The sequence below is a fragment of the Ornithorhynchus anatinus genome, chromosome X1 (genome assembly GCF_004115215.2).
Source record: "Ornithorhynchus anatinus isolate Pmale09 chromosome X1, mOrnAna1.pri.v4, whole genome shotgun sequence".
Taxonomy (NCBI): Eukaryota; Metazoa; Chordata; class Mammalia; order Monotremata; family Ornithorhynchidae; genus Ornithorhynchus; species Ornithorhynchus anatinus.
This window is the reverse complement of record NC_041749.1, coordinates 46,401,160-46,545,338: the sequence shown is the minus strand read 5'-3', so window position 1 is coordinate 46,545,338 and position 144,179 is coordinate 46,401,160. Positions and strand designations below refer to the sequence as shown.

General features: G+C 46.2%; 2 protein-coding genes, 1 long non-coding RNA gene and 2 other non-coding genes across 7 annotated transcripts; 3 read left to right on the top strand and 2 right to left on the bottom strand.

Moving 5' to 3' along the window:
- Window positions 1–3,003: 3,003 nt before the first annotated feature.
- LOC114806816 lies at window positions 3,004–3,141 on the top strand. Its single transcript, XR_003754874.1, has one exon. It is a non-coding gene; the product is annotated as a small nucleolar RNA SNORA7 (small nucleolar RNA).
- An 18,203-nt stretch (window positions 3,142–21,344) lies between these two features.
- On the top strand, window positions 21,345–21,875 carry SMIM32 (small integral membrane protein 32). Its single transcript, XM_029049810.2, has one exon. It carries the CDS (start codon window positions 21,393–21,395, stop codon window positions 21,711–21,713), a length of 321 nt encoding a protein of 106 aa, XP_028905643.1. The 5' UTR covers window positions 21,345–21,392; the 3' UTR covers window positions 21,714–21,875.
- A 10,241-nt stretch (window positions 21,876–32,116) lies between these two features.
- SMAD5 (SMAD family member 5) lies at window positions 32,117–117,429 on the bottom strand. Of its 3 annotated transcripts, none has more exons than XM_029050835.2 (7): window positions 117,247–117,429; window positions 49,117–49,719; window positions 47,085–47,336; window positions 42,304–42,423; window positions 39,379–39,600; window positions 37,329–37,585; window positions 32,117–35,765 (listed from the first exon to the last, which is right to left on the bottom strand). In XM_029050835.2, exons 2-7 carry the CDS (start codon window positions 49,517–49,519, stop codon window positions 35,622–35,624), a joined length of 1,398 nt encoding a protein of 465 aa, XP_028906668.1. In that variant the 5' UTR covers window positions 49,520–49,719; window positions 117,247–117,429; the 3' UTR covers window positions 32,117–35,621. The 3 variants fall into 3 exon arrangements, with proteins under 3 accessions (XP_028906668.1, XP_028906667.1, XP_028906669.1); XM_029050834.2 differs by lacking the exon at window positions 117,247–117,429 and adding an exon at window positions 76,844–77,101; XM_029050836.2 differs by lacking the exon at window positions 117,247–117,429 and adding an exon at window positions 66,430–66,596.
- Window positions 37,106–40,077, top strand: LOC120638039. The gene is made up of 2 exons (XR_005659492.1): window positions 37,106–37,362; window positions 39,798–40,077. It is a non-coding gene; the product is annotated as an uncharacterized LOC120638039 (long non-coding RNA).
- On the bottom strand, window positions 94,909–95,046 carry LOC114806705. Its single transcript, XR_003754767.1, has one exon. It is a non-coding gene; the product is annotated as a small nucleolar RNA SNORA7 (small nucleolar RNA).
- Window positions 117,430–144,179: the final 26,750 nt, after the last annotated feature.

The window sequence follows — 144,179 nt, the reverse complement described above, 5'->3', positions numbered from 1 at the left end:
AATAGAGTCAAGGGGAAGAACATTTCATAAAAACAATGGCAACTAAAAAGAATCAGGGCGATGTGCATCTCATTAAACAAAATAAAAAGGGTGATAAAGATATATACAGTTGAGTGGACCAGTACAGTGCTGAGGGGGTGGGACAGGAGAGGGAAAGGGGGGAGAAGAGGGAGAAGAGGGTTTAGCTGTGGAGAGGTGAAGGGGGGGGTAGAGGGAGCAGAGGGAAAAGGGGGGAGCTCAGTCTGGGAAGGTCTCTTGGAGGAGGTGAGCTTTAAGTAGGGATTTGAAGAGGGGAAGAGAATTAGGTTGTCGGAGGTGAGGAGGGAGGGCATTCCAGGACCGCGGGAGGACGTGGCCCAGGGGTCGACGGCGGGATAGGAGAAAACGGGGGACGGTGAGGAGGTGGGTCACAGAGGAGCGGAGCATGCGGGGTGGCCAGTGGAAAGAGAGAAGGGAGGAGAGGTAGGAAGGGGCAAAGGGACGGAGAGCCTTGAAGCCTAGAGTGAGGAGTTTTTGTTTGGAGCGGAGGTTGATAGGCAACCACTGGAGGTGTTTAAGAAGGGGAGTGACAGGCCCAGATCGTTTCTGCAGGAAGATGAGCCGGGCAGCAGAGTGAAGAATAGACTGGAGCAGGGCGAGAGAGGAGGAAGGGAGATCAGAGAGAAGCCTGACACAGTAGTCTAGCTGGGATATAATAAGAGCCTATAGCAGTAAGGTAGCCGTTTGGGTGGAGAGGAAAGGGCAGATCTTGGCGATATTGTAAAGGTGAGACCGGCAGGTCTTGGTAACGGATCGGATGTGTGGGGTGAACGAGAGAGACGAGTCAAAGATGAATAGTGTGATTATATTCACCATTGTGATTCAGTGGAGGTGAACTTAGATTCTAAAATCCTTAAGAATAGGAGCCATGCCTTCCATTTTTAGAGTATACTTCCACGGACCCAGAACTGGCTCTTCACTCAGTAGGTGTCCAGTACAGTATCCTGCACACAGTTGGTGCCCAGCACAGTGAGGACTCCTCCTTTAGACTGTTAGCTCATTGTGGGCAGGGAATGTGTCTGTTTATTGTTACAGTGTACTCTCCCAAGTGCTTAGGACAGTGCTCTGCACACAGTAAGCGCTCAATAAATACGATTGACTGAGAAGAAGAAGAAGAAGAAGAAGAAGAAGAAGAAGAAGAAGAAGAAGAAGAAGAAGAAGAAGAAGAAGAAGAAGAAGAAGAAGAAGAAGAAGAAGAAGGATCTCAAGAAAGAGTCCAACCCCTTAGCTGCCTCAGCCTGACAAAATTGTTTCGTTGTTCTGAGTTTCACTCTCTCTTCATGATAATACCTTCCTGGAAGATTGAAACACGCTATATATACTGCTTCCTCTTCCCCGTTGGCTTTGGGATCGATCTGTTTCTCTTTGGCGTGCCTAATCGAGCTGAAGCCCACTCAGCTCTGTCACGCTGACCTCTGGGCTGGTGGACAAGAAGAACCATCTGGCACTACAGAATGGAAAACAAGGTCATTAATTAACATCCACACCTCTGTGGGTGGGGGGGACGGGGCTCGACAGACACACAGCCCAGTTGTGAAAGTCTTGGGGAAGCTGTGAGTCCCCAGGGGACTCCAATCAATTGGAATTTTCTCCCAATTCCTTCCTTCCCCATTCCACCCCCCACCCCATCACTCTCTGTGGGAAATGGGGAAACAGAGTTGACCTTCTCAACCTTGTTAGAGTATCTTTTTTATCTTTATTTTCTTTATTTATAGTATTTGTTAAGTGCTTACTATGTGCCAGGCACTGTACTAAGCACTGGGGTAGATACAAGCTAATCAGGTTGGACACAGTCCCTGAACCAAATGGGGCTCACAGTATAAATCCCCATTTTACAGATAAGGTAACTGAGGTCCAGAGAAGTGAAGTGACTTGCCCAAGGTAACACAGCAGACAACTGACGGATCCGGATTAGAACCCAGATCTTTCTGATTCCCAGGCCCATGCTCTATCCACTAGGCAATGCTGCTTCTCTATCTGAGAATTAGAAAGGGATGAGAAGGAGTATCTGAGACGAGTTGAAGGTGGAGATAAAAACTGAAGGAGGGGGCACCTCTTAATACCCAGGAAAGGCCTAGGCTCTGGGTCTTCTTGAACCAAATGATGATGGTGGTATTTGTTAAGCGCTTACTATATGCCGAGCACTCTTCTAAGCGTTGGGGTAGATATAAGGTAATCAGCTTGTCCCATGCAGGGCTCACAAACTTAATCCTCATTTTACAGATGAGGTAACTGAGGCACAGAGAAGTTAAGTGATTTGCCCAAGGCCACACAGCTGATAAGTGGCAGAGCCAGGATTAGAATCCATGACCCGTGACTCCCAAGCCCGTGCTCTTTCCACTAAGCCACACTGCTTCTGGTGCTTCAAATCAGGTATGGCAGCCAGTTAATGGCGAAGAAACACTCCCATTACCTCCAAACAAGGAATATGGACATCCAAAGCATAGACCAACAAAAAGGACAACCAAAGCATAGACCAACAAAAACCCATTCACCGAGGACAGTATCCAAACCCTTTTGACTTGTCTAAATTTGTATCAATCAGTGGCATTTATTACAGTGTTTACTCTGGTCAGAGCACTGTACTAAGTGCTTGGGAGTGCACAGTAGATAAAGTGGAAATTATATGTCTGTAATCTCCAAATGTTCTACCCTCAGTAGGTGCCCATACAGTCCTCTGCACTCAGGAGGTGCTTACCCCGTGCTCTGCTTACTATAAGTGCCTGTACAGTGCTCTGTACACAGTAGGATCCCATACACTGCTCTGCATACAGTAAGCATTCTATTAATACCAGTGACTGACTAACTGAATGAGAAGTCCAGTCTGGAAGCAGCCCGCATTTCCAGGGGCCAGGGACCAACTCTTTGCTTCTCCAACAGTAGGAGAGCAGAACAATGCTCCAGATACAGTAAGCACCCAAACAGTGTTCTTGTATGTAGTAGGTGCTCAGTACAAATTAGGATGCCCTCTCAGGGTAGCACCTGGGGAGTTTCCAGTACTCTACCAACCTCGGCTATGGGAGGGAGAGTCAAGCAGAGGCCTACCCATTCCATTCCTAGCTTGGCCAGTGGCTAGCGAGTGGAAGACAATCTGCTACAAGTCAAAACTCATCTGTACTGGGCAACAGCGGCACGGGAGAGAGTCAAGGGTGGAGACAAAAGCTTACTGCGCAGATGGAGGCATTGGTAAACCACTTCCATATTTTTACCAAGAAAACTATAATAATTATGGTATTTGTTAAGCACTTACTATGTGCCAAGCCCTGTTCTAAGCGTTGGATGGATACATTACCGGAACGACAGCAGATGGAGGTGGGGTTTTCTGAGAGAGATGGGTCCATGGTGTCGCTTTGGGTCAGAGATGACTCGACAGCTTAAGACAAGACAAGACACAGTAGGAACACAGTTAAAACTGATGATGGTGATTAGAATGAGGAGGATGAAGATAGCCTTGCTTTTTACATCCAGATCCTTTGAGTGCCACCATTCTAATTAATCCAACAGTGGAATCTTTTGAGGGTTTGCTGCTTGCAGAGCACTGTGCTAAGAGCTTGGGAGAGTACAATAGAGAAACAGCATTGTCTAGTTGAAAAAGCATGGGCCTGGAAGTCAGAGGCCCTGGGTTATAATTCCGGCTCTGCCACTTGTCTGCTGTATGACCTTGGGCAAGTACCTTAACTTCTCTATGCCTCAATTACCTCATCTGTAAAATGGGGTTTAAACTCTACTCCCTCCAATTTAGACTGTGAGTCCTATGTGGGACAGGGACTGTATCCAACCCCATTTGCTTGTATCCACCCCAGCATTTAGTACAGTGCCTGGCACATGGTAAGCGCTTAACAAGTTACCACGATTATTATTATTAGTAAGCACTCAATAAATACCATTGATTCATTGACTCATCCAAAAGATACCAGTTAATTTCCCATCTAGGCAGGAAGAAAGGTAACTCTGTGGTAGAAGACAGGCAGGCAAAAAGATTTCCATCTGAATCCAACACCCAACATCAAGGGCAAACTTCCACCCCAGGGGAGACCACCCCAGAACTCCCCATAGAGCAGCGATGATCACATATGAGTCTGTGGTCAGAAAGCAGACTTGGCTGTTCCATGAACATTCCCAGGAGGGTGGTTTGTGCAGGTTCCCAGCTAGCTTGACCTTAGCCAAGCATGACACACCTTCCATTCCCCTCTCCTTCTTCCTTCTCTTCCACCTCTTACTCCTTCTTCTCTGTTTCCCTCTCCCACTGGAGCCTCCTTGGCACTGAGCCAAATACCAGATCCTTTCTGGATGGGCCAGGAGATTTAGCCTGAAAATGGGCTTTCTAGCCCTTCTCCCACCCTTCCAGGCAATATCAAAATACAGTTCAAGAGGTTTTTGTATTGGAGTGCTGCTTCATTGTTGACTTGACACTCTATTTTCAAGGAGGAGAGTAAGCTCATTGCTTCAAATATCAAAAACTGGGCCCATGTCTCTATTATGATAAGAAAAATAATCTCACTGCTGGAGTTTCTTATTTTTATGGCATTTGTTAAATACTTACTATGTGCCAGGCACTGTACTGAGTGCTGGGGTAGATACAAGTTAATCAGAATGGACGCAGTCCCTGTCCTATGTGGGGCTCACCATCTTAATCCCTATTTTACAGATGAGGTAACTGAGGCACATAAAAGTTAAGTGACTTGTCCAAGGTCACATAGCAGACAAGTTGCAGAGCTGGGATTAGAACTCAGGCCCTTCTGACTTCCAGGCCCATGCTCTATTCACTAGACCACGCTGCTTCTCTTCACCTCCAAGATATTCCCCTCTCTCTTCCTCCTTCTCTCTCCTCTTCCCTCTTGTCCTCCCCTCCTCTCCTCTCTTCACTTCTCTGTTCCCTTTCCTCTCAGTCAGTCAAATAATCAGTGACATTTATTGAGCCCTTACTGTGTGCAGAGCACTGTTACTAAGCACTAGGGAAAGTACGATAGAGTAGGTAGATATGATACCTATGACCTCTCCCTCTCCTCCCCATCCCCACCTCTCCCCAGTACAGTCATTCCCGCATCCAAGCCCAGGGAACTTCACAGATTCCAGTCCCCAAGCACCTGCAGTGTCTTAGAATGGGCCCAGGCTCATGCTGTGAAGCCATGAACCTGAGGGCAAGAATTGGAAATACTCTGGGGGTGCCTGGACAGATGTAGACTGAAGGGATCCCAAAGAGGATGACCAATGCCCACCTTCCCTTGGCCCACCCCCTCCATTCAGCTCCGGAGCCCCTTGACAGCACGCTGAGACGATGCTGGTCCTGAGGCGAAAGGGAGGGAGAATGGAAGGATTTTCAAGCTGCAAAGAACTAGGTCACACCTCAGCGGGGAGAGAGAGGTTATCCAATTAGCTAACAAATACATATAGCTTCAGAGGTCCTTTCTGTGGGCCTTTTGCCGGTATAAACGGCATACCTGGATCGGATGGGCCGGTGATGGCTTAACCCCCATGCCCTCAGGCGGAGAGTGGTAGGAAGATCAGCTGCATGGGGGATTCATTGTTCTGGGTGTCCCACCAAGAAGAGGAGCATATTGGGCAGAAATGCCATTTCCGGGAGAGCGAATCTAATGTGAGTGATCCTTCCTGACCTGCCTCTTTGGGATCCCACAGCAAATTGTAAAGGCAGGAGGGGGCAGGGCAGCTTGGTCCTGACTCTATTATCGCTAAGATTGAACCACTGGCATAATAATCATACTTTGTTTTTTATGTAGAGCTCTCCTTACTTAGCTCATTTTTACCCTCACAACATCCCTGGAAGTAGGTAAGAAAGCAAATATTCATTCAATCGGATTTATTGAGCATTTACTGTGTGCAAAGCACTGTACTAAGTGCTTGGGAGAGTACTATATAAGAAGAAACAGAAACATTCCCTGCCCACTATGAGTTTACAGCCTTGAGATATCATTCCTAGCTCCCTTTCGTGGATGAGGAACCTGAGGTACGGAGAGGATAAGTGACTCGCCCGCAGTTACCCAGCTTGAACCCAAGCCTTCCGACCTGAATAATAATAATAATAATGTTGGTATTTGTTTAGCGCTTACTATGTGCAGAGCACTGTTCTAAGCGCTGGGGTAAACACAGGGGAATCAGGTTGTCCCACGTGGGGCTCACAGTCTTAATCCCCATTTTACAGATGAGGGAACTGAGGCACAGAGAAGTTAAGAGACTGGCGCTCTTCTATCACCCCCTGGGGATCTGCCTCCCATGGGTGGCAGGACTCCTGTGGACTAACGGACTACCTCCTGAATCAGGGTCCCCAAAACTAGATACTTGCCCTCTGTAAATCTGTAATAGATGAGCTGGCCAGGGGCTGCTCTATCCCAGTCCATGGCGTCTTCAGGCTAATTCCACTCTGGTCATTCATTCATTCAATTGTATTTATTAAGTGCTTACTATGTGCAGAGCCCTGTACTAAGCACTTGAGAAAGTACAATACAACAATAAACAGTGACATTCCCCGGCCACCTCCCAGCTTTGGAGAGCAAAGATGCCTCTAGAGTATCAGTGGCAGGACAAAATTCCCAAAACGGCAAAATCGAGGTGCTCCCTTCATCCCCACTGGCACTGCAGGTGGTAGGATGCTTAAATACAGCCTCCATGGATGATCCATTTCCATGCCTGGCACTGGATCTTTATAATTTTTGACATAATCAAAATAATAATGAATGTGGTATTTCCTATATTTTATAGTATTTGTTAAGTGCTTACTTTGTGGAAAGAAGCATTGTGCTAAGTGTTAGGGTAAAAATAAGATAATGAGGTCAGGCACAGTCCCTGTCCCACACAGGGCTCACGATCTAAGGGAGAGGGAGAACAGTAATTGAATCTCCATTAGACAAAGGGGGAAACTGAGGCCCAGAGAAGTTCAGTGTCTTGTCCAAGGTGACCCAGCATGCAAGTGGGGGAGCCAGGATTAGAACCCAGGACCTCTGCCTCCCAGAGCCAGGCTTTTTCCTAGAGGGACATGAACCTGATTTTTCCAGCTACTGCAAAGCCCCAGGTAGAATAAGTCTCTAGAGAGGCCATGTGGTCTAGAGAGTGAAACTAAGAGTCAGGCAACCTGGTTGCTAATCCCAAGTGTTAATCCCAACTCTGCCATTTTCTTTCTGTATGGCCTTAGGCAAGTTATGGAACTGCTCAGGACCTCAGTTTTCTCTTCTGATATGGGCACGATACCTCTCTCTTAGGTGATGAACCCCATGTGTGTGACACTGAGGTTGTCAGCTGACCTGTGGCAAAGCCTGGGACTAGAACCACTGTTTCAGCCACTAACTATTCCTGAGCAAGATTAAACAAGGAGCCCAAAATAGTTGGGAAATAATCTGGGTTTTCCAAGCTACTGCCAGTCAGATGCCCCACAGGCCTTTGCTTGAACCCCTACCAGATGCAGAGCTCTGAACTGGCCCCTTAGGGAATTCAAAGAACAGACACAGCCTTTGCTCTTAAGGAGCTGAGGTCAAGTTGCAGAGGACTGCACAGATGGACAGATGGACGGACCAATGGATAGATGGATGGACAGAGAGGATGTATAAATGTCCTCAATATTCCAAGAAAATAACAGATAGTAAATTCAAATGTGTGTGTGAGTAGGTGTGTGCTTGTGTGTGTGTGTGTGTATGCTTGTGACTGAAACCAGAGGATGTGCACCTCCCTGCTGGCATGGAGGCCCAATCTGAGAGAAATTTTTAGGGAAATGAAAATGATCAAATGAACCTCTAGAAGGGCCTCCACTTGTTAAAACGTAAAAGCTATTGGATCCTGGATACCAAATGCAGAGCTGATTAACATTTCCAAACCATTGCCTCCTTGATGAATTATTCAAGGTACCTGAGCAGCAGCTCCAGACTCTGGAAAATCAGAATTCCAACATCACGCGAACTCTGGAGAAAGGATAGGTGTCCCGAGCCCCACCCACCCTTCGCTGGGATGGTAAATTTTCACTGTGGTATTTGAAGAGGCTGACAGGCCAGCGGATTAATCCCTGGCGACAGGAACAAGCAGGAAGATTTTATAATCCTATAATAAAAAATTGAGGGAGGTAGCGCAATTGGATGCTCGTCTTGGGAGACGATTAATGATTTTTTTTTTCCCAAGTTAGTGTGTCCACTTTAACAAACCCATTATAAGCTATTTTGAGTTTAACATCAGAACTGGGTCCACAGGAGGGGCAAATGTGTTCTGTTAATTCTTTCTAATTACTTGGAAATTTGATTCTGAGGGGTTTACAGCTGCTGCGGTGTTTTCAAGAAAATAGATATTCATAATTGAGGCCTAATTACTGCAGCTAGAAAGGAACAGACACCAAACTGGAGCGGCTTTCTAGTTTACATCAGCTATTCAGGGAAGGGTTCAGAGAGAGCGGCCCTCTAGCGATGCTGCTATTAACTAATGCTAATCTCTCTACAACTGCCAATTTGCCGAAAGGGCTTTTTTAACCATTTTGCAGTCTGAATTTTCTTATGACTATAGCATTCTCATCTCCAGAAGCCTATGCCCAAACCCAATTATTAAAAAAAATTACAAATCGTTTGACTAAATATAGCCAAATGCTTTTTGGAAATTAGAAACGTCCTTGTCCTGCGCAAGAACTCTCTGATGAGGATGGAGAACAAGGAAAAATTACCTATTGTTCTGCCTGTTGTATTGTACTCTCCCAAGCACCTGATATAGTGCTCTGCACACAGTAAGTGGTCACTAAGTACTATTGATTGATTGATTGACTGAAGTGGCTCACCCTTGGCTTCAAAACTCTCCATCACCTTGCCCCCTCCTACCTCACCTCCCTTCTCTCTTTCTACTGCCCACCCAGTACACTCCGCTCTTCTGCCGCTCACCTCCTCACGGTCCCCCATTTGCACCTGTCCCACCGTCGACCCCTGGCCCATGTCCTACCGCTGTCCTGGAATGTCCTTCCTCCTCACATCTGCCAAACTAACTCTCTCCCCCTCTTCAAAGTCGTACTGAGAACTCACCTCCTCCAGGAGGCCTTCCCAGACTGAGCCCCCCCTTTCCCTCTGATCCTCCTCCCCTCCCCATTCCCCCCTTCTCCTGCCCTCTGCTCTTCTCCCTTCCCCTCCACTCAGCACTGTGCATATTTGTATATATTATTTATTACTCTATTTTGTTAATGATGTGCATATATCTATAATTCTATTTATCTGGATGATGTCTGTGCCATACTACTTGTTTTGTTTTGTTCTGTTTTGCTTTGCTGTCTGTCTCTCCCATTTAGACTGCGAGCCTGTTATTGGGCAGGGATTGTCTCTATCTGTTGCCGAATTGTACATTCCAAGCACTAGTACAGTGCTCTGCACATCGTAAGTGCTCAATAAATACTATTGAATGAATGAATGCATGAGAGAAGAATATTTACATTTTATAGAAAGCTGGTCAACAGGAGTCTATCATCAGATTGCACGTTATTTTACATCAATGCCCTGGCACTGGATGTGTATTCATTGGCTTTGACATAAAACCGAAGTGCCCTTCACTGCACCCCGACTCTGCAGAGTTTCCATGGGCTACATTGACTGCTGGTTACATCACATCACTAGAGGCTGCTGCTTAGAGCTATGTATGGTACCTGGCTGGGAAAATTTCAGGAGAAGCTGATAAAGCACCGCACATGGAGCTGCTGCCAGTTTCCTAAGTTAAATGAGGAAAAAACATCATAGAGAAGTGACCTCTATAATCACGTGTACTGCCTAGGTAGCAGAATCTGTGGCTACATTTAGCTCTCCGTAGCCAATATAAATTGTTGGCTTCCCCAGTGCTGGATGATTCACTACTTAGGTTTTCTTCAGTCTTATTGTCAGACCCCAACACTTGGCTGAGTGAATAATAGTAGTAGTAGTAATAGTATTTATTAAGTGTTTATTTTGTGAAGAGCACTGTACTAAGTCCTGGGTAAAATACAAAAGCAAAAATGAGATGCTACCTCTGGTTACTAAAGGACTCACAAACTAAGAATAAGGGAGGGGAGGGGAAAGGAGACAGATGACAGATACCTAAAGAAGAATGAAACATTGAAAACAGTAATACAATACACAATACAAGGACAATAATAAATACGACAAAAGGGATAGGACATTGTGGATAGAGCAGCAGAGTTTCAAACTCAGAATCTAAAAGTCGCAGCTGTGGCCACAGTAGTCTGGAAACCACCCCAAGCTCCCCAAATTCTGGAAGGTAAGAAGGCCTCACTCTGCCATTGCTTCCTCACCCTCCTGATTAAAGAAGAAGGGCCTGGCTGGAGTCCTCGTGGGAGTAGGGTATGGAAAGGGAGACAGCCTTCCTGCCTTGGTGGTCCAAGATAATGGAATGGCTGCTGCTACTTCCTCATCCTCCCAGATAAAGAAAGAGGGGTTGATGGGAATACTGGTGGCATGTGTTGTGGAGAGGTGACATCCACTCTCCCATGTGTGACAACCCCAGTGAAGCGGTTTACCATGGGAGGAGGAGCCCACAAAAGAGACAGGGAATGAGCAGCCAGAGAGATAGGAGAACCAGGAGAGGACAGTGTCAGTGAAGCCGAGGTTGGACAATGTTTCCAGGAGGAGGGGATGGTCAACAAAATTGAAGGCAGCTGAGAGGTCGAAGAGAATTAGGATGGAGTAGAGGCCATTAGATTTGGCAGGAAGAATTTGGATTTGGATCTGGCAAGAACACATCCCTGTAAATCAGGGATGTGTAAAGCAGGGATCCCTGCTTTACAGGGATGTGCTTATCCCCATTTGGCAATGGGGAATAGATTGGAAGGAGACCCACCATCTTTGACAGGCTGGCCGAGCAGTGGTAAAATCAACTCAGAACCTTAGTGAAGTTTTAAGGGCAGCCATATTTACTAAGCAGTTGCCAAGGTGTCCCAAAGAAGTGAAAATGGGGCTGCAGAAATTGTTTTGTCGCATCCAATGAGAGCAAAGCATTTGGGAAAATGTTATGAGATACAAAATCTCTTTCATGCTCCCCTTAGGAACATCTCTCCATCAGATCTTCCACTGCCATCTCTCAGAATGCAAAACTGCTGCTGCTTCCCCAAAGCATTCCAGTTATTAGTGTTTGAGCTAAGTTAAAATAACTGCTCCCCAGAAACACGATCACACTTTGGAGATTAGGGAGAAAAGCAAAACAATTCACAGTTCTCTCTTGGAAACTTCCAGTTTTTTACCAAAGAGGAAAGGTCATTTGCATTCAGGATACAGTGGAAGTTTTGCTAAGGAAAGCAAGGTGTGGGCTAGAATTAGAATAAAACATAATTAGGGTTACAAATTGGTTGTGTCCTGGACAACTGACTTGGAAAATGGACCCACCAAGGAGTCAATTCCAGGTAAAAACTCAAGGAATCTACCCTTTGGAAAAGGCTATTAATAATTCAACTACCACTGTAATAGGACAAGAAATAGAGTCCACAACTTAAGGGTGAAGAAGCAGATTCTTCTTTAGAGAGTGCTTTGCTTTCCTTACAGAGCCTTTTCTATTTTTTCCAAATGTTTGTTGATTATTACTGAACTTCCCCTTTTGCAGGGAGTCAAACATTTGCCAGAAGAGTATATTAGTGAGAAGTAGAATGTTCTAATGGATAGAGCACGAACCTGGGAATCAGAAGACCTGGGTTCTAATCCCAGCTCTACTACTTGTCTATGTGACCTGAGGCAAGTCTGAACTTCTCTGTGCCTGAGTTACCCCATCTGAAAAATGGGGATAAAGACTGTGACCCCCATGTGAGACACCAACTGTGTCCATCCTGATTATCTTGTATTTACCACGGTGCCTGACACATAGTAAGTACTTAACAAATACCATAAAAAAGTAGTGTATTAAAGATGATTAATCAAAGACATTTATTTAGTGTTTACTGTGCAGAACACTGTACTAAGTGCTTATATAATAATGTTGGTATTGGTTAAGTGCTTACTGTGGGCAGAGCACTGTTCTAAGTGCTGGAGTAGATACAGGGTAATCAGGTTGTCCCACGTGAGGCTCACAGTTAATCCTCATTTTACAGATGAGGTCACTGAGGCACAGAGAAGTTAAGTGACTTGCCCACAGTCACATAGCTGACAAGTGGCAGAGTCAGGATTCGAACCCATGACCTCTGACTCCCAAGCCCGGGCTACTGCCACTGAGCCACGCTGCTTCTCTGAGCCATGCTGCTTCTTATATATTAAGAAGCTCCTGCTTCTTATATATTACATTATATATAATGTAATAATTCATTTGAGTAATACATATGGTATTTTGGTGAGATAGATATATATGCATACATGGTTTTGGATAGATGTGTGTAATGATTATAATAATACTAGTGGTAATAATAGTAATCATAATAGTAATAATAATGGTGATATTAATGGACATTGTAAAGCACTTACTATGTGCCAAGCACTATACTAAACCCTGGGGTAGATATCAGATAATCAGGTTGGACAGAGTCTCTGTCCCACATAGTGCTTAATATATGTGTGAGTGGATGTGTTCAGATCTTTGGAATCTTATATATGAGATGCTGTTTCAGCGCCATATATGGAGGTCTTTACAGTGTTATATATGCAGGAGTTCAGTGATATTCATATATATATATATATATGCCACAGTAATCCAATTTCAGTTCATCATTGGGAGAGTCTAATAGCATAGATTTTAAGTGGTGACATTAGAAAGATATGTTTCTTTCCTCCTAATCTAATTCAAGAGATGTTTAGCTGAGGATATTTGAAGGCCCAATCATAAAAGCTCATATAGTGGTCAATGGGCCACAAATTTGGAAGAACTCAGAGTTGTGCTCTAGGATGATAGTGGGCTGCCCATTAGAAGGCAGGATTTTGCTTTACTGGAGACAGGCTTATGAGACTAAGTGGATCAGAGCCCAGAGTTTTGTTTATTGAAAAGTGCTGTATAGGGCCTCTGGCTTGGGAAAAATCACTGAGTAAACTTCATCTGTATCTGTTTAATATGGAACTTTGTTTAGTTTCCTGCACTGGGTGATGGTTGAAAAACACACAAATGTCCTTTCTGAGTGCCTAAAATCTTTCTGTGTCTTTTTTCTTCAAGTCAGAAGAAAATAACCTAGAGGGAGAAGAACAGATCCAATTGAACTTTCCCTGGGACTAGAGAAGTCAAAGTAATAGCTCTATTTTAAAAAAAAAGAATTATGAGCTTATTTCTGGTCCATTAACTTCAGTTGTTAGTCTGTGTGCAATAGCTGTGATATGAGTGATGACAGAAACCACCCCACTCCCATCACCCAAATACAGCTACTGCTGGATATCTTATAGAGGGAGGCAGAAAAGGAGGAAAAAGATGTTTATTTTCTACATAGCTAGGTAGGTGTAGACTGCCAGTGGAGGGTGGGGTAGTAAAAACTCCTCTCCCTTTGAAAGTTGACTGGCAGTTCAGAAGGCAGCCAATCAGTTCCTGCAGGAGGACGAACAGCCTCCATTCCTCCCACAACTCTGAGGAAGAGTAGGAGTAATAGGAGGAGAGGTGGCTCAAAGAGGGACCACTAATCGACAGGTGGTATCTAATGGTGTCTGATGATCTAATGGGAAGAGCATAGAGCTGAGAGTCAGGAGAACTGGGTTCTACTTCTCCCCTGTCCTACTATGTATGACCACTGGTAAGGCACTAAATCATTCTGAGCCTCAGTTTTCTCATCTGTGAATTGGAATAATGATAGTCAAAGATACCAGAGAAGCAGGGTAGCCTAGAGGAAATAATATGGGACTGGGAGTCAGAGGCTCTGGTTTCTAATCCCAGTTCCACTTTGTACTGCTGTGTGATCTTGGGTAAGTAACTTAACTTCTCTGTGCCTCAGTTCCCTCATCTGCAAGATGGGGACTCAGAACCTGTTCTCCCTCACTTAGTCTCAGACTGTGAGCCCCACATGGGACCTGATTCTCTTGTACCAATCCCAGCACTTAGTACAGTGCATGGTGCAGTGGCTAGAGCACATGCCTGGGAGTTGGAAGGTCATGGGTTCTAATCCTAGCTCTGCTGTGTGACCTTGGGCAAGTCACTTCACTTTTCTGTCCCAAAGTTACCTCATCTGTAAAATGGACACTGAGAATGTGAGCCCCACATGGGACAAGGACTGTGTCCAACTTGATTTGCCTGTATCTACCTCAGCGCTTAGTACAGTGCCTGGCACGTAAATGCTGAACAAATCCCATAATTATTATTATTATTACTATGGTGCTTGGCCCAGAGTAAGCACTTGACATATATCACAGTTATTATCATTTATACCCACCTCTCCCTATCTCAGGTATATTGTGGAGATAAATGAGGTGAAAGTGTTTTGGAAAAATGAAATTTATGGTCTTGGTCTGTCTCTGGTTAAAATAGTCTAATTTTATAATCAATGGCTGGTGGCCTTTCTCTCAATCAATCATTCAGTGGTATTTATTGAGTACTTACTATGTGCAGGGCACTGCACTAAATGCTTGGTAAAATACAATACGGCAGAATTAACAGACATGTTCTCCGCCCATAATGAACCCTTGAGCGAATCAGGCATGAAAATAATTCAGGAAAGCTACCTCTGTCTGTCTATCTCTGTCTCTCTTCCATGCTCTCTCTGTCTCTGCCTCATTCCATCTTTCTTTCTATTTGGGGCTCTCTGCCTGTCTCTGTTCCCATTTTGTCTCCCTTTCCTGCCTTTTCCTCCTCCTTAATCTCAGATCAGACTATCCTTGCTCCATGGAAGCCTTGCTTCCAGAAACTTCACCCACTAAGCACCCCAAAATCTGGTCTTTTCCACCTTAGTTCAAATTTAAGATGGCCACATGCAGTCATTCAATTATGCTGCCAGAGGAAACTGGAGCAGAGTGTTTAATAGACGACCCTGGGTAATGGACTAAGTAATTATTTTCACGTGAAGGTGGGCAACATGGCCTAGTGGCCAAAACACAGGACTGGTGGTCAGGAGACTTAGGTTCTAGTCCCAGCTCTGCCACTGACCCTCTGTGTGACTTTCAGCAAGTCACTTAAACTCTCTGTGCCTCCATTTTGCCATCCGTAAAGTAGAAATTAGACACCTGCTCTCTTTTGTGACCCCTGTGTAGGATGGAAACTCAGTCTAATCTCTGGTCTAGTGCTGGGTCCCTAGAAGTGCTAAATAAATATCAGAATTACAATTAATTTGTGACTTTCAAAAGTTTGATTCTAACTGAACCAAAAATGTGTTTCTTGATATATGATTTCAGTGCCTCTAAGTAAAAGAAAGGCTTCATACCCAGTATACCAGTATTTTCTTTCTGTTCAAGAGCAACCCAATATCTGTAATTGTATGTTTTTGATATGTATGATCTCTGCCCTTTTGAGTTTAAATACATCCAAGGTCCTTCTATTAACAAAGGATCTAGTATCAATTTGAAGGGCATTGGGAGGTGTTTTAAAAAAACAGGAAGCAGTGTAACTGACTTAAAAAAGACGCCATTGTCTCTTTCTACCCCCATACAAACTTCTCATCCTTTCAGTGTCTCCTTTCCATCTTCACTGGTCCATTCTGTGGTTCTGGGGATGGGCTTTAAGTGAGCCAGCATGGCTTGGCACAACATTTTGAGATGGAAAAGGCTTAAAAGCACTCAATCAGCTTGCCCTCTCCTCCCTTACCTCTCCAATTACCTACCACAATCCAGCCCGCACACTTCTCTCCTCTAATGCCAACCTAACTCGATCTCATCGATGATCTTGTCTATCTTGCTGCTGCCCATGTCCCGCCTCTGATCTGGAACTCCCAACTTCTTCATATCTGACAGATCACCACTCTTTCCACCTTCAAAGCCTTATCAAAATCACATCTTCTCCAAGAGGCCTTCCCCACCTAAGCCCTCATTACCTCTTCTTCCACTCCCTTCTGAATCTTCCTTGAACTTGGATTTGTACCCATTATTCATCCCACCCTGGAGCCCATAGCACCTATGTACATATCGGTAATCTTTTTTTTTTAATTGTCTGTTTCCCCTCTAGACTGTAAGCTCACTGTGGACAAGAAACACGTTTACCAACTCTGTTACACTGTATCTTCCAAGTTCTTAGTCCAGTTCTCTGCACAAGGCAAGCCCTCAATAAATATGATTGATTGATTGAAGGGGTGTTTCTGGAATTGTACTGACAAGTGGATGTCCCCCTCCCCCGAGGTAGATGAGGCCAGGGTCTTTGAATCAAGAATCAATCAACTGATTAATGACATTTATTGAGTGCTTACTGTGTGCAGAGCACTGTACTAAGCATTTGGGGGAATACAATATAATATAGTTGGTGTATTCTTTCATTCAATCATATTTATTGAGCACTTTCTGTCTGTGAAGCTCTGTATTAAGCTCTTGGGAGAGTACAATACAAGACACACTCCCTGCCCACAATGAGCTTACAGTTTAGAGGGAGAGACAGACATTGAAATAAATACAGATAGGGGAAATGGCAGGGTATAAGGATATATTCATAAGTGCCTGCTCTCATTCTACTGCATATTCAGTCTGTCACCAAATGCTGTTGTTTCTACCTTCATAATAGCTCTGGAATCTGTCCCTCTCCACATAAACTAGCATGCTGATTATCTCCTGCCTTGGCTTCACCAGCCTCCTCCCTGATGTCCCTACCTCCTATCTTTCCCTTCTCCAGATTCATTCATTCATTCATTCAATCATATTTTTGAGCATTTACTGTGCGCAGATCACACTCCCCTGCTGCCTGGATACTTTTTCTAAAAAAAACAAACAAACAAAAAAAACACTCAGTTCAAATCTACCCGTTCCTCAAGAACCTCCAGTGGTTGCCCATCCACCTCTACATCAAACAGAACCTCCTTGCCATTGGCTCTAAAGGCCTCAATCGGTTCTATGGCTCCTAACGTAGCTTGCTGATCTCCTAGTACAACCCAGCCAGCACATATCACTCCTCTAATACCAGACTTCTCACTGTGTCTCTATCTCTTTCGCCACGGATGACTTGCCAACGTCCTCCCTCTGGCTTCAAACTACCTTCCCCTTCTTATCCGACAGATCCCCTGTCTCCATCTTCAAAGCCCTATTAAATTCACATCTCCTCCAAGAGGCCTTACCATATAAGCCCTTTATTTTCCCTATCCACCCTTCCCTCTGTGTCCACTGTGTACTTGTCCGTGTACTCCTTAAACACCTTGATACTCAGCCCCACAGCACTTCGGTAAATATACACATAAATTTCGATCCAACTGCTGCAGCTGAGAAGTGGCCATCCCTTCATCTTCCCTCTCCCTGAATCCCAGCCTGAATACACAGTGGAGAATGCACAACAGGTTGCCTTTCTGACACTTTGGTGACAATGACCCAGATTTTCCCATATGAACAGTTGTTTGCCTTCACATCAGCCCAGCCCGCTGTGAACTCTGAAGAACCCAAGGACCTCTATTTATTTCAGCAATTAATCAATGGAACCACCAGATTAAGCAGTTATTGCTGCTGACAGCCTCTGCTATATCCCTTAAACTCCTCTGACCCCAGCATGTCCCCTCAATCCCTTCCCTCTAACCAGCACATCCCTGCCTTCCTTCCCAGAGCCCCTCCACCTACCTCCCCACTCCTCTTGGGGATCCTTTTCCCTCCCATCCTTGTTCTTTTTTTCCCAACCCAGCCCCTCATTCCTGCCCCCCTCACTCACACCTTTCAGCTTACTCCCATCCAACCTCTCCCCAACTCTCATACTGCTCAGTCCCCCCACAGAGAAACCAATGACCTGGCCATGTATTGAGAAAAGTGAAATAATCAGACGTGCTCTCACTTAACTCTCCAGTCCATCCCTCCCCTTGCCTCTTCTTTGACACTCTCGTCTTTCTCAGCAGTATCTCAAGAGATCTCCCACTTCCACTCAAAATCTACCATTTCCACCTGCCCCTCCAACCCCAGCCCTTCACTCATTCATTCATTCATTCGTATTTATTGAGTGCATACTGTGTGCAGAGCACTGTACTAAGAGCAATGCAGTGCAATACACTCCTCATCAAAACACTTGTCATCTCCCTTCTTTCCTTGCTGATTTCCATCTTCAATTGCTCACTCTTCAGTGGCTACTTCCCCACTGCTTTCAAACATGCTCATGTATCCTCTATGCTAAAAAAACCCCTCCCTTGATCCCATGGCTCTCTCCAGTTACCTCCCCATCTTCCTCCTACCATTCCTCTTCAAATCCTAGAGTGAGTTGTGTGCCACCACTCCCTCTCCTTCAACTCTCTCCTTGTCTCTCTCCAGTTTGGCTTCCGCCCCCTTCACTACACAAAAACTGTCCTAAAGTCACCAATGATCTCTTTCTCGCAAAATTCAATGACCTCTACTTCGTCCTACTCCTCCTTGATCTTTCAGTTGCCTTCCCCACTGTGGACCTCCCCCTCCTGGAAACATTATCCAGCCTTGACTTCACTGACATAGTCCTCCCCTGGATCTTCTCCTATCTCTCTGGCAGTTCTCACTCTCTGTCTTTTTTGTGGGCTCCTCCTCTGACTCCCAACCTCTGTCAGAGTCTCTCAAGGCTGAATTTGGGGTCCCCTTTTACTCTCCGTCTACACCCTCTAGACTCTAAGCTGTGAGTTCATTGTAAGAAGGGGATGTGTCTGTTGTATTCTATTCTCTGAAACACTTACTACAGTGCTTTGCACATAGTAAGAGCTCAATAAGTACAATTGAATGAATGAATGAAGCAGCATCAGTCAAGACCCTCCGTTGGCTCAGGACTAATGGATTTTGCAGGAGCCTCCCATGGGACATGTGATATCATTATACCATGCTGCACATGATGACATCGCAAACTCCTGGAGCCCAGCGAGGAGCCTTCCCCTTCCCCTTGCTGGCTTCCCCCACCACTCTCCCAACCCAATGAGGAGTGATTTCTCCCATGTGTGCTCTGGTGGTGTTCCTATTAACAGTCACTGAGCCCTCATCAAGAAGCAAGGTTAATTGATTGATTCATTCTTTCATTCTTTCAATATTTATTCATTCAATCATATTTACTGAGCACTTACTGTGTGCAGGGCACTGTACTAAGTGCTTGGAAAGCACAATTCAGTAACAGAGACAATCCCTACCCAACAACGGGCTCGCAGTCTAGAAGCGGGGAGACAGACATCATTGAGCTCTTACCATGTGCATAGTACTGTACTAAGCTCTAGGGAGAGTATAAAATAACAATAAACAGACATATTATATAACAATAAACAGACATATTCCCTGCCCACAATGAACTTACAGTCTGGGGGGGGGGGCAAACATTAATATAAAATAAATTACAGATATGCACATGAGGATATTGGCATATTCTGCCCAGGGCAGGTAGTTTCTCAGAAAAAGGCCTGGTTCAGCCCAGAGTGTTTGGGGCACCTGCAAGGAAGGAGAGGAGAGTGAAGGGGCCATCCTCCACCTCCACTTCTTTCCTTGCAGGTGTGGAAACCTCTCTCCCCATCCCAACTGCCGGGAGCTGAGCCCGATAGGCTGGGTCTTCATCTCTTCACGCTGTCCTTGGAAATGGGCCAGAGCTGTAGGGAGGTGACAGGGTTCTGCGCGGGCATGGTATTGACCATGGTGAAGCCTGGAGCAGCGACAACAGCTCATGTAATTGGAGACGACGTTGTGGGCACATACGTACTTATCCATCTGTAGATTTTAATGTCTGTCTCCCCTCGGAGTCTGAAAGCTCTTTGTGGCCAGGGATCGTGTCTACCCTCTCTAATGTATTGTAGAGGTGCACACAGCAAGCATTCAATAAATACCACTGACCGATCGATTAATTGATCAAAGGGTTACAGATTCAAGTGCGAAGCCGACTTAGCAGGAGAGAGAAAGTGGAGGAAATGAGGGCTTAGCCAAGAAAGGCATCTTGGAGAATAGGTGATTTTAATAGGGTTTTGAAGGTGGGGAAAGTGACGGTCTATCAGGTATGAAGAGGGAGGGAGTTACCGGGCAGGGGCAGGACATGGACAAGGGGTTGGAGATGAGTCACTGTACTAGGTTGACATTAGAGAGAACCCACCCCTTCTCTTACCCCAGCCCCGACCCTCTCCTGGATTTTGAGGTTTTGAAACCACTTTCAAATGTAGAGGAGAGTGAGGGATTTTATGGGAACACTGGCAGCAACCCAGGAACGAATAACAGTGAGAAGCAGTGTGACGAAAGAGAGGTGAGGAGCTCACTGTCCAGCCGAGGGGACCCACCGGGCACATTGTGTTTGCCCTCTGGACATCATTTCCATTACTAAAATCCAAGCCGAGGCTGAGGGCCATCCCATCCTCTCTACTACTAGTTCAGACTCCAGCCCAGATGTCCAGACTGAAGGTGTTCTCGAGCTACGGGATCCTGCTCCGAAAGGTGGTCCCTGCCCCTCGACTCCTGGGCTCGGGGAACAGTCTGCCCTCCGCTGCCTGGAAGAGCAGGGGGCCGCCGGCGTGGCAGGGGTGGGTATGAGGGGCAAGAGGCAGGGGAGCGGTGGACAGGGAGAGGGAGTGAGGGAGTGGGAGTAGAGGGAGAGAGGGGGCGGGGAAGTGCATGGGAGGGAGAGGATGGGAGGGGGGGAAGAAGTGGGGAAGAGGGAGTATAGGGAGAGAGGGGACAAGGGAAGGTGCATGGGAGGGAGAGAGGGAGTGGGGAGGGGACAGAGGAGGAAGGGAGGGAGAAGAGCCAGGGGAGATGAGGAAGAGAGGGGACAAGAGAGGGAGGTGGGGGAGCGAGGGGACAGGGAGGTGCTTGAGGGGGGGGGATGGAGAGGGGACGGGGGCAAAAGAGGGGACGGGCAGGACGGGGAGGAGCCAGGGGAGAGGAGGAAGAGAAGGGGGCAGGGGAGGAGCGGGAGAGGGAAGGGAGAGAGGGGCAGCATCTTAAAGGGGAAGAAAGCGTTCGGCACCTTCGGGTCCAGCATCCCCCTCCAGAGAGCGGCCGGGCTGGCTCGGGTCAACGGGGCAGCCGGGGGGGGGGGGGGGGCGGTGGGGTGAAGACCGAGCGGCCGAGTGGGGGCTTCGGGCTTCGATCGGGGGGCGCTCGTGGCCGCCGAACTGAGAGCGATCTCCGGAAAGCAGCCCGCGTCCTCGTCGGCCGGTCGGAGCCGCACCGGCCCGGGCGCGCTCTTCTGGTCGGCGCAGTCCGGGCCGCTCCGACAAAGCGCTCCTCGCCCGCCTCCTCCCCTCCACGCTCTCGGCCTCCCAGACCGTCCGCTCGGGGCCGGGGGACCGACGCCACGGGTATCGCCTCGCCCATCGCTTAGCACCGATCGGCCGGCCAGTGGCGGGGGCGAGGGAGAAGGAGTGGGAGGCAGCGGGGTCCTGCCCGATCGATCGCCTGGAGCGGGCGGGCGACCGAAACGGGAACATGTTCGGCCAATTCCTCAATTCGACCAGCGTGGCGGGAGCGCACCTGGTCGCTCGGCCCGGCCCCCTCTATCCCAATGCCACGCAGCGGCCCGTCGGCTCTTCGGGCTTCTATCTGCCGACGGCCAAGGTCCTGAAGGAAGGAGAAATGAGCAAGGCCGATCTGGTGACCTACGTGGTTCTCTTTTCCTTCCTGCTCGTAACCGTGTCCGTAATCGTCCTTTTCATCAACTGCCAGTTGAAGAACTCCTCCTTCGCCACGTTACCTTACGACAGGTCTCTGAGAGAGGCCAGGAATCCGTGGAGAACCCAGGAGGTCTAGATCCCCACCCCTCCCGCCCGCGAAGACGTCGGAGTTAAAGGGGACTGCCCCCGATGCCGGCTGTTCCGAGCGGATCCTCAGCCAGACCGTCCCCACGAGAAAATCCTTTAATTCCCTTTGGCCACCGAGTGGATGCCGGCACCTTTGACTGGGAGACTCGTTCGGCGGCGGCGGCGGCGGGGGCCGGGGGGAGACAGGATTTTCCTGGGGGAAGCGACCGTGTTGGAGGGGAGATGGTAAAACGAGCCGCGAAGTAGCAGAAGGACAAATCTTCCGTTGAGCTAGAAAAGTTGTGTTTTGTCGTCGTCCCCCGCCCCTCCCGATCTATGATAAATCCATCCGTACAGCCACGGTTCTTCTCTGTAAACTAAGGAACAGACAGAGTAAAAGCGGCGGCGCGGCTTCGTGGGAGGGTACAGAGAGTGGCCTACGAAAAGAAAATCTCTTATCCAAAAAATGAGGGGTTGCCGGACAGAGTGCTTAGTACAGTGCTCTGCACATAGTAAGCGCTCAATAAATACTATTGAATGAAGTTATCTTGGTGCAGAATGTTTCCAGAAAGTCCACGGTCACGTTCAAGGTGGGCTACCTTGAAATCGGTCAACGCTAGTTACGGTTCTCGTGGGTGATTTTTCAACCGCTTCTTTTGGACGGTGAGCCCGTTGTTGGGCAGGAATGATCTCTATCTGTTGCTGAACTGTACTCTCCAGGCGCTCAGAACAGCGCCCTGCAGGCAGTAAGTGCTCAACAAATACGATCAAATGAACCACTCAATCGGGTCGGTAACTCAAAAGAGGGGGCAGGGATGGGACGCAGACCGTCACCCAACTTTCTCCAGAGTAAGCCCTCCTACCGGGTAGGCAGAAAGTCACAGAACAACCCGAGGCAACCGTGCATTCAGGGAAAGCCTTTGTAAACAAGGAAGAGGTAGAACATTCGGATCTAGGTGGGAGGAAGCAACACCATCACTTTGGGGGGTATTGGGTCTTCGGGCCCCAGGTCTGCAGATCTGCAAATTTCCTCCATCAGCTATTTGGCTGCTCTTAGAAATGATAAAAGTTGGCTGGGTGGAATAAAATTCCTCTTCCACAGTCAACGGCTAAGTCGCCATTAGTGGCTGGGGTGTAAAAAGGAAAGTGTATGATCCAAAAAGGATAGAGTCAAGGGCTTTAAAGAAATCCCCACTGCAAACACACCTCTTTAGCCAATGCTAAAGATATACAGTTATGATTTTTCAGACTTGAGCTGGGTATACAGGTGGGTGGCTATATTCAGACATACATGATGCATGATCACAAAAGGAACGCACGTGAGTGTGTGCATGTGTATATGCCGGAGACAAGGGGAGAGACAGAGGTCAGTTTTCAACTCCCCGTGTTACTTTACTTCTTATCTTGGCCACTTGCACATTTCATACTTCTTCCAGTGTCAGTTCTCGACAGAAGGATCAATCCACGGTTGACAGACTCATTCGCATTTATCTTGGGCTGGCTGACTACTAATACTGAATTTTAAAGGGGGGAGGGTCAGGGGGTTCAACACATCTCTACCGTTACCCAAGTAGGGTCTAAATCACCTTCCCTGTTTTGGAGTTATCTGGGCCATGTCTCTACTCCGTTAGAGCAGATAACCCAGAACTGACCGAACTGTAAGTTCCTTGTGCACAGGGAACGTATCTACCGCCTCTGTTGTGTTCTACTCCCCCACTTAGTACATTGCTCTGCACATGGTAAATGATCAATAAATACCATTGATTGATTGACTGATGTCGTGCCCAAGTGTGTACTTTGAAAACAGCAATACTTTGGGCAAAGCCAGGTCACAGTCATGAAGTGCCCCAGTCCAGACGGCTGGAACAGGGACAAGGTTTGGGTTAGGTTGGGAGAAAAGGGGGCTGTTTTCTCTCCTCCCTCTTTTCTGGAGCAGATGGACAACTTTCCATAAATGGCTGCCCCTCTTTGTCATTGGTGGGGCTGTTTTCCACCTCCAGTGGCGACTACAGAGGAAGGAGTGAGGGGATATGCTGGGTGTGCACCTGGGGTGGCCTTAGAGGACCTCACCAGTGGTCAGCTGGTCTGGAAACTCAGCTCAGTTGTTCTGGGCTTGAAACTGCTCGACTTCAGCCTTGCCAACAAGAAGACTAGACTCGTCCCCAAGGGACAAACCCCAAACTAATGACGAAGGAGTGCACGGATTACTGTGTGCTGAGCCGGAAGGCCAAAAGATTCCCAACCTCCCACACCGGCGCTCCTAAAGGCCAGAGCTCTCTGACACAGAGGTACTGTGCTTTTTTGCTCATATTTCTGCAAGCAGCGAGGAAAAATGCAGATCCCTATTGCTGGTAGCCAGGCCCACGAACCTGAAGCCTGGGCCTCTTAGACGAGAAACTCCTTAAGGGCAATGACCCTGTTTCTGGGATTCTTACGTACTCTCCAAATGCTTAGTGCAATGCCCCGCACCCAGCAGCTGGAAGCCCTGGGTCCTTCACCCAGCAGACACTCAATCAATCAATCATATTTTCTGAGCTTTTACTGGGTGCAGAGCACTACACTAAGTGATTGGGAGAGTACCATAGAAGAGTTGGTAGACATGTTCCCTGCCAACAAGGAGCTTACAGTCTACAGCGGGAGATACTATTGAAGCAGCATGGCCCTAGTGCAGAAATCATGGGCCTGGGAGTCAAGGGACCCTGCTTTGCCGCTCGCCTGCTGTGTCACCTTGGGCAAGTCACTTAACTTCTCTGGACCTCAGTTTCCTCATGGGGATAAGATACCCGTTCTCCCTCCTACTTAGACTGTGAGCCCCACGTGGGACAGGCACTGGGTCCGATCCGATTATCTCGCATAACCCCAGTACTTGGTAAGGTGGCGGGCACACAGGTGAGCGATTAATAATACCAAGATTGTTACACTTGATTGACAGCCCTGAAAAGAGGGGACTAGAGTTTCCCTGGCCAATCTTGTCGCCTGGATGCATGGGCAGATACTGGCCCCTGACATGTAGCACACAGAAAAGCAGCATGGTCTAGTGGAAAGAGCGCAGGCCTGGGAGTTCAAGGACCTGGGTTTTAATTCCAGTTCTGCTGTCTGTTGTGACCTTGAGCAAATCAATGGACTTCTCTGTGCTGCAGTTTCCTCATCTTAAAATAGGGATTAAATTCTGCTCCCTCCTACCTTGACTGAGCCCTATATGGTCAGGGACTAGGTCCAACCTGATTATCTTGTATCTATCCCTGCTCTGCCACTGGTCAGCTGTTTGACTGTGGGCAAGTCACTTAACTTCTCTGTGCCTCAGTTTCCTCATCTGTAAAATGGGGATGAAGACTGTGAGCCTCACGTGGGACAACCTGATTACTCTATATCTACCCCGGCGCTTAGAACAGTGCATGGCACATAGTAAGTGCTTAACAAATACCAACATTATTACCCCATCACTTAGTACAGTGCTTGGCACACAGTAAATGCTTAACAAATGTCACCGTCATTATTATCATCATCATTATTAGATGGCTAAAAGGCAGCAAGAACTGCTAGACATTTCACTGACCCTCTGGAATCCTTCTCCTAGGTTCCTCTGACCAGAATGAGGATTCTGGGACTCCAGTAGGGCCTAGGGACTGGAAAGGCTCTTCCCACTCTCAGCTGCAATTTCTCTGTTAAGTGACACAAACTCTGGATCATTTAGACCAAAACTGATTTGTTTCTTCTAAATCACCCAAGCAATGGTGGCTGTAGAAATGGACCATCCGGCTGAAAATTCTCCTTTTGCTATCATACCCCAACCTAAATCCACAGCGAAACCACAAAGTCTCAAAGAATGGAGTGAGCTTTATCACAGGAAGAGCCATACTCCACACACGCTGTTGAATCAAGGCCTTAAATTTCAGATTTACCCATAGACGTAGAACAGAGAGAAGCAGATGGAGGCGAGATGGGACCTCTCAGTGGTGAAAACATGTAACGTGCTTCATGCCCTCAGCCCTCTGCCTCACCCATTTCTAAAAATAACTCATCTGACAGGGCCAGTTCGCCCAGATAGGTACAATTGCTGGAAAAGGCAGCATTTCACCTTGAGATCCATGCATAGAGCTTGGCATCAATCTGAGAGTAGGATTCATCCTTTTGGGCTTCCATCCCAAATCTGTCTCCATGCTTCATAGTTTAGCACAAACTCTCAGATACTCGGGATCGCTGCACCATGGGACTAGAAAGAAATCACCACAGAGTTTCATCTGCCCTAGATAAGGTCTAACTTTAATCGATGGTTTTGGGGTCTACTTCTTTATCGTTCTGGAGACCTACTTTGTTTGGATTTGCTACCGGGCCTCTTAATGCAATTTTGGTCCACTGTCTGTATAACAAGGTGATTCCTCCAGCTTGGAGTGTTCACAAGGCATCTGAAATCCATCAGATCGGCCCTTTCAAACTCACGGGCCTCCAGTTGGTGGCCCTAATCACCTGCATTTCAGATGCCGCTGCTATTACAAAACTCCGGCCCTGCCTCAGGCCACCCACAGCCATAGAAATCACAAAAGCCAACATTAGCCACACGTGGGGGTGCTGAAATCAGAGAGAGAACTGGGAACTGACAGTCACAATGCACAGCAGATTCTCCTCGCTTATTGCCCAGTCCGGAGGGGCTGTCCGAAGGTGTTGTATCGTTCTTCCTGCATTCCTCTTCGACCTGGCCGCATGATCCTCTGTATTAGCTCACAAAAGCTTTATGCTCTGAATGGCTTATAAACTCCTGTGAGAATGCAATTCTATCTGTATGCGATGTTGCATGCAATAGAAGGTTTGTGCAAAAATCTGCAAATGCCAAAGGGGGAGAACCACCAGCAAGCCCTCGGGACACTGACTACCCAGGTAATTCAAGTTAAATATCACATTTTAGCCTTAATTACCACCAAGTTTCAGGCCGATCTGTATTCTGGCTAATTGGAGAGTTTGAATAAATCAGATCCATGTAGATTTTATCCCTGAATTACCATTATTACGGTACACCCAGTCCTCCTAGAACACGGGGGTTGCGTTGGGGCAGAATCAATCCCTCACACAGGAAAATTTCTGTTGTATTCAGTGTCCAGCAGGACATGCACACATAAAACCATTTCTCCTGACACCCTGTCCTGCTGCATCCAAACAGGTTCAGATTGTCAGAAGGATGTCCGCTATTTCTATAACTATCTTGGCCTAGTGGAAAGAGCATGGGGCTGGTTTAATACCACAATCATTTTTACTGTTATCACCCAAAATGCGTAGTGAAAACATAGGTTGTGACAGGTTGGAATACTATTAAACACTATGTGTCAGGCATACAAATGCAGAATAATCAAATTTAGCCCAGCTCCTGACCACATAGGATTCATTATAGAAGATGGGGAATAGGTATCTCATCCCATTTTACGGATGAAGAAACTGAGGTCCAGACAGGTTAAGTGACTTGTTCATTCATTCATTCAAGAGTATTTATTGAGTGCTTACTATGTGCAGAGCACTGTACTAAGCGCTTGGAATGTACAAATCAGCAACAGATAGAGACAGTCCCTGCCCTTTGACAGGCTTACAGTCTAATCGGGGGAGACAGACAAGAACAATGGCAATAAATAGAATCAAGGGGAAGAACATCTCATTAAAACAATAGCAAATACATAGAATCAAGGTGATGTACATCTCATTTAGCAAAATAAATAGGGTAATGAAGATATATACAGTTGAGCGGATGAGTACAGTGCTGAGGGGATGGGACGGGAGAGGGGGAGGAGCAGAGGGAAAGGGGGGAGAAGAGGGTTTAGCTGCGGAGAGGTGAAGGGGGGAGTAAAGGGAGCAGAGGGAAAAGGGGAGCTCAGTCTGGGAAAGCCTCTTGGAGGAGGTGAGCTTTAAGTAGGGTTTTGAAGAGGGGAAGAGAATTAGTTTGGCGGAGGTGAGGAGGGAGGGCGCTCCAGGACCCCGGGAGAACATGGCCCAGGGGTTGACGTCAGGATCGGCGAGAACGGGGGATGGTGAGGAGGTGGGCGGCAGAGGAGCATAGAGTGTGGGGTGGGCAGTAGAAAGAGAGAAGGGAGGAGAGGTAGGAAGGGGCAAGGTGATGGAGAGCCTTGAAGCCTAGAGTGAGAAGTTAGACTTGTTCAAGTTACCACAGCAAGCTGAGGACAAAGCTGGGACTAGAAGTCCAATCTCCTAAGCCCCAGGCCCGTGGTTTTTCCCACTCATCCACACAGCTTCTTCACTGCCCTCCATCACCTGGATCAGGCAGGGTCTGTCTCTCAAAGAGCTTTTTTTGGTTCTTTGGCATCTGGACCCACCCCTCGAATCCCACCTCTCCCATTTCCACTGAGATGTCGCAAATGACCCCAGGTGTGAACTTTAAGACACACTGCTAAGAGGGAGCTGAAGGCTACGGATCATCTTCCCTGTTGATCTTTGTGAAGAGAAACCCCTCTGACTGGCATGATTTATTTTGGTGTAGCCCAGCCTGGCCTGGAAGCAGGGAGGCAGGCAGAAGGACCGAGTCTTTATGGGAAGGTCCTGGGAAGTGACTATGCTATTAACATTGAGCACTTACTGTATGTGGAGCACTGTACTAAGCGCTTGGGAGAGTACAGTTCAACCAAATTAGCGAATACAACCTCCTGCCCATAATGAGCTTACAGTTTATATTAATGCCTGTCTCCTTGCCTCTAAATAATTTATAATATATGATTTAAAGACATAAACATTATTAGACTGAAAATAATAGTATTTTTAAGCACCTAAAATGCCAAATGTACTAAGCATTGAGGTAGAGATAAGATAATAAGGTCAGGCACAGTTCCTGTCCCTCATGGGGCACACAGTCTAAGTAGGAGAGAAAACCGGTATCAAATCCCCATTTTATGAATGAGAAAACTGAAGCACAGAGATGTTAAGTGACTTGCCCAAAGTTGCACAGCAGGCCTCTCCTGGTTCTCCTCCTACCTCTCTGGCCGCTCATTCACTGGCTCCTCCTCGGCCTCCAAACCACTAACTGTGGGTGTCCCTCAAGGTTCAGTTCTGGGTCCCCTTCTATTCTCCATCTACATCCACTCCCTTGGACAACTCATTTCCTCATAAGGCTTCAACTATCATCTCAATGTGGATGAATCACAAATTTACATCTCCAGCCCTGATCTCTCTCCCTCTCGCATTTCCTTCTGCCTTCAAGACACCTCTACTTGGATGTACTCCCGTCACTTCAAACCAAATGTGTCTAAAACAGAATTTATCTTCTCAACCAAACCCTGCCCTCGCCGACTTTTCCACCAGTAGACAGCTCCACCATCCTTCCTGTCTCACGAGCTCATAACCTTGGTGTTTTCCTTGACTCCTCTCTCATTGAACCCACATATTCATCACTAAATCCTATTGGTTCGACCTTCACAACATTGCTAAAGTTCACCCTTCCCTCTCCATTCTAACTACTACCATGTTAATCCAATCATTTATCCTATCCTGCCTGGATTATGGTACCAGGCTCCTTGCTAGCCTCCCTACCTCCTGACTCCAGTCAGGAGTCACTCCAGTCCACACTTCACTCTGCTGCCCAGATCATTTTTCTACAAAAACATATAGGCCATGTTAACCCACTTAAGAACCTCCAGTGGTTGCCCATCCACCTCTGCATCCAACAGAAACCACCTTATGCTCTCCTACCTCACCTCACTAATCTCCCACTACAACCCAACTCGCACACTTTGCTCCTCTAATGCTAACCTTCACTGTATCTTGATCTCTTCTATCTCTCTGCCAACCTCTCTCCCACATCCTGCCTCTGGCCTGGGAACACGCTCCCTCCTCATAGGCAATTACTCTACCCCACTTCAAAGCCTTATTGAAGGCACTCTCCTACAAGAGGTCTTCCCTGACTTAAGCCCTCTTTTCCTCTTCTCCCACTGCTGTCACCATAACTTGCTCCTTTTATTTGCCTTTATTCAACGCCTCCCTCCCAGCCCCACAACCTTATGCACATAGCTGTAATTCATTTATTGGTATTAATGTCTGTCTGCCCCCTCTAGACTGAAAGCTCATTATGGGCAGGGAATGTGATTATTGTATTGTACTCTTCAAGGGGCTTAGTATGGTGCTCTGCACAGAGTAAGTGCTCAATAAATGACCGATTGAGGCAGGGCTAGGATTAGAACCCAGGTCTTCTGACTTCCAGGCCTAGTGCTCTATTCACTAGGCCATGCTGTTTCTCAGTTTGTTGGTGAGCTGGAGTGGGGAGCCTTTACCCATAAAAGACTCTAGTTTCAGGTGGTTGTCCTTTAGCACAATTAGCTGAGAATAAACCACAAGATTGCCTCTCCTATCCCAGACAATCACCAAGGCTGGCTGACTGCCCTACCCCACCAAACAAAAGCTCTCAAGACAAAGGACTCAGAACTGCTGAAAACCCAGCCAGAAAGACAAGGTGCAATAATGTAGAAAGCCCACCCAGGCCAGGCTTCAGATGTCATACTGACAATGGGGTTTGGAGAGTGAGTTTTCCTTTTTCAAATGCACAAACATTTGAGAAGCAGCATGGCCTAATGGAAAGAGCCCCGACCTGGGAATCAGGAGATCTGGACTCCGCCCCCGGCTGCTCTGTGACATGGGCAACTCCCTTAATGACTCTGTGCCTCAGCTTCCTCATCTGCAATTTAGGGTTTCAATAGCTCTTCTCCCTCCTACTTAAGACTGTGGGACAGAGAGGTCTGATTATCTTGTATCTATCCCATGCTTTGTACAGTACTTGGCACATAGTAGACACGTTTAAACGCCACAATTATTACTATTACTAAAAACAGGATCCTAAAGGAAGACACCTCTTTGCGGTCAGCCTACTGAAGGAGGATGATGGCCTGGGGAATTCAATACGGCGATACTGAAAATACATGAATGAGGGTAGGCAAAAAATTTTTGCTCAACACTTGGTTGTTTCCGCAACGACCGCCTTATATTTATAAAAGATGAAATACACTATAACTGCAGCAGTGTCGAACATCATCCATCAACTTCTTATTTCTGGGAGAAAATTGGAGATGTCATGGATTACTGATTTGCCCCTGCCTGGTTTCACTATGGGGCTTGGAAAGCATATTTTCTTCCAGTGTGCGAGTGAGTTAAATCTCACCGTTTTCCAGAAAGATTTCGAGGTGAAACAACTGGTACAGTCTGTTGCCTTTAAAATCCATGAAAAAGTCGCCCGATGAAGTTTAGCACTTATTCAAACAAAAAAAATTTAGGGGGTGGAGGTGAGGGGGAGAAGGGGTCAGGGAGAGGACTCATCCAAAAACTAGAAAGAAGCATTGCAGTTTCTCTTTACCCACAGTGAGCTTTCCCCACTTATTCTGGAACCATTGCTGATATAAAAGCATATCTGCTTTGATGGGGGAGCAAGGCTTTGATTATTTCCCTTAAAACATCATATTTACACATTCAAACTGACAGCTAAAACTCCGGTATTTAGACAGGAAAGAACTAAGAATCAACCCTTGTCAAATAGTGGTATCATCTATCCTGAGAAGCAGCCTGACAGCTTTGCTAATAACTGCCTCCTGCCGCATCATGATTAAATAGAACAAAAGGAGGCAGGGCATGTGAGACCGTGCACACACACTCTCTCTCTCTTTCTCAGATCTTCCCTCTGGACAACAGCAGCAGCAGCAGGAGAGAAGAACTGCGGGGAGCGCCCTTCCTTTGCCAGCCCCACTGAACAGCTCAGCTCCTTCCTCTGGAGTGAAGTGGGCGGCCGAGGGGTCCGAAGTCAGATCGTCCCCCAGAGCCCAGAAGTCCCACAGGGCGGCAGCGGCTCCTGGGGCCCAGAGCAGGAGTAAGTCCGTCAGACACCGCACACTATCTCCTCCCATTTCCCAGCTGCATCCAGTTGCACGTCATGCCTTTCTGCCGGCCTTATGCTACTGTACAGTGTAAAGGGGCCCACTTTCCTTGGTGGTCACGTGCAAACACCTGCTGTCATTTCTTCATGCAGATTAAAGAAATAAGTCCTGGCAGCCCCAACATCTCTCGGAACAATGGATGCTTATTAAGTCCACGCCACTGGAGTCACTCTTTACACAACAACACACTCCAGTGATGCACTGGCCTAAGACAGGCTGCAAATGGAAGACTTGGGGAGTGAATTACACTCAGAAGGTAAAGAGCTTTAGAAACAGTCACTCACCTATTTGATGGAGAATAAATTTGTACCAAGTGATTTCTAAATGAGATCGATCCCAGTTACTCTAATTCCTGTGTTCACAGATGGATAAAACTGTCAAGGAACCAATCACTCATTTAAATCAAACTGATGATTGCTTTTTTTTAAAAAAAAAAAACAAAACCAAAAAACAAAAGAAAGAAACGAAAAGAATGCCATTTATGCACAAAATCAACTGGCACACATTCTGCAAGGGGAACCAAAGGTTTATTGAAATATGGGTAGTAAAATGCAAAAATATTATAAGGTTACCGCTCTGACAAAGCACAATACAGCAAAACCAAATACATTTTACAAGGAACAAAAAGATAAACAAATGAAACTTGTTGCTAGAACCATGTTTCCTATAATGTAAACAGAAGCATAATGGTTCTGCGTGCGATAGAAACATAAAGCGGGTTTATGGTGCAGCACAGTAGAGCATTTTTATTTCATGCCGATGGTTTGGTCTTTGTCGGTATTTGCATTCCAAATAGTCTTTTTTGACAAAAAAGAAAAAAGCACAGACATATACCCACACCTCCTCAATCCTTGACTGCAACCTGCATCAACTTCAAAAGAAATTTAAAATTTTTAAACATTCACTGGAGTTTAAAAAAAAAATCTGTCAAGTCCTGGCTGTGGGACTCAAAATGATGTTATGGTTTGTTTAAAAGCCTTTCAAATGGAAAGTTTTAACCACAATCACTATTTCACCCTTTTGAGTCCATCTTCAGCAAGTTTTCTTGGTTCTTAAATCAAAAGGCACTCACAGACAAATTCCTAAAAGAATGCTGACCATGGAAGGGAAGGTGCAAGCTCCCTGCACTTGTGAAAATCGGAAGGACTGTTGGTACAAAGAAAAAATTCTGTGGATTTGGAGAGGTCAAGCCCCCTGTGAAAAGCTTGTGACAGTACAAACGGTTTGGCCCTAACGCAGCTTATTCAACTGATGGAAAATCGCCAATTTTATAAGAGGGTAAAACAAAATGAATGCCTGGGGATCATGTTGCTTTCCCAACATGTGTGGAGGAAGGCTGTTACCTGTTGAAAGTTTTTTTATCCACTGCTAAGACTCAGTTAATGACATAGAACGAAACCAAACAGGTAGAAAGTTGACAGCCAGAGCCAGCAGCCAAGAACTTTCCTCTCTGGTTTCATTGCTGGGCAGGAGCCACCACCAGAGTTGGTCCGAACAGGAGTTAAAACCCTCTGTACAAATTGGGACTTCGCTGACGGCGTCGTCTCTGAACCAGTCACTGGCTTCTGGGGGACAGGAAGAAGCTCTGGACATGTGCAGGACCCAACTGGCATTATACCCAGTTTTCCCAGAACCTGCATGGAGTTTCCATTGTCGCGAAAGGCCACGTTAGAAAACACTCACGCCCTGGCACTCCTAGTATCTGACCCCACAGGTAAGCGCACAGCTGCTCCTTCCGAACCTGTAGCATCTGGAAGCCAGAACGCCTCATGTTGGTCACACAGGTCTTCCCTCGTAGCATTCTAGCTAAAAAGCAAGGTGAATAAACGGACCCAATCTGGGAGTGAAATGGTTCAGACTTGGTCTCGCTGTTCAGCCTTGCAAACTGGATATCTATTCTTTGACTGTGATGGGTAACCCAGTGCATAAGGCCAAATGCTACCATATACAGAATGATGGCCAACTCCTAATAATTTCTGAATCTGACTATTCAAACTAGCAGTAAAATTCAAAATAGCCATAAACCACTAAGGCCATCAACTACCCGCTGTTCACATAATTAAAACCATGCCCCTCCCTTGCTGAGCTGAGTCTGATCTGATTTTAACCCTGGGATTTTACCAGCCATTTTTCTTGGGAGCTTGCTCACTAGGAAGACACAGCTTTAGGTAATGGCTAAAGGCTGAAGAGAAACTGCTACTTTGGAAGATTTAGTCCCACAGGGGAGAAGAAATGAGCTCTGTAAATATCAAAATTGGGAAATGCTCCAACTGTGCAGGGAAAGTTGCAGTTTCAGGCTCCGGCTAGAATTTGTGTGGCCTCTCTCTTCAATGGAATGATACCAAACCATCTATGGGCAGCAATTCACAAAAGCAATAAATAATAGCATGGAGAAGGACAAAAAAAAGGAACCACCTCCCCTTTCTTCAAAAGTGGACTTTTCTCTCAAAAGACAGAAGAGGAGAAAAAAACAACAACCTGTAATATAGCGTGTCAAAATAGTTTCTATACAAAGGAGCTTTACAGCTCCCAAAAGTGTCAGTTCAAAAAGATTTAAGGCATTTGCTAATGGAGAATCTAATGACACATAAACAAGTTTCAAGGTTTTGTTTTTTTTTTTAAAAAAAAACAACTACTGCTCTTTGATGTACCATGTGATGCAGGGATGACCACATTAAGCACACATTTTCCCCAAATTCCCTAAAGAAACTTCCCAAGAGTTCTTTACCCTAGGATTCCAGTAGCTAACTACATGACCTTTCAATAAATACTAGTGTTTTTGCGTTTTAATCTCTCATTCGCCTCGATGGTCTACTCTTGGAAACAGCTATGTGGTGTCCAGGTAGGCTTTAGACTTGGGGGGAAGGAGTCAGAACAGTTTAGGCCACACTGTTGATTCCGGTGAGCATCAGGCAGAAATCCTCAACCACGGGATCCTGCTCTACTACTAAACCAGTCAAGTGCCACCCAATCGGTGCTTCTGCTTCAGAGGCAGACTAACCGAGCCGGTGCCAGGGGCAAGATAAGCAAAAGCCAAGCGCCTCGACATCGATCTTGGGTAATGAACCGGACCGAGCAGGAAGGCACACGGAGTCGGATCGAAAGCAAAGAGACCTTATAATTTCGGCTGAAAAGCACAATTAGCTCGAGAAAAACCAAGCCCCTTGCAATTTAAGTATGTACTGTCCTCGACAAATCGTAGTGTTTACACCAATACAAAAAAGGGGATACCAACGGGAGAAGCACTTGGGCTGGCTGTCAAGACGGAACAAGAATTTTTCACCCACAAAAGTGCAAAATAAGGTCATCTCAAGTCAAAATTACAGTCCATAAAATGGTGGCCAAAAGGCAACGTTACAAAGCGGAGCAAGGGCTGGAACTGTGATCCTGGGCTACGGTATTGTGTTCGTGACTGCATTTTTCCATAGATAATGCCAAATACTTGATGCCATGCTTGATCCTGTGTTTAATAACATAAAAAATATATGGGAAAAGATAGATACAGGTCACATTATTATGAGGTGAACACTGAACTGAAAAATGCCAAGTGGATTTTGACATCAATCTAAAATGTGTCAATCAGGTAAACAAACTATTCACAAGCTTGAGCTGCACCCAATGTTGTGAAAAAATGCAGTGTTTATGATTTCTAAAAATATCCATGTTAGGTCCCGAGGCGCCAATATCTCCAGTACTTTTTATTCTCTCTTTCAGATGAAAATGAATGCCAGATTAGTTTAAATTGAAGGGAAAAATTACTTGCTCCGCATTTTTCTGAGCGTGGCTAGCACTCAAACTCCCGCCATATAACACCATGAGAATGGACAGAGAAATGCAGATCGATCACAGAATACAAATGAATTGGTCACAGCAAGGTGGAAAAAAAAAACAACATTGAAAACCGTTTCACTCTGTTCTCTGTAGAGCAGCTGTCAGCAACGATGCTGAAAGTTTTTTCTAAAATTAAAATGAGTTCGCTAATGAAAGAGTCAGAGAGGACGCTCTCGGCGGCACTAGGAAACAGAAGAGATGGGGTTAAGAGGAGAACCCATCTGTGTCAGTACTTTATCCAGCCACTGGAGGGGCCCATGAAGATGGATTTCAATCCAGCACGGAGTACTGGTTACATCTTGCCGATGGTATTCAGCACCCCAACCCTAGGAGAGCAAACACACTGGATATTAGAACTCTCTCCAGACCACAGTGTAGCATATATACAACTTCCACAGTATTCTCTTTAACCCACTTGCAGCAAGGCAATATGGGGGGTAGAGGGGTCCGTTGTGGGCAGGGATTGTCTCTATTTGTTGCTGAATTGTACTTTCCAAGCCGTCAGTACAGTGTTCTGCACACAGTAAGCGCTCAATAAATATGCCTGAATGAATACACTAGGTAAACACTGATAATAGATCCCATTCCAATAAATGCGAGGCAGTAGAATGAGGTTTCACGTATATTTTACAATTCTGGAAAAATCACATTCAGGATTCAAAAGTTTCAGGTCAGTCTTGATTTTTACCACGTCCACACAACATGATTGGCCTGGTATTCATTTCTGCATTAACATCATGCCTTTCTGGCACTGCAAATGACTAAATGAACACTCGAATTCACACTCTCTTTGGGCCACACAAACCTATTAAAATAATAAAGCTTAACTTATGCTGTTTTCTCTCCCTGGAGCTTTGTCTGGCTCCCGCATATCATTAAGTGCTTACCAAGTGGCAGAAATGAAAGTATTATTAATAACGACCATTCGATATATTGCAGAACTTTAGGCATAGGAACAATGAAGTTCAATGATAAATAAGGGGGGGGTCATGAAACTCAGAAAGTGTGTTATTCAAGTAAAATCCCCTAAGAGGAATAAGAAGTAAATGAAAAGGTCACATATCCATTTCTAGTTTTCTTCTCAACAAAGGCTCTGAAGAGGGCTACTAAGATCGATGGTATTCACAAACGACTGTGTGGTAATTACGAAAAGACAACAAATTCAATACCACAGCCCATTTTTAGCTGATCATAAAGGATTGAGGCCTCCTAAGTTTTGCTCGCTAGAGAACTCATTTTAGAAAAGAAGGAATGAATCAGTGTGGTGTGATAAGTTTCCTATAAATTGTGAAATGGCAGGAAAAAAAAATTCTGTTACCCTAAGGAATCGCCTTAGGCCACGCTTGCTGGTCTGCCCTCCACTGAAGATGTTACCAGAAATGGGCAAAAGTAGAAACATAGATAAATACCTTCTGGTTTCAATTTTTGATATTTTTACTACTTATTATTAGCAAATCAAAATATAGTGGGGGTGCTGACATCAAAGGGGTGTCCGGAGTATTTGAATTGCCCTTTGGCCTACACATATCTGTCTGGCCACCAGCCGATGCGGGATCGCAAGACCTGGCCTCGCCCTGGCGTGTGGAATCTTAAAAGGCAGAAGAACCCTGATGTGAGGATTCCTTAACTCAGGACTCCTCAAGAACAATCACCAGACCATAGGAGATCTGACAGCATTAGAATTCTACCCTTGACATTCTGGGCTAAGAAGCACGGGAACGAATAACTTCTTGGCCCACGATTCGGGCGCTAGAACCACCGTAAGGGTCCCTGGACTAGCTCTTTCAATTTTGCAGGCTGGCTCATTCTTCCCCGGTGATCTTTCCCGAAATTCAAGTCCTCTGGAATGCAGCGTATCGCACACTAATACGACAAGAGAATCCATTTACCTTCACAAAACTCATGCGAATGGTGCACATTTTGGTGAGTTCATAGACTGCCTCAAATCCGTGGTTGACAGACTGTGCCAGAAGCTGAGCAAACTCCTGATTGTTAAAAATCTTTAGGCTGCAGCCACTAGGAATCTTGCACACAGTGGTAGGGTGAAAACCATGATGATAGTTGCAGTTTCTACTCTGAACAAATATGCTGCTGTCGCTCAAGCACTCAGCATAAACTTCCCCACCAACGTAATAAAGGTGAACCCCTTAAAATAAAAAAAAAATACAAAAAAAACCATGAGTAAGAACTTGGTTGTTGCATTATCTTATGCATCAGACTTCATATTCGAAAGGTTCTTCCTATGTTGCGATTCAAATATTTTTCCACCATGAGCTACACCCAATAGCTTCACGCATCTAAATAGCTTTCTTAAAACTAAGCCAGGACTTGAGCGTAATGTCCACTAGATGTCCTTCTCTTGCTATTTTTGAGATGAGAGTTGGAGGGAGAAGGAAATGGGGAAAGGACCTGCAGGAAACTCTGCTTTGGGTTGGTCAGGTAGGCAAAGGCACTAGTTTCATTTTGGGATTATGCTAAAAGGAGCATCTTGCAACAAAAACCAGATCATAAGGCACCAGGATGCTGCCTGGCAGTCCAATAGCTCTCTTTAAAGTGTATTTTAATTTATTTTTAAAAGTGTGGATCTTTCTTCTATTGCAAGGAATTCCGGTTTTACTTATTTCAAAACAGCCAAGTTAAGAAAAATGCTGGGTACTGTAAATATGCACAATAGGTGCCCATCTGAGGAATCATATGCAAATGTGTGTGTGTCTGTGGGACGTGCATGTTTAATTCCTGCAAAGAAAAGGGAAATTTTAATAATCTTGATTCTATTTGCTATTGTTCTTGTCTGTCTGTCTCCCCCGATTAGACTGTAAGCCCATCAAAGGGCAGGGACTGTCTCTATCTGTTACCGATTTGTACAGTCCAAGCGCTTAGTACAGTGCTCTGCACATAGTAAGCGCTCAATAAATACTATTGAATGAATGATCATCCATTTCTTCTTCTGTTACCATCAACCTCGTTGTGGGCAGGGAACGTGTCTACCAACTCTATTGTATTGTATTCTCCCAAGAGGTCAGTGGAGTAAGCACTTGGAGAAGCAGCAGGGTGTAGTGGATAGGGTGTTGGCTTGGAAGTCACAAGGTCATGGGTTCTAATCCTGGCTCTGCCACATGTCTGCTGTGTGACCTTGGGCAAGTCACTTCACTTCTGTATGCCTCAGGTACCTCATCTGCAAAATAGGGATTGAGACTGTGAGCCCCTTGTGGGACAGGGACTGTGTCCAACTCAATTTGTATCCACCTGAGCGCTTAGTACAGTGCTTGGCACACAGTAAGCACTTATCAAATACCATCATCATTATTATTACATTAGTCTGCACACAGAAAGTGCTCAATAAATAAGATAGATAGGCAGACCTCAACAGTCTTGTCTTCATAATACACATTAATATGGCTATCATAATAAACTGCTTCCGTGGGAGTGTTGTCCCGATTGAGAATATTTTCCTCTTTATTACATCCCACAAATCTTAAAAGCTGCTCAAGGTCGATTTCCTTGGATTTATGGGTGGATTTCTAGGAGAGACCCTTTGTCTCTTCCAAGTCAGAGGTCATGGAACAAGGGCTAGAAACACATATCCAGGCATATTCCTCTAAGCAGGTGACGGAAATCGGAAAAGGAGAGGTGGAAAACCAAGTCATTATTGTACTTCCCCAACAGCTTAGTACAGTGCTCTGCACACAATAAGAAACCGTTGATTGACTGATTAAAATTATGGTGGACGAGTGGGAAAGCTTTAGTGGTCTGTTTTGATTTGAATTCTATGGCTAGAAGTGCAAAGTGCCAAAATATCTCCAGAAGGCAACTTATCCAGCAAGTTACTCTAAACACTGTAATTCAAATTTCCCAGATAACAGCAAAGTCTCATCTTTATCCCCGAATGTCATTAAACACTGTGCTTTTATGAACTTTTGTTCTATTTCATCGAATTACCTTTCCCGATGTGTCGCCTGGTATTCTCAATCGTAGAATTGCGATTGACATTGGACAACAAGCCTAAGCAGAATCTACTTTTGTTGTTCGAAGGGTCCGTGAACCCATCCACTAGGACGCTGGTTGAAGATGCGTGAAAGGCCTCGCCCACACGATTATTTAATTCATAGTAGACAATCGAACACCAGTGCTTGGGCTCTTCATAGGCCACGGGCTGGACGTCTGCAAACATATTGGAAGAAAGCAGGCATTTTCAGAGGGTTATTCAAATATTTGTGAAATGTACAGATACTAACCTTTTAATGTGGAAAAAAAATTGCTTCTGAAATTTAAATAGGGAGCACATTTTGAAAAGTGGGGTAAAACTATGAGAAGTCAAATTGTTCCAGATCTCGGCTAGCTCCGCTTCTACTCTGTAGCTCCTGTGATCTTCTCGGACTTCATGACCTGCAGCCAGGCCAAGCGAAAAGAGCCACAATCGGGCATGACGGGCTGGTCCCCTGCCAGGATTCTGCACTGATCGGACAACTTCGAAGGTGGAGCTTCCCTCTCAGAATGCCAGTCTATCAGCACCTCCCTCTGTTGAGGTGAAACCATGAACTTGGGCTATTTTCAGCAAGTGGGTAGCTCATTCGGTACAGTATCGGGGTCTTTAGGTGCTGCATTCTAAATAAAATGGTTAGGCATGATTTTCAGGAAGAAAGTTTTGATCAGACCATGTTCTTTGCTGCTGTTGATCTCCCATACAGGTGGCCAGCCCCGCAGTAGGTCTTTAAAAGTGGATAGAAATGTCTGTTTCCCCACAAGCCTAGAAAAGTCATTTAAAACTTCCATTAAGTACAAGCTATGTAAACATGTGGCGTAGGGGGGAGTGATAGGGCCTGGAAGCCAGAGGGTCATGGGTTCTAATCCCGGCTCCACCACTCGTCTGCTCTGTGACCGTGGGCAAGTCACTTCACTTCTCTGTGTCTCAGTTCCCTCATCTGTAAAATGGGGACTGAGACTCTGAGCCCCGTGTGGGACAGGAACTGTATCCAACCCAATCTGCTTGTATCCACCCTAGTGCTTAGTCCAGTGCCTGGCACACAGTAAACATTTAACAAATACAATAATTATTATTAATGTAAGTCAAGCTAAGCCAATCCAATTATTGCAAGCTCCGTAGAGACATTTAAGTCAAAAAAAACTTGAGTAAGGGTTTCACAATCTCTTCTCAGGAAAGACTCACTTAAAACAAATGCTGAAACTCCTAAGCACGAAAACGAAATCATACGTGAGGCCCTCTAACTTGGGAGAGGTTGATTTTTGTGCTCATCTAACACAGGACAAAGGCAGAAAAAGCAAGCCGATTCATCCTGGTCAGAAACGAACAAACACAAGAAACCAGCAGTCGGCCACCTTTGCACCCTAGGTGCTAGGCAGAGCAAAGGACAGGCGGCATAGCCCTGGAGTTACTTCTTTACATGGTTAATAGCCACTGATCCACACGAAGCACTAATAAGGTCATGCTGAAAGGGGGATGATGTTTCAAAGTTTACTTATCCTTTAACCTGCGCTTAGAACAGTACTCTGCACATAGTAAGCGCTTAACAAATACCAACATTATTATTACTACAATGAATGGATTTAAATCAACAAACATTTGTAAAGGACAAGACTTTGGCTGCTGCCCAGGGTTTGGATCAATAATGAGACACAATTTGGTCAAAAGATACCAGCAAGGAACTAAAAGTAGGTTTAATCTACTCTAGTCTCTGGCACTCAATAAATAGTACCCCTGACTGATTGACTGATTCCAGGACTGTCATCTGCTGAGAAAGATTCTGATCAATAGTATGGAAAATTAAAAAAATTACTGGTTTTCACATTTTTTTCTTGCCGGCACTGGGCACTGGTCATGGCGTCTATTTGACCCACAGCTAGATGATGCCCAGTGCCCAGCAGAGAGAGATGGCTTTCTACAAGGCGTGTAAACCCAAGTGGGGGAGAGGGACGGATGTTGGGGGCAATGAAAAACTGCCTCAAAAACACAGCCACTGCTTCCCCTTCCTCCCTCCTCCTGACTTGGTCAACTGACTTGGGGGCAGGAGAAAAAGCTACCAAAAAGGCGGGTGGGAGGAGGAAGGACAAAAAAAAGGGCAGGAGTCAGGAGTCTCCCTATCCCTACTTCCCCTTCTGCCCTCATCCTGCCACAGGAGAGGAGCACAGCAGCACCTGAAAAACTGGTGGGGGAACACCAGGACTCCTAAGGTTACAGAGAAGAGGGGACAACCAACTTGTGATGGGGAACCTGATGTCCCATGCGAGCTTGTCACTTTGGCCTTAGGCCTCAGGAGAAGGCTCACCTCTCCCGGAAGTAACGGGTGAGTTGCCCGCTCCCTGGGCAGATAGGCATGGGAGCTCCTCCATCTTCCCTGCCTAAGGCCACAGTACAGAAGCAACGGGATTCTTCCTGCCACTACCCTGGATGTACAGACACTGAATATTTTTATGGGCTTTAGGGACACGTCCAGTCTTTACTGATGGTCAGCAACCCTGCTGCTGCTGCGTTCCGGGCTTTGCCACACTGTTGCTGTGATGCTGTTGGCTCATCCTGTCCCCAGTCAGCTCGGGAGTATAAGATGAAAAGGGCAATGGAGTGTTACGGAAGCCATTATGTCCGTTGTACTGTGGATTGGTTATCACCAGCCAATCCACTAATCAATTCTGAGTGCTTGCAATAGGTAGGCAAATTACTACATCCTTTGAGAACACAGAAATGCAAAACTACAATACTGTCCCAAGTCCTTACCAAATGAATGGTATTTTCTTCCTTTCTTCAACTTTAGAGATAAATGCCTAGAAGTATCCAGAAGTCTTGAAGAGCACGAATTCACCCAATTGCACCGGGAAACGTAATTTAATATCACAAAACATAAATCTTACCTCTGTTAGCTATATTGGGCATAATTTGAGGAATCATACTGTTGCTTGTATCCATCGACTGAGAATTATCTTGCCCCATCTGGTCGTCGGGAGGCATATACGCGGGGGGAGGAGTATCGGCTACAAACAAGAAAGACAAGAAAAAGAAAGATAGAAACACACCTGATTTTTTAAACCAAAGGAAGACAGGTATCATCACATGACAGTGCCCCTGCTCAGGCTCAAATCCCAGATCCCCCACACAACCGCCGCTGGGGTTGGCCTACATGGCTCAAGGCTACTTTGCCACACAGTTACTCCTGGGATTTTGGGTGTGTCCTGCACGCCAGCAGTAAGAGAAGGACTCTGGGCCTAAGGTTTAAGTTAGATCCTCCTCCTAATCGGTAGTTGTCCTTTCTCTTCTGGTTTGGACCGCTGGAGGTTAAATTTAGCATGCAGCGGGAAAATCCAAAGGGTGCCTCTGCCGATCCATCTGGAGCATCCAGCTTGTCATAACCCACAGAAAACTGATCCCTACAGATGCATCGACAATGCCTGAAAGCTGCGAAGATCTGCCGATAAGTCTGATGGCTCTCGTACTTTGAAAAATCTGAGTGGCGCTCATCCAAATTTTTGCCAGCTGCTCCTATAGAACACAAAGTTCAGGAAGGAGAGATCCCTATGTGTCCAGAAGCTGAATCAGCAGCAGGGGAGAAAGGTTGAGATTTCCCATGTATCACTTCTTATCGGTAACCACAGATGCAGACGAGAAGCAGCATGGCTTATCGGAAAGAGCACGGGCTTGGGAGTCAGAGGTGGTGGGTTCTAAACCCAGCTCTGCCACTTGTCGGCTGTGTGACTTTGGGCAAGTCACTTAACTTTTCTGTGCCTCAGTCACCTCATCTGTAAATTGGGGATTAAGGCTGTGAGTCCCGCATGGGACAACCTGATTGCCTTCTATCTGCCCCAGCGCTTAGAACAGTGCTTGGTACATGGTGAGCAATTAACAAACACCATCATTATCCTAACTCTGCCCCCAGCCAAGCCACGACCCTTACCATCTGTAGTTAAAATGATGACATGGGAAAGTAATGAATGATTAAAACTCTAGAAGACACAAGCAATTTTACAAGATGGTAGAGAAAACAGACAGTTCATTAAATGTCGTCTGTCAACACTCAAAGTGTCTGCAGAGGGGGCTGAATGTTAGAGGAATGCTTTGGCTCTGCTCCCCTAGGAGAAACCAGAGTGGGAGCCCCTACTTTATTCTGCTATGTCATTTTTCTACAAAGCCATTCAGTCCATGTTTCCCCACTCCTCAGGAACCTCCAGCGGTTGCCCATCCACCTCCACATCAAACGGAAACTCCTTACTTACCATAAGCTTTAAAGGACGCAATCGCCTTTACTCCGCCTACCACACCTCCCTGATTTCCTACAACCCAGCCTGCACACTTTGCTCTCAAATGCCAATTTATGGTACCTCAATCCCGTCTATCTCACCATCGACCCCTTGCCCACGTCCTGCCTCTGACCTGGAATGCACTTCATCTTCATATCCAAGAGATGATCACTCTCCCTTATTAAAAGCACATCTCCTCCAAGAGGCCTTCCCTGATTAATCTCTCATTTCCTCTTCTTCCACTACCTTCTGTGTTGCCCTTGCACTTTTTGTTCACCACTCCCAGAGCCCACAGCACTCATGGACATATCCGTAAATTAATTAGTATTTAATGTCCATCTCCTCCTCTAGACTGTAAGCTCGGTGTAGGCAGGGAACATGTCTATCAACTCTGTTATACTGTACTCTCCCAAATGCTTAATTCAGTGCTCTGTATACAATAAGTGCTCAAAAAATACGATTGAAATGTCCAACTTCTATAATTTTCCATCTCAGTTTCAACAGTCACATGGCTTCCAGCGTGGTTCAGAGGAAAGATCCCGGGCTTGGGAGTCAGAGGTCATGGGTACTAATTCCAGCTCTGCCACTTGTCAGCTGTGTGACCATGGGCAAGCCACTTAACTTCTCTGGGCCTCAGTTACCCCTCATCTGTAAAATGGAGATTAAGACTGTGAGCCCCACCTGGGACAAACTGATTACCTTGTATCTTCCCCCAGTGCTTGGAACAGTGCTTGGCACATAGTAAGCGCTTAACAAATACCAACATTATTATTATTATTCCTTCTCCTCCCCATTTTGACTAGACTTTAGATAATTTTTAAAGCAAACTTTTAGATTATCCTATCTGGCCTTTCCATCAACCCATCTCAAACCTCTTCCTCTTCCTATTCGGGCAGAGGGGACCGTACCTTTTGTTCCCCTCAAACCCTCTGGCCTCCACACATCCTTCCATTCTGTCCCTAACCTGGGCACCCTCCCAGTGATGCACCTCCAAGCCCCCGCTCTTCCTTTAGTGATCCCCTGCAAGACTCACTTCTTCCCTGGAAATCTGGTCCTGAGTCACAATGACCTTTAAAGTTGCTCATGACCGACTCACTGAGTCAACGCTAAAGTTTCTGTGCCACTCTCATGCTTCCATCTCTCCTTCAAAGACCCACTGCCTCCACACACCTGGGATTTTTCTCACTTAGCTGCCGCTGGCCAGGATTTTTAAATCCCTCCACTGATTCCCTCCACCTTCCTGCTCTTTATAAAGTCCACCTTATAAAGTCTCCACTTTTGTAAAGTCTCATCTCATGGGAAGCAGTGTGGCCTAATGGGAGGAGTCTGGGCCAAGAAGTCAGAGGATCTGGGTTCTAATCCCAGCTCCACCACTTAACTTCTGTGTGGGCTTGGGCAAATCACTTAACTTCTCTGGGCCTCAGTTCCTTCATCTACAAACTGGGGATTTGCTTCCTATTCTTCCCCCTACTTATACTGCAAGCTTATGTGGAACCTGAGTATCTTGTATCTTCCCCAGTGCTTAGGGCAGTACTTGGCAAAGAGCACTTAACCAATCCCACAATTATGATTATCATTATATCCACTCTAGTCTTGGCTCAGGATCATTTTCTCCAGACGCCAAAACCTACAGGCCATCCAGCACACCCTCTTGCCTTTCTTCCACCACTAATCCACTCCTGCATGCCACACTCCCTAGCCCAGAATGCCCTTCCCAATCCTCTAAACCAGAACATAGCTCTCCCCAACTGAGGCCTAGTATAGCAAGCACTGCAATTAGGAGTTAGGAGATCCTAAGTTCTAGTCCCAGCTCTACCACTAGCCCTCTCTATGAACTTAGGCAAGTCACTTAGCCTCTCTATGACTTAGTTTCCTTATCTGTATAATGGGGATAATGTACCCTCTCTCCCTACCTCTCAGGCTGTGAGCTCAGAGTCTGTCGGATCTGATTATCTTGGATCTATCCCAACACTTAATAACTATCATTATTATGAAAAAAATACTACTCAAGCCTACTCTTCCCCACAAAGATTAATCCAAACTTACATTAGTCACCTTTTTACTCTAGTAACTTTCTCTTATTTCTACCCACCTACTGTGTGGCGATAATAATAATGGTATTTATTAAGTGTTTACTATCTGTCAAAGCACTATGCTAAACACTGGGGTACAACAAGATCATCAGAAGGAACACAGTTCCTGTCCTTTATAGTCCTCACAACCTAAGAGGTAAGGGAGAGCGGGTAATTGATTCCCCATTTACAGATGAAGTGGAGGCCTAAAGAGGTTAAGCCACTTGCTCAAGGTTACACAGCACTCACAAGTTTATCTTCTTTCAGCAAAGATTGGTTTTGTTCAAACTGACATGCTTGTCACTTACCTTTACATACCCACAAAATTTTAATGTCTTTAGGGGCAGGAGCAATTTCTTCTCCTAGTTCAGAATGTGTGAGCCTCTGAACTCAGTGGGGGCCTACTACCTCATCGCCTTAACTGGAGCAAAGTCAAGGAGAAGCGGTGATTGAGTAAGAGCTTGATTGGACTCATTCATTCATTCAATAGTATTTACTGAGCGCTTACTATGTGCAGAGCAGTGTACTAAGTGCTTGGAATGTACAATTCTAGATGAGGCTGACCAATGGTCACAGGCCATCGTACATATGGTCACCCCTAAATGGGGTCTAGAAAATAGTGAGCATTCACTGAATTTTTCAATACACACCAAAGCCACTGGCAGGAGGAGGATTTCTGGGTCCCCCAAGTGTGGTCAACAGGCCCGCCTGAATTTCCTCCCAGGTTAAAAATGGGATCCAGTTGACCTCCCCACTTCCTCCCCCCTGCCACCCCCCCCCCCAAATCCATCCATTTCCCTTCTCGATTATCCCTAACAATCAGTCATCAACATTTGGGGTCCTGGGACATCTGAATTTTAATACATTCAACTGGGAAAGAGAAAATATTGAATACTTTCTGCAAAGCCCCAATATATTTTGTTCAAAAGCGAGTTGAACCTAAAAATGAAGGGTCTTACAAATAATTGAAAATTGTACCTAAAGCCTCACTTTTCAATGTTACTAACTTATCACTTAAGCGTGTGACTGGAGCACTTATGAATCCGATAAGAAAATGCTCCCAAAGAAAATCCTTTTATTACTCCAAGTCAGGTCAAAAATCAAAACTAAAATAGCCGAAAGGATTGCAACAATATTTGGAAAAATGCAGCATAAAAGGGGTACATCTAGTGAGACTGAGGGTCTGCAGACCAAAATCTAGCAATAGTAAAGCATTCAGAGATGACACATGTTCGGCCAGAGAGAAAGGGATTTCGTCCTTGTTTCGGTTTGGCTCATGCTAATGTGAAGCCTTTAGTTCCAATGTACATTCCGACTTTTCATTTTTACCTGGAAGCTGAAACGGGCTTGCCGGCCCCGAGCTGGCTGGAGAGCTGGGGTACGTGCTGCTGGCCGGCGAGGGAGGATAAGGGCTATTGGGAGACAGGGGAAAGGGAGTGTTGTTGGGCTGCTGGAAGGAGTCTGGAAACGTGGCGTTCTGCGGCATGTGGGGTTCGTTGTGGCTTAGATTCCTGAACTGGACCAGAAGGCTGTGTTGCGGATTGAACTCACTATGCCTGGGCACCAATACTGGAGGCAATACTGGAAGACAAAAACCAAGAGATAAGCGCTTAGTACAGTGCTCTGCATCAGGTAATCGCTCAGCAAATACCACTGATTGACTGACCCAAACACTGAAAGCCTGGCGACAGTGAACTACAAATAAAGCTCTTCCCCCTCTCCAGTGATTCCTTAGGATTCACCTCCTCTAGCCCTCAATTTACCGCAGATCGCTTGCCCGGTGAAGCAGGATTAAGGCCACTTAACCCCAGATTGGTCAAAATTCCGGGGCCAAGTCCAACCCAAGCTAAGTTCTAAGGGTGTTTGGGCAGAGACCAAAGGGGAAAGGTTGAATACTGGCTGGTTGTTCCTCTGAGCTGCTGGGCTTTGTAGTCCCTGAGGGAACAATCAAACAAACAAGATGCCCTCCATGCTGCTGGTGTAGGACTGCTGAGGACCACGGGCCTTTCCTGCTTGTTTCCCACCAACAGAAGGCCTGAAATTGGGCTACAAATCCATGCCCGGGGCACGCTGCGCTGGCTCTTGATTCTGCATCCTGGATGGAACGCCTGGTCCAGAGCTGAGCGAAGACCTCATGAGGGTGAGTGGCCAATACCAAACCTCTGCCGCCACCTCTGAGAATGACGCAGAGCTACCTTCCCCGGGCAATTCAGCTGCTACTCCAAACTGTCGGGAGCCAGGCCAGATCTGGAGAGGCAAGCGGAGTTCCATGGCAGAGACTGACTCTAGCTTTAGCTCTAAGACGTTCTAAAGTGGATAGAAACGGCGTTTCGGTGGGCGTCAGGTAAAAGAGAATGGGTTTGTGTTCTAATCCCAGCTCTGCCGGTTGCCTGCTGTGTGACCTTGGGCAAGCCACTTAACTAGTTTGCCCCTAAATTTGGTCATCTGGAAAATGGAGATGCAATACTCCTTAGACTGTGAGCTGCAGGTAGGATGAGGAACATCTCCAGCCTGATTCACTTGTGTCTACCCCAGCTCTTAAACAGTGCTTGACACACAGTAAGTGCTTAATGAATACCGTAAGAATAGTAATCACTAGAGGGAGTAAAAATGAGTACTTCAGAATGCTGAACGGCACCCCCAGAATTCTTTATGTACACACTACTTAGGGTCAGGCGTCCCCATAGTCTATTTGCTTCCCCGCTCTGTGCTTCTGAGTTGGAGATCCACATTCTGGGGCAGAGGTTTATGGCAGAAAATACTGCTTCAACAGGAAGAAATCTTGGGGCTTAAGATATCTGCTCTCACAGAGCATTTTAAAATTCTTCCATCAAAAAATTGATTCTAATACCCAAAACCTAAAAGTCTCTTTCTTATACTATTCTCCAAAATGTTTGACAGACCTCAGCTCTCCCTATCTTCAAAGCCCTCCTGAAAGCTTATCTCCTCCAAAAGGCCTTCTCGGATTCATTTCTACCTTCCCCAGTCCATGCCCTCACCAACTCCCACTTCAGCACCGCCTGAGCACATAGGAACTCACAGCTTCCCAAATTTACATAGCCTACCTTCCCTGTAACATAGTAAAATGGATCCCCTTTTCCTCTTATCTAAAAATTATTCTAGTGTCTGCCCTTCCCCCGGCCAGAAGGAAAGCTCCTTGAGGACAAGTTCCACACCCACTAATTCTCCTGTACATTCCCAAGCGCTTTGCCCCCAGGAGACTGATGAATCAAATCCTCAATTCTTGCTAAAAATACTCCCTAGCATCCACCTTTAACTTGTCCTGCTGCCCTTCGAGCACGGACCTCCCACCCCTCCCCGATAAGAGCCCATTCAAATGGCACTGAAGGCCTGACCACACCTGGACTCTCCACTCTCTTGTAGTGGTACGGATTAATACACACTTCCTTCTGCTTAGACCCGAAGGGAAATTCACACATATCTAACGGTTTCAGCTCATGGTGGCTCTGCAAATCTGGCCAGCGCCACACCCGGCAGTAGATAACATGGGGCAGGCCCTTTCGGTGGGAAACCTGAAGGCGCCCATCAAGGGAGCGAGGAATGGTCACGCATTTGCTGGGCTGCCCGGGACTGCTCAAGGCTTTCTCCAGCTCCTCCATGGCACCCTTCTTCTTTTTTAACTTTTTCACCAGGGCATCGACGGCTTTCTCTGCCCATTTCTCTTCTTCGTCGCCTTGTTTCCAGCCCAATAAGCGCTTCACAGCTGGGCTAGTAAAAGAGAACAGGCTGGCCATGGACGTCATTTGATATCAATCTTCAGGAAACCTTCTTGCCACCAAAAAGCCAGGGCCAAGTGGAAGCAGGGATCACAGACAATTCAACAAAATCTTGTTTCTCCACGAAGTGCACCCAGGACTGACTGAAGGAAAGACGGGGAGGGCACGGCTTCACTTTTCAATCTTCATCAGAGCTGGGGAAGGGTATCTTCCCAGATTTTCAAGTCCTGTAATTAAAAAAATAAAGAAATAAACATAAAGAAAACCTCAACCAGAGTGAGAAAGATGAACAGAAATCCCATGGATGAAAAACATCAATATCAAGAAGCTATTCTTCACAGAAGCCACGAACCCAATGCATGGTGATGATAAAAAAAAAACCTGTTTTTCTGATCAAAGTTTAGGATTCAAGCTGTACTAATCTTATACTCGGAGTTCTTCATTTCTCACTTCTTTTTCACTCACCACTCAAATCTCTGGCAAAAAGCAGTAGAGACAGAAGGGCTCCCCCATCATCAGAAGCAGCATTTCCTTTCCCCGCTAACAAGCACCCACCCCCAACCCCAATTACCAAGATAAATGCTTCGATTCTACAGAGTGATTTGCCAGGGAACCTGCAGCCCATAAATGTCCTTCTGGATTAGATCCGCATGCAGGTTTCATCTGTCCAAAATGGATGCTTTAACTGACCGTGCACGGGGCAGTGGGTGTTATTTACGACTTTTGTGATACTCCCTTTTCTGTCAAGGAGAAGGCAAAACTTATGTCTTCCTAAAGGTAGTACCGTAAACTAGCATGTCCGTGCGCCTTGAGCCAGAAATTGAGTATCAGGATTTCATATTCAGGGCATTGAGAAAATACGATAATTTGCTGAAATATACTGAACTGGAATGTAAAGATTCCAGGTTAACTAGGTTACATTAAATGCATGTTAAAGATGATCAGAAACTTTTGACTTGAGAAAAATTCTTTCTGAATGCATATTTGTTAAATCCACGGGGTATGGAAAACTCCAAAACATTCCAAGATTCAATCAGGAGTAATGAATCAATAGCCATTAATTTTACCATGTGCAGCGTGGCTCAGTGGAAAGAGCATGGGCTTTGGAGTCAGGGCTCATGAGTTCGAATCCCAGCTCTGCCACTTGTCAGCTGTGTGACTGTGGGCAAGTCACTTAACTTCTCTGTGCCTCAGTTCCCTCATCTGTAAAATGGGGATTAAGACTGTAAGCCCCATGTGGGACAACCTGATTTCCCTATGTCTACCCCAGCGCTTAGAACAGTGCTCGGCACATAGTAAGCGCTTAACAAATACCAACATTATTATTATTATTGTTTTGGGATAACAGTGAAAGATTTTTAATATTTTCTTGTGTGCTTGGAGTTTTTAAGTGTCACAATGCCCATACTTTACAAACTGTAAGGCTCACCAGCTTCCCATAAGGCTAGTCTACTCAAATTTCTCCAATTAAAATAATTTGGAATCTGTAATTTCTTGCATTACAGAATGTAATTATGTCTAAAAGAAAATCATTAGCTAGAACCACCATTTTGTGAAGAGACATATTAACCCATCCAAGCAGGCTACAAAAATAGAATCCCCTAAAATGTCAAAGATCATTTCTTTTCACACTGGAATAAATGTCCTAAATACAACTGCGGAAGCAATCACAGTGCCCAGAAGGCTAATTTATGGAAGGCTAATAATATTAAGCTAAAACGGGGAACCCTGCGCCTTCCCTAAAGCCTTACCTGAGGTATACTCTGAGTCGATGAACAATATAAAAGACCTGGCTAAAAATGGTGATTTTGAAAGTTCTCATTTCAGAAAATGAGGGGGGAAGAAATAGAAAAAAAGATATCATGAGGAGTATTGTTCCATGAAATGCCAATGGGATTTAATGGCAGTCACATAGTGCTCTGCTTTGCGCTCCAATCAGGCCAGTGTAAATCTGTTTTTAAAAGCAGGAGTAGGGATGACAGGCGGAAACGATGTGCAGTGGTACTTAACTGATAAGAGCTGGTAAAATCCCCTGTGAGTAACTACACAGGCAATCACAGACAATGAGCAGCTGGTGAAAGGCGGGAGGAGAGCTTGGAGAAAGGATGTCAGTAACAAAAGAGGCTTCCTTTCTTGCTACCGTGATTGCCAAACAATACTGTCTCTCTGCTCCTGATAAATTGAAGCACAGGACTCACGCTGGAACAGAGGGCATCTGCATGCCAAGTCACAGATTCTGCATGGTTAAGAATTAAAAATGAACAAGGGCAAGGTTTAGGGATAAGGGTCAATCAAATACAAAGAAAACTAAAAAGACATAACCCTGCACTTTTAAAGAAATTCAGATTCAGGAAGCAGGCCCAAATTAGACCGTCATCGACCACAGGTGATGCTGATTATGCTGGGTACTCCCTAAAGCTTTTATTTTAAAATTGGATCCTTTTAAATGTAGAGTCCTCAGAAGAGCTTTGAGAGCTAAGTTTCCAAAAGGAACGACAAGCATCGATACAAGCAACACAAGTAAGGCTAGCTTCATGAGTTCCCCCGCGATCCCTCCTTTAGCAAGTAAGAAAAAACTAGTAGGGCTGAACGTTAGCTTCTTGTGGGCAGGGATCAGGCCGACCACCTCCACTGGATCATATTCTCCCACACGCTTAGTACGGTGCTCTGCAAACAGTAAGCACTCACTGATTTCAATTCAAAACAATAATGATGATAACACGGCATTTATTAAACTCTTCCTATGAGTCAAAACACTGTGCTAAGGTAGATGCAAATAATGAGAGGCAGTGTGGCCAAAAGGGAAGGAGCACAAGACTGGGAGTCATGAGACTCAGGATCTAGCTCCAATTTCACACCTAACTTCTGCGTGACCTTGGACAAGGCACTGAAGCCTCTCTACTCTTCTAATTATCTCACTTCTACTCCAGCGTTTGAAACAGAGTAAACGTTTAATAAATACCAATAACATCAGATGGAACAGTCCTTGTCCCACAGTCACCATCTAGGAAGAAGGGAGGGCAGGCGTTTTATCCCCATTTTACAAATCAGACAAACTGAGGTCCAGAGAAGTTAAGTGACTTGACCAGGGTCACTCAAATCTCCTGACTTCATCTTCATGCTCTTTCCACTAGCCCTCATGGCCTAAGAGGAAAGGAATATACCAAATCCAAAGCTTTTCTACCCATCACTCAATTGATAGCTTAAAAGAAAAGGCACATAACTGAAGTTACAAGGTTTTCATGGAGTAGAAAAGCTCATAGGTGAAATAAAAAATATAATCCGAACGGTTCAATGTACATCAGTAAAAATATAAATATCTTCACAATTTTCTAATAGTCTAAGTTGTCCTTTTTTGACTTAGTAGATGGATGATGAAGTATTCCATGGATGATGAAGTACTCCAATGCCAGCTAAGGCCTCCAGGTTTCAGGAAATTTAGAAAAATACCATTACGGTTGGCTCAAATAAAATTTTGTTGTTGTTGTTTCCAAGCTCTTCAGTCTTTTATAGACAGGAAAGCATTTGATTTACCAACACAAAATTCTCCCTTTTTTGTTTCCAAATCATTAAATGATCATCTTAAATTTACAAAGAAATCCACGTTACATAAAGCAGATAAGAAACCGTCTGTATAAAAACAAGTTGACGACAAAGACGGAATAATAATAATAATGATGTTGGTATTTGTTAAGCGCTTACCATGTGCAGAGCACTGTTCTAAGTGCTGGGGTAGACACAGGAGAATCAGGTTGTCCCACGTGGGGCTCACAGTCTTCATCCCCACTTTACAGATGAGGTAACTGAGGCACAGAGAAGTTAAGTGACTTGCCCAAGGTCACACAGCTGACAAGTGGCAGAGCCGGGATTCAAACCCATGACCTCTGACTCCAAAGCCCATGCTCTTTCCACTGAGCCACGCTGCTTCTCCATGATAAAGAGGAATTGGTTATTAACCCGAAACTTTTGTTTAAAATGTGGCTTGGGCTTGAATGATCTCAGTTGACTCTTAGGACATCTAATTCCCTGAAGACTACCCTCTGCTCTGGTGGGAGTAGGGATCCTTTCCAATTGACAATCTTTTGACAGTTTTCAGTCAAGCTTCACATCCGTAAAGGCATATAATGTGACAACTCTTCTTGGATTAATTTTCAGGCTTGGAGATAAAGGCAGATTTATGTAGTGCATTTCCTTCTCAGAGCTTAGGGCACTGTACAAATAGCTCCTAGATAATAAACAGTTTAAAATGTCAACACAATGAAAAAGAGGAGGGCGACCAGGGATAGTAGAAAGAGGATAGGAGGGGAAACCGGGAAGGGACAGAGTGGTGGAAGAGAAGGAGCAATACAGGAAATCCAGCAGGCATCTGTCTCAGGACACATGTTTTCAGTTTGTGTTTTGGACCGAGTGTTATTAAAGAATTAGGGGCTGTTCTTCTGACAACATGTCTGTCTACATGGAACTTGAGGCCGTTTCAGAAGAAACAGTCTTCCCTCCGACTTAGACAGAGACTGTATCCAGCCTGCTTAACCTGTATTTTCTCCAGTGCTCAGAGCGGTACTTAACACAGAGTAAGCTCTTAAATACCATAAAAAGCAAAACAAAAAAAAACCAGTTGCATGCATAGATGGGACCCAGTTGGTACTTGAGTTTCCCTTATCACAGGACTTGTCCTGAATGTAATCCCTGTGCAACAGAACAGATAGCAAAGGCAATTACAGAGAACAGGCAACCCATCAGAAAAGTCTTCTCCTGTGCCAAAACATTCAGGCTCCCATGGGGGTGCCCAAAGTGCTGAGGGAGATGGAGGTGGTGGTGGTTGCTGTTTGAGATGCCTCTCTACAGCTTCTTCCCAGACCAGTGGTCCCTAGCTTTCTTCCCCACCCTCCCTTCCCTGCTTTTCCCTCGATCGCCCTTCTCTGACACACCAGTCAGACCCTGTGGAAAGGGGGAAGACTGTTGCTGTTCCCGGGTCGGCAGCAAGGAGAAATGCTTTCAGCTCTCTAGAGGCTGTGGGGGGCAGCGAGGGATGACAAGGAGCAGATCCCATTCTCACCCCCTCCACTCCCTTCTCTATGGGTGATGCTGGGAGACTGCAGGAGGTCAAACATGCAGGATCTGTCATTTTCAGAGCACTTTATATCTGCAGAGTTTCGCAAATCCATCATCTAAATAGCCATTTAATATCCTCAAGATGATTATGCTGGGTACAATTTCATGACTTGTAACGGGAACGGGTAACTCCATGGCAATCAATTTTTGTGACCTGGAAATACAATCAGACACTGTAATTATCTTTTAAGGGAAATGCATTTGCAGTTGCTTTATGAGAACTGTAAAATCAATACAGGACTTAGGACAGATTAAATGGTCAGGTTATTTTCCCTTTGTTGTAAACCCCTGTAAATGTCATTTACAGAAAGTTAGTATTTCTGAAGGATAAAGCTTTATTTCTTTGTCATAAGATGGGTAAGGCAGAATTTGCACCTTTCTTAGAGAATACTTATTTTGGCGATTCCATTTTATCCCTCAGACTGAAGACACAAAGTGTTCCCTTAAATCTGCCTTTCAGAACCCTGTTTAAGTTTTTAACTTTGTGTACTGGATGTGAAAATGCGTAAGGGCAGACAAATGGCAGAGGAGAGTCATGGATGATTCATGAACTGCTTAACCAGCCTCTATGGAACTGAGAATCGATTGCATTAAAATAGTGGAAAGGAATTTAACAGTCAAGCTGGCTTCATAATGATACAGTATCAGGCTGGCTTCATAATGATACAGTATCAGCAAGGGAAAATGTAAAGATCTGGAGTTAAGTGTGATGAGAACTTAATACCAACGCTTCTCTTCTTTTTAGGAAACTTACTGCAGAGCTCTAAAAAGGGCAGTCAACCTTAAAAAATTACTTTACAGATAGGAGGATACAACTTTGCAGATGAAGTGTGCGCTTGTGGATCCTGTTTTGATCACTCAGGCCTGTGTACTTGAAGCCCTGGCCACTATTTAACTGGAATGTACAGATGGAAAAGGACCTAGGTCCTAATCCCAGCTCCGCCACTTGTGTGACCTTGCGCATGCCACCACTTCTCTGTGCCTCAGTTACCTCACCTGTAAAATGGGGATTAAGACCGTGAGCCTCATGTGGGATAAGGACTTTGTCCGACCTGATTATCTTCTCTCTACCCTAGTGCTTGGTACGGTGCCTGGCACATAGTAAGCACTTTATGATTACCATTAATTTTTTTAAAAACAGAAAGGAAGAAAGGAAGCCTACTCCTAACTGCTGGGAGGGTAGGCTGTGGGAAAGGGGATCCTGGGAAAGGGGGAGGACCTTCTGGGAAGAAACTGATTTTAGCCAATGGGACCACTGGAGTTTGGACAATTTAGACTCTCTTTTCAAACAAAAGCTGAAGACTGTAGGCTTTTTTTCCTCACCTTATTCTCCTCCCCTGCTGAATCTTCCTTTCTGCCTCCCTGCAACTAAAGAGGCTTGTGCTCACCTGGTCTGGGCACTCAACACTAGATAAAAGCAGGTTGGGGGTCTGCTTACAGCCAACTGCAGCCCCACCTCCTTGCATGTCCTTGGCCCCTTGCAAAGCCAAATGAAGGAAAAGTCCTTCATTGCCTCCCCTGTCACTGAGGGTCCTTGTCCACTCAGGCCCTGTGTGTGCTGGGCCGCTGGGGATCAAAGCTGCTGCTGCATGTTCTAGCCATCCCCCTACAGAATCCCCCCATGGCACAGCAAGCCATGCTACTTCCCCAGGAACCCACGCTCTGAGCCACGGAGGAAATTCCATCCTGTCCTGCCCTCCACCACCCTAGTGGGAAAAAGGAAATACCTTATTATTATTAATAATAATAATAATAGTATTTATAGAGCACTTACTGTGTGCAAAGTAGTGTACTTAGCCTCGGGAGAGTACAATATAACATCAAACACATTCCCTGCCCACAAAGAGTTCACAGTCTGGGGCGGGGGGGCACAGACATTAATATAAATAGATAAATTACAGATATGTACATATGTACCCTAGGGGAGAGAGGATGAATGAAGGAGCAAGTATGAGTGGCACAGATGGGAGTGGGAGAAGAGGAGAGGAGGGCTCAGTCCGGGAAAGCTTCCTGGAGATGTGCCTTCAATAAGGCTTTGAAGTGGGGGAAGAGCAATTATCTGTGGAGGAGGGAGGGCATTGCAGGCCAGAGGTAGGATCTGGGCGGGAGGTTGGTGGTGAGATAGAGGAGATCGAGGTACAGTGAGAAGGTTAGCACCAGAAGAGCGAAGTGTGCGGGCTGGGCTGTAGTTAGGAGAGCACCTGCCATCGATCAATGGTATTTACTGAGTACCTAGAACTGTACCTTCTGTCCGTGCAGCATGAAGCTTCCAAAGAATTTAGGGAACGTTGGATGCTGTGGTTACAGGCATCGATCAGTTGTATTCACTGAGCACCTGTGTGCAGAACACTGTACTAAGCCCTTTTTTATGGTATTTGTTAAGTGCTCACTATCTGTCAAACTCTGTTCTAAGCACTTAGGCAGGTACACGTTAATTAAGTCTTTGGAGCTCTTGGGAGGGTATAGCAAAGGAGAGTTAGTAGACACATTCCCTCCCCACGAGCTGTCTAGCAGGGGAGACAGATATTAATATACATAAATTATGGACATGTACACAAGTGCCGTAGGGCTGAGGGAGGGGTGAATAAAGAGTGCAAATCCATGTGCAAAGACAGGGCAGAAGGGAGTGGGAGAAAAGGAAATAAAGGCTTAGTCAGGAAAGGCTTCTTGTAGATGTGCTTTTAATAAGGTTTTGAAGGTGGGGAGCATGACTGTCTGATGGAAATGAAGAGGGAAGGTGTTCCAGGCCAGAGGCAGGAGGTGGGCAAGAAGTTGGAGAGAGAGACGAGATTGAAATACAGTGACTAGGTTGGCAGTAGAGGAGTAAAGTGTGTGAGTTTAGTTGGAGTAGTAAAGCAGCAAGGTAAGGTAGGAGGGGGGAAGCAGCATAGCCTAGTGGCTAGAGCACAGGCTTGGGAGTCAGAGGACCTGGGTTCTAAACTGAACTCTCCCACTTGTCTGTTGTGTGACTTTGGGCAAGTCACTTAACTTCTCTGTACTTCAGTTCTCTCATCTGTAAGGTGGGGATTAAAGACCGTGAGCCCCCTGTGGTTCAGGGATTGTATCCAACCTGATTAGCTGGCATCTACCCCAGAGCTCAGAACAGTGCCTGGCACATAGTAAGCGCTTAACAAATAGCATTATCAGTATGATCAGTAAAGCCAATGATAAGGGCTAAGGAAATGTCTTTGACTCAGCCATGGAGAGGCTGAAATTCTACCCATGTAGCCACAGCATCCTACTGATCTTTATTTTCATTTTGTGTATTCGTCCTTATGTTTTATCCAGTTTTAGGATTTTATTGTTTCAACATTTCTAATGTCTGTGCATCCAGTCCCTTCTCCCAGCTGACATTGTAAGCTCATCTGAATAGTTATTCCAAATGGTTAATTGCAGTGCTCTGCACACAGTGCTTAATACTATTACTTCAAATTACTATTAGCCCTGGGGTCCCTCCCCATAAAGACAGGCTTAATTACTCGCTTCCTTCTCACTAAATCTAATGGGATTCTACTCTGTCCTAATCTTGCTTGACCTTAAAGCTGCCTTCAACAAGATAGACAATGTCCCTCTGGAAACACTAACCATGTTTTTTTGATTGCAGTTCTCCGTTAGTTCTTTTCTTACCTCTCTGGTCAACCCCTTCCATCTTTTCCTTTGCCCTTAATGAGCTCCCTTGAGGGGTGTCTTCTCATTCAATAGCATTTATTGAGGACTTACTACGTGCAGAGCACTGAACTAAGCGCGCAGAATGTACAATTCGGCAACAGATAGAGACAATCCCTCCCCAGTAACGAACTCACAGTCTTCTCAAGGTCCTGATCCCATCTCTTCTCACTTGAACTCTCCCTTTCTGGTAGCTACAAACTCAGGAGATGGCTCCCAAATTTCCCTCCCTCTCTGCAACGTCGCATTTCCTCCTGTCTGCACTAGACCTCCACATGGATGCCCTGCAGTTGCCTCAAGCTCAATACACCCCAAACTGAACTCTTTTTCTCTCCCACTGCAGTTGAAAACATCACCACACTCCTGGAATCTGAATCCTTGGTATTATCTTTGATGCCTCCCTCTCTTTCAATCCCCTATTCGTTTGTCCATGAAATCCCATCAGTTTCTCCTCCAAGTTTTCAGGATCCATGTCTTTTCCTGCATCATGCCTCCTCGCTGATGTCCTCATCTCCTTTACCCTATTAAGATCATTTTCTAAAATGTCACTCTGCACACCACTTTCCTAATACTTTATATGGTTGCATATTCCTCTTTGCATCGGGCAGAAACTCTTGGCCACTGGCTTTAAAACAAACGGCTCTCTTCCGTACTTATCCACTGTCCTCTCACTGCAACCCGGTTAGCAACCTTCACTCCTCTCAAATGAACATGCTCACTGGGCCTTCTGTGCTTATCGTTTGCTCAATCTCTCCCACCTGCACAGAACCGCGGCACTCTTCATAGCTGGTCTTGTGAAGCAGCGTGGCTCAGTGGAAAGAGCACGGGCTTGGGAGTCAGAGGAAATGGGTTCTAATGCCCGCTCTGGCACTTGCTTGTGTGACCTTGGGCAAGCCACTTAACTTCTCTGTGCCTCAGTTTCCTTATCTGGAAAATGGGGATTAAGATGGCGAGCCCCACGTGGGACCACCAGATTACCTTGTATCTACCCCAGTGCTTAGAACAGTGCTTGGCACATAGTAAGTGCTTAAATATCATAATTATTATTACTATTATTATTGGGGAAAGAGCCTGGGGCTGGGAGACAGGAGACCTTGGCTCTAATCTCAGCTGCCCCTCTTGCTTGTGGTAATCTTGGGCGAGTAGCAACTCTTCTGTGACTCGGTTTCCTCATCTGTAAGAATGGGGATTAAAATACCTGTTCTCCCTCCCCATCAGACTGAGCACCCTGCGTATTACAGGGACTGTGATCATCAAGCAACGAACCCAGAGTTTAGCATGGCGCTTGGTAAATAAGTACTGAATAAATACCATGCATTCATTCAACTGTATTTCTTAAGCGCTTACTGTGTGCAGCGCACTATACTATTTGGGAGAGTACGATAAAACAATAAACAGACATTCCCTGCCCACAAAGAGTTTACAGTCTAGAGTAATTATTCTTCTTCCTATCATTATTACTGACAGTACTAAACTCTTCCTTTCTTCTCCTGAAATCAAATCTCCTTCAGGAGGCTTTCCCTGATTAATTTCTAATCTTCCACCTTCCCTCATAAACTGCCACTTCAACCCTCCCAAGACAACCAATCATTCGAGTACTCTCAACCCCTCCCGCAGCACTTCCGTATACTGCTCACATTACCTGGTATTTTCAACATTACTTCCTGTACATTTTACTCTGTTCCTCCTTCCTCCTATCTATATTTTATTTTAGTTTCTGCTTCCTCTACTAGACTGTAAGGTCCCTGTGGAGAGGAATAAGGTCTAGCTATTCTAGTGTACTCTCTCAAACACTTAATAGTGTCCTGCACCCAGCAGGCACTCAGTAAATCCGATTGATCATCATCATCCATCAATGGTTATTTACTGAGCACTTACTGTTTGCAGAGCACTTTACTAAGCGCTTCCAAGGAGCTTGCAGTCTAGAGGGACTGATTGGATGGCTGTGGTCAGAAACTCGATTAGCTCTACCTTGGTAGATTTTAAGGGCTACAAATCAGATTAGAGCCAATTTTGCAAATATTTTCCAGGTTTTATTCTATTTTTCTCCAATTCTGTGCCTCCTAAATCTGCAAAAATACATAAAGGCTGGTATCCAGATGCTTATGGATGGATGCCCGGGGGGGGGGGGGTCTTTTCTACCCCGGCTCCCTTTTCTGAAAAGCTCTGCTAGAGTTGTCTTACCTCTTTAGCTAGTTCACCCTCACCCCTCCTGCCCAGAGTGATCATTCAGGGGATTTCCTGCCCTCTGTCCATTATGTGACACTGCTTCAGTTGGGCAACCTCTCCCCTCTCCAGATGGCAACTCCACCCGGGACTTTTCTTTGTTTTCCAGAGAATCTTTGCTGCCACTCCCCAGGCTGCAGTGCTCCCTCTGCTAGAAGGGAGGGGGTGTCAAAGCTTGGCCACCTTAGGATGGGGTACAGGGCCAGGTGAGCCCGTAAAAGAAAGCACTCGCGTGAGTGTTTGGCCTGCGCAAGCGTGTTTTCCAGCATGGCCCTGAGAGTCGGAGGACCTGAGTTTCTAATCCTAGCTCTGCCACTTGCATGCAGTATCTTCTTTATGCCTCAGTTTCCCCAGCTATAAAATGGAGATTACATATCTGTTCTCCTTCCTTCTTAGGCTGAGCCTGGTGAGGGACAGGGACTATGTCCAACCTTATTTATCTTTTAATCTATTCTAGTGCCTAGTATTATTTAGATTGGGATCTCCCTGACGGCCAGGGACCATGTCTAATTCCTACTTGTGCATTCTCTCTCAGCTCTTCGTACAGTGCTCTGCACAGAGTAAGTGCTTAATAAATACTATAATTATTACTACAATGCTTAGCACACGCTTAACAAATACCATCGTTATTATTGTCATTATTATTATTTCTTCAGATTGCTCCAATCTGGACCAGGAGGAATGCATTAGCAGCAGTCCTGTGTTTTTGTCCTTTTGGCTTTATCCCTTTCAGGGCTGTAAAAGGGCAATTTAGCTATGGTATCCTGTTGGCCTCAACTGTGTGCCAGCTATTTAAAACACACGTGCAATTCTTCCCCATTAAATTGTATGTAAAATAATTTTGCAAGTCTCCATTAATTCCATTCCTCTGCTTCCGGATGAACCTGTGCTTATGTGGGAGAGAAGAATACGTTATTTATTAGAGATGTGCTCTGAGCTTCTGGGATCAGCTATGTATCTCTGAAACAACTGGGCTTGGGGACCATAGGCCCACCACATTAACTAACATGCTCACCCTCTTCCTTTAGTGGCCTTCTCTATGATGGCGTGGCGCCAGGCATGGAGCAGGGAGCCTGGTGACGCATACGCTGACTGCATCAGCACACATCACTTCACCTTCCTCCCTCGGCGAGTGCCACAGAGCCCCCAGAAACAGCCGCCAGAAGAGGAAAGAGAGGGGCGTGTCTCTATCGGGCTCAAGAGGGCCGCCGGCACCAAGAACAGAAGTGGGAGGGGAGAATGCGGACAATGGTCAGAAACTCTCTGTCCTCCTTAGGCCGCACTAGGTCACCCTCTGGGGTCCCCGTCCTCGACTGGTGACCTCGCTATTTTGGGCAACCTTACTGTCCTTCATTCATTTGTATTTATCGAGCTCTTACTGTGTGCAAAGCACTGTATTAAGCGCTTGGGAGAGTACACTATAACAATAAAAGACACATTCCCTGCCCACAACGAATTTACATGAGTTTATGCTCTGCACCACCCCTCTCCTCTTCGCTTGCTTGGAAGCAGAAGTGAGCGGTGCGGAGGGGGTCCATTCCACTACGTATTTACAAAATACTCCGGCTGGTTTCGATGACAGATGGGTCAAGCTGAATCCACAGTGATCATAACTACAGCAATTCCGCTCTTCCCCCAAGGAAGTCACTGGAGTGCAGCTGGCCGGAAAAGGAATTGGGAGGAGTCCAGCAGCCTTAGATACCCATTTGCTTTCCATTTCACTTTTGAGGGGGTGCTAGTTGATGCTGATTTTTAAATTTATAGAACTTGACTTCAATCCAAATGAAAAACCCAACCAAAATCAAATTTGAAAAATCGATCTACCCATAGGGGCAGACGGTGAGGAATTGTGACAAAGGAATCTCCTCAGCCGAGCGGCTGGAGGGGTGACAGGAATTTCCGTCTTCGTGCGCTATTGGAGTTTGGCGAAAAATGCCAGAGGCCAAACCCAGAGGTCAAAGTTGAGGCGCAGCAAGAACTGGAAAAGGAAATCTGCACTGCCTCCCTCAATTTTAAATTAGGAGAATTCAGCCTCCAGGGTTACTGTTCCAACTGTACTGAATTCCCACAACACTTAGCTAGTGTCAGAACATTTATTTCTTAAGCGGGAGCTTTACAGACCCCAATTTGCAGAAATGTCCTGACCTTTCAAAATTTGCAAACAAAACCCCAACAAGACCAACGAGTACAGCATTAAGAAACAGCACATCTGTCAGCCTCACTTTTCTCCATTTCATACTCCCCCGCCGTCCAGCTTTGGGTCTATCCTGCCTTTGACATTAGCAGAAATTCAAATTTAGAGATTAGTTATTTAAACCAGACTCTCCTGGAGGGTACAGCTTTGCAAACCCACAGCCCTAGTACAGGACCATGGGACTGGCACAGGGATCAATATAAATTGGTTGTGGAGGAGGATGATGAATAACGAGTACAGAAACACTGGTAGGCAGATTCATTTTGCGCCAGGCATCGACTCCAGTCTTACTGAGGGGAGTAGAGGGGCAAATGAGGGTGGAGGTGGCAAAAGCGGGAGCCTGCTGGATCCTGACTGGCGTGGCTGCCTGGCCTGGGGCCCCCGAGCCTCCACGGACTCCGGTTCCACCTCTGCCAGATGCCACACAGTGCCATCTGGCACTCGCCTGCGGTCGGATAGCACTGGGGAGACGGGAAGCAACTGTGGCAGCTGTGTCCCATGGAGGCAAGAACGGGTCCTATAGACTGAAAGCTTGATGTGGGCAGGGAGCGTGTCCAACAGCTCTGTGTACTGTACTCTCCAGAGCACTCAGTACAGTGCTCTGCCCACAGTGAGAGCTCAAGTACGACTGATTGAATAAATACCACCGTTTGACAGCTGAAGACCAGATGCTGTTAATGATCATAAGAGGGATGTCCGATGCCCGCCCCGAGCATTTAATAATTGCTTCCTGCTGTTACACACTACCTTAGCCCCAGATTTTGAAGTGCACCTAGGCCAGGGGTGAGCAAAACCCAATTTGCTGGCTGTATTTCACCAGCTAAGCCATTTAATATGGCCTCCGGGCCGACACCGGGGGGCAGTCTTCTGGTGGGTGGCTGCCCCCTGGGTCAGGTAGGTGCAGGGGTTTCGGGACAGTGAGTCCACGGAGGGACTGGAATCGGGACAAGATGCTCTGCGTAGAGTTGGCTACAATCCCACAGCTGAAATCTCAGTGGGGTCTTTGGCTCCTGCGGCTGCCCAGCCACATACAAAATGTGGTGAGTGGTCCCTGGGCCTGATCTACTTTGGATGGTAGCTCGAAAGCAGTAGAAATGAAATGTTCCCTGCCCAAGCTCGCTCAACTTCAGATTCCCTTTTAATGACTCCCCTGCGTCCACTCTGTCACGTTCCCTGGCTAGTGGCTTTCTCCAAAAATAGCTGCAACTCACCAACCAGTGTCACCACCAAAAAAAGGTCCTTCTGTCCCTATTTCTTCCTCCTTTCCACCCATACAGAATCCTGTATGAGCTTTATCCACCCCAGCACTTAGTAGAGTGCCTGGCACAGAGTAAACACTTAAAAAATATCATCATCATTATTATTACAAGCTGGGCCCGGCTTGGGGTTTGGACAAGCGTAAAGTTGAAATTGGTCAGGCATTCTTTTGGGGCCAGAGAGACCACAGCAGGGCCACAGGAGCACCACTGACTTAGACTTTCCACTTTTCCTGAAAACCAGTTCAGTGAGAGTTGAAATTTTCCCATCTTTACCAAACAGAGAGAACATAGACCTCACTTCCGAGCAGCCAATTGTGGACAGACAGTGGTTTCACATGCGGGCAGTAACCCGAAACTGCTGGGACTACGCTTTCATTCAATAGTATTTATTGAGCGCTTACTATGTGCAGAGCACTGTACTAAGCGCTTGGAATATACAATTCGACAGCAGATAGAGACAATCCCTGCCCATTGACGGGTTTACAGTCTAATTGGGGGAGACAAAAACAATAGCAATAAATAGAATCAAGGGGATGTACATCTCATTAACAAAATAAATAGGGTAATAAAAATATATACAAATGAGCAGATGCGCACAGTGCTGAGGGGAGGGGGAGGGAGAGGGGGAGAAGCAGAGGGAAAGGGGGGGAAAAGGAGGTGAAGGGGGGGGCAGAGAGGGAGCAGAGGGAAAAGGGGAAGCTCAGTCTGGGAAGGCCTCTTGGAGGAGCTGAGCTCTCAGTAGGGCTTTGAAGAGGGGAAGAGAGTTAGTTTGGCAGAGGTGAGGAGGGAGGACATTCCGGGACAGCGGGAGGATGTGGGCCAGGAGTTGATGGCGGGATAGGCGAGAACGGTGGACGGTGAGGAGGTGGGCGGCGGAGGAGAGGAGCCTATGGGGTGGGCAGTAGAAAGAGAGAAGGGAGGAGAGGTAGGAGGGGGCAAGGTGATGGAGAGCCTTGAAGCCTAGAGTGAGAAGTTTTTGTTTCATGTGGAGGTTGATAGGCAAGCACTGGAGGTTTTTAAGAAGGGGAGTGACAATGCCCAGAGCGGTTCTGCAGGAAGATGAGCCGGGAACACTTCCCAGGAACCCATGAGGCTAGCTAGGCCTGACCTCTCCCCTGGGGAGTTCATCCACTCCCATAGTTACTCCTTCCACCTCTATGCGAAAAGAGCTTGGGAGTCAGAGGACGTGGGTTCTAATCCTGGTTCCGCTACTTGTCTGCTGTGTGACCTTGGGCAAGTCACAACTTCTCTGTGCCTCAGTTACCTCATCTGTAAAAATGGGGATTAAAAAATTGTGAGCCCCACATGGGACAATCTGATTACCCTGTATCTATGCACTTAAATACCATAATAATAATAATTATTATTATTATGTGGATGACTCCCAAATCTACCCCCCTAGCCCCAATCTCCCTCAGGCAGCAAACCCTCATCTCCTTCTGCCTCTCAAGACAACTTACTCATTCTGCCTTATTCTCATCTCTCTCACCATTGACCTCTTTCTCATGCTCTTACCACTGCCTGGAAATCCCCTACACCACATCTCATAGTCCGCCGTCCTCCCCATGTTAAACAGGAAGCAGTGTGGCCTGGTGGTAAGAGCATGGGCCTGGGAATCAGAGGACCTGGGTTCTAATCCCAGGTCTGCCATTTGTCTGCTATGTGACCTTGGGACATGTCACTTAATTCCTCTGTGCCTCAGCTGCCTCATCTGTAAAATGGGGATTAAGATTGTGTACTTGATGTGGGGCGTGGACTATGTCCAACCTGATTATCTACCCCAGTGCTTTGCACAGTGCCTGGCATATTGTAAGCACTTAAATACCATAAAAAAGCAACACAAAAAACAAAACAGGGACTGACTGTTCAGCTCCTCACCCTATTTCTCCCTGTTACCTCATCAACACTTTCCCACGGGTATTCACCCCTCAGTCAGTCAACTGTACTTACTGAGCACTTACTGTATGCAGAGCACTGTACTAAAAGCTTGGGAGAATACAACAGTCAACAGACATATTCCCTACTCCCCCCCCCCAGTCCCTCGCCCACCCCTGGAAATCTCATCTCCTCCAGGAAGCATAAGCTGATTAATTTCTCCTCTCCCCACCTTATTCTCCCCAGCTGCCACCTTACCACTTATCTCAACCCGTCAAAGGACATATCTTACGTAACACATTATTTAAGCAATAACTCATGAGTATATTTCCCCTTCTAAACTGTGAGCTCGTCGTGGGCAGGGATTGTCTCTCCTGCTGTATTTTACTTACCAAGCGCTTAAGTTCAGCGCTCTGCGCACAGTAAGCACTCAATAAATACGACTGAATGAATCAGTATTTCCTTCTTCCTCCTTGAAGTAATTGGTTTTGGGGTCTAGCTCCTTCTCTGGACTGGAAGCAGGGCTTACTCTCCCAAGCGTTTCACACAGTGCTCTGCACCCAGTAAGTACCCAATCAATGTTACTTGCAGATGATCATTTATACCTTCTGGCAGCGGGGTCCTGGTTGTGTCCAAGTCAGCTCGGACCCTGATCAGCCTTCTGGACTGGGCGGTGCGGGTCACTGATCTGCTTTTCCTTCTCTGACTAGCATCCCTTCTGGGCTGCCCTGAACCAAGAAGGACTCCTGCAGGGTTCTAGACCCCATGCTGAAAACAAAGGTTTAGGAAATCTAAGTGCTATTTAAAAAAAACCTTGAAAGTGAATTTAGTCATCTAATGCTATTACCCCACAGTCTGCAGGTAAAAAATTACAACAAATTTAACACACGGTTAACCTCGCTGGCAATCTCAGGGCAGAAAAAGGACATAACTGCAGAGAATAAAAAGTTTGTACTTCCAAACTGCTTCACCTAACCTTTAAAAGCAGGTCGGAGAGCTACAGAATTTGATGCTGAAACATCGATGCTTAAAGGACTGTTTCAGAAATTTTCCCTCCATTCTCCATCCCGTAGTTGTTCTGAGAAAGGCAACTTTGAAAAATGAGGTTTCCCCACTTTTCCCAACTGGTGCTCTTCATGAGGACACGTGAGCTTTATTTTAATACTTCAGTGAAACAAGTTTAACCTAAAAGGAAAAAAAAATATTCCCCAGTGGTACTGCAGTATTCAGGCCACAAAGATACGCACTAATTCTAAAAATTCAAAGAGCTATGATTAAACCACGGGAATTGTTTCTTGCCAGCAGGTTCAAAAACTTGGAAAATATTTCTAGATTAGAGGGGAGTCTGGCCTGCAGGTGAGTCTAGTGTGGTCACTTCCCGTGTTTAATTTCAACAGGCCTTGGTACTCGGCCCGGCCTTTGAGGGTTTTCTTTCTACTGCTCTTTCCCAGCTGTTACCTCAGGGTGAGCACTCCCTCCCCAGCCCTGACACTTCAAAGGAAGTAAGTGGGAAGAAGCAAAAACAAAAATCCAGCCGCCCACCAGTTCCCTAGAGCCAGAGTTTTGTCTTTGAAGTCTGGGCTGTCTCTTTGGTCTTCCGTGGTCTGACTGTTCCAACCCTGCACAATTTATGGGGGACGGAAATAAGTCCCTTGACCCATCTTCCTCAAAATTGTGCTCTCTCCCCATCCCAAGAACACTGGAGGGGCTCCTAATTTCTCCCGCATCGGGACACAGCTCCCAAAAGTGATCAAAGCCATCACCAGCTAAGGAAATCTTTTCTAGCATAGCATCTAGGGCCTATTGAAACACACCTTCCTCTGCTCTCCATTAAATCTGCTGTCCAAATTTTTTTGTTACCAAAATTTGAAAACTGGTTTAAAGAAAAAGATAACTAGTATTTAGAAGAGAAAATGTGATGTTCATACTGATTTTAGTCACCTTTAAATTGCAATTCCCGCAATTCCAACAGCTTACTGAAGTCCCAAGACACTCCGCAGCGTTACGTTCAAACACTTTCCAATGACTATCGTTAGCTATCCCCTTTACCTCACAGCTCATGCATCACCCCTTATCCCCCAGTAGCCAACTCATCCTTCTCCAATAGCTGTGTAGGGGGGTTTAGTAGGAACAGATCCACGTCTGTGCATTTCTCTCTCTACCTTCTGTGACATAGGCAACTTCCAGTCTGCACTTCCAGAGATGCCGTAGAGAATACCAAGGTGAGCAGGTAAGCCCCACAAAAACATATTTCCTAAGCCAGCCTTGCCAACTTCCAAACCCCTCCTTAGTTTTATCAAATGTAGGCAATCCAAAACTAAGGCTATACATCACTGTCCCCAAGAGTTCTTAGTACCAAAAAAGACCCCCAAACCTCTCAAAAGAGCAAATGGAAGCATTTAATTCAGGCTAAGCCAGTGCCAACCTTTAGAACGCTATTGATAACACCTCTTGGGGGAATAGGAATCATTCCCATGGGGATTCTCTAAGAGCCTTAAACACATACAAAATCCAGGACTTGCCCCTTCATAGATTATGAGCCCCATGAAGGACCTTGTCCCTGTCTGACTGCCACCTGTGTACTTTTTCCCAGCACTTAGCACTGGGCCCTGAGTGCAGTAAGTGCTTAATATATGCTATTAAGGTTACCACTACCTGGCACAGCTCCCCACAGCTGGGCTGAGAACAGGCTGCAGCACAGCAATGACAGCATGGCTGACCCAGAAGTAGTTGGGAACAAACAGGAAGTGCAACAATCCTCACTTTCAAGGCCTTCCCTCACAGGCAGCTCTGGGTCCTTCAGCATCCCAAAGAAGAGAGCTACAACCCACTTCCTCATTGGTCCAAATCACTTCTGATTCCATGGCACCGGGAATGTCTTCTTACAACAGGGCACTCTGAATGTTATCCAAACCCAGATTGGTTTGGGCCGCTTGGCCTGGAAACAGCTCTAATTTTAGCACTAAACTTTACCTCTTCCCATCGCTCCCAGATTCAATGCCCCTGGACGGGGGGAAAGGAGTGAGATGGAATCCTACTGGAGATTTTTGGCCTGATTCGCCACCTCAAGGCAATGGTGGAACTGCAGTGTAAGTTCACTGTAGGCAGGGAATGCGTCCGTTATTTGGTGTGTTGTACTCTCCGAAGCTTTCGGGACAGTGTTCTTCACAGAGTGAGCACTCAATAAATACAACCAGTTGACTGCAGAACCAAGATAATGGACAAGGATTGGGTCAAAGGATTTTCGGTACCCGTGGAGGGAGTCATGGCTTACTACGGGTGATCCAGCTAGTATCATACAAACCAACATGGCCCAACCCTCAAGTGAGTAATAAATGGGAAACTTGAAAGCAGTGGGTTTGAATTATCCCATCCCTCAAGACTGTAAGCTCATTGTGGGCAGGCATGTGACTACCAACTCTGTCGTACTGTAATCTCCCAAGTGCTTAGTACAGTGCTCTGCACATAGTAAGTGCTCAATAAATACGATTGATTGACTTTGACTATTTCAGCTGAACCAAGGAGTGGGAAGAGGGGCCAACTGGCTGATTAACTAGCCTGAGTTCGCAGAATGTGGCTTTTACAAGCAGCGTGTTTCTGGCCCAGTTACAGCTCCTACAGTCCTTCACCCCTTTTGACTAAAGACTTTGACACATCTCTCTCATTCAACCCGCCACCAACTACTACCGCGGGTTCCACCTTTACATCATCTCTAGAACCTACCCCATCTCTCCAACCAGACTCCTACCACGCTGATCCAAGCACTTATTATATCCCATCCCGTCAACTGCATCGGCCTCCTCGCTGACCTCCCTGCCTCCTGTCTCTCCCCACTCCAGTACACACTTCACTCTGTTGCCCGAAAACGTTTTGAAAAAAACAAACATTTGAACCACTTCTCCCCACTCTTCAAAAACCTCCAGAGGCAGTGGCTACCCGTCTATCTCTACGTCGAACAGAAATTCCTTACCATCAGCTTTAAGGCACTCAATCTGCTCTCCTCGTACCTATCTGACCTCACTAATCTCCTACTACAACCCAGCCCACACACTCTCTTCCTCCAACACCAACCTACTCACTGTGCCTCCACCTCATCTAGCTCTCTGCCAAGCCCTTGCCCATGTCCTTCCCTCTGGCCTGGAAGTCCCCCCACCCCACAATTGACAGACCATTACTCTCTCCAACAACAGAGGCCTACTAAAATCATATCTCCACCAAGAGGACTTCCCTGACTAATCCCTCCTTTCCCCATACTATTTGCTCTCCTTTCCGTTCCACATATGACCGTGGGCACTTAAGCACTTTGATACTCACCTCATCTCCAGCCCCATAATTCTACTTCCATTTTCTCCTATCTGTAATTTATTTTAATGGCTGCCTCCTCCTCTATAAGACAAGCACCTGGTGGGCTGATAGCATATCTATCAATTCTACTGCATCATAGTGTCCCAGGTGCTTAGAACAGTGCTCTTCGCCCAGTAAGCAATCAGTAAATGCCAACTTCTCACTATTGGCTTCAAAGCTCTCCATCACCTTCACCTCTCCTACCTCACCTCCCTTCTCTCCTTCTACAGCCCAGCCCGCACACTCCGCTCTTCTGGTGTTAATCTTCTCACTGTGCCTGGTTCTCGCCTGTCCCACCCTCAACCCCTGGCCCATGTCCTACCTCTGGCCTGGAATGCCCTCCCTCCTCACATCTGCCAAACTAGGACACTTTGTTCCTTCAAGGCCCTACTGAAAGCTCAGCTCCTTCAGGAGGCCTTCCCAAACAAAAGCCCCCCCTTTTCCTCCACTCCTCCCCTCCCCATTGCCCCGACTCGCTCCCTCTATACCCCCTCCCCACCCCACAGCACTTTTGTATCTATGTACATATTTATTATTCTATTTATTTATTTTATTAAGGATGTGTGTATATATATATAATTCTATGTATTCATATTGATGCTATTGATGCCTGTTTACTGGTTTTGATGTCTGTCTCCCCCCTTCTAGATTGTGAATCCGTTATTGGGCAGGGATTATCTGTTGCTGAATTGTACTTTCCAGGTGCTTAGTACAGTGCTCTGCACACAGTTAGTGCTCAATAAATGCTACTGAATGAATACATAATAAGTTTGTAGGGAAACCTTTCTTTTCCCCTTTCACACAACAGAATCTCCCTTAGTCAGTCGGTCAATCGTATTTATTGAGAGCTTACCGTGTGCAGAGCACTGTAGTAAGCACTTGGGAGAGTACAATATAACAGACACATCCCCTGCCCACAAGCTTAGAATCTAGAGAGGGAGGCAGGCATTAATATAAATAAATACATTACGAATACATACAAAAGTACCATAGGGCTGGGAGGGGGGATGAATAAAGGGAGCAAGTCAGGGCGATGCAGAAGAGAATGGAAGAAAAGGAAAGGAGGGCTTAGTCAGGGAAGGTCTCTTGGAGGAGACGTGCCTTCGATAAGGCTGTGAACGGGAGGAAAGTAATTGTCAGATATGAAGAGGGAGGGCGTTCCAGGCCAGAGGCAGGATGTGGGCGAGAGGTCGGCGGCAAGGTAGACGAGATCGAGGTATGGTGAGAAGGTTGGCATTAGAGGAGCGAAGCGTGCAAGCTGGGTTGTAGTAGGAGAGTAATGAGTTGAAGTAGAAGGGGCCAAGGTGATTGAGTGCTTTAAACCTGATGATGGTAGGGAGCTTCTGTTTGATGCGGAGGAGGATGGGCAACCGCTGAAGGTTCTTGAGGAGTGGGGAAACATGGCCTGAATGTTTTTCTAAGAAAATGACCTAGGCGGCAGAGTGAAGTATGGAGTGGAGTGGGGAGAGACAGGAGACAGTGAGGTCAGCAAGGAGGCTGAGAGAGTAAACATGGTGTGATAGGATAAGTGCTTGGATTAACGTGGTAGCAGTTTGGCTGGAGAGAGGATTTTAGCAATGTTGTGAAGGTTGAACTGACAGTATTTAGTGATGGACTGAATATGTGGGTTGAATGACAGAGAGGAGTCAGGGATAACGCCAAGGTTACCGGTTTGTGAGAAAGAAAGATGGTGGTGCCATCTACAGTGATGGGAAAGTCAGGGAAAGGACAGGATTGGTGGGGGGGAGGGAGAATAAGGAATTCTGTTTTAGACAAGTTAAGTTTGTGGTGACCTTGGCAGGACATCCAAATAGAGATGTCCTGAGGGCGAGGGGAAATGCGAGACCACAGAGAGGGAGAGAGATATCACACCAATGTGCTTTCTGTTGACTTCAGTTGAGCAGTTTCTCAGGGGTTTGGGAGCCTTAGGCTCCCAAAGTAAAGGCCGGGAGGAAACGATCAAAGAACTCCACAGTAGGAAGCACAGAGGGAGGAAGGGGGGGGGGGTGAAGAGAAGACATGGGGGCTTTTAAGAAGGTGGAGGATGGGGGCCGACGACATGCATGACGGGGTATGAGGTAATAGTGATGACTGGCACATCTTAACTGGTGCAAAAATCGGATACGAAATCCTCCAAAGAGTACTTGGGTTATCAACTCTGGCAACCTGCCTGTCTACTGCCATAAGGGATGGACTAAACGGTCACTCTCTGCCAGTGTTACCAAAGGTAAAATAGGAAGTGTGATCTTCAGGTATATACATTTGCCTTGTGGACGAATTAAATTTTTCCTTCAATCAGTCCGAAATTGATGGAATGGGTTTCACTGATCAAAGTATTAATGAAGCAAGGTCCATCAAGCCAAAGTATAGCTCTTTCTTCAACCCATGAAGGGACCATAGAGTCAATTACATTAAAAGTTACAGACTGATTCTCCAGCCCTGTAAAAAAAAAAAAAAAAAGCAGAAAGCAGCTCGCTGCACCTCTGTCTAATGTACGGAATCAAGTGATCACGGAATCAAGTGATCATTGCCGCAAATCATCAGGCCTGAGTTCCTAATGACAACAGGAAACAGACAGGTTTCCCCAGGTGTAATTATGGCCCTAGTCATAATGCCCCTCCAGGGTCAGCCAAGGATTAAAAACCCAACCGTGGGGGAAAGCGGGATTTACTTGCCACTTCTTCGGAATGCAACTCACAATCACACTCCCAGCAAAAGGTTGCATAACAATGAACAGCAAACTGACTCAAGCTCCATTAGGAGCAGCATTCTACCCCGACCTCCTGCCCAAATTAACAGCTACCTTTGCCAGAGGGAAAAGAAATGTGCCTTGCATCTACCTAGCCGTCCAGTCCATTTCAGTGTCGCCTACCACGACTACGCAGACCCCAGACAGCAAGATACTGCGGGAGATCGGAAGCACTCGTGCCGGCTAAAATCTCATTCTATTTTTAAAACCTCTTCCGTGCTCTCTCTCCCTCCGTAATCTCAATTAAAAACTACTCCATTTAGAGACGGGTGCATATTACACTGGAGGAGGGCCGACTCTCCGTGACCACTTCCGTTTGGCTCATCTGTCTAGATGTATGTCCTGTTCACATACAGCCTGTTCACAAGGCTGGTGGGAAGGCCTTGTCCATGTGGGCAAATGTGGCTGGAAAGACTGCTGTGCAACAGACACACCCTCCTGCATCGCGTGCCTGTAGATAGGCTTTCCCTGAGCTAATGTATTTGTCCCACACACTAAGCCGCTCTGTTCTCCAGCCCGGCTCTTTGCAGCCTGATCTTCCTCCAAGCCTCCACCAGAGGAAAGCCACCCCCCTCCCGAATGTTGTGCGTTGAACTGGTTTGACTGCTGTTTTGATTCCAGTGCACTCTCAGCTCCCAATAAGCACTCAATAAATACCACTGATTGATCAACTGATCTCCCAACAGTCCACAGCTCTTTCACTTTGGTTAGAAGAATACAAGAGAGAAAGCTTATCAGTCAACCAACTTATGGTATTTATTGAGAACTTACTGTGGGCAGAGCACCGTACTAAGCGCTTGGGAGAGTCCACTACAACAGAGCTGGACAGGCACATTCTCTGCTCTCAGGGGGCTTTCAGTCTAGAAGGGGTCAGTGGTGTCACCGATGTAGCTCTTCATGTCCCCTGTAGTTCGCCTTCAGAGGACTGCTGCAAGAGGGTGCTTCAGATCCACCTGCTTATCAAGGTACGGTGGAAAAGCCGCTAGCACCTAGAAATTTCCGGCACACCGACTCCCTAACTTGCAGAAGAGGACGGCATAACAACTGGCTCCTAACAGACAATGGAAAGGAGGTAGTGGGAAGAGGATCTGGAAGAGAAGTGTAGGTGTCTGACAAGGAGAAGGGTCAAGTTGAGTACAGGTGTTTGGGTTGGAAGCAGAGGGGGGTGGTGTAGGGAAGAACTTGAAGAGTAAAAGGGAATCGTATACTGGTGAGGACTAAATGTGGGATGGTTGCCAGGTGGTAGAGGTGGGTTTAAGATAGAGTTGAACAAAAGCTGCCTGAACAACTCACTGATTATCTGGGAGGGTACGCTGTGGTTTTCTTTCGGTCTTCCTTGAATTTTACATGCTCTCCCTGTTTCCCCCTAAAAAAAAATAATATATATATATATATATATTTTCTTCTTGATGTTCTCTGGAGGCAAAAAAAATAAAAAGGAAAAAAAAGACTGTGCCCCAGGAATTCAAAATGTTTTTTGAAAAAATCCCATGTATTCTACAATTTGCACTTTCAGTTATTTCCACCTGCTTTGGGGTATATTTGGATGAATTTATACACGTTGCCAATACATATGACATGAAACCTACTAGAAGTGCTGGAAAACCTCCTAAGAATGAAGCATTCTATTGGGTAGGAGGACAATTTGACTCACCTAATGTGACTATGACCCTACAAAATTTGGCAGGCTATAAAAGATAAAACTGGGTTCTTCCATTTCATTCATTCGATCATATTTATTGAATGCTTACTGTGTGCAGAATCCTGAATTAGGCACTTGGGAGAGTACAATAATAAACAATAATAAACACATTCCCTGCCCACTAGGAGCCCACAGGTGGGGGGTTGGGGAGTAGACAGATATCAATACAAATAAATTAGAGGTATGCACCTAAGTGCTGTGGGGCGGGGAGGGGGAAGAACAAAGAGAGATAGTCAACCAGACCCTGCCCAGAGGCAGAAGGTGGACTAGGGGTGGGAGGTCAGAAGACTGGATGGAGGCCCAGAGAGAAGGTTAGCACTGGAGGTGTGCGTGCAGGCCGGGCTGTAGAAGGGAGAGTGGGGAGGTGAGGTAGGAGGGAGTAAGGTGGTGGAGTAGCCAACAGCTAGGAGTCTTTGTTTGATGTGGAGGGGGACGGGCAACCGCTGGAGTGTTTTGAGGGGCGGGGGTGACATGTCACATTCTGTTCTGAAATAATGGAAACCTTTCTCAAATTTTCAGTTGACAATATGCTCATCTATTCCCCTCCTTACTGCTCGTTATGCAAAACAGGACCATTTGCAAAGTCGTCGTCGTCGTCGTCCCGTCCCCGTCCCCCCCCCCCCGTCCCCCCCCCCCCCCCCCGCCAAATGACAAGAGAGAACACAAGACTTCAAAACTTTTTCAAAGAAAAGATTAGGTAAACAAACCGGCCTGGCCCGCCCCCTCGCCCCCTCAGCGTTTAACACCACAGCCCTTGGCCAGCACCGCCGGCTAGAAATGAATGCCTTTTTCAAATCTCCAGCCGGTCAGGAAACAATGTCTCTACAATCAAGATACAATCAAGCCGGGCATCCCCCACTCCAGGCGGGCCTATCGCCAGGCGTCCACCCTCGGTGTGGCATCGAAAACCATCAAGAGGGGAATCATTGGGTTAAACATTGGGTTTAACTCCAGGAATACGTTCAAAATACATACTCTCCCTCTCCGACCCCGCGACCGAACGATGGCTTAAGAACCAGGTCTGCTCGCTAGGACCAACTCCAACTCGAGTGGGATCTGCAAGGCACTAAACAAAAAAGGTCGAGTACTCTGAGACTGGACAAACCTCCAGGAGAAAGTTGGGCCGCGGGGGGGGGGGGGGGGGGGGCAGGGGCGGTGTAGAAAATGTCCTCATCGTAAGCCCAACAGGGCATTTGGGGCTGAGAAAACGGGGCCCACCACCCGGCTTTCCCTTTTAACGGTTCCACCGATCCACCGGGGAGGACCCCGATTCTCACTCTCTGAAAGAGCCCGCTTTGGGTAAATCCCGAGGATAACTGCGACCGTCCTTCCTCCTCGGAAGCTTGGGTCGGACAGCGAGCGCAGTTACGTCTGCGTGACGGCTCCCTCGGCGGGGTCTGATTTCAAACGGCTCGCACACGACGGGGACGGCCTCCTTCAGAAAGCAACACCAACGGGAGGGAGGAGGGGAGTGAAACAAAATATGAAAATGCCCAAAACCAAAGGAAAAAAAACCCCACCCGCCCCATCCTTCCGCCTGGTCTAGAAGGGAGCACCTCCCGTCAACCTGGGATTTTCCCCAAACGCTCCGGGGGAACCGTCCGGATCTACCGGTTGGACGAGGCGAGGCGGCCCTCGCGCCACCCGGGCGGCGTCCGTGGCGGCCTCTCGCGCCCTCCGGCGAGGTCGCGCCGGGTTGGGGAAGCCCATCCCCGGCCTCGACCCGTGGCTCTACTTCCAAGAGTCACCGGGCCCTCGACGCCGGCCTCGCACCGTGAACGCGCGGCCCAAGCCCCCGCCCCCCAACGGAGCCCCTCGGCCGGGGCTCTTTTCGGGAACCGAGGTCGATTCAGGTCGCGCACCTCTCCGGGGCATCCTGCCGTGCTCTACCCTCCGTTCCCCCCCGGCCGACGTGGAGCCGACGGCTACCGGGGCTCAGCCCGGCCTGCCCACGCGCCGTTAGCGAGCGGCCTCCCGGAGGCCCGGCGCTCCCGGAGGGGGGGCTTCGGGTTCCTTCTGGCGGCCCGCTCGGGGGCCCTCGGAGGTGGTGGCCGGCTCCCGGCCCCGGCCGAGGCCCCGGCTCGGCGGCGCTTCCCGGACCCACGACCCGGCGGGGGCGGCCGCCTCGGGGGCTCCTCGGCCCTACCGCCGTCCCCTCCGCCCGCCGGCTCCCTCCTTCGGTCCCCCCGGCCCCGCGCGTTAGAGCCGGGGGCCCTGCACTCACCAGGCCTCGGCGGAGTCCCGCGGCGACGTGGGGAGGACGGGGGAAGGGGAGCGAGGAGGAGGCGGCGGACAGCGCCGCTAGGCTTCTCAATCAACTTTATTAGTAGCCCCGCCACGGACACGGGCCGCCGGCGCTCGCTCACTCGCTCCCCTGACCGACCGGCCGGCCGACCGGCGAGGAGGACCCGGATGGTGGTGGTTGGAAGGGGCGGGAAAACCAAGCCGGGGGAAGCGGTCCCAGACGCCCGCAGAGCCGTAGGGCTTCGGCGCATGCGCCCCCACCCTCCGCGCTCGGGCGCGCCGAAAAGAGCTCGCCGAGGCGGCGGAAGGCGGAGGCCGCTAGCGGACCGCCCGGTTTCCGCACATTTCTGGGAGGCCGGCCGGGCCGCCACCGGGCCGCCACCGGGCCGGGGAGTCGGAGGTCATCCGTTCGAATCCCGGCTCTGCCGCTGGTCAGCTGGAGGAGGACTTTGGGCAAGTCGCTTCACTTCTCTGGGCCTCAGTTACCTCATCTGGAAAGTGGGTATGAATAATAATATTGGTATTTGTTAAGCGCTTACTATGTGCAGAGCACTGTTCTAAGCGCTGGGGTGGATACAGGGTAATCAGGTTGTCCCATGTGAGGCTCACAGTTAATCCCCATTTTACAGATGAGGTAACTGAGGCACAGAGAAGTGAAGTGACTTGCCCACAGTCACACAGCTGACAAGTGGCAGAGCCGGGATACGAACTCATGACCTCTGACTCCCAAACCCGTGCTCTTTCCACTGAGCCACGCTGCTTCTCCACTGAGCCACGCATGAAGACCCTGAGCCCCATGGGGGACAAACTGATCACCTCGTATCCTCTCCAGCGCTTAGAACAGTGCTTGGCACATAGTAAGCGCTTAACAAATGCCATCATCATCATCATTATTATTATTCCCACGATGACACCAACAACAGCAGCAGCAGCGGACACCCCGAATTCGAACCCTCGGGGGCTAACCTTCACACCTCTCTCCTCACACACTAGAGAGAACCAACTTCCTCCTCAGGTCCCACAGCCCCGACCTGAACACCTCCTGGGCAGCATGGCTCGGTGGAAAGAGCACGGGTTTAGGAGTCGGAGGTCATGGGTTCTAATCCCAGCTCCATCACCTGTCAGCTGTGTGACTTTGGGCAGGACACTTCACTTCTCAATACCTCAGTTCCCTCATCTGTAAAATGGGGATGAAGACTGTGAGCCTCACGTGGGACAACCCGATGACCCTGTATCTACCCCAGCGCTTAGAACAGTGCTCGGCACATAGTAAGTGTTTAACAAATACTGACATTATTACACTCACCGTGGGCGGGGAACGTATCTACCAACTCTATTGTCTTGGGCTCCCTCCAGCCCTCCGTACGGTGCCCCGAACACAGTGGAGCGCTCAATTAAAGGGATCGATGGCACGGCCCCATTCCCGGAGTGCCCAGAATAACGTCGAGCATCTATCAGGTGCACGGTGCTACCCTGCGTGCCCGCCTACGGAACGACGCCGAGCTCCCACTGTGTGCATGGCGCTGTACTCAATACAGCCCTCTAGATTCTCAGCTCGTCGTGGGCAGGGAATGTGTGCCTCAGATGGCTGTGTTGTACCCGCCCAGGCGCTCGGAACAGAGCTGTGCACACAGCACTCAATAAATACGAGTGACCGACTGTTCTAAACGTCCGCGGTGTACACGACGCCACCGAGAACCTTCTCCATGCAAGGCGTCGAACTGGGTCCCTGGCAGAGTGGTTATCGTCGCGGTGCCTGGCTTAAAGGCATTTACAGTCCGCTGGGGGAGGTGGGTAGACCCGATACGTTTGCATCCTGGAGGAAAAACAAAGATACATCTGGGATGGCAAGAGTATGCAAAAATAAATAAAGAAATAAATGGACTACCTATATTCATCGATGGTATTTATTGGGCCCCTGCTGTGCAAAGCACCCTACTGAACCCTTGCAATTGCACACTAGAAGCAAGGCCCGCATTCCTTGCCCTCGAGGAGTTTACAATACAATGACTGAGTCAAAAAAAAAAATATAAATAGTAAGAGGAGGAAAAATAGGGAAACAGGTAGGACAGATGTCAGGATGAATGACCTGAACAAATAATTAAATATACAAATACGATATATAGGCACATTTCCTCTCCATCCAAACCGCTACCTTGTCAGTACAATCACTCATTGTATCCCGACTGGGTTACTGCATCAGCATCCTTTCTGATCTCCCAACCTCCTGTCTCTCCTCACTTAAGTCTATATATACTTCACTCTGCTGCTTGGATTATCATTCTATAGAAAGGAGCTGGGCACGTCACTCCCCTCCTCCGAAATCTCCAACAGTTGCCTAATCAACCTTTGTATCAAGCGAAAACTCCTCAACTATTGGCTTCAAAGCTCTCCATCACCTTGCCCCCCCCACACCTCACCTCCCTTTTCTCTTACAGCCAAGCCCACACACTCCACTCCTCTGCCGCTAACCTCCTCACTGTGCCTTATTCTCGCCTGTCCCGCCGTCGACCCCTGGCCCCCGTCTTACCTTTGGCCTGGAATGCCCTCCCTCCTCACATCCACCAAACTAGCACACTTCCCCCCTTCAAAGCCCTAGTGAAAGCTCACCTCTTCCAGGAGGCCTTCCCAGACTGAGCCTCCCTTTTCCTCAGCTCCTCCTCTCCTCCCTCTCGCCCCTACTTCCTCCCTCTGCTCTACCCCCCTTCCTGCCCCACAGCACTTGTGTATATATGTATATATTATTCTATTTATCTTATTAATGATGTGCCTATATCTACAATTCTATTAATTTATATTGATGTCTGTCTACTTGTTTTGTTTTGTTGTCTGTCTCCCCGCTTCTAGACTGTGAGCCCATTGTTGGGTAGGGATTGTCTCTATTTGTTGCCAAAATGTACTTTCCAAGTGTTTAGTACAGTGCTCTGCACAGAGGAAGTGCTCAATAAATACGATTGAATGAATGAACGAATGACTGAGTGCTGAGGATAGGAATACAATACATGCTAAGCACTGTAGGTTTTTTATGTTATTATTATTAGTATTTGCTAAGGGCTCATAAGGTGCCAGGCACTGTCCTAAGGACTGGGTAGATATATTCAGGTTGGACATAGTCTATGTTACACATGGGGCTCACAATCTTAATCCCTATTTTACAAATGAGGTAACTGAGGCATAGAGAAGTTAAGTGGCTTACCCTAGGTCACATAACAGACAAGTGGCAGAGCCCGGATTGGAACCCAGGTGCTTCTGACTTCCAGGCCTGGGCTCTATTCACTAGGCCATGCTGCAGTTCCGCTGAATTGACTCACTGTGTTGTGAATTAATTGGGAAAGGCCTAGGGGAGATGCGATTTTAGGAGGGCTTTGGGAAGCTGGGAAGAGCTGCTGACCTATGATAATAATAGTAATATTAATAATAGTGTATGTTCTGCACTTTCTATGTTTCGAGGATTATGCTAAGCACTGGGGTAGATATAATACTCCTAAGGATGACTGCTGAGATGGAACAGAGTAGTAGAAATTCAAATTAGTTGGGAAATGCTTTTCTTGAGGTTTGTAGGACTTTGAAGGTGGGAAAGACCGTGGGTTAGCAGATTACAAGGAGGAGGACATCTCAGGCAGCAGATGCTCAGGCACAATGGGTCCAGGACAGGAGGGTCCAGAGGGAAGTACTGTGGATGTAGCCTCCCATCAGGATGAGCCTCAAGTTCTGAGACTTTAGAACTCAGAACACGTGCGGAGGAATTGATTACAGTCTGGGTAGCTTGCGCCACCCCACAGGCCAGCTCTTCCTTGTCAGTCATGTCCCTGCTAGGGCGAGGTGCAGGACACTGCCAAAGACGCGTGGTCTTTGAGCTCATTAATCCCCTGCAGACCGACTCGGGGCCAGAACCCAGGGCTCCTGCTATAGTAGGTTGCTTCCCTTGGAACAAGCCTAAGGTGTGGAATTGGGTGTCATGGATAAAGAGAGGAGAAGAAGTGAAGACTTGGTGGAGAACCTTGAAAAGAAGTGAAGACTTGGTGGAGAACCTTGAAACCAATGCTCAGGGGCTAGTCCAGGGTCCTCATGAAGAACGGAAATGAAAGGTGACCAGATTTTTACCCCTGCACCTTGTTCATCAAAGTGATAATGAACAGGACTAAACCGGGATGGATATTAACTTGGAAGGCAGAAATGAAAATCCAAGTGTCCTTGATAAAACAGAGAAATGCTCTACCCCAGTACAGCACGCAATAAAGGAGGAACAAGGAGAAGTGGGGCTATAAAGGGACAAAATCCCAACCCCCCCAAAATACAGGATTACAGGACTCGGGGAAAACTGGTTAGGCTCACTACACCTTCAAAGCCCTCCTGAAACCAGAGTTCCCCCAAAAGCCTTTCCCCGACTAACCCCTCATTTCCACCATTACCTCTCCCTTCTGTTTCGCCTGTGTGCTTGGATCTGTACACTTTCAACACTTCATATTCACCCCACCCTCAGCACCAAAGGACTTATATTAATTTGTTTTTACCCTGCCATTTCTCCTATTTCTAATTTACTTCAATGTCCATCTTCTCCAGACTCCCTGTGGGCAGAGATTGTGTTGACCAAGTCCACTGGGTAGAGTGCTCTGCATACAATATGTGCTCAGTAAATACCATTGATTGAATGAAGTGCCGGGAAATGAGAACCAAGGGTCAAAGTGCACCACAAGCTGCAGACACAATCAGCCCTGTTGTGCGGCTGGATTGTCCTAATAGGAGGATGACAAGGAGAAATCTCTTCTTCTACCCTCTGCATGAGCAGGCAGTTGTCATGGAGTTGTGACCAGTTAAGAATAAGTTTCTTTAAAAGGCTGCAGATAAACTCTGAGGGGATAGAAAAGTGTACAGGAAATAGTGGGGGAAAGGTTCACACCCAATAAGGAAAGCATAATGGAATCCATGCTTCGTGGCACCTCAGTACCCTAATCACGGTTCAAGTTGCGAAGAGGTCTGTGAGGAGAATTCTAAGGAGTGGTTACCACATCCACAGAGGGCCAAACAAGAGGAGGAAACAGGCTTAGGCATCAGGAAAGAATTTGATTGTAGATGAGGAAATACCTCTGGACTGTAAACTAGCATCTATAACAGGTAAACAGACCAAGAGTTGGAAAAACATAAAAGGAATCTTGGCAGATAGCTCTTGCTGCTTGAGCAGTTGCTACAGTCTGGCTTGATTGTCAAATCAATGAAAGAGAGATTGGTAATGAGTGTTTCTTGCCTCATTTCAGCAAGGTTTGACCGGTCATGCCACGTTGACTCAGGGAGGCACAGCAGCAGCAGCAGCAGTTCTGAGGTAGTTTCCTCTTGGGTGCTTGTTGATTGCTGACTGGCTCCGGAACTCCAAGAGCACCCACTCACTCACCCACTACCTCATTCTCCTGCCTCCAACCCCTTGTTCTGCCCTTCCTCTTCCCTGGAACCTCCTTCCCTTTCAAGTCAGCCAGACCACAGCTCTCCCTCCTTCAAAGCTTTTCTGAAACCACCGCTTGCCCAGGAGGCCTTCTCTAGTTAATCAATCAATCAATCCATCATAGTTATTGAGGGCTTACTGAGTGCAGAGCACTGTACTAAGCATTGGGAGAGTACAACACATTATAACAGACACAGTCCCTGTCCACAGTGAGTTTACAGTCTCGAGAGGGAGAGACAGACATCGATATAAATGAATTATGGATGTGTACGTAAGTGCCGTGGAGCTGGGGTGGGGGTGAATAAAGGGAGCAAGTCTGGGAAATGCAGAAGGGAGTGGGAAGAGAAGGAATGAGGGCTTAGTGGAATGAAGACTTAGTCAGAGAAGGCCTCTTGGAGGAGATGTGCCTTCAATAAGGCTTTGAAGGTGGGGAGACTAATTGTCTGTCGGATATGAAAAGGGACGGCGTTCCAGGCCAGAGGCAGGATGTGGGTGAGAAGTTGGGGGCGAGGTAGATGAGACTGAGGTACAGCTCGTAGGTTGGCATTAGAGGAGCGAAGCATGCGTGCTGGGTTGCAGTAGGAGAGTAGCGAGGTGAGGTAGTAGGGGGCAAAGTGGTTGAGAACTTTAAAGCCAATGATAAGGAGTTTCTGTTTGATGGGGACGTGGATGGGCAACCACTGGAGGTTCTTGAGTAGGGAAGCACTCCCAGAGGCCTTCCCCTACTCCCTCTCCCCACCGCATCACTGACACACTCGGGTCTGTACCCCTGATGTACAGCATTTATGTACATGATCCACAATTTATTTTAATGTCTAGCTCCCTTTCCTGACTGTAAGCTTCTTGTGGGCAGGAAATGTGTCTACCAACTTTGTACCCTCCCAAGCTCTCAGTACAGTGCTCTGCACAGAGTAAGTGCTCAATAAATTCCACCGATTGACCGATTGCTCTGACTCCCAGGGACTGCTGTGAGGCCACTCATAACGGCAGGAAGAAGAAAGGACAACGATGGGTGATTGGAGAAGACTGAGATTCTTTCTTTTCTCTGAGATCAAGAAAGCTATGTTTGGGTCCTGAGTCCTTCTGAAAGCAGGCTGAAGAGGATGTGTTTTTTTGTCTCGAACTGCTTGGTTTTTGTTTTTTTCAATTTTCCATGTTCATTCATTCATTCATTCATTCATTCAATAGTATTTATTGAGCGCTTACCTTGTGCAGAGCACTGTACTAAGCATTTGGAATGTACAATTCGGCAACTGATAGAGACAATCCCTGCCCAACGACGGGCTCATGGTCTAAACGGTGGAGACAGACAACAAAACAAAACTGAGCAAAACAAAACAAGTAGTCTGGGGTAAATATCATCAAGATAAATAGAATCATATATGCACATCATTAGCAAAATAGAGTAATAATACATACAAATATGCACAGTGCTGTGGGGAGGGGAAAGGGGAAGAGCAGAGGGCGGGAGAAGGGGGAATGGGGAGGGGAGGGGAAGCAGAGGGAAAGGGAGGGCTCAGCCTGGGAAGGCTTCCTGGAGAAGGTGAGCTCTCAGTAGGACTTTGAAGAGGGGAAGAGAATTAGTTTGGCAGACTTGAGAAGGGAGGGCATTCCAGGTCAGCGGTAGGACGTGGGCTAGGGGTCGAAGGCGGGACAGGCGCGAACGAGGGATCGTGAAGACATGAGCAGCAGAGGAGCTGAGTGTATGGGGTGGGCTGTAGTAGGAGAGAAGGGAGGTGAGGTAGGCGGGGGCGAGGTGATGGAGAGCTTTGAAGCCAAGAGTGAGGAGTTTTTGTTTCGTGCAAAGGTTGACAGGCAACCACAGGAGGTTTTTGAAGAGGGGAATGACATGCCCAGAGCGTTACTGTAGGAAGATGATCAGGGCAGCGGAATGAAGAGTAGACTGGAGTGGGGAGAGACAGAAGGATGGGAGATCAGAGAGGAAGCTGACACAATAATCCAGTAGGGATATTATGAGAGCTTGTTCCAGCAAGGTAGCAGTTTGGATGGAGAGGAAAGGGCGGATCTTGGCGATCTTGTGAAGGTGAGAACGTCATCAGCCATAAAGTCATCACAGTGATCCCTGTGACATTTTGGAGGAGGATATCATCCATTATTCTGTAAGAATGCAAGCTCCTTGAGGGCAGGGGACCTGTGTTTGCCTTCTGGTGTACCGTCCCAAAGGCTTAATTCAGTGCTTCACTCTCATTAGACCATATCGCTGAATGATCGAAAATGAGGAAAGACTGTAGAAAAATTCCTGACCTTGTCAAGCTTTTTCAATCATTCTCAACAGAAACCCTAGAGAGGAATTCTGATTTACTACATGGAGAGAAACTACACAATTATTTCCTTGGGAAGCAGTGTGGCCTAATGGAAAGAGCACAGGCCTAGGACATTGGGTTCCAGTCTTGGATCTACCACTTGCCTGCTGTGTGACCTTGGAGAAGTCACTGACATTCTCTGTGCTTCAGTTTCCTCAACTGTAAAGTAGTGATTCAATACCTCTTCTTCCTACTTAAGACCATTCATTCAATTGTATTTATTGAGCGCTTACTGAGTGCACAGCACTGTACTAAGCACTTGGACAGTACGATTCAGCAACAAAGAGAGACAGTCCCTGCCCACATCAGCTCACAGTCTAGAGCCCATGTGGGTGAGGGACTGTGTTTAACCTGCGGATACTGTATCTACCCCAGTGCCCTTTATGGGACAGGGACTGTAACTGGTCCGACTACCTTGTATCTACCCCAGCACCTGTACAGCTTAACAAACATCATTATTATTATTTTCAATTTAATCAACTGCAACAAAAGTTTCCTAGAATGTTCCTGATTCTGATCACGGTATCATACTTCATCACTCCTTAACCTACTACTGTTCCTATAAAGCCACCATACCTAAACAACAACTTCTGAGCTCCCCAGTTTAACAATAATAATAATAATAATAAAATTAATGATAACATTTGTTGCATTTTAAAATACTTCCTACATTCCTACTGTACTAAGTATGATGTAAACAAATTGGACATGGTCCCTGTCCCACATTGTGCTCACAGTCATAGTGGTTGGGAGAAAAGTAATTAAATCCCCATTTTACAGATGAGGAAACTGAAGCCCAGAGAAATTAAATGACTTGCCCAAGGTCATAGAGCAAACAAGTGACGGCGTTGGGTTTAGAACCCAGGTCTCCTCATTCCCAGGCCCATGTTCTTTCCACCGGGCCACGCTGCTTCAGTGGAGTTGTAATAATTTAACAAATTCTCTCAGGCCTGACTACCCACACTCAGTAATCAGAGAGCAGCTGCTTAAAAAACAGAACTTCGCAAGGAGGGAGTGAGGTGCAGCTAAGAAAGGACTGGGGTCCTTTCTCAATTTTCCATCTCTACTCTCGTTGTTTAAGCTCCAGTACATCTACTAGCCAGAATTCCCTTCTTTCGGGAAGATTCCAAACTCCCCTGAGGATTGAGGAACCTGTAGTTCCCAACCACAGCAGGCAAGAAGCTAGGAAGCAGAGTGGGCTAGTTTATCCACAGATTTATTCTGGTGTAAGTATGGTCCTGGGACCCAGAGGACCTGGGTACTAATCCTGGCTCTGCCACTTGCCTGCTGTGTGACTTGGGCAAGTCACTCAACTTCCTCAACTGCAAAATGGCGATTTGACATTCCTTCTTAAGAGTGTGAGCCCCACGTGGGACATGGTCTGTATTTGGCCTGACAAACTTGTGTCTATCATAGTGCTTGACACAAAGTAAGTGCTTAACAAATACCACTAAAAAAAAGAAAGAGGGTAATAGACTTATTTCTCAGCATCAGAGAAAAACTGAATAAATGCACCTTATCCTCTGGTGGTCACTCGCTGCTTAGAATTCCTTAACTCCCATTCTCTCCTGGACCCCCTGGAGAGTCTGGAATCTGGCTTCCATCCCCTCCACTCTCCCGAGACTGCTCTCTCTAAGGTCACCCATGACCTCCTTCTTGCCAAATCCAATGGCTCCTACTCTATTCTAATCCTCCTTGACCTCTCAGCTGCCTTTGACACTGTCGTCCATCCCCTTCTCCTCCACACCTTTTCTCACCTTGGCTTCGCGGACTCCATCCTCTCCTGGTTCTCCTCTTATCTCTCTGGCCGGTCATTCTCTGTCTCCTTTGCAGGCTCATCCTCCCCCTCCCATCCTCTAACTGTTGGAGTTCCTCAAGGGTCAGTTCTTGGCCCTCTTCTGTTCTCCATTTACACTCACTCCCTCGGTGAACTCATCCGCTCTCACAGATTCAACTATCATCTCTATGCAGATGACACACAGATCTACATCTCTGCCCCTGTCCTCTCCCCTTCCCTTCAGGCTCGTATCTCCTCCTGCCTCCAGGATGTCTCTACCTGGATGTCTGCCCGCCACCTAAAACTCACCATGACCAAAACTGAGTTCCTCATCTTCCCTCCCAAGCCCGGTCCTCTCCCTGACTTCCCTATCACCGTGGATGGTACGACCATCCTTCCCGTCTCTCAGGCCCGCAACCTCGGTGTCATCTTTGTCTCGGCTCTCTCGTTCACCCCACACATCCGATCCATTACCAAAACCTGCCGGTCTCACCTTTATGATATCGCCAAGATCCGCCCTTTCCTCTCCACCCAAATGGCTACCTTAGTGCTACAGGCTTTCGTAATATCCTGGCTAGACTACTGTGTCAGCCTTCTCTCTGATCTCCCTTCCTCCTCTCTCTCCCCGCTCCAGTCTATTCTTCACTCCGCTGCCCAGCTCATCTTCCTGCAGAAACGCTCTGGGCATGTCACTCCCCTTCTTAAAAACCTCCAGTGGTTGCCTAACGACCTCTGCACAAAACAAAAACTTCTCACTCTAGGCTTCAAGACTCTCCATCACCTTTCCCCTTCCTACCTCTCCCTTCTCTCTTTCTACTGCCCACCCCGCACGCTCTGCTCCTCTGCCGCCCACCTCCTCACCGTCCCTCGGCCTCGCCTATCCCGCCGCCGACCCCTGTGCCACGTCCTCCCACGGTCCTGGAACGCCCTCCCTCCTCACCTCCACCAAACTAATTCTCTTCCCCTCTTCAAAACCCTACTTAAAGCTCACTTCCTCCAAGAGGCCTTCCCAGATTGAGCTCCCCTTTTCCCTCTTCTCCCTCTACCCCCCCTTCACCTCTCCACAGCTAAACCCTCTTCTCCCCCCTTTCCCTCTGCTCCTCCCCCTCTCCCGTCCCATCCCCTCAGCACTGTACTCGTCCGCTCAACTGTATATATCTTCATTACCCTATTTGTTAATGAGATGTACATCACCCTGATTCTATTTATTTGCTATTGTTTTAATGAGATGTTCTTCCCCTTGATTCTATTTATTGCCATTGTTCTTGTCTGTCCATCTCCCCCGATTAGACTGTAAGCCTGTCAAAGGGCAGGAACTGTCTCTATCTGTTACTGATTTGTACATTCCAAGCGCTTAGTACAGTGCTCTGCACATAGTAAGCACTCAATAAATACTATTGAATGAATGAATGAATGAATGAATGATAAGTTAGCCACCATTCGCATGGTCAAGATCCATGATAGTGTCAGTTAGGCACTCAGTCAGCCTGGCCCCAAAGAGGCTCAAGGCTAAAACAGAAACTCCTACTTAAAAAATCCATTTGCAAAAAATAGCAGTTCCTTTTGTAGACCTGCTATCCCAGTTCATCCTCACAGGTTCGCAGAAAAACAAGACACAACCACAGAAAATGGAAATAGAAAGCAAAGGCAGAATATATTACATTTCCTTGAGAACTACTGTGTGGCTCTCTAGGGATGGATTTATCGCTTTGCCTCCTGTCGGTCCTGAGCGTATTGCCACTCACTTTTTTTTATCTATGAAGTCTTGAATTATAGAACTGTTATTTATTTTGAATATAGACTTACTCTGCTTTTCCTACCTTCAAAATCCCATCTTCTCCAAGGTGCCTTCCCCAACTGAGCCCTCATCTTTTCCCCTATTCACCCTCCCTTCCGGATCACCTATGCACTTGGGTTGGTATCCTTTAAGCATTTAATATTCACCCCACTCTCAGGCCCACAGTATCTATGTACATATATCCTTATACACTCCTATGTCCCCATCTATAATTTATTTCAATGCCTGTCTTCCCCTTTAAACTATAAGCTCCCTTTTGGGCAAGAACTGTGTCTACCAACTCTTTTGTAAGGTAATAATAATTACAATGATGGGATTTGTTAAGCGCTTACTATGTGCCAAGCACTGTTCTAAGTGCTAGGGTAGATACAGGGTAATCAGGTTGTCCCATGTGGGGCTCACAGTCTTCATCCTCATTTTACAGATGAGATAACAGAGGCACAGAGAAGTTAAGCGGCTTGCCCAAGGTCACACAGCTGATAAGTGGGGGAGCAGAGTTTAGAACCCAGGTCCTCTGACTCCCAAGCCCGGGCTCTTTCCACTAAACCAGGCTGTACTCTCCCAAGCACTTAGTACAGTGCTCTGCACACAGTAAACTCTCAATAAATACCATGGAGGGATTGACTATGAGCTTATATGGCAGTGCTGTTGGTTCCCGCCTTATGTAAAGGTCCCTGGCTCCTCTGGCTCTTGGCAGACCTCTTGGCAGTTACCTGTATTGTGACTCATTTCACGCCTTGCTATGACTTGGCCATGACTGGTCTGTTGGGCAATGGGCAGTGTGGTGCTTAATGAGCATTCATGCATTCAATCGTATTTGTTGAGCGCTTACTGTCTGCAGAGCACTGTACTAAGCGCTTGGGAGAATGCAGTATAACAATAAACAGAAACATTCCCTGCCCACAATGAGCTTCCAGTTTAAAGGGGGAGACAGAAATTAAATAGAATTTAGATAAGTACCTAAGGGGTGTGGGGCTGAGATGAGGAGATGTACAAAGGGAGCAAGTCAGGGCAATTTAGAAGGGAGTGAGAAAAGAGGAAAGGAGGGCTTAGTCAGGGGAGGCCTCTTGAAGGAGATGTGCCTTCGATAAAGTTTTGAAGGGTGGGGAGAGTAACTGTCTGCCAGATTTGAGGAGGGAGGGCGTTCCTGGGCAGAAGCAGGACATGGCCAAGGGGTTAACAATAATAATAATAATAATGTTGGTATTTGTTAAGCGCTTACTATGTGCAGAGCACTGTTCTAAGTGCTGGGGTAGATACAGGGTAATCAGGTTGTCCCACGTGAGGCTCACAGTCTTCATCCCCATTTTACAGATGAGGTATCTGAGGCACAGAGAAGTGAAGTGACTTGCCCACAGTCACACAGCTGACAAGTGGCAGATCCGGGATTCGAACCCATGACCTCTGACTCCCAAGCCCGGGCTCTTTCCACTGAGCCATGCTGCTTCTCTAGACGAGATTGAGTTCGAGTTCAAGATGGAGCACTTACTGAGGGCTTGGGAGGGAACAGCATAAATAAGAGAATAAGAGACTGAGGGATCTCTGCCCTCAAAGAGTTTAGAGCCTAGTGGATTGACAGCAGCTTCTGGGAATATTCTTTGTGCATCCCTCCACGGTCCAGCACCTCGAAGAAATGCCAGCCCACACCTTGGGGGAACAGGGAACAGGAGAGTACTGATAGGGAGTGCCTGGAGCAATGGGAAATAGAGTAGAGAGGAGCTGGTGCTGGGATGGGGGGGTGGGGGCTGGAGGAGGCGGGGCAGAGAGAGGATGGTCCAGTTATTTCTGGAAGGAATGCCTAGGAGACTGTGACAGGGGCACCCTCGGAAGAAAACCAGGACTAGAGTGGTTTTGGAAAATGACCCTAAGGTGGCTACGGTGGAGACACTAGGATCGGAATACGAAGTGTTTGTGTGATCCTTGGAGACCGTTTGGTACATACAGAGCCTCCCTCAGGAAAAAATATCTTGACTAGGAATAATAAATACAATAAAGGGAAGACAGGGGATAGAACATGCATTCTGTGAATTTATCTAATTCTTTTACTTTCCAAAGCACTTCCGTGTCAGTTACCTGATTTCATCCTCACAACACCTCCTTGAGGTAAGCAGAGACAAGTATAATTATCCCCATTTTACAGACGAAGAAGCCAAGGCCCAGAAAGGGTAAATGACTTCCTCAAGGTCACACTGCAAACTGAAGCCCAAGCCCCAACTGGGGCTGGAGGCCAGGCCTCCTGACTGTTTAGACCTATGCTAGAACCAGGCCACCTCTCACACACCTTGGTGTAGTCATTCATTCATTCAATCGTATTTATTAAGCACTTACTGTGTGCAGAACACTGTACTAAGCGCTTGAAAAGTATAATTGGGCTACAGATAAAGACAATCCCTACCTAACAATAGACTCACAGTCTAGAAGGGGGAGACAGACAACAAACCAAAACAAGTAGGCAAGCATCAATAGCATAAAAATAGATCAAGAGAATTATAGATATATACACATCATTAATAAAATAAATAGAATAATAAATATGTACAAATATACACAAGTACTGTGGGGCGGGGAGGGGGTAGAGCAGAGGGAGGGAGTAGGGGCAATGGGGAGGGGAGGAAGAGAGAAAAAGGGGGGCTCATTCTGGGAAGGCCTCTTGGAAGAGGTGAGCTCTCATTAGGGCTTTGAAGGGGGGAAGAGAGCTAGTTTGGCAGATGTGAGGAAGGAGGGCATTCCAGGCCAGAGGTAGGATGGGTCGACGGCAGGACAGGCGAGAACGAGGCACAGTGAGGAGGTTAGCGGCCGAGGAGCGGAGTGTGCGGGCTGGGCTGTAGAAGGAGAGAAGGGAGGTGAGGTAGGAGAGGGCAACGTGATGGAAAGCTTTGAAGCTAATAGTGAGGAGTTTTCGCTTCATGCGAAGGTTGAGGGGCAACCACTGGAGATTTTTGAGGAGGGGGGTGATTTGCCCAGAACGTTTCTGTAGAAAGATAATCCAGGCAGGAGAGTGAAGTATAGACTGAAGCGGGGAGAGACAAGAGGTTGGGAGAGTATGTCTGTGCGACTGTTTAGCTTGCCCTCGGTTACCAGCCCATGTCACTACATTTCATGGAAGTCTTCTTAGCTCACACTTAACCTTCATTTCTCCAATCCATATATCACTCTGATGCCCAGGTCATTTTTCTCAACCATCATTCTACACACATCTCCCAACCCCTCAAACCCTCCAATAGCCCATCCAACTGAACATTAAGCGGAAGAACCTGATCATTGGCTTTAAGGCACTCAATCAGCTCACTTCCTACCTCATCCTGGCTCCTCTCTCACTATAAACCAGCTTTTTGTTTGTTTTTTATGGTATTCGTCGAGTGCTTACAATGTATCAGGCTGTTCTAAGAGCTGGGGTGGACAAAAGATAATCAGGTTGGACACCATCCATGTCCCACAGTCTTAATTCCCATGTTAAAGATAAGGTAACTGAGGCACAGAGAAGTTAAGTGACTTACCCAAAGTCACACAGCAGGTAAGTGGCAGAGCAAGCATTAGAACCCAGGTCCTTCTGATTCCTAGGCCCGTGCTCTATCCATTAGGCCATGTTGCTTCTACTTGAAATTCATTAAGTGTCTGGTTTACTCAGTCCGTCAATCATATTTACAGAGCACTTACTGTGTCCTGAGCCGTGTACTAAGCACTGAGCACTGTTCAATATAACAATATAACAGCCAAATTCCCTGCCCACAGTGAACTTATAGGAAAGGGTGGATTTTAGCAGTGTTGTGAAGGTTGAACTGACAGGATTTGGAGACAGACTGAATATGTTGGTTGAATGAGAGAGATGAATCGAGGAAAACACCAAGGTTACCGGCGTATAAATCTGGGAGGTTGGTGGTGCTGTCTACAGTCAAGGGAGGACAAAATTTAGGTGGGAAGATAAGCTGTTTTGGACATGATAAATTTGAAGTGATGGTAGAGCATTCAAGTAGAGATATCTTGAAGGCAGGAGAAAATGCGAGACTGCAGAGAAAGAGAGAGATCAGGACTGGAGATGTAGATTTGGGACTCATTGACACAGAGGTGGTAGTTGTTGCCATGGGAGGGAATGAGTTCTCCAAGACAATGGGTGTAGATGGAGAATAGAAGGGGATGCTAGAATGAAATCTTAAGGAACACCCACAGTTTAGAGGGGGAGGTAGCCCCCAAAAGAGACTGAGAATGAGTGGCCAGAGAAATACGAGAACCAGGAGAGGACTATGTCAGTGAAACTGAGGTTGGATAGTGTTTCCAGGAGAAGGAGGTGGTCAACAATGTCAAAGGCAGCTGAGGGGCCGAAGAGGATTAGGATGGAGTAGAGGCAGTTGAATTTGGCCAGAGGGAGATCATTTGTGACCTTAGAGAGGGTAGTTTCTGCAGAGGATTGAAGCCAGATTAGAGGGAGTTGAGGGGAGAACTGGAGGAGAGGAATGTGAGTCAGCCAGGGTAGACAACTCACTCAAGGAGTTTGAAGAGGAATGGTAGGTGGGAGATGGGGCGATAGCTGGAGGGAACTGTGGGGTCAAGGGAAGATTTTTTAGGATGGGGAGACATGAGCAGTGGGGAAGAAGCCATTGGAGAGCAAACAGTTGAAGATGGAGGTCAGGGCGGGAAGAAGGGAGGAAGCAAGTGTTTTGATAAGAATGTTGGTTTGAGTCCACCTGAACCAAGAACGTATCTCTTATTCCCAGCCATGAAACCAGCCTGTCATTATGCTAATAAAACTGGCCAAATGACCATCCTCTGGTGCACTAACTACCAAAGGGTTACTCCAGAAAAACCTGGAACATTAAAATACTAAGTGGGAAAAAGTCCTTTCTGCAAAGCTGTTGGCCTTTCTTCAGGCTATCAGTCTAACAATAGCTCTGGCTCCCCCAAAGAGGACAAAACAATGGACCCATTCAAGTTCTTTATGTAACTTAATTAATAAACCAAATAACAACAAATTAGCAATAACCCCTTTAAATGCTGCTCAGTTTCCCACCACGTTAACCGTACCAGCAAATCTAATATGCTGGTTCCAGAGAAAAGCCCCTTTGGGAATTATTTGGCCAGAAAAACAAGAACAGGTCGGCACCTGGGCTAATGGAATGCAGAACAAAACCAAAATCATCATTTACTATTGAGAAAACATAAACAAAGCAACAGGAAATCTTCTCAGTCTTAGAACAATGATCCTTTGGCCTAAGATGGTCTTCAAAACTCCAATGCGGGGAACAGCCAAGAAAATTCAAGTTCAAGTTATTTATTTACTAACCAGTCCCACTCTCTAGACTATTTTCTTCCTATCTTGAATTTTTTTTAATCTCTCTCCCTATTAAGCTCCTTGAAGTAAGGTTACTTAAGCTCCTTAAGTAAGCTCCATGAAGGGAGGCACTGGTTCTTTTATGAGAAGCAGCATGGCTTAGTGGAAAGAGCATGGGCTTGGGAGTCAGAGGTCAGGGGTTCTAATCCCGGCTCCGCCACTTATCAGCTGGTTGACTTTGGGCAAGTCACAACTTCTCTGTGCCTCAGTTACCTCATCTGGAAAATGGGGATTAAGACAGTGAGCTCCACGTGGGGCAACCTGATTACCTTGTATCTATACCAGTGCTTAGAACATTGCTTGGCACATAGTAAGTGCTTAACAAATACCATTATTATTATTATTATTTTACCTCTATTGTGCTCTCTCAAAGGCTTACCTCAGTAAGTATTGTATTCACAATAGCAGTAGGGTGGGTTGAATGTCGAGTGTTTGAAGGGCGCAGACCAATGAACATCCTTGGTTCTTATATATACCTTGACATATACTTTATACTTACTCAACTATTCATCTTTCCACACATTTGCTGTTCCTAGTTGTAGGAACTGATTGATAGAGCCACTTCAACTTCATCTGTAATCGAGAGGTCCTAGAAAGATGTGGATAACTTCATGGACAAGAGGTTGATGATGTTAGAGACGAAAGAGGAACAAATTAGTCATCAGATGATCATGCTAAAGAGGACAACAATTATACGGTTACCCCATGAATCTATCAGTGATGTTGTCAGCGTCTGAGCTGGTCCAGATGGGCCGTGGGTACTGTACTGACATTTCATATGTTCCTATATCTCAGTTTCTGTAGCATTATGCATCAAATGGCAAGTTCGGCAAATGCAGAATTTCAGTGATTCTAGCGAAAAGCAAAGTCCCCAGTCTCTGGTTCAGCCAATGGGTATCCTAGTCAACATAAGGAGAGAATGGGGGCCCAGGCTGACCTCTCCCCAGAGAAAACTGAAAGAGGTTTTCAGCTCAACAATCAGGGACTGCACCCACTACTCTTTCAGCTGTCTTACAACGTCTGCTATTGGCTCCTTGGGAGCTGATCAAGAGAGTGTGGATGACTCAGTGCACTTCACCACCGCTCTGGAAAAGTCCATCAAGGACAAATTCTGTTAATGGTGGACGACTCCTCCCTTCTTCCTCCAACCTCAAACTCAAGACCTAAGTGCTTATGCTGTTGAGTCGTTTCCAACCCATAGAAATTCCATGGATGCATCTCTCCCAGAACAACCCACCTCCATCTGCACTCGTTCTGGTAGTGTGTCCATAGCGTTTCCTTGATAAAAGTACAGAAGTGGTTTACCATTGCCTTCTTCCACACAGTAACTTGAGTCTCCACCCTCTCTTCCATGCTGCTGCTGCCCAGCACAGATGAGTTTTGACCTGTAGCAGATTGCCTTCCACTCGCTAGCCAGTGACCAAGCTACGAATGGAATGGGTGTGCCTCTGCTTGACTGTCTCTCTTTTAGCCAAGACTGGTAGAATACTAGAAACTCTCTAGGTGCGATCCTGTGAGGGGTAGACCTATGTAGCACTCGCTCCATAAATAATAATACAGAATGACAAAATCTTACCCTGGGCAAAATAAAATAAAATCATTGACCTGAATAAGTGACTGAAGTCAAGTGGAGCCTCTGAGTAATGCAGAAAATATTCATTTGTTTTCCATTAGCTAAAGACTATGGAGAAAATAAATACTTCTATACTACATCAGTCCCACAGCATTTATGTACATATTTGTAATTTATTTATTTATATTTATATCTGTCTCCTCCTCTAGACTGAAAGCTCCTTGTGGGCAGAGGACAGGTACAACACTGTTGTACTGCACTCTCCCAAGTCTTAGTACAGCGTTCTGCACAAGGAAAGTGCTCAATAAATACCACTGATTGATTGATTGACTGATTGATTGATTAGTAGGGAACACTGCTTTCTCTTTTTTATGATCAATGCAGAGAATCAGCATTAAATGATGTTCACAGACCAAATTTCCAAGATGCAACATTACCGGGACTCAGTAACTTACTTTGTCTAGCTGTCAGTAAAAAAACCCAAGGCAGACAAGTGAATAATCCTACCTGAAATTAACAGCTATGAAAATCAGTCAATCAATGAATGTGACAAATGTGGTAAATCTGACAAATTTCTCTGGCAAATGTGACCGAGAAATATTAAGGAAAGACAACAAACTAAAACACAGAGCTAGGCCAAAGTTGTTGCATATGTGCAGACACACAAGGCATCTGACCAGAGGGATTTCTGTTTTACGGGGGGGACAAAACTCACATTTGTTGAGCTAACTCTGTTGTATTTTACTCTCCCAAATTATTAGTACTCTGCACAGGGTACGTGCGCAATGAATACCACTGATTGATTGGTTGATTCAGCCCCAGTCCTTATTGGAGATCACACTGAATCCACCTCACTCTCCCCACTACAGATGAGCATAAACATGCATTCTATGGTAGATGACTCAGGGCAGGGAGAGAAGGCAAAGGTGTTATTCCCTATCTAGAGCAGCTCTGTAGAAGTTCAGTCTGGACTCCTAGGCTTCCGGAGGGCAGACTATTCCGACAGATAATCTATGACTAACAGCGGGGGTAGAGAAGAGTCTGGGGAACCCAGAGCTGGCCCCCAAACTTCCCTGGGGAATTCAATAACGGGACAAAGGGAGGCTCCCCTTCTCTCTACTTTCCAGAAGAAAAATTGCTAGGACTTTCCTACTTACAAAGGAAGTCGAGCCCCATTAGCAGAAGAAGAGGAGGAGGAAAGAGGGAAGAGAGAGTTGATAGAAGAGGAAGACTACTTGACTAGTGCATCAGCTTCCTTGCTGACTTCCCTGACTCCTGTCTCCTGCCACTCCAGTCCATATTTCACTCTCCTGCCCAGATCATTTTTCTAAAAGAACGTTCAGTCCACGTTTCCCCACTCCTCGAGAGACTCCAGTGGTTGCCCATCCACATCTGCATCAAACAGAAACTCCTATCAACTTTAAAGCAATCAGCTTCCCCCTCCTATTTTACCTCGCTGATTTCCTTCTGCAACTCAGTATACTCATTTCGTTCCTCTGACGCCAACCTACTCAATCAATGTACCTTGATCTCATCTATCTCGACCTCTCACCCACATCCTGACTCTGGCCTGGAACTCCCTCCCCTCCCTATCAATCAATCAAGCAATAAATTATTTATTGAGCAATGTGTGCAGAGCGCCATACTAATTGCTTGGGAGAAAATACAATATAATAGAGTTGGTAGACATGTTCCCTGCCCATATTGAGCTTAGAGTCTAGAAGGGGAGACAGATATTAATATAAATTAATAAATTAGAAATATGTACATAAGTGCAAGGGTGAAACAGAGGGAGAGGGAGTAGGGGAAATGAGGGCTTATTCGGAGAAGTCCTCTTGGAGGAGCTGTGATTTTAATAAAGCTGTGACGGCGGGGAGAGTGATGGCCTGTTATTAAAAGCACATCTCTGCCAAGACCATCCCCAACTAAGCCCTCATTTCCTCTTCTCCCACTCCCTTCTGTGCTTCCCTCACACTTGGATTTGTACCTTTTATCACCCCACCCTCAGTCCTACAGCATTCATTGACTTTATTTTGTCTCCCCCCTCTAGACTCTAAACTTCTTGTGGGAAGGGAATATGTCTACCAACTCTGTTACATTACACTCTCCCATGTGCATATTACAGAGCAGAGCACCTGATAAGAATTCAATAAATTCAATTGATTGAAGAGAGTGAGAGATTGTATGAGAGAGACAGAAAGAGAGAAGGGATTGAGGGAGAGGGTGGGAGAAAGGCTGAGCATTAGGGAGAGTACATATTAGAGAAGCAGCGTGGCTCAGTGGAAAGAACCTGGGCTTGGGAGTCAGAGGTCATGGGTTCTAACCCCGGCTCTGCCACTTGCCAGCTGTGTGACTTTGGGAAAGTCACTTAACTTCTCTATGCCTAGTTACCTCATCTGAAAAATGGGGATTAAAACTGTGAGCCCCACTTGGGACAACCTGATCACCTTGTATCCCCCCCTCCCAGCGCTTAGAACAGTGCTTTGCACATTGTAAGCACTTAATAAATATCACTATTATTATTATTATTATTATTATTATTATGACTTTACTCTCTTCTGCAGTAGAATTGTTCTCCAGTTTGAAAATGACACCACACTTCTAGGCCCTCCTCCATTTCTTATGCCATTGTTTAGTTTGATAATCAAAATGGCTTAGTAAGAGCCTTGGGGTTCCTATCCACTCTCTTGCAAAAAGCAGGGAAAAATGTCTTTATTCCAAATTCAGAGTGGTAATTGTAGTAGAGTACAGGGGTGGCAAGCCGCATGAACGGAAGAACTGCAAACCAAAGACAATACGGCCAAGAGCCGCAAAACAAAAATAAAGTTCCTTTAACCAGAACGGTGGGTGTGGGCGGGGGTGGGAGACAGCAGCGGGGGTGGGTGGAGGAGTGATGATGATGAGCAGTGGCAGTGAGCAAGCCCACTGGTGCCGAGGAGAGGGTGGGGCCGGGCCCTGCCTTCATCTCCCCTTCCCCCTCTCCCAGCCTGGGGCCACTTGGATGGATCCATCCCCTCCAGAAGGCACACTGCAGCCAGTCGCTGCGGCAACACAATAGATGATAAAGAGAGCTGCGTAGCAAGTAAAGAAGAGCCACTTGTCACTCACAAGCCGCAGTTGGGTCACCCAGGCTACAATAAGAAGCTCGTGGTAGTTGCATCCGAGTCTCCATGGCTCACCCGGCAGCAGCACCATCTAACTTGAACCATTTTGGCAGGAAGTCAGAGGTCCTGGCTAAGTGGCCCTAACCGACACATCCTTTATCCTCTCCCAGACTCTGTACAGAAGTTAACATAGAAGCAACTTTGAGAGCTCCAAGTCATCCTCTTCATCATCAAGGGTATTTACTGAGTGCTCACTGTGAGCAGAGCACTGTACTAAGCGTTTGGCAGAGTACAACAGGGTTGGTAGTCACATTCCCCGCCCACGATGAGCAAGCGCTGGTAAGCCTTTTCACCCGATCGGCCAGGCAATCGTGGCAGATAGTAAGTCTCAGTAAAACAGGTGCCATATCAGCCTGCACCAAGGAATCTGTATACACGACCCAATATTCACATTAGCAACACATAGCTTAACGCCACCACGGAATTCTGTTACCTAGGCAGCACACCGACCAACAATGCAACATGAGACAAGGAAGTAGAACGCCGAATCAAGATGGCCAGAAATTTGGCATGGGGTTGGGGTCCAGATCACACTAGAGGTCTACGGAGCTGAAGTGCTGCCTAGCCTTGTATATTCATTCATTCAATCATATTTATTGAGTGCTTACGGTGTGCCAAGCACTGTACTAACCTCTTATAAATGTAAGACCTGGACATCATAGGTGCCACGTCCGACTCCCTGAAGAGTCCCACAAGTGTCACTCTCGGGCCATGCTCAGTATCAAATGGCAAGACAAGATCATGAGCAATGGAGTTAGAATTGAAGCTATGTTCACCTTAACAGAGCCGTGCTGGGCAGGACACATGAAGAGAATGAGCAGCAACAGGATACTCAAACGGCTGCTGTGTAAAAAGCTAAAATTGGAAAACTGAAAGTGAGGAGGGCAGAGGAAGCATTTTAAGGATATGGTAAAAAAAAAAAGATTCAGACAATGCTAATTCCTAACTGAAAACTTGGAGTCAATTCATTCATTCATTCCTTCAATCGTATTTATTGAGTGCTTATTGTGTACAGAACACTGGATTAAGCACTTGGGAAGTACAATTCAGGATTAAGAGTGACAATCCCTGCCCACACCGGGCTCGAGTCATTCAATCCATCATCAATTATTCAATTGATCAGTGGCATTTATTTAGCATTTACCATGTGCAGAGCTCTTTACTAAGCACTTGGAAGAATGCAGCAGAGTTGGTAGACATCTTCTCTGCCCACAAGGAGTATCATCATACAGTCAATGATATTTATCGAGTGCTTACTGTTTACAGTGCATGTTCTAAATGCTTGGGAGAGTTCAGTACAATAGAGTAAGTGGACATAATCCCTGCCTTCGAGGAGATTATAATGTACCGGACTGCCAAAATAAATTACAGTAGGGGAGGCAACCAATTATAAAGATATGCACATTAAGTGCTGTGGGGAGGAGGATGGGGTGAGAACTTGAGTATTAGAAGGTGTGGGCTCGAGTGCATAGGGGACATAGGAAGGAGATAGGGTGGGGAGATGAGAAATTACTCAGGGAAGAGTTCTTGGAGGAGATGAGATTTTAGTGAAGCTTTGATGAGGGGGGGAGTAGTGGTCTGTCAGGTGGGAGGGAGTTCCAGGCAAGAGAGAGGGAGTGAGTAGAGGGTCAGTGGAAAGGGAGAAAAGTGGGAGGCACAATGAGAAGGTAGCTGTCAGAGGAAGGAAGTGTCCTGGCTGAATATGCTCAGCACAATTATTGAGGATCAAGCGGCATGTTATCCAGCAAAGAATGTTTTTTCCTGAGCTAAATCTTCAAAGAGAACTAGAGACAAGAAAATAAAAGAGAAAACAGTGCCACGTGCTGCAAACATTAAAGATAATAATAATAATAATGGCATTTGTTAAGTGCTTACTACGTGCAAAGCACTGTTCTAAGCACTGGGGAGGATACAAGGTGATCAGGTTGTCCCACATGGGGCTCACAGTCCTAATCCCCATTTTACAAATGAGGTAACTGAGGCACAGAGAAGTGAAGTGACTTGCCCAAAGTCACACAGCTGACAAGCGGCGGAACCAGGATTTGAACCCTTGACCTCTGACTCCCAAGCCCTGGCTCTTTCCACTGAACCACGCTGCTTCTCTGATTCAAAGATGACAATGAACAAGAATTTAGCCATTTTGAGGGCACAATATGGCTACGAACATGAGTCCCAAACACGCACAGGCTCAGGCTCATAGGATAGTTTCATAGTCACTGACATTTTCTTCAAATTTAAACTCGTTGTGGGCAAGGAAGGAGTCTGTTCATTGTTGTAGTGTACTCTCCCAAGAGCTTAGTACAGCGCTCTGCACACAATAAGCGCTAAATAAATACAACTGAATGAATGAATATGAAGTAACATGCACACACACAGTACAATACAACAGATTTGGTAGACACCTTTTAGAGAAGAGAAGCAGCATGGCCTAGTGGATAGAGCATGGGCCTGGGAGTCAGAAGGACCTGGGTTCTAATCCTGACTCCAACACTTGTCTGCTGTGGGACCTTGGGCAAGTCACTTCACTTCTCTGGGACTCAGTTACCTCATCTGTACAATGGGGACTAAGATTTTAAGCCCCTCGTGGGCAGGGACTGTGTCCAAATTGATTAGCTTGTATCTACCCCAGCATGTAGTACAGTGCCTCGCACATAGTAAGTGGTTAACAAATACCATTAAAAGAAGCAAACAAAATACACACACACAAACACACACACAAAGTTCAAATTCAAACAGCAACTGCAGCTCTCCTTCAAAGTCTTATTGAAGGCACATCTCCTCCAACAGGCCTTCCCTGACTTCCACTCCCTTCTTCATCACCCTGACTTGCTCTCTTTATTCATCCCCACTCCCAATCCCACAGCATTTATGTACATACCCATAATTATTTATATTAATGTTGGTCTCACCCTCTAGACTGTAAGCTCATTTTGGACAGAGAATGTATCTGTTATAGTGTACTCTTCCCAAGTGCTTAGTCCAGTCCTCTGCACACAGTAAGTGTTCCATAAATACAGTTGATTAATTGATCGATTGATAGGCCAGGACCCGAATTCATCCCAAACCACCAGCTCTTCCTTATCAGAATTTAAAGGTTAAGATCGGTGGAGGCAGACCTAAGAGTAAGGCTGATTTGATCAAAGACTTTTGAACAAAGAAATAATTTATTTCCCAACTCAAGAGCTGGCAAGACTCCCTCCCCGAATGCAGTCGAATTGCTTTACAAGGGAACTGTACATTTTAGCCATGACTCATCTCTGTTGTTTCTCTGAAACTTGATCAGAAAACACCTGTATCTACGGAAGGGTGGGAAATCTTTCCTTGTCCCCTCTCTAAACTCCATCTAGATGCAGTAAAAGCTGAGTTTTGCTGGATCACCCGCACCCGAACTGGTCTCTACCCATGGCCCCAACCATCTGTTATATTAAAGAAAGGCCCCTGGGGCTAGAGGCCAAAACACAAAATAAAAAGTTTCCCCCCCCAGGAGTCAGAACCAAAGACTGTGGTTTCAGAAAACACTCTTCCCTCCCAACATCGAGAAGCCTGGGGTGCACCTAATGGCTCAGCCACCCTATAAATTCTGCTGACCTCACTCTCTTACAGTCCCTGGAGAAAGTGATCTCAACCCAGCCAGACCACAGCTGGTCTCCCCACCCGGCATTTCTAGTAATTCCATTTCCAGAAAATGGGGATGGCTTTAATCTATCATTTAAAATGGATCTTTACTTACTAGGTACTTCTCACTTTCATTGGTTCCTTAAGAATGTGTGATTTCACCACATGCTTCAGATCAAATGAGACGGCAGAATTAGGACCTATCCTTTTGGCAGCAGACATTTGTTTGGATGACAGTAAGAAGTTGGAGCTTGAGGACTGATTCCTTCGGCAGGGAAGGGCTCTGCTTCTCTTGTTGGTGATTCCCAACTATTGATTCTGCTCTATTTCCCTTGTTATTTCTTTCCCATCTGTCTATCCTCCCTGTGTCTTTTAGATCATGAATCCCTTGGAGGCTCATTTGGTGTCCAGCATTTCCCCCTCTGCTCTGCAGCAAGTCAGCACTTCGCAGATATAATAAATAATGTGGACAATAATAAAATATGTTATCCCTGACCTCAAGTTGCCTGCAATCTAACAGGGGAGAGAGTGAACAGCAAATCAAAGAGGCAAAACACATTCATCTCTGGTTGTGGGATATTCCACATGCTGAAAATATGAAATCGCTTCACTTATTACTGGTCACGGACTATGGAAAGAGCGCAGGACTGAGAATCAGGAGACCCGGGATTAGAATGGTAAAATGGCCCCGGGATGACATACCTGTTGCTAAGGCCCTGAAGCTCCCTGCTGGCCCACCAAAGCCACAGCGCAACACCTGCTGCTGGGACTCAGTATCGGCCCCAAGCATGAGATATTCTGGACCATCCTCCATCATCACCAATGCTGGGTATCAGTGTGTTCACAGGAAAGACTAACCCTTACCACGGTCTAGTGGCTTGCCCATAGGCCACACCAGGGATGGCTCTGTTTGGGTAGCCCTCGGGACTCCACGGGAAGACTGGCATGCCCTGGGCTGGGTCTTGGTCGTGCTGGCAGGAAAGGCTAAGCCCCACCACAGACGGGTGACTTGCCAGTTGACAAGTCATCCTCATCTGTGCCTGCAGAGTGCACAGATTGTAGCTGAAAACCCAGCAATTCCCAGGGAAATGAAGAATCCAATGTACCCTGGCCCGTCTGGGGACTTGAGAAGCCCCGAACGCAAAACGCTCGGAGCGATCTTCCACCATCGTCACCCTTGAGCTCTCGTGGAGCCGCCCGGCCCTGCCAGCGGTACCGGGGATACACTATCATTCAAGGCCCTGTGATCCACCATCTTCGGAGGTTCGAGGTCTGAGACGCACCCACGGTCTTTCCAGTGACCTGAGATGCACCACAGCATCTCTGGAGACCTGAGACGGTTGTCATCTTCGCTGCACTCCTGCTCTGTGGACCTGTAATCTGCGCCCTTTCTTATCACTGTGGGTTATAATTGGTCAATTGTATTTATTGAGTGCTTACTGTGTGCGGAGCACTGTACTAAATGCTCGGAAGAGTACAACATAGCAGAGCTGGTAGACATGTTCCCTGCCCACAATGAGCCTACAGTCAAAGGGGGAGACTGACATTAACATAAATTCATAAAATATGGATGAGATCGTAAGTTTCTAATGGAAATGATAACTCCATGACATAGTAATATTCAACACTATGATTAAACCCAGGCCCTCATCTCGCCCACAGAGAGTCAATCAGTCATTAGTATTTACTGAATGCTTATTGAGTTTGAAACACTGTACTGAGGTGCTTCAGAGAGCACAACAGAAGCAAGGTGCATATTTCCTTCCCTCTTAGACTTTACAATCTACTGGGGTAAATACATGGACAAAAATGATTTACGGATAGCGAGAAATCTACCGTGTCTAACCTGATTCTTTTAGACCGTGAGCCTGTTGTTGGGCAGGGATTGTCTCTATCTATTGCCGAATTGTACATTTCAAGCACTTAGTACAGTGCTCTGGACACAGTAAGCACTCAATAAATACGACTGAATATATTTGCTTGTATCCACCCCAGTGTTCAGTACAGTGCTTGGCACATAGTAAGGGCTTAATACCAATTATTATTATTATTACTCCTCTACTCAGCATACCTCATTCCTGTCTCTTCCACTGCTGACCTCTTGTCCCACTGCCCCACTGCCTGGAACTCCCTCCCACTTCAAATTCAACACAGCACAGCTCTCCCCATTTTCAAAGCCCTTCTGAACTCCCATTTCCTCCAGTAGATTAATTTATAATCTCACCTGCTTGCATTTCTCTGACTGTCTCTCAGCACTTTAGTGCTACCTAAGGACTTAAGTACAAACAAGCTCCCTCAGCACACCTGTACCTATCTTACATGCCCTGTTACCTAGGCACTAACTCATGTATATATATCCACTTTTATCTCCTCCTGTAATTTATTTTATTGTCCATCTCCCCAGCTAGAGGGCAATCTCCTTGTCTACCAGCTCTAGTGTACCCTCCCAAGTGCTTCTTTGAACACACTAGGCACCCAAAAAATACTACTGGTTCACTGATGGAACCCACTCTCTAGTAGCACTATTAAATGCCCAGCGAGTCGTTTCCGATTCACGGCGACTCTATGGATATATTTTCTCCAGAATATCCTATCTTCTGCCATAACCTATAACCTTGCTAACTATTTTTCCGTTACGGTTGTTACGGTTTCTATCCATCTAGCTGCTGGTCTACCTCTTCCACTTTTTCCCTGGGTTTTTGCTAGCATTAGTGTCTTCTCCAGAGAATCAGTCCTCCTGATGATGTGTCCAAAATGTGGTACTCTAAGTTGAGTCATTTGGTCTTCCAAAGATCACCTTAGTTCAATTTGCTCCGAAACCCACCTGTTTGTTTTTTGGGCAGTCAGTGGTATTCACAAAAGCCTTCTCCAACACCACATTTCAAAAGAATAGATGCCCTTTCTATCCTGTTTTTTCACCGTCCAGCTTTCGGATTTAAACATTGTCACTGGAAACACCACAGAATTGACAATTTGTATTCTTCTGGCAGTTGTTACATCAGCATGTTTTACGATTTTTTTCTAGGCTCTTCACAGCAAATCTTCCTAACGTTAATCTTTGGCATATTTCTTGACTACTGGTTTCTTTATTATTGATTATTGATCCTGGATGAGAAAAATCTGTCAACTATTTCAATCTTCTCTCCATCCGCTATAAATGTGTTAAAGTTTCCAGTTGTCATGATCTTTGTTTTCTTGACATTCAAATGCAGGCCCCTCTTTTTGCTCTGCTCTTTAACTTTTAATAATAAGACCTTATTATTAAATCCCCTTCACTTTCTGATAGAAGGGTAGTATCATCAGCATAATGTTGGTTCATATCCTTCCTCCAGTCTTTACTCCCCGCTTGTCTTCATCCAATCTGGCTTCCCTCATTATGAATTCGGCATAAAGGATGAATAGTTAGGGTGATGAGATACATCCTCGTCTTACACCCTTACTAATGGGAAACCAATCACTTTCTCCATATTCCGTTCTTATTGTAGCCTCCTGTCCCGTATACGAGTTCCTCATTAATGCAATTAAATGGTCTGACGCCCATTTTCTAGTGGTAGTATTTACTGAGCACTCATTGGGTGTGGTGTGCTGTATTGAGCACTTGGAAAAGTACAAAACTAAGAAGGGATACATTCCCTGCCCACAAGGAGTTTGTACTCTCACAGGGGAGACAGACATACAAATACTTACCGATAGGGTAGTCGCAATAAATAATTGAATATATAATGGACAATTTCTCTTCCTTCTCACCCCCATCCACACCGAAAAGACATAGCAACCATGTAAACCTAGTAGTAATAGTGATAGTAATCACGCTATTTACTGAATACCTGAAGTATGCAATATACTACACCACTACTTTACCCCCGCCTCCCACACCTCCCTTCTACAACCCAGCCCACACACTTCGCTCCTCTGGTGCTAACCTTCTCACTGTGCCTCGATCTCACCTATCTCGTCGCTGACCACTGGCCCATGTCCTACCTCTAGCCTGCAATGCCCTCCCTCCTCAAAGCCTCCAGACAATTAGTCTCCCCTCCTTCAAAGCCTTACTGAAGGCACATCTCCTCCTAGAGGCCTTCCCAGACTACGCCCCACTTTTCCTCACCTCCCACTCCCTTCTACATCACCCTGACTCACTCCCTTTGCTCTGCCCTCCTTTCCCTGCCCCACAGCACTTATGTATGTACCTGTAATTTTACTGATTTATATTGATGTCTGTTTATCCTGTATTGACATCTGTCTCCCCCATCTAGACTGTGAGAACACTGTGGGGTGGGATTGTCTCTTTTTATTGCTGTATTGTACTTTCCCAAGGTTTTAGAACAGTGCTCTGCACACAGGAAGCACTCAATAAATATGATTGAATAAAAATACTGAATGTTTGAAAAAGTACCCCACAAACACAAGATACAATCCCACTCTGCAAGGAGCTTGTAATGTGGTAAACTAGAAGGTCATACCATAGGACTATTTCAGGGTAAATATTTGGCCATCAATCAATAGACTGGTGATATTTATTGAGCACTTACTATGTGCAGAGTACTATAGTAAGCACTTGGGAGAGTACAATACAACAGAGTCCATAGACACCTTCCCTGCCCACAGTGTGCTTACAGTTTAGAGGGGGAGACAGACTTTAAGATAAATTACAGATATGTACATAAGTGCTGTGGGGCTGAAGGTGGGGTGAATATCAACTATTCGAAAAGTACAGATCCAAGTGCATAGAGAATGCAGAAAGGAGAGGGAATTGGGAAAAAGAGGGCTTTCGGGGGAGATGTGACATTAATAAGGCTTTGAAGGTGGGGAGAGTAGCGCTCAGTGGGGAGAGTGGTGGTCCATTGTATATGGAGGGGGAGGGAGTTCCAGGTCAGAGGAAGGATGTGGGAAAAGTGTTGATGGCAAGCTAGACAAGATCAAGGTACAGTGAGCACACTGATGCTATTGTATCGTACTTTCCCAGGCACTCAGTACAGTGTGCTGCACACAGTAAGGGCTTAATAAATACGATTGAATGAATGGATGGATGAATGAAGGGTGTGGTCTGGGGAGATCAGTGAGGAAAGGTAGAAAGGGCGAGCTGATAGAGTGCCTTACAGCCGATGGCAAAGAGAGTCTGCTTGATGTGGAGATGCATGGGGTTCTTGAGGAGGAGGAGATGTGGACTGAATTGTCCATTTGAAGCTCGTCTCATTGATGATGGCAGATGGGGAATGGCCTTACTGGTCTTAGAAACCATCTGAATCCTAACACACTGTTTAAAATGGCACAGGCACAGCTTCCTATGTGATTTACAAAAGTCACCGTGCTGTACAAATTACATACATGACAGTCAGTTCAGAAGTGGGGAAATGCTTTAAAATCATCTTCTGATGGGGGTAATTCAGCTATTAAAATAATAATACTTGTGGAAAGATATTGAGCACTTACTATGGGGCAAGCACTGAACTAAACCCCGGGATAGAAACAAGATAATCAGTTAGGATACAGACCCATATGGATCTCCCAAGGGGAAGAGGGAGCAGATACTTCAACCCCATTTTATAGATGAGGAAACTGAGGCCTAGAAGCTACTTGTCCAGGTCACCCAGAAGGCCGGTGGCAGAGCTGAACTAGAACTCTGATGCCCCAACTTTGCTCTGAGCTGCCTTTTCTCCCCAGGATCCGCTGGCAGGAGTTGGAGCTGATGGGAATCAAAGGGGCAGACTTATAAATTACTTATTTATTCATATTAACATCTCTCTCCCCCTTGAGACTTGTAAGCTCGTGATGGGCAGGGAACATATCTGCTAATTCTGTTGTATTATACTCCCCCACGTGCTTAGTACAGTGCTCTGCATATAGTAAGCACTCAATAAATAACATTGGTTGATTGACTGATTAACTGTGGGAGAGTCCCTCCTTTGCTGCTCTTCAAGGGTCAAAGAACACCCAGCGTTTAGAGAGGGAAGTGCTGATGAAGGTGTCTAAACCAAGACATAAATGGTGGTTTATGGCCTTATTTGAATCTTCCTGAAGGGGAAAGGGCAGTTTTAAAACAGAGCCAGGAGTACCATGTAAGACAATTTTCATCATTCATGCATTCAATCATATTTATTGAGTGCTTTCCAAGTGCGCAGCACTGTAATAAGCGCTTGGGACAGTACAATACAAGAATAAACAGACACATTTCCTGACCACAACGAACTTACAGTCTAGAGGAGGGGAGACAGACATAAATATAAATAAATAAAATCACAGATATGTACATAAGTGCTGTGGGGCGGGGAAGGAGGAAGAGCAGAGGGAGCAAATCAGGGTGACGCAGAGGGGAGTGGGAGAAGAAGAAAAGTGGGGTTTAGTCTGGGAAGGCCTCCTAGAAGCGATGTGCCTTCAGTAAGGCTTTGAAGTGGGGAAGAGTAATTGTCAGATTTGAGGAGAGAGGGTATTCCAGGACAGAGGCAGGACATGGGCTAGGGGTCAGTGGCAAGACAGGCGAGATGAAGGCACAGGGAGAAGGTTAGCACTAGAGGAGGGAGGTGTGCAGGCTGGGTTGTAGGAGAGAAGCGAGGTGAAGTAGGAGGGGGCAAAGGGGTGGAGTGCTTTAATGCCAATGGTGAGGAGTTTTTGTTTGATGCAGAGGTGGATGGGCAACGACTGGAGTTTTTTGAGGAGCACGGTGACAGATCCTGAACGTTTTTGGAGAAAAATGATCCAGGCAACAGAGAAAAATGATCTGGGCAACAGAGTGAAATATGGACTGGAATGGGGAGAGACAGAGGCTGGAAGGTCAGCAAGGAGGGTGAATTTTATGGGGAATGGCTTCATTTTAGTTTTATTTCAGGCTCCTCCTTGCCATCTGGTTCTCAGAAGTGGGAAGAGCACAGGCCTGGGAATCAGAAGACCTGGGTTCTAACCCTACCTCTGCCACCTCCCCGCTGCAACCGCAAACAACCCCATCTGTGAGTGCCAAGAGCTGAAGGGGAAAGCACCCCATCCCCTAGTCACTGAACCTCAGCCTCTAGACTGGAAGCTTGCTGTGGGCAGAGAAGGTGTCTGTTTATTGTTATTCTGTACTCTCCTAAGCATTTAGTACAGTGCTCTGCACACAGTAAAGCGCTCAATAAATGATTGAATTAATTTTACAGATGAGGCAACTGAAGCACATAGAAGTGCCACCTCCCCGCTATGTGACCTTGGGAAAGTCACTTCACCTTTTCATTTCACTTTCCTGAAACTCACTTTCCTCACCAGTAAGAATGGGGATAAGATGCTTGTTCTTCCTTCTACTTAGTCAGCCATGTCCGACATGTCTGACATGGGTATTTTGTATCCACCCCAGTGTTAAGTACAGTGCTTGGGACACAGCAAGCACCTAATAAACTCAATATTATAGAAATATGCACTATGCCCCAGGTCTGCTGGAACACAAGAGTGGCACCCTTACAACCACATTAAGGAGAACTCGTGCTGCAGTACTCGCCGTGTATCTGATGCCATGTATCTGATGTATCTCCTCCAGGAGGCCTTCCCAGACTAAGCCCCCCTTTTCCTCAGCTCCCCCTCCCTTCCCCATCACCTCCGACTCGCTCCCTTTGCTCTACCTCCCCCGCCCTACAGCACTTGTGTACATATGTACATATCTATAATTTTATTTATTTATATTAAAGCCTGTTTTTCTTGTTCTAATATGTATATATATCTCTAATTCTATTTATTTATATCGATGCTATTGATGCCTATTTACTTGTTTAGATGTCTGTCTCCCCCCTTCTATACTGTCTCCCCTTCTAGATTGTGAACCCGTTGTGGGCAGGGATTGTGGCTGAATTGTACTTTCCAAGCACTTGGGACAGTGCTCTGCACACAGAAAAGAGCTCAGTAAATACGACTGAATAAATGAATGAAGAGCATTCACTAATTTTGCCATTGAGGGCTAGTCAAAGAACATAGATGTAGTAGTAAGTATATTCAATAAACACCTACTACATACTAAAGCACTGAACCGTGCAGTAAGCCCTGGGATACAGTATTCATTCATTCATTCATTCATTCATTCATTCAATCATATTTATTGAGTGTTTACTGTGTGCAAAGCATTGTACTAAGCGCTTGGGAGAGTACACTCTAACAACAACAGACACATTCCTGCCCACAAAGAGCTCACAGTCTAGAGGGGAAGAAAGACATTAATATAAATAAATAAATTAATTAATTAATAAATAAAAGATATATACAGTACGCGGACACAGTAAACGGACATGGAAAAGAGCACGGGCTTGGGAGTCGGAGGACATGGGTTCTAATCCCAGCTCTCCACTCGTCTGCTGTGTAATCTTGGGGAAGTCAATTCACCTCTCTGTGCTTCAGTTGGCTCATCTGTAAAATGAGGACTAAGACTGTGAGCCCCATGTGGGGCATGGACTATATTCAATCAGATTAGCTTGTATCTACCCCAGTGCTTAGAACCGTGCCTGACACATAGTAAGCACTTTAAAAATACCATTAAAACAAACAAACAAAAACATTAGACACTGATTCTGGCCCTTGAGAGGAGTGATGAAGACATACATTCTAGAAGAACTGAGTATATTTCTGGTCTTTATCACTGAAAATAGGTAAGAGTCTACTCTAAATTTAAGATTGGAAGAGGCAAAACTGGAATGATAAATTAAACAAGTGAAAAGAATTTACCAGGAAACTACTGATCCTATTCAGAAGGAAAACAAGTAACCCGTGATTCATGAGTATTAATTCCCAGAGTTCCACAGAAACCACTCAGCACATCTGGAATTAGTTTCCTGAGAAAATTGCTCATAATAGAGCCAAAAGCATGTAACCAAAACACAAGAAAGCTCTACCTAGTGTGTAGGATTGTAGGAAAATTGTCATCCAAAGGGGAAAAGTTACAGTTTCAAGTAAAGCAAGGAAAAAAGGAAGAAAGATGAAAAAGAGAGAGAGACGGGAGAATGAAGGGAGAGGGGAGGGAGGAAGGAAGACACTGGAGGGAGGAAAGAAGACTATTCTACTGAAACGAATAAAAAGATCCAGTTTGTACTTCTTCGGGTGACAACCTCTCCTGCCAGACTTCTTTCCAATCTGAAACCTTTGGTATTTCTCATTTTGGTTATTCAAAAACCTAGACTTCAGAAATGGCACTTATGACTTTGCTCTTCCAGATTTACTCACGTAATGACTCCACTGATGAACTAATTCACCTGGTCTTTGAAAATCAGAAAATCAGAAATTTCCAGCTCCAAAATGCCTTGGGTGGAGACCACCCCAGAATGCAACCTCGTCATTTACACACAGTTTGAACACCAGAGACAAAAGGCACCGTAGTTACAATATCACCTCAAATAAACCTCTGGTAGTTTCCTTCGGTCGGAAACTTGGCTGCGGAGGGAGTGACTATTAGTTTAGGGGTCACTAGACCAGTGACCGGCCCAGTGGACCGCGGTGGTGTTCAGGGTGGGTGGGACCATGCCAGAATGAGGCTGTTGATCGCCTCACACGCCAGCAGGGCCTGGACTCCCCAACATTCACTGGGATAGGCTGGGGCCCCTTCAATTTCAATTCCAAAGTAGAAGCTCTTGCAGTCGGCCTCTAAACTATAAACTCCATGAGGATGAAATGCTATTGCATCAGAGATGGGCATTATTTTCAAACAATAAAAAATGAAAAAGTTCTCTCTGCCTCCCACATGCCGTGAGTTTTAGTGATTCAGCTTTCAATAGAGAGAAAATGCTCCTGTCTTACATGAAAGGCCACGAGGCAGCAAATTGCAACTCCTGTCTGAGAGTTCAGAAGACCTCAGCCTTTCTGGCCCTCCCAAACACTGCAGATCCTTCCCAGGAAGCTGGGATGGGGTCAGATGAGAAGGAGACAGAGCGAGAGAGAGGCACCGGTAAGAGTGAGGGCTCTTTCTTTCTCTGCCAACCATTTATGAATGGGTTACAGGTTAGATTGTAAGATTCTTGCAAGCAGAAGTCAGTCAGTCAATCGTATTTACTGAGCGCTTACTGCATGCAGAGCACCATACTGAGCGTTTGGGAGAGTACAATATAACTAAACAATAAAACAAGCCAAGCCATGCCTCTTCTTCGATTCTACTCTCCCAAGAGCTCTGCAGTGCTCTGCATGCAGGAGGGGCTCAGTAAATATCATCAACTAATGAATTGCTGTGCATGAAACAGCATGGCCTAGTGGAAAGAGCGTGGGCCTGGGAGTCAGAGGACTGGGGTTCTAATCCTGGGTCTGCCAATTGCTGGCTGGGTGACCTTGGACAAGTCATTTCACTTTTCTATGCCTCAGTTTCCTTAACTATCAAATGAGGATTCCTTCCATCTTAGACTATGGGCCTCATATGGAACAGGGGCTGGGTCCAACCTGATTATCTTGTATCTACTCCAGCACTTAAACAGTGCTTTGACACATGCTAAGTGCTTAGCAGGGACAGTGTCAGAAAAACAGTTTACACTCCTGGTAGTCTAGGACATCTTGGGTATTAATCTAAAGTTAGCACCTCTCAAAACAGGCAAAGAGACAAAATTAGATATGCAAGCACCCTAGATTCATGAGCTAAATTGGTTCTCTGGGCAAAATAGTACAAGACACGCAATTGTCAAGACGATGTAAATGGTCTGAAGCTTCCTTAACTGGAACGAGACAGTTAAAGCCCAGTTCTCCAGGTTTCTAAAATAATCAGTGGCAGACATTCATGCTGTGTTATTTCTGCTCCTGGCTTCCTCAGGGCACCCATCCTAGTTGCTTGTGGGACAGTGACATTCTCAGGAGTCTGGGTTTTAAAGCGACCCCAGTTGGTTGTATCTAAAGATTTGGGTTGGCATAGCCTAGTGGAAAGAGCAGCATGGGCCAGGGAGTCAGAGGACTTGGGTTCTAATCCTGGCCCTGCCACTCACCTGCTTTGTGACTTTGGGCGAGTCACTTAACTTCTCTATGCCTCGCTTACCTCATCTGTAAAAGGGGGTTAAAACTGTGAGCCCCATGGACTCTGTCTACCCCAGCACTTAACAGAATCCCTGGATCATAGAAAGCATTTAACAAATACTTTAAAAAAGAAAAGAAAAGAAACTCTAATGCACATATTCTGATTTTAGAAAGTCCTTGAAAACAACAATCATGGTTGACTCTTTAATTAATCATTCCTTCACATACACTTTTTTTTACACTTCAAGTCAGACCTCAAACTTCCTACCCGTGTCCCTTACCCTGCCCCTGTTCTACATCCCTGCTGGAGTGGAGAATGGTAGGTGATTCCCGACAAGCTGAGTGCTGTGATGGGAGAAGAGTTGCAAGCCTGCTGTGATGGGAGAATAGTTACTGTCAATGAAAATTTTTGAGCATCTATTAGACAGAGCACTGCTCTGAGTGGCTAACATATTCCTGACCTTGTCTTTCATATAAAGATTTTGGGTTTTAATTGTTTCATTTTCTCGGTATGCCTTCGTTGCCAGTCCTGTTTCCCCACTTATTCCTAGACCATGAGCCTCTCGAAGGACAGAGACCTTGTCCAGTTCTCTTCTGTTGTATTATGTTCCAGTGCTGAGCACACAGAGATTATAGTAGTAGTAGTAATAATGATGATGATGGTAATAATAATACCAATAATGGTATATACAAGCTCTACAAGTAGATATCCATGCCATAGCTTAGCATCTTGTGCCTGTGGCCACCACTCTTCTCTTCTTCAAAGCCCTACCTAAATCAGATTTCTTCCAAGATGCCTTCCCTGACTAACTTCTCGTCTCCCCACCCTATTCTCTCTCCCTTCCATATCACCTATGTACTCGGGTCAGTACCCCCTAGGATCTCTGATACTTACCCCATCCTTAACCCCATGGCATTGATCCTTATTCTCTGCTGCTTCCCCACACCTGTAATCTATTTTAATGCCCATCTCCTGATCACACTGAGGGCAGGATCATATTCATCAACTCTATTGTACTGCAAACTCCCAAGCACTTAGCACAGTCTTCTGCACACAAGTTCTCAATAAATACCACTGACTGATTGGTGGAGCAGTGAGTGGGAAGAAGCCTGCTTTCTCCATGCTCCTTGCAAAGGGGAGTACATGCAGACATCTTGGAAAGGGAATTCACAGTGGCCCACTCACCTGGCTACAAGAGAAGGGTCAGGGTAGCCCTGCAAACCTTGCAAACCCAAATGCAGGATCAGGCAGAGTTCATTAGCCAGTCATTCGGCAGTGAATTCCACATTGAAGTGTAAGTGTCCTGTGTTCAGGGAGTGAGCTTTGTGCTCCCACCTGCTAACTGTTCGGGTCCCTTAAGGTTCAGTTCTTGGTCCCCTTCTATTCTCCATCTCCACCCACTCCCTTGGAGAACTCATTTGATCCCAAGGCTTCAACTACCACTTCTTGCGAATGATACCCAAATCTATATCTCCAGACCTGATCTGACTCCCTCTCTGCAGTCTCACATTTCCTTCTGCCTTCAAGACGACTCTACTTGGATGTCCTCCCGTCACCTCAGGCTTAATATGTCCAAAACAGAACTCCTTATCTTCCCATCCAAACCCTGTCCACCACCACCCCCCACCCCGACTTTCCCATTACTGTAGATGGCACCATCATCTTTCCTAGCTCACAAATCTGTAACATTGGTGTTATCCTTGACTTCTCTCTCTCATTCAACCCACATATTCAATCCATCACTAAATCCTCTCGGCCCCACCTTGACAACATCATTAAAATCTACCCTTTTCTCTCCATCCAAACTGCTACCACCGTCATACAATCAGACATCCTATCCCGCCCGGATTACTGCATCAGCCTCCTTGCTGACTTCCCAGCCTCCTGCCTCTCCCCACTCCAGTCCATACTTCACTCTGCTGCCGGGATCACTTTTCTAGCAAAACGATCAGGACATGTCACCCCACTCCTCAAAAAACTCCAGTGGTTGCCCATCCAACCTCCGTATCAAACAAAAACTCCTCACCATTGGCTTTAAAACACCCCACCCCTTTGTCTCCTCCTACCTCACCTTGCTACTTTCTTACAACCCAGCCAACACACTTCACTCCTGTAACACTAACCTTCTCACTGTGCCTCAATCTGCCCTGCTTTGCCCCATTCATTCATTCATTCATTCAATCTTATTTATTGAATAAGCGCTTGGGAAAGTACAATATAACAATAGTGACAATCCATGCCCACAAAGAGCTCAGTCTGGGTGGAGGAGGGGGGAGCCCTAGCCCACGTCCTTTCATTCATTCATTCAACAGTATTTATTGAGCGCTTACTATGTGCAGAGCACCGTACTAAGCACTTGGAATGAACAAGTCGGCAACAGATAGAGACGGTCCCTGCCGTTTGACGGGCTTACAGTCTAATCGGGGGAGGCAGACAGACAAGAACAATGGCAATAAATAGAGTCAAGGGGAAGAACATCTCGTAAAAACAATGGCAACTAAATAGAATCAAGGCGATGTACATTTCATTAACAAAATAAATAGGGTAATGCCCTCCCTCCTCAAATCTGACAATTACTCTCCTCCCCTTCAAATCCTTATTGAAGGCACATCTCCAAGGGGACTTCCCAGATTAAGCCCCACTTTCCCCTTCTCCTACTCGCTTCTGCAGGACCCTGACTTGCTCCCTTTTTCTTCCCCCCTCCCAGCCCCACAGCACTTATGCACATATCTGTAATTTAATTTATTTGTATTGATGTCTGTCTCCCCCCCCCCAGACTGTATGCTCCTTGTAGGCAGGGAATGATCTATTCATTGTTGCACCATATCGTCTCAATTGCTTAGTGCAGTGCTCCGCACACAGAAAGAGCTCAATAAATACGATGGAATTGAATGAATGAATGAATGAATGAATGAATGAATGAATGCTCCTGTTGTACTCTCCTACACACTTTGTACAGTTCATTACAGTGCCCAGCAAGGAGGCACTCAATAAAGACCACTACTACTATAGACAAAATGTTCCAAACTAACGCTTACAAGATATTTTGGAGCCACATGCTTTTGTTCTAAGGTTTTCTGGTCTTCAACACTAAGTAAAGCGTTCCAGTTAACAAAAAGGCTGAAATTTTCCTGCTGGACTTTTGATGTGAAGTTTTGGTTACTGTTTGTTTTTCTTTAAATTCCAAGAATAGCTCATGGTTTTTGGACACATTTATTTAATTTCCAAAATGAAAATACTTTTTTTGATTTGCCAACACCCCCCGCAAAAAAAAAAAAATTAAAAAAAAATCACTGTTTACCTCAGTTTCAAAAGGGAAACTGTTTAGAAATCACTGTTCTAAATGGTAATTTTACCTGTACAGATGAAAAAAGAATGTTGCTTTGGAAGAAAGCCCTTGAAAAGAGGTTACATTTAAGGCAATAAACTACTTACAATTTTATCACTGCTGCCAAAGAATTCATATTTTTCTATCACTATTTCAGGAAAGGGGGTACCCCAGAAACCCACACTTCTGTGTGGACCACTCACTGGACAGGTCTTTAGAAAGCTGGAAACAATCTCATTTACCTGGATCTCTCATTTTGCTAAACCTTTAAAAGGGGGAAATGATAGAAACACTTTGTCTTCGGACATGTAAGTCAGCCCTGCATTACAACACGTGACATTTTTCATTGCGAGGCGCTGCAATCGCCTGCGAAATGCGCATTTCTTTTGTTTCTCTTAACGCACTCGGGTTCGGGGAATCGAGCGCATTTCTGCCGCCGATTTCGGGGGCAGTATTTTCTACCGAATGCTTTCCCCAGAGCAAGCTCCGACTGGGCCTGGGACAAAGTCAGAATATTATAAATTTTAACCAATTAGACGAAAGAGCATCGCTCTCTCGACGGCCGGGAGGCCTTCGGTAATCCGCTCGGCGACTGGACTCCGGGGAAACGCTAATTCCGAGCCCAGTTTTTGTTTTGTTTTTAAAATTTTGGGGCATTTTTTTTTCAGCGCTTACTATAGCCAGGTACTGTATTAAGCGCTGGGGTAAGGTAGGATGAGGTTGGACCCAGTCCAAGTCCCACAGTCTTAATCCCCATTCTACGGATGAGGTCGCCGACACCTGGAGGGAGGGAAGTGACTTGGCCAAGGTCACCCGGCAGAGAAGTGGCGGTGGCGGAATTAGAACCCAGGTCCTTCTGATTCCCGGGGTCGTGCTCTATCCACTGGGTCACGCTGCCCCTTGACCCCGGCCGGAGGCCTGCCTGCCGCTTTAGGGGGTCTTTCCCGGCACCCTCACGGCTCCAGGTCGGGCCGAGTGGGTTTTAAGGATCGGCTCCGCCACCGATCGGAAAGCTCCCCTTCCTTCGTCCCTCTGCGGGGAAACGCAGTTTGGAAAGCGGACCGTCTTTGGAGCGGGAAGTCCAGCTGAGGCAAGAAAAGGTGGTTTTTACCTTGGTGAACGGGACCGGGGTTTCATGATGTCTCCTGGTCCCTTCCCGAGTGATTTCTAGGGTTCTCTCGTTCTCTCTCTCGGTGTCTCTCTCTGTCTCTGACTCTCTCGCTGGCGACAGCCAGACTAGGGGTGGAGCCCTGGGCCAGGCATTCCTCCTCCGCCCCCGCCGGCTGAGCCCGGCGATCAGATAACAAATGCTTCGGAGCCCACGGGCTGGGGCAGCTAAGTGTGGGGTGGGAGGCGGGGAGACAGCCAGAGAGACAGGGAGAGGGAGGGGAGAGACAGGGAGAGGGAGGAGAGATGGGGTGGGGGATGGAGAGGGAGAGGAGGTGGGGAGACAGAAAGAAGAAAATAGGAGAACCAGAGGTAGCCAGCCAGAAACAAAGAGAGAAAAAGAGGAGAGGGAAAGAAATAAAGCAGAGAGGGGGGAGAGGAAGAGCGAGAGATGGAGGAAAAGAGCACAGGGCAGAAAGGGGAGATGAAAACCCAGCTTTACAAGTTCTCCCACTTTATACACTTCCTACCCAAGACACCCACGGCACTTCAAGTTTCCTCCTTTGGAAATGACAACCCAGATCTACGATGCTTCATCTTTTGCCGCATCTTTCCCGTAGGCCAGCGCCACACATCCCATTAAATAATAAATAAGAGGATGAAATTGAATGGCGTAGGCCAGGAAGGAAAGTGGCTTGGAAAGGGCCAGGAGTGTCCGAGGCAGGGAGCCGTGGGAAAGATGGACCTGATGCTGTGTGCTGTAGGATATTTAATAAGGTTCTCTGTGTTCCAATAAGACACCTGTGGGGTTGAAATTCACCTATCGGTGCCTGTGTGTCTGGAAAGAATGGTGTGTCTGGAAAGAACCCGCAGTTCGGATCTTGCACGCGGGTGCACACACACACTCGCTCACACCGTCCAAAGTTGTACTGTCCTGTTTGTTACTTGCCATGATGAAGTGAGTCAAAAAGAAGCTGGTGTAAGGCAAGATGAGAGAGCAAAAATACAACGTAGCAGAGTTGGGAGACACGTTATCTGCCCACAACAGGCTTACAGTATAGAGGATTTACGGTCTACTACTTTTGATTGCTTTTAAAGTATGTAGTTTGCTCAGTCTATTCTCCCACTCCATTCCCTCACTTACGCTATACCTCTGTCTTGGAAAGACACATTTACACCTCTTTGAATCTCCCGACTGTGGTGGGCTTAGAACCCCAAGTGGAGCTATTTTGAACAGGATTCAGAACTGAGAAGAAACCTGGTGGAACTACAATTACAGAGAGGTGGTGCACCTGAGTGTGTTACAGTTGTGCGCATGGGAAGGAGGGAGGTTTAGACTTGAGGAGCCATTGACAGAGAGAAATCACATGTAAAGCATCAAAATTGGTAGGCATTAAAACATAACTCAAACCCCTAAATCCAGAATAGCATCTACCTACTAATTATAATTCAATTGCATTTATTGAGTTCTTACTGTGTGCAGAGCACTGTACTAAATGCTTGGGAGAATACAGTGTAACAGAGTTGGTCGACACTTTGTCTGCCCACAACAAGCTTACAGTATAGAGGATTGACAGTCTACTCTTGATTGCTTTTCATTCATTCAGTAGTATTTACTGAGAGCTTACTATGTAACGAGCACTGTACTAAGTGCTTGGAATGTACAATTTGGCAACAGATAGACAATCCCTGCCCAGTGACGGGCTCACAGCTTTTAAAGCATGTAGTTTGCACGCTCCATTCTCCCACCTCCATCCATCCCCTCACTCATGCTGTACCTCTGTCTCGGAACTCCCTTTTTCCTCACATCAGACAGATTTCAGTTCTCCTCAAATTAAAAGCCCTCTTAAAATCCTATCTCCTCCAGTAGGCTTAATTAATTAATTTCCCACCATCCCAAGCTAGATCAGCCTTCCAGCCAACTCTGACATTGAAGAACTTATTTACATCTTCCTTTGTACTCATGCCTGTATGTCTTCTCGATTTGCTTACTTTAACCACTCGTGTTGTGAATATTTTTATGTTTCTCCTGTTAGAATGTAAACTCTTTATGGGCGGGGAACAGATAACTGTATGTTTCTGTACTTCCCAAGTGCCTAGTAAGAGTGTACTGCACCAAGATGGCCCTCAGAAAATTCTACTACTTCTGCTGCTGCAGCTACTACTTTTAAAGCTGGTGCCCACAGTTTTCAGGATGTCTTTCTTCCAGATTTCAATGCCCGATTTGCTTCCTGAATTCTATAGGATACTAGAGCATTTTAATGTTGAAGGCAGCCTGGCCTAGTGGAGAGAGCCTGGAACTGGGAGTCAGGAGACTTTATTCCCAGCTCTGTCACTGGCAAGCCACCTCAGGCAAGCCACCTCTCTGTGACTCAGTTTTCTCATCTGTAAAATGGGAATAAACCACCTGCTCACCCTACCTCATAATTCGGGAGACTTGTGTGGGACAGGGATCATGCTTAGTCTAATTACCCTATATGGATTCCAGCTCTTAGTACAATGCTTGGCACAGAGTAAACACTGACTACATCCCCAAACTACCTACCTGCGAGATGGCTGGGAGATAGCTGGATGTAGTGGGATCCATAACCCAGAATTTAAAAGTGGCTAAAGCATCCAAGAACCCAATGAAACAGATTGTGGGCATTATAATAAAAATAATTATTGTTATGGTATTTGTTAAGCACTTACTGTGTGTGAGGCAGTCTACTAAGCGCTGGGATAGATAATAATGATAATAAAAATAATGGTATTTGTTAAGCGCTTACTAGGTGCCAAGCGCTGTTCTAAGTGCTGGATAGAGAAGTAGCGTGGTTTAGCGGAAAGAAGCACGGGCTTGGGAGTCAGAGGACGTGGGTTCTCATTCCAGCTCTGCCACTTGTCTGCTGTGTGGACCACAAGCCACTTCACTTCTCTGTGCCTCAGTTACCTCATCTGTAAAATTGGGATTAAGACTGTAAACTCCACATGGGACAACCAGATTACCTTGTATCTACCCCAGTTCTTAGAACAGTGCTTGGCACATAGAATAATAATAACAATAATAATAATAATAATGATGATGATGGCATTTATTAAGCACTGGGGTAGATACAGGGTAATCAGGTTGTCCCACATGAGGCTCACAGTCTTAATCCCCATTTTACAGATGAGGTAAATGAGGCACAGAGAAGTGAAGTGACTTGCCCACAGTCACACAGCTGACAAGTGGCAGAGCTGGGATTAGAACCCATGACCTCTGGCTCCCAAGCCCAGGCTCTTTCCACTGAGCCATGCTGCACTTAACAAATACCATAATAACCATTATTCATTACACAAGCAAATCGGATTGGACATAATCCCTTTCCCACATGAGGCTCACATTCTCAGTCCTCATTTTATAGATGAGGTAACTGAGACCCAGAGAAGTGAATGACGTCAGAGGTCAGACAGCAGACAAGTGGTGGAGTTGGAATTGGAACCCATCACCTTCTGACTCCCAGGCCCATGCCCTATCTACCATGCTATGCTGCTTCTTATAAGCAGGTAAGGTTTTCAGTTTGCTATTTAATTCAATTGATCAATCAATCAGTGGTATTTAGTGAGTGTGTACTGTGTGCAGAGCACTGTACTAAGTGCTTGGGAAAGTACAGTGTAACAGCTGGTAGACATATTCCCTGCCCACAGTGAACCTACAGTCTAGAGGGGGAGACAGACATTATTATAAATAAATAACTGATACGTATAGAAGTGCTGTGTGGTTGAGGGTGGGGTGAATACCAAATGCCCCAAAGTCATACAGATCCAAATTCATAGATGACGCAGAAGGGATGGAGAGTCGGGGAAAAGAGGGTTTAATCGGGGAAGGCCTGTGGAGGAGAGGTAACTTTCCTAAGGCTATGGAAGGGCAGGGAATTCCAGGCCAGAGGGAGGGCCTGGGAAAGGAGTCAGAAGCAAAGCAAAATAGTAGCCTGTGTACTTATTTCCTGAGGACCAAAAGAATATGAAGACGGACCCATGAAAATGGTAAATTGAACTTAGGATATAGAATGTAAAGTGGGGAAACCTTCACCCCTACTGAAAAAAGGTTCAGATCATACCTGGTGTTTACATTCCCAACTAGTATATAAACTCATTTTCTCAAACTCCATTTTTTTCCTCCACAGCCTGACTTTCCTCAGACAACCATCAATAAACCATTCACCCTATATTCAGCTGTTTATTCAAGTATTTATTCTGATTACTCTCTTTGTAAATATTTTCAGGTCTGTCTCCCCTACTAGAATGGAAGCTCCTTGTGGCCAGGGACTGTATCTCTTCCTTCTAGTGTATTTCCCGAAGTCTAAGCACAATGTCTGGCACTCAGGGATTGCTTAATAAATATCATTGCTAGTGTTACCAACCTTGCTGCTCTCAGGAACCCATAATAAATGATGATGAGCCCTCCATAGAAACTTTCTGCTGGCTTGTATTAATTCCTTGGATTAGAGATGCTGCTTCATGACGATGGTGAGGGGAAAACATCTGACATTCTAACAGGATGATCTTCATCTAGAAAGGACAAACTGAAGGCAGCAGAACCGGGGGTTGAGGTGTCAGTGCCCCAACACGCTGCTAATAAAGTATAGTTACACTGTATTAGTTCCTCTTTGTGTAATCGCTAATGCTTCAGTGAGCGTATAATTTACATTAAGACATCATTACTAATGGTGCCACATTAAAGGTGATTTGGACAGATGAATCGAATCAGTTAAGCTCCCGTAAGTCAGTTGGGGTTACTGAGCCATATGATTTAGTGTTTCCATAAGACAGGAATTTTGGCCAGGGTTCTGGAGGGGTGTTCCACCTTCCGGCTCCTGTCAAAAGCCCGATTAGACTGTAAGCCTGTCAAACGGCAGGGACTGTCTCTATCTGTTGCCGACTTGTTCATCCCAAGCGCTTAGTACAGTGCTCTGCACATAGTAAGCGCTCAATAAATACTATTGAATGAAAAGCCTGGCTGTCTGACATGAGGAGTGGTGATGCCAGTTGGTCCCTGGGTGGTAGGACGGGGATGAGCTGGTCTGAAGCATCCCGGTAGGATCTCCTTCCTCCAGGCATGGGTGCTTACTGGTCTCCTAAGAAGGGGTACAGTAGTAGAGATAATAGTATTTATCAAACACTTGACTGTGTGCAGAATACAGTACTAAGTGCTGGGAGAGAATACACAGGTGGGAATTAGACATGGTCTCTGTCCCTTAATCTAAGATTCTAAGTGAGGAGAAGGGACTGGAGACAAAAACATGAAAAGAAGACAAAACACAAGGACAAATATGCAAAATAAAAACAAAGTCTGCAGATGTTGTGGCTAGAGGAGAAGGAATTCAGGGCCCCTGAGGCTCAGAGTCCAAGGCAAACCTGTAGCCACAGGGACCACTTTAGCAGCCACTAGCCTTCCCGTGGTTTTGTGGAGACCTTGTGCTCTTTCCTGCCAGAGTGGTGGAAGGCAAGATGAGATGGAGTTTCCTAGTTGGCACAGAGGAGAGCCCAAGTGGATTAGAACTGCGGAGGATGCCGAGAGCAGACTGCGGTAGTTCTCAAATCCGGGGACTGGGCAATGAAGACCCCTCTGAGTCTCACAGTTGGTGACATCTCCCGGCCCCTCCTTGGGCTTCCTTCTTGGCTGTTGGAAGGCTGGATCTGGAAGGAACCTAGAGAAAAGTAGTATGGCCTGTTGAAAAGAGCATGGGACAGGGAAGAGAGAGACCTACCTTCTTATCCCCAGCTCTGCCCCTGGCTTGAGATAAATCACTATAGAGAAGCAGTGTGGCCTAATGGATAGAGCACGCACCTGGAAATCAGAAAAATCTGGGTTCTAATCCTGGCTCTACCATATTTCTGCTGAGGGACCTTGGGCAAGTCACTTAACTTCCCTGTGCCTCAGTTACCTCATCTATAAAATGGGGATTGAGACTGTGAGCCCGACATGGGACAGGGACTGTGTCTAACCTGATTTGCTTGTATCCACCCAACACTTAGTATAGTGCTTGGCACATAGTAACCGCTTAACAAATACCACAATTATTATTATTATCTTTCTGGGCCTCAGTTTCTGCATCTGTATAATGAGACTGAGATAGTTTTTGTTCCCTACCTCTTAGATTGTGAGCCTCGGTGGCACAGGGACTGTGTACAATAATAATGATTATGGTATTTGTTAAGCACTTACTATGTGCAGAGCACTGTTCTGATCACTGGGGTAGATACAGGGTAATTAGATTGTTCCACGTAGGGCTCACATTTTTTTTAATCCCAATTTTTACAGATGAGGTAACAGAGGCACAGAGCAGTTAAGTGACTTGCCCAAGGTCACACAGCAGACAAGTGGCGGAGCCGGGATTAGAACCCATGACCTCTGACTCCCAAGCCCGTGCTCTTTCCACTAAGCCACGCTGCTTCTACAGTCTGATGATCTTGTATCTACCACAATGCTTAACACAATGAAAACAATAAATATAGTTTGTTATTTAGTATTGGTATTAGAAGGAGGAGGCCCATCATGGTCAGCTGGAGGAGGAGATGTCGCTTTCAAAACCCCTTGGATCCAGAGTTGCCATGTTTGGGGTCCATTCTTGCCCCATGAAGTCACTGTCCTGTTATAAGTGTTGTTATATAACAATTCTGTTTTACCCTGTCCTCCTTTATATTGATTTTGTACATTTCATTCATTCATTTAACTGTATTTATTGAGCGCTTACTGTGTGCTGAGCACTGTACTGAGCGCTTGGGAGAGTACAATGCAACAATAAACAGACACATTCCCTGCCCACAATGAGCTTCAGTCTAGAAGAGAGGAGACAGACATCAATATAAATAAATAAATTACAGATATGTACATAAATGCAGTGGGGTTGGGACTGAGGAGGAACAAAGGGAGCGAGTCAGGGAGACACAGAAGGGAGTAGGAGAAGAGGAAAGGGAGGTCTTAGAGGAAGGGGGGGAAGGCTTCTTGGAGGAGATGTGCCTTCAGCAAGTTTTTGAAAGCGGGGAGAATAACTGTCTGTTGGATTTGAGGAGGGAGGGTGTTCCCGGACAGAGGCAGGATGTGGGCTAGGGATCAGTGGTGAGACAGGAAAGACAGAGGTAGAATGAGAAGGTTAGCACTAGAAGAGTGAGGTGTGCGGGCTGGGCTGTAGAATGAGAGTAGTACATTTAAATTATGTATCTTTAGCTTTCACCTTTCTAGCCTGCAAAGTCCTAATCATTTTCAATCTGTCCTAAGATGGAAATTTCTCCTTTCACCCTGATCATCTTAATCATCTTTTTATGGACCACCTCCAATTCTATTCTGCCCTTCCTCAAATCAGGCTACCAGAGTTAGCCAAAGATTCTAGGTCCAGGCCAAATGTGGTTATAGTTAGTGGCAAATCTCATTCATTTTCTCTAGTTTGAAAGCTCAACTGTGGGCAGGAAATGTGTCTGTCACCTCTGTTGTTCTCTCCCCAGTGTTTAGCACAGTGCTCTGCACACAATGTTCAATAAATACCATTTGATTGATTGATTTTCTCCCCCTTCCCACCCTCCATGATACTCAGTGTTCAGCTGCCCCTTTTGGATGCTGCCACATAAAACAGTGATTTTTTTAAAAAAAAACAACACCTGCCAGCGATGACTCTAAGATTTATGCCCTGAGCCATGACTGGTAACTTAGAGCCCATCATCATTTACTTGCAATTTGGATGATTTCCCTACGGGTGTATTACCTCCCATTGGCTCATACTGAGGATCACCCACTATCTTTCTACCCCACTCACTCAGCTCTGCCCAGTATTTCATCTCCCAGAAGATATTTGGGTAATCTGAAAACTTGGAGACTTCACTATGCACTCCTGCACCCAAACCATTTAGTAAACAGTTAAGCGAAACCTTTGCAGTCATTCAACTGATCAATCGGTGGTATTTAATGAGCACTTACTGTGTGCAAGGCACTGTTCTAGTAGCATGGCAAAGTTCAATTGAGTTGGTAGCCACAATCCCTGCCCGCTAAGAGTTTACAATTTACTGTGGATATTCAGTGACATTTAACTAATATATAACTGATATTTAACTTGCCAAGGGGCCAAGTGCTCTCCTAAGCACTTAAGATAGGGCAGCTGAAGAAACAGACACACAATCCTTAGGGAGTTTGCCAATGTATTAGAGCTAAAAATTCCTTCACTCAAGAGGAATCTCTAGGGTTGGGGAGGGGAGGCCACCTCCCTTCCTAGCTGACACTTTTCTATCTAGGAAACTGGCAGTAATAATAGTATTGATTAAGCACTTACATGTACATATCACTGAACTAAACACAGGGAAAGAATACACAGGTGGGAATTAGACACAGTGTTCACCCTTCAGGGAGCTCCCATTCTAAAATCGAACAGGGGAGAGGGAACCGGCAACTGATGTGAAAGGAGTGATGAAAACACAACACATGGAAAATGAAAAGACCTAAACGAGGATCAGTAGGGCACTACTGATTTTACCCATGTTCCCAGTTTCTCATCTTTTAAATGGTTATCCATCCATTTGGAGTTGTAGCTATCTGATTTACTTTTTTTTCATTATACTTGGGGGTCAAGCAATTTAAACAATCCTATTTTAGCTTGATTTCAAATGTTGGTCCTTAGAACTCAAACTCATGTGTGGTAACCTTAGTCGCCCTGACAGATGCTTTCCCCATATCCTCCAGATGGCCTTCCCTGATTAATCTCTCTTCTCTCCACATGATACCCAACCCCAGCAACTACTGCTTCAGTACCTTCTGGTCACTTGGGCACTCATACTTCCTTGCCCCGTAGCACCTTTATATATATATGTATCTTTATATTTTACTGCTTATTGCATCCTCCTTTCTGTCCTATATTTCAGTGTCTGTCTCTCCCCCTAGATTGCAAACTCTCTGAGGACAGGGATCATGTGTATGCAAATTCTACTGTATACTAATTCTACTGTACTCATCAATCAATCAATCAATAAATCAATCAATGGTATTTATTGAAATCTTACTATATGCAGAGCACTGTAGTAAGCACTTGGAAGAGTTAGCAGATGCCTTCCCTGCTTACAGAAATGAATATAAAAAATTTATAATATATATTTTAAAACTATGTATATAAGTGCTGTGGGGTTGAGGGTGGGGTGAATATCAAATGCCCAAAGTCACAGAGTGCAGAGAAAACACAGAAGGGAGAGGGAGCCTGGGAGGAGAGGGCTTAGTAAGGGAAAGCCTCTGGGAGGAGATGGGATTTTAATGCTTTGAAAGTGGGGACCGTATTGGTCTGGTGTATATAGAGGGGGAGGTAGTGCCAGGCTAGGGGGAGGATGTGGGAAAGGGGTCAGTGGTGAGATAGATCAGGGCACAGTGAGTAATCTGGTACCAGAGGAGTAGAGGATGCTGGCTGGGCTATAGTAGGAAGTCAGTGAGGTGAGATAGGATGGAGTAAAGTGATTGAATGCTTTAAGGCTGATGGTAAGGAGTTTCTGTTTGATACAGAGGTGGATGGGCAGCCATTAGAGGATCTTGAGGAGTGGGGAGGCGTGGACTGACCACATTTGTTGATTAATGATCTGTGCAGCAGAGTGAAGTGTGGACTGGAGTGGGGAGAGACAGGAGGCAAGGAGGTCAGCAAGGAGGCACATGCAGTAATCAAGGGATAGGATAAGTACTTGGATCAACATGATAGCAGTTTGGATGCAGAGCAAGGGTTGGATTCTAGAGATATTGTAAAGGTAGAACTGACAGGATTTAGTGAGAGATTGAATATGTGGCTGAAATGAGAGAGAGACATCAAGGACAAAACCATGATTACAGGTTTGTAAGATAGGGAGGATAGTCGTATTGTCTACAGTGATGGGAATGACCTGGGGAGGACAGGGTTTGGGTGGGAAGATAAGGAGTTCAGTTTTGGACAAATTTAGTTTCAGGTGTTAGTGGGGCATCCAGGTAGAGATGTCCTGAAAGCAGGAGATCAGGACTGGAGAAATAGATTTGGGAATCATCCGCATAAAGATGGTAGTTAAAGCCATGAGAGCGAATGAATTCCCCAAGGGAGTGGGTGTAGATGGAGAAGAGAAAGGGACCTACAACTGAGTTTTTGAGCCCCGCCGCCCCCCCCCCCCCCCCCCACACCGCCCCACCACTGTCAAAGAGTGGGAAGTAGAGAAGGAGCCAGCAAAAAAAAAAAAAGAAAAACAAAAAACTGAGCAGGAGATGTCGGAGAGTTAGGAGGAGAACCAAGAGAGGACAGTATCAGTGAAACCCAAGTTGGATCAAGTTTCAAGAAGGGAGTGGTCTCCAGTGTCAGAGGCAGCTGAGAGGTGTAGGAGGGCTAGGACAGAGTAGCGGCCATCAGAGAGGCCTCCGCCTCCCCACCAACCCTCTCCCCTACTTTCCCATCCTTCCCTGCAGTATCCTCAAATGAGATCTCCTCCCTCCTCGCAAGTGCCACCCCCTCCACCTGCACCTCGGACCCCATTCCCTCTCACCTTATTAAAACCATCGCCCCTGCTCTCCTCCCTTCCTTAACTTCTATTTTTAACCACTCAATCTCCAATGGCTCCTTCCCCTCTGCCTTCAAACATGCCCATGTCTCCCCCATCCTAAAAAAACCCGCTCTTGACCCCACTTCCCCCTCCAGTTATCGCCCTATCTCCCTACCTACCCTTCCTTTCCAAAATCCTAGAACGAGTCATCTACAATCGATGCTTAGAATTCTTTAACTCCCATTCTCTCCTAGACCCCCTCCAATCTGGCTTCCGTCCCCTCCACTCTACCGAGACTGCTCTCTCTAAGGTCACCCATGACCTCCTTCTTGCCAAATCCAATGGCTCCTACTCCATTCTAATCCTTCTTGACCTCTCTGCTGCCTTTGACACTGTCGACCATCCCCTCCTCCTCCATACCTTATCTCACCTTGGCTTCACGGACTCCGTCCTCTCCCGGTTCTCCTCTTACCTCTCTGGCCGGTCATTCTCGGTCTCCTTCCCTGACGCCTCCTCCCCCTCCCATCCTTTAACTGTTGGAGTTCCTCAAGGGTCAGTTCTTGGCCCTCTTCTGTTCTCCATTTACACTCACTCCTTCGGTGAACTCATTCGCTCTCACGGCTTTGACTACCATCTCTACACAGATGACACGCAGATCTACATCTCCGCCCCGTCCTCTCCCCCTCCCTTCAGGCTCGCATCTCCTCCTGCCTCCAGGACGTCTCCACCTGGATGTCGGCCCGCCACCTAAAACTCAACATGAGCAAGACTGAGCTCCTCATCTTCCCTCCCAAACCCGGTCCTCTCCCAGACTTCTCTATCACCGTGGATGGCACGACAATCTTTCCTGTCTCTCAGGCCCGCAATCTCGGTGTCATCCTTGACTCGTCTCTCTCGTTCACCCCACACATCCTATCCGTTACCAAGACCTGCCGGTTTCACCTTTACAATATCGCCAAAATCCGCCCTTTCCTCTCCACCCAAATGGCTACCTTACTGCTACGGGCTCTTGTTATATCCCGGCTAGACTACTGTGTCAGACTTCTCTCTGACCTCCCTTCCTCCTCTCTCGCCCCGCTCCGGTCTATTCTTCACTCCGCTGCCCGGCTCATCTTCCTGCAGAAACGATCTGGGCATGTCACTCCCCTTCTTAAACAACTCCAGTGGTTGCCTATCAACCTCCGCTCCAAACAAAAACTCCTCACTCTAGGCTTCAAGGCTCTCCATCACCTTGCCCCTTCCTACCTCTCCTCCCTTCTCTCTTTCTACCGCCCACCCCACAAGCTCCGCTCCTCTGCCGCCCACCTCCTCACCGTCCCTCGGTCTCCCCTATCCCGCCATCGACCCCTGGGCCCCGTCCTCCCGCGGTCCTGGAACGCCCTCCCTCCTCACCTCCGCCAAACTGATTCTCTTCCCCTCTTCAAAACCCTACTTAAAACTCACCTCCTCCAAGAGGCCTTCCCAGACTGAGCTTCTCTTCTCCCTCTACTCCCTCTACCACCCCCCCTTCACCTCTCCGCAGCTTAACCCTCTTTTCCCCCCATTTCCCTCTGCTCCTCCCCCCCTCCCTTCCCATCCCCTCAGCACTGTACTCATCTGCTCAACTGTATATATTTTCATTACCCTATTTATTTTGTTAATGAAATGTACATCGCCTCGATTCTATTTAGTTGCCATTGTTTTTACGAGATGTTCTTCCCCTCGACTCTATTTATTGCCATTGTTCTTGTCTGTCTGTCTCCCCCGATTAGACTGTAAGCCCGTCAAACGGCAGGGACTGTCTCTATCTGTTGCCGACTTGTTCATTCCAAGCGCTTAGTACAGTACTCTGCACATAGTAAGCGCTCAATAAATACTATTGAATGAATGAATGAATACTGAGTACTTGCTAAGTATAAAGCACTGGGGTAAACTCTGGGCAGGTAGTACTTAACAGAATCATTTACTAATCTATATTAAACAATTTAAGTGCAAAATGAATCAATTAATAGTATTTATGTAGAGCTTTCTATGTGCAGAATTCTTTACTAAGCACTTCAGAGAATATAAAACAACAGAGTTGGTAGATATAATCCCTGCCCAAAAGGAGTTTACTAAAAAGACATATAGAACAATAATAATAGACTGCAAAAGAATAATAAGTAAATGATAATAATGGTATTTGTTAAGCATTTACTATGTGCCAAACACTGTTCTGACTGCTGGGGTAGATTCAAGGTAATCACAGTCTTAAACTCCATTTTACAGATGTAAAATCTCCCCCAGCACTTAGAACAGTGCTCGGCACATAGTAAGCGCTTAACAAATACCAACATTATTAACATTACTATTACAGATGAGGTAACTGAGGCACAGAGAAGTGAAGTGCCTTGCCCAAGGTCACACAGCAGATATCATGGAGCCGGGATTAAAATCCACATCCTCTGACTCCCAAGCCTGGGCTCTTTCCCCTAAGTAAAGAAATTCGTGCTGCATTTTCTGCAAGGACTGAATTCTAGTCCTCAAGTTCCATTGATACCGTATTATGTTTTTAATCTGTGGGGCCAGCAAAATGACCATTTCCCAACTTCTGTCTCAGAATTTTGCATTCCCAACCTTCTGTTGCACTTTTGTCTATAGCATGTCACCTATTCTATTGTTTAAGTATGTCCCTCTTGTTTGCCAATTATTATGTAAGCCTTTCCCTTATGGTGTTGTAAACATCTGGTGGGCAGAATTCTGGTTTCCTATATCTATCTCACTGTCACAAGCACTTAGTACAGTGCTCTACACCCAATAAATACTACAGCTTGAAGAATTGGCTGGTTGACATGGGGGATGGGATGCTAAAGAGCTCTCCCTGAGGTAGTCCCAGGGCTAAGGTGAGTGTATGTTGTTGATTCTATTTGGGCCTCTTCTGGTTGTGGTTGAAATTCCGCTAGAGCTGAATTTTCACTGTTGAGGCCTGTGCCTTGATACTTAGGTGGGTGCAGTTGTTCCACCTGCTGTGTGAATATTGTTTGAATGAGGTACTTTAGAGAGAGATATTGCTTAGCCCAAGAATTGAATCCCACCCAAAGGTTTCTTTAAGAACATCTAGCGAACTTTCCCGCAGATTAGTGAGTCTGACATATATTAATACCAAGTGACATAATAATTGAAGATGTTTCATCTTCCTACCATGCGGAACCAGATTTTCCACTTCTCAGTGAAGGGAGAGTTAGGGATTCACCCTTAGAAGGGCTAAAGCAGGGTAGGCCAGAACTGGGTCTTTTCCCTGCCCCTCCTGACTGTCCCCTCCAGTCAGATATCTTTGGGGCAGGAGGGTTGCCTCTTCAGGGCAGAGTGGAGCGGAGGGGTGGCTTTGAAGAAGGTAGACAAGCAATCTGGGAAATTTAGGCCCCAAGCCCTTCTTTCTCCTTAATAGCTGGGGTGTTTTTCTTGAATTATCCAGCTAATCACTTTTCTCTTTCCATGTGTAGACATGGCCTAATAGTGTAATTAGCCCTGAAAGGAGAAGGTTCCTCGGGCTCCTCCCCCTTCCTATCTACCCTGCTGTGATTCCCATGGCAGTCAGAGGTAGCCATGATCAGGTCTCTGAACAGGTACCAGGCTACGCCCTGAATCCCAAGCAACTCCCTGCTTCTGCCGCTCAGGGCTGGAATCAGAAACTATTTCTTTGATAAGTACAATTTGGTCTTCAGGATGGTGCCTTCAGGGTATGCACCATTTCAAACACCCTGAGAAAGCACAACATTTAAAACCCTGTGGTTAGGACAGAGATGCTAACTTCATAATCATCCTCCATGCAAGCTATAATTATGCTCCCGGCTCAGTCCCTGCCAGTTTAGCAATTCAAGAGGAGGAGGGAAGACGGGTGGAGTGCTAGTGGAGACTTGGAGTGAGTTGTGCTTTTTCCCCCTTGAATATATTACATGCTGGATGTGCAATGGTCCACAGAAGCGAAGGGGGTTGGAGAAGATTTTCGTCTGAGAAGGAAACTGGGTTTTAAGTTGTCGTTGAAGCCAAATTCACAACTAACCCTCAATCCCCAAATCATGAATGTTTTTAAAGAGGGTAGCTGGTTTATGTCAACGCACTTGGTTTGGACAGTGTAATGCGCATTAGCTAACCAGTCTGTAGAAATGAAAACAGCTTGGAAAACAATAAAGCATTGTTTTTCCAGATATCTATTTCTTCAAAACACTTCATCCCCGGGTCTAGACTTTATCCTCCACCCTCTTTACCTGTGTTCACAGTTCAACTGTTAACTAAAAAGACAAAATCTTTTTCCAAGCAAAACTTAATATGCCCTGTCTTGAGCAGGTAACCAGGACCCAAACAATTCACCCCAGCTGCTGGAAAGCTCTAGACTTGGCTATTTCATTTTCAGTCTGAAGCATTTCTTTGGTCATAATTGATTCGTGAGAGAATGAGCCTGGGTTCATAGTGAAAAATCAGCGAGTCTGTGATTGGTTTCCTGCTGTGTCCCTATCGAACGACCCAGGGGTGATGTGATTGACAGGTAATGCCTGAGGGTGCTGGCAGTCCTGCTTAGCCCCTTCTAACTTCCCAGACACTGGGCACTATCCAAGACTACCAAGGCAACAGTCAAAACATAAGAAGGCCTGCTATGAACCTGAGAGTTATCTGCACACAGTAAGAACTCAATAAATACCACTGATAGATTGAACACTGGTGTGTGCCATGGCACTATAAAAAATGCTGACAATCTAAGAACAGGTGGCAAAGCACTGAGATTGCAAGGTCCTCAAGAGTTAGGACCATGCCTAACACTTTTATTGAATTCTCACTGTGCCTCCTTCTCGTCCATCTCACCATCGACCCTTCGGCCATGTCCTGCCTCTGGCATGAAACTCCCTCCCTCCTCAAATCCGACAATTACTCTCCCCCACCTTCAAAGCCTTATTGAAGACCCATCTCCTCCAAGAGGCCTTCCATGACTAAGCCCCCCTCTCCTCTTCTCCCTTTCCCTTCTGTGTCACCCTGACTTGCTCCCTTTGTTCTTCCCCCCTCCCAGCCCCACAGCACTTATGTACATGCCTGTCATTTATTTATTTATATTAATGTCTGTCTCCCCCGCCTAGGCTGTAAGCTCACTGTGGGCAGGGAATGTGCCTATTTATTGTAGTACTGCACTCTCCCAAGCGCTTAGTACAATGTTTTGCACACAGTGAATGCTTAATAAATATGATTGAATGAATGAATGAACTCTCCCATGTATCTGATCCAGTGCTCTGCACACATTAGGTGCTCAATGTAGGGCTCTACCCACAGCAGACATTAAATACAGTCCTCTGCATACATTAGGCAAGTGTCTTTTCTACTTGATTGCTGGGCTGTTACCCCAACTGCCAGATCTTGGATGTGATAGGATTAGTCTCTTTTCCATCTTATCTGACCTCATCTGGGGAAGGTGGAGTCTTTGTATAGAATGACAGAAAAGGTTGAGTCCTTTAGAAGACTTCAGGACCTAGAACCTGTACTGAAGCATCATAATAACCACCAGCTGGTTTCCTTAGTAGCTTCTGTGGCCCTCGCCGCCCACATTAGCCAGCTATTTTTCAGAATTTCTGCTGGGTCTGGCCACCTCGTGGAAAACCCTGAGTGGTTCTCCACCAGGTGGCTGCGAGACTCCTCCAGGATCCTGCCACCCACCCCCATCACAGCTCCCAGGGCTCTGCTCCCAGAATGCTCTGTGCTCCGTGGCCACGAGGACTGAAGCTGCTGTTGATTGTACCCTGGACCTCTCCACCAGGCAGTCACATGAATCCTGGGGGAACCCGTGGCTCCCCCATCGTGGCTCCCAGGGTCCCTCCGTGTCCTCCAACTTGACCACTAGCCTGCCTCTCTGGGATCCTGCCCTGGCTCTCCTCCATGTCACCCAGGAACTTTCATCCCAATCAACTTTCCTCCTCCTCCGTGGGACAGGGAGAAGCATCCACAAGCCTTGACACCGCCTCCACAAAACCACGGGAAGACCGTGCCGCTGCTGATGGAGCTCTCACCGCAGCCATAGTTGTGACCGTAGACCCTGATCTGCAAGGACCTGGACATCTGCTCCTCTATCTTACTTATCTTTCTTTTTGTCATTATATTGTCTTAGGATTTTGTTTCATCTCTCTCCTTAAGAGTCTGTCACCAGTCCCTCTCACCATTTGTATTTTCTGATTGTAAATCTCCCATGGGACAGGAACTGTGTCTAATTTCTACCTGTGTATTCTCTCCCAGATTTTAGTACAGTGCTCTACACATATTCAGTCAATCCATCAGTAGTCTGTATTGAACAATACAACAGAGTTGATAGTCAAGATCTCTGCTGACAAGGAGCTTACAGTCTAGTGGGGAAGGCAGACATTAATAATAATAATAATAATAATAGTGTTGATATTTGTTAAGCCCTTACTATGTGAAGAGCTCTGTTCTAAGTGCTGGGGTAGATATAGGGTGATTAGGTTGTCCCAAGTGAGACTCACAGTCTTCATCCCCATTTTACAGATGAGAGAACTGAGGCACAGAGAAGTTAAGTGACTTGCCCACAGTCACACAGCTGACAGGTAGCAGAGCTGGGATTTGAACCCATGACCTCTGGCTCCCAAGCCCATGCTCTTTCCACTGAACCACGCTGCTTCTCTAAAATAAATGATGTACATTAGTGGTGTGGGGCTGAGGGTGGGATGTACATCAAGTGCTCAAAGGATACAGATCCAAGTACATAGCAAACAGAGAAGGAAGTCAGTGTAGGGGAGAAGAGGACTTAATCGAGGAAGGCCTCTTTTTATAACTACTGTTGTTACTACTGGTTTTAAAACCGATAGCTTAGCACCAGCAGCTCTTGCCCTAGCTGCAGAGTCGGTACTAGGATCCAGGACTTCCAATTCCCGAAGCTGGACTCTTTCCACTGGCCCACCTAGAACTACTAGACTGTAAGCTCTTTAATTAATTCAGTTGTATTTACTGAGCACTTACTGTGTACAGAGCACTGTACTAAGCCTGTGGAAAGTACAAATAGAGACAATCCCTTCCCAACTACGGGCTCACAATCTAGAAGGGGGGGAGACAGACATCAAAACAAGTAAGCAGGCATCATTATAAATAGATAGAATTATAGATACCTACATATTATTAATAAGATAAATAGAATTATAAATATGTACATATATTAGCACAAGTGGTGTGGGGAGGGGGAGTAGAGCGGAGGGAGAGAGTAGGGGTAATGGGGAGGGGAAGGGGAGCAGAGGAAAAGGGGGCCTTAGTCCAGGAAGGCCTCCTGGAGGAGGTGAGCTCTCAGTAGGGATTTGAAGGGGAGAAGTGTGCTAGTTTGGCAGATTTGAGGAAGGAGGGCATTCCAGGTCAGAGTTAGGACGTGGGCCAGGGGTCGATGGCAGGACAGGTGAGAAAGAGAGCAGGGATCATGAGGACAGGGATCATGTATACCAACTCTCTTGTATTCTACTCTCCCAAGTGCTTAGTACAGTGCCCTGCACACAGTAAGAGCAAAATATCATAGGTTGATTAACATGTTGGTTACCCCTGCCTGTAATGAGCTGCTCTTTTGTGCTGAAAAGGACTGAAATGGGCAGTGGGAAATGGTTAGGCAACTGGGTCTCCTGGGGCAAGTATTCCTTTAGGAAGTTGTTAGGATTAAGGTAGGAAAGGCTCTCCCCATCCCTCCACCCCCATCCAAATACCAGGATTTCTATAACACAAATTAAATTGCTTCTTCACCCATTTGTTTAGGGAGTGAATTGCCTCGTCCCAATTACCACATTCAATTAACTAATGGAACCTCATGGGTTGAATTTGTACAAAAACTCTTGCTGGTCTTATTCTCTTATCTTTTTAATGACCTTTAAAGTAAACTGGGAGGTTCTGAAATGAATGTCAGTAAATTATTTATTTATATTTTTTCCTGTTAATGTCTGTTTCCTCCTCTAGTCTGTAAGCTCATGGGGACCGGGGAACATATTTACCAATTCCATTGTACTGTACTCTCCCAAGTGCTTAGGACAATGCTCTGTACATGGTAAGTGCTCATTGTATATCATTGATCGATTAATTGGGAAACGTTGTGGCCTCAGGTAAAGAGCACCCACTGGCTCCAATCCTGGTTCCACCACTTGCTTGCTATGTGACCTTGGGCAAGTCACTTAACTTCCCTGTGTCTGTTTCCAAAACTGCAAAAAGCAGATTCAATACCTGTTCTCCCTCCTACTTAGCCTGGGACCCCCTGAGGGACAGGGACTGTGTCTCATCTAGTTACATCGTGTCTATTCTAGTGCTTAGAACAGTGCTTGATACATAGTAAGCACATAATAAATATACTACTACTATTACTAGTAGTAGGTTGAATGATTAAAGGCACTAGAGGCAGAAGTCCTCTAGGAGTGGACTCAACCAGCCTGTTGGTTCTTTTGCCTAAAAAAACACTCTCTGGACTCTGCCTAGATAGCTCCTGGAATTTGTAGAGCGTTTTGATATCCCTAAAACGCTTTCACTCGGATTAGCTCACCTCCATATCTCTGTGGGGCCAGGGGGAGGCCAGGGGGAGGCCAGGGGGAGGCCGGGGGAGGCAGGTATTATTATCTCCATCTTTCTGGGAAAGAAACAAGCTCAGAGAGGTTGTGACTTTCCTGAGATCACACAACGGGACAGTGGCAAAGATCCTCCAACTCTCAGATCTGATCCTCTCCCGCTAGGCCGTGTTGATCGTCCTTGAGAGGGAGCTGGAGCGATTCCTCTATCCTTGTGGTCAGTGACAGATCTCTACATGGGCTGGCCACCAATGCTCCCTGCTCCATCTACTGAGAATTCCACAAATCTGTGATCCAGCACACCCAACCAGCCTCACATAGAGGGAGTGCTTCCTGGGGAATGGGTTGCTCCTTCTTCCCCCAAACACCCCCTCCCATCCCACCCAAGTTTCCCTACCCTCTTCCTGTCAGAGAAAAGAACAACAGTGGCCTCCAATTTTTGCCTCTTCATTGATTCCTCTCCTGAATGGTAAGGCCCCACACTCACCCCCCCCACCCACCATCCCTTCTGGTCTCCGCCTCTAGAGATCAGAGCAGAACACATGAGGAAGGCAAGGAGTAGTAATCATAGTATTTATTAAACACTTACTGTGTGCGGATCACTGTACCAATCACTGAGAAAGAGTATACAGGTGGGAAGTAGACACAGGCCCTGTCCCTCGAGGGGCTCCCAATCTATGAATATCAATTAGACTGTGAGCCCGTCATTGGGCAGGGATTGTCTCTATCTGTTGCTGAATTGTACATTCCAAGTGCTTAGTACAGTGCTCTGCACATAGTAAGCGCTCAATAAATACTATTGAATGAATGAATGAACTGGAGGGGAAGAAGGAGGACTAAAAACAAACACATTGGCAGCAGTGAAACACTAAAACATTAAAACAGCTTAAGAGGCAAGGATAGATATGGAATGGACAAAGAGGAAAGTCAGTAGGGACCTGTGGCTAGGGGAACAGCCAATGGATCAATGGTATTTTTTGAATGCTTACTGTGTGCAGAACACTGAATGTGCTAAGCACTTGAGAGTGTACAAGTCAGCAGAGTTGGTAGACACATTCTCTGCCCACAAGGAATTTACAGTCTAGCAGGGAAGACAGATAATAATACTATTCACTCCTCTTAGAGTGTGACTATGACAGGGACTGGGTCCAACCTTAATATCTTATGCCTACCTCTGGGCTTAGTAGAGTGCTTGGCATATAGTAAGTGTTTAACAATTATAATAATAATATAAATAAATTACAGATATGTATGTAGTGCTGTGGAGTTGAGGACTGGGTGGATATCAGCTTCTCAAAGTGTACAGATTTAAGTGCATAGGCGACACAGAAGAGAGGGGGAGTCAGGGAAAAGATGATTTAATCAGGAAGGCCTTAATAAGGCTTTGAAGATGGAGAGAGTGGTGGTCTGGAATATATGGAGGGGACAATAATAATTCTAATAATCATGGTATTTGTTAAGTTCTTACTATGTGCCAAGCACTGCTCTAAGCACTGGGGTAGATACAAATTAATCAGGTTGGACACAGTTCCTGTCCCATATTGGGCTCACACTTTTAATCCCCCTTATATGCAGATAAGGTAACTGAGGCACAGAGAAGTCAAGTGACTTGCCCAAGGTCCCACAACAGACATGTGACAGAGTCGGGGTTAGAACCCAAGTCCTTCTGACTTCCAGACTAGTGCTCTATCAACTAAGCTGGAGTTCCAGGCGAAAGGGAGGACATGGGGAAGGGGCTGGCAGCAAGATAGCTGAGATCGACGTACAGTGAGTTAACTGGAGCTAGAGGAGTCAAGTGTGCGAGCTGGACTATAATGGATCAGTGACATAAGGTGGGAGGGGTTGAGCCGATTGAGTGCTTTAAAGCCGACAGTAAGGAGTTTCTGTTTGATGTGGAGGTGGATGAGCAACCGCTGGAGGTTCTTGAGGAGTGGGGAGACATGGACAACACATTTTCAGAAAAATGATCCAGTCAGCATAGTGAAAGATGGACTAGAGTGGTGAGAGACAAGAGTCAGGAAGTTCAATGAGGAGGCAGATGCAGTAGACAAGGCAGGATTGGGTAAAGTGCTTGGATCAGCATGGCAGCAGTTTGGATGCAAAGAACAGGTCAGATTCTAGCGACATGGTAAAGGTTGAAGCGACAGAATTTGGTGACCGATTAGGTATGCGGGTTGAATGAGAGAGGCGAGTAGAGGATCATGCCAAGGCTTGTGAGATAGTGAGGATAGTGGTTTTGTCTACATAAGTTCTCCTCATGATTCAGAGCCCACAGCAATGGCTACCATGGCCACTAGCAGATAGGAGCAGCAACCACGTGATGCCTGGTATTATCTCGTGACTTCCAGTCCTCTCCCGGCTGGGCCCCTCGCCTGGGAATAGGCCTGCAGCTTCCACTGTGCTTGCTCTGCCGCCACTCTGGAGTCCCAGAGTCATCTGTCCCGGCAGCCGAGCAGTGGGAGAAGGGGGTGGCTCCTTCCAGAGATAGTCCGGTCCAGCCAACAAGCAGCTATTTTCAGAAATGTGATGCTAACGTTTTCCAGCTAAGCAATTCCCCCTTTCTGGGTGCCCAATCTGGCTGTTTCAGTTATTATGTCCACAGTGGGCAGACTGCCCCAATCATATGAAAAGAAGAAAAATGATCTGATCAGATTCTAATTGTGGCTCAGTGAAGACTAGTGACACTCCAGGGGGTTCATTTAAGGCCTGCTTTGGGAGCAAGAGTGTAGTCACCCCACGGTCTACTTTGTATCTGATGAGCGTTCACTTAATCAATTGAACACTGAGCAGTTTTAAAAAATGGTATCTGTTAAGTGCTTAATATGTGTCGATCACTGCTGTAGGTGGTGGGGTAGGTATGCATTAATCAGGTTGGATACAGTCCCTGCCCCACATGGGGCTCACAGTCTAAATAAGAGGGAGAACAGGTATTTAATCCCCATTTTGCTCTTAAGGAAACTGAGGCACTGAGAAGTTAAGTGACTTGCCCATGGTCCCACCGTAGCCAAGTGGCTGAGTGGGAATTAGAACCCAAGTCCTCTAGCTTCCAGGCCTGTGCTTTATGCACTAGGCCATCCTGCTTTCAGGGACCATGTCTAATTCCCACCCAGGTATCCTCTGCCAGTGCTTAGTACAGTGCTATGCACACAGTAAGCACTTAATAAATGCTTTTACTACTACTTACTGTGTGCAGAGCACGATACTAAGCATTTAGGAGAGTACAATAGTTGGTAAACACAATCCTTGCTCCCAAGAAGCTTATGATCTATTATCATTCTAGGTGATGCCATTGAAGTTCTGGCATAGCAGCATTTGAGCGCAGCACACTCCGTTTGGAGGAAGCAGTTCATCGGGGTCTGCGGGGGGAAGGGCTCTGGATTGCTGAGGCTGCTGGGAATGAAGCATAGGAACCCTTGTCGGGGTGAGGCATTCAGTGCTGTCCTCTGTAGATGGTAAAGAGAAAGGCTGGGGCCTCTGGGTGAGCTCACTGTGGGCAGGGAAATTACTGTTTATGCTGGATTGTTCTCTCCCAAGCGCTTAGTACGGTACTCTGCACACAGTAAGCGCTCAATAAATATGATTGAATGAATGAGTGCAAGAGGAAGAGAGGTTGAAGCTGCAAGGGGTGGGAAAGAAGTCAAGGTTGTCTTAGGGCAATGGTGGGAGAATAGTGGGAAGGAGCCTGACAAATACAAACAAAAAGATAGATATGGGAAAGGGAAGGAGAGTGTGTGGGAGAGAAAAGACAGAAAAAGGAAATGAGGGAAATCGAAATCTCATGGAGGGTCGAAGGTAGCCACTGGTAAAGTCATGATTCATGATTTAAAGGTCACATCTTCTCCAAGAGGCCTTCCCCAATGAAGCCCCCTTTCCCTGCCTCCTTCTCCCTTCTGTGTCATCTGGGCATTTGGATCTGTGACATTAAGCTCGTTTCTTTATTGTTGTATTGAATGAATTTGTGCATTTAGTGTTGACCCCACCCTCATCCCTACAAGCACTTATGTACATATAATAATAATAATAATTATGGTATTTGGTATTTGTTAAGCGCTTACTATGTGCTGAACACTGTCCTAAGCACTGGGGTAGATACAGAGTAATCAGGTTGTCCCATGTGAAGCTCTCAGTCTTCACCCCCATTTTACAGATGACGTAACTGAGGCACTGAGAAGTTAAGTGACTTGCCCAGAGTCACACAGCTGACAGGTGGTGGAGCTGGGGTTAGAACCCATGACTTCTGACTCCTAAGCCCATGCTCTTTCCACTGAGCGACACTGCTTCTCAAAGTACAAAGTACATATCTAGAAATTATTTATTTATACTAACGTCTATCTCCCCTCTAGACTCTAAGCTCGTTGTTGGGCAGGGAATGGGTCTGCCAACTCTGTTATACTGTACTCTCCCAAGTACAGTTCAGTGCTCTGCACACAGTAAGGGATCAGTAAATACCGTCGAATGACCGATTGATTCTTAGTGCTGAAATGCTAATGAACATCCTCAGAAGAGCAATTCGTTCTCTCGGGTCCCAGAGAGATATGTTTAATCCAGATGCTGCAGATTCTTCAGCGGTTTGCAAATCATATAGGCCTCAAAATGGAACTTCGGCTGGAATGGGCATGCTTTTTGGGGTCTGAAGGATCTGGAGTGTTTGAAGTGCAAATTTTTTATTGTTTGCCTCCAGAGGCCATTTGTTCATTTTTCTGGGGCCCTCGATTTCACCCACGCTCTGGTGGGGAAAATTAGGCTAAGAGAATCGGAGAAAATGTGGAGAAATTCAGAGCGCCGGTTGCACTTCAGGCCCTTTTCAGATTTCAACCCAACCCTGGCTTACCTCCTCCCCACCCTTGCCCGAGGGGGATGGGACTGAACATGCAGAACTGGATGGGACTCCCGCTCTTTCATTTCCCTCCAACTCACCACCAAATCAGCCCGGGGGCAAGTGGGACATGGCATATCTGACATGGAACTGAATGGTTGGGCTGGTTGCAAGATCATCAGATTGCACACAGTCCCCATGTCACATGGGGCTCCCGATCTAAGAGGGAGGGAATAAGTGCTATCTTCCTTCCATTATACAGATGAGGAAATTGAGGCCCAGAAAGGTGACTTGCCCCAGGCCAGAGCCAGAGCTGAGGACTAGAAGCCAGGTCTCCCTTCTTCCAGTCTGATGCTTTTTCGACTAGGCAAAACTGGCTTTCTCTGGACTCCTTCCAGAAACAGTTTTGTGCACAGTTAGGAGCAAGCCCAGGGAGGGTATGAGAGGGTGCCACTGTGATGGACCTGTGGGAGAAGGAGGGAACTGCCAAGATCCTGATGGCTCAGACTTCTCAGAGACTCCGAAGAAATAATCATTATGATGATATTTATTAAGCACCTATTACTGTAAGCTGCCTGATGGCTCAGACTTCTCAGAGACTCCCAAGAAATAATCATTATGATGATATTTATTAAGCACCTATTACTGTAAGCTGACTGTGGGCCAGGATCACATGGCCATTATTCTGTACTTTCCCCAACTTCTCCCCTCCCTCCCCGCTCCTCACCCCCATGGCACTTACATATATATCGTCTGAAATCTGATTTTAGCGTCTGCTTCTCCCTCTAGTCTGTAAGCTCCTTGTGGCAGGGATGGTCTATACTTTCTCTTTTTATTGTACTCTTCCAAGTGTTGGAGAAGCAGCGTGGCTCAGTGGAAAGAGCATGGGCTTTGGAGTCAGGGCTCATGAGTTCGAATCCCAGCTCTGCCACTTGGCTGTGTGACTGTGGGCAAGTCACTTAACTTCTCTGTGCCTCAGTTCCCTCATCTGTAAAATGGGGATTAAGACTGTGAGCCCCAAGTGGGACAACCTGATTCCCCTATGTCTACCCCAGCGCTTAGAACAGTGCTCGGCACATAGGAAGCGCTTAACAAATACCAACATTATTATTATTATTAGTAAGTGCTCAATAGATGCCATTTATTGATTGATTGTGCTAGGCACTGAGGGAGCAACAAGTTAACCAGATTGGGCAAATGGAGCTCACAGCCTAAGAGGAGGGTCAAGTAGTATCATATCCCCATTGTACTAATGAGGAAATTGAGGTCCAGAGAGGTTACATAATCTGTCCAAAGTCACAAAGCATACCAAGGCAGAACTGGGATTTAGAGCCGGGTCCCCTGATTCCCAGTCCCTAGCTCTTTCCACTAGGCCAGGTTGCCTCTCTAAAGTTTAGCATCAGCTTGATTTTTCAAACTAAACCTCTGAGTCACACAATCATGCTCATCGTGAACCAATTCTTATTTAGAGTTCACCTGTCATTCAGCAGCACACCCGTTGTTGGACACAGCCTCCCACATCCTTTGCTCCATCTTAGTTTTCCCTGAAGATTTAATTTGTTGGGCGTAGAATCATCATTTGCTTTCAAACATCTATTATGAGCGCTGATCTAAATGGCATCTCAACTATCCAAACAAGCAAGATGTGGGAAGCTTCTTCGAAAGGCCTGTCACCCATTTAAAGGAAAATGAACTAGGCGTGATTGTTCTGATAACATCGTTAGCATGGTCACTGATGGCCCTCAGGTTAAGGGATGCCCTTTGGCCAATCTGGTGGGTTCTGGATATCACACAGGTTATGTTACAGAATATATGACAGTGTAATGCTCAGAATTTAGAACCATTGTGTTCCCCATTCAGGTCTCTTGAAAGCCTTATTAAGGTTACAACTCCTCCAGGAAGCTTTCCCTGATTAAGCCCTCTTTTCACCAACTCTTTCCCTTTGGTGTCATCTATGCAGTTAGAGCTGTACCCTTTTGAGCACTTGATAGTCACCCCACCCTCAGTCCCACAAAACTTATATACATATCTGTAATTTATTTATTTATATTGATGTCTGTCTCCCGCTCTAGACGCTTAGCTTGTTGTGGGCAGGAAATGTGCCTACCAACTCTGTTGCGCTGTACTCTCCCAAGCGCTTAGTACAGTGCTCTGCACACAGTAAGCACTCAATAAATACCATTGATTGAGTGATTGATTGTAAGCACAGGTGTCCCTTCCAAGCCATGGGGCTCAGCATCAGGAACCAAAGGAGAGAAAGGCCAGGTGCTTAAGATAAAAATACCAGATGTAAAGGCATCCGTGCTGTATCCTTACCAGATACAGCAGCATGGCCTAGTAAAAGCAGTGTGGTCTAGTGGATAGAGCACGGGCCTGCGAGTCAGAAGGACCTGGGTTCTAATCTTGGCTCCATCATTTGCCTGTTGTGTGACCTTGGGCAAGTCGATTCACTTCTCTGTGCCTCAATTACCTCATCTGTAAAATGAGGATTAAGACTGTGAGCCCCATGTGAGACAGGGACTGGGATAGAAACAGGGACTGTGTGCATCCCGCTTTGCTTTTACCCACCCTAGTGCTTATTACAGTGCCTGACACACAGCAAGTGCTTAATAAATACCACAGTTATTATCATTATTATTATTATCATTAGACAGGGGCCAAACTAGCTGAAAACCAGCTGTGATATAAAGCTACATGGGTGGACACCCTACCTAAGGTAACTGGCCATCTAACCTAAGCTAGCTAGCAAAATTGCAATGGGAGTGGAGAGCAGTGGGAAAATTTCAGGTGCAGTAAACCCAATTTGCATTCCTGTTGTCACCCTGACAGTCTACCATCCCAGAGGAGTTGGATAAAATATGCACCATTGGATTAATTAGGAAGACCTTTTGTGATTATACTTTGAAGATGAACGCAGAATGCTTTGGCTACTACTTAACTCCTTCTTCCCTTTGATCCTTTGTTATCTGTAGAATCTGTCCTTTCACCCATTTTAAAGTCTTGGATTTATCCCTTTATCTCTGCTGCTTCTCAGAGCCCTACTTGTTCTCACATGGCTCTGATGAGGTGACATCCTTGACTCTAACAGAACTGAGGCCTGTAAAT

Coding starts and splice junctions, on each gene's coding strand:
- SMAD5 (XM_029050835.2), bottom strand. CDS start 49,519: ATGACGTCCATGGCCAGCCTGTTCTCTTTTACTAGCCCAGCTGTGAAG. Junction 42,424..47,084: donor AAGCCCGTTTCAGCTTCCAG/GTAAAAATGAAA, acceptor TCTTGTTTGTAG/CCGATACTCCTCCCCCCGCG. Junction 35,766..37,328: donor TTCGCATGAGTTTTGTGAAG/GTAAATGGATTC, acceptor TTGCTCTCCTAG/GGTTGGGGTGCTGAATACCA.
- SMIM32 (XM_029049810.2), top strand. CDS start 21,393: ATGTTCGGCCAATTCCTCAATTCGACCAGCGTGGCGGGAGCGCACCTG.